We start from the raw sequence: 144,179 nt of genomic DNA, 5'->3' as shown, positions 1-144,179 counted from the left end.
GCAACACCATGTGCTATTTACCTTATCCTGTAATTTGTCATATTCATTTTTGCATTCAAGAAGTTGATCCAGGTACCTCTTTACTCTTGTATTCTCTGTATCTACAACCAATTTTGTGTACTCATCAATTCTCCTCTCCACGTCTTCCTTAGAACTGGGATCAACATTTTCGATCACCCTGATTAAAATAGCTTGCACTTTATCTCTTATTTTTTCATACTCAGCCTTAGAGAGCTTCGCATCTGCTCGATGACCAATTAGCTTATTCCTTACATCTCTCAAACGAATGAGATCAGCACCAAGAGATTCATCTTTAGGATGAAGTTTTGTTGTCCAGCCAAGTTGTGGTTTAGCTATTTCATTTTTGCACAATCCAAATATCAGTCTAATTAATAGTGCAATATCAAACTTCTCTAGATTGGGACGGTAGTAAACTAGATTATATTCAGTCCTGTTCAGAATTTTCTTCTTAAATAAGTCCTGTAGTTTGCTAATTGTATCCACCGATGCTAAAAAGTTTACAATATCATCACTTTTTATCAAATATCTGAACACCTTAAGAATTGTCTCTTTAGTGAGGTCCATACACATCAAAATAATTCGAAGGTAATATGTCCTTTCTTCAGGTATGTCAGACATGACGCACTCATGAGTATGTGAATTTGCAGTACGGTATGTTTTTCTTCAATGCTTTACCTGTAAGACGCAAAAGGGTGGTAACAATCTATTTTCTTATAAAGTATGTTTTTAAAATTTGTTGTGTGAATTTTACATTCCAATCATGCAACATCGGCAAAAATATTACATCATGCAATCGATGCGTGTTTTATATAGTGATATCAAAATAAAACTGTTCAAACTGTGGATTTCTTCAACTGAACACTGAAATTAGAAAGAAAAGGCTTCATCGTGTTTTTCTTTAACGTTATAACAACATTTGTTAATATTAGAATGAAACCCGCTCTCTCGGGAGAGTTAAAGTTAAAAACCCCCACAATACTGTTTTGTCACAGAACATTTCACACGTTCATGTGTGAAGATTCTGATGTAAATGAGTGGGAATATGAAGGTATGGCTGTCCTTGTCTTAATTAATCCATTCCAGAGCAAATTATGTTACGCACATATCGCTCTGGTGTTGTTTCGTAATACACAAAATTCTAAAAAAACACAAAAAGCAAGTATATTGGCGCCGGATAGTGAAGTATCTAAAACAAGAGGGTCATGATGACCCTGAATCGCTCACCTGAGTAATATGAGCCACATGTTTAAATGGCAAACTGATGCTAAAATATTAGAAAGTAGGTCAGTAGGTCATATTCATTGTCACTTAAAGTCACAGTGAAAACATGTTTGACCTAGTGAATTCATGAAAACGAATATTCTGACCAATTTTCATTAAGATTAGACCAAAAAAATGTAGTCTCAAACAAGTATTTTCATTGATTTGACCTAGTTGTTTGGCTACACGTGACCTAAATTCCATCAAGGCAGCCATTCTGACTAAATTTTATGAATATCCAGTATAAAATGCAGCCCATATTGCATAAAATGGTTTTTCTTTGATTTGACCGGGTGACATAGTTTTTGGCCCCAGATCACCCATATTCTAACTTGACCTAGATTTAATCTTGACAAACATTCTGATCAAATTTCATGATGATCAGGTGTATAATGCAGTCCCTGTTGCAAACACAATGTTTTAAATTGATTTGACCTAGTGACCTAGTTTTTGACCCAATATTGCCCATATTCAAACATAACCTCGATTTCATCAAAGCAACAGTTCTGAATTAATTTCATAAAGATCCGGTTCAAAATGCAGACCCTATTGCATACAAAAAAGTTTTTCTTTAATTTGACCTAGTGACCCAGTTTTTGACCCCAGATGGCCAATATTCGAAACTGACCTAGATTTCACACAGGTAATCATTCTGACTAAATTTCATGAACCTCATTTGAAAAAAAAACAGTCTCTATCGCATACAAAACGTTTTTCTTTGATTTGTCCTAGCGACCTAGTTTTTGACCCCAGATGACCCATAATCAAACTTGACCTTGATTTCATCAACTTAAAGGCTATCATTCTGACCCAATTTCATGAAGATCAATTGAAAAATACAGTCTCTATCGCATACACAATGTTTTTCTTTGATTTGATCTAGTGACCTAGTTTTTTAACCACAGATGACCCATATTTGAACTTGACCTCGATTTCATCAAAGTTCTGACTAAATTTTATGAATATCCAGTGTAAAAAGCAGCCCTCACTGCAAGGTTTTTCTTTAATTTGACAGGGTGACCTAATTTTGGACCCTAGATATCTATATTTAAACTCGACATAGGTTTCATCCAGACAAACATTCTGATCAAATTTCATGAAGATCTGGTTCAGAATGCAGCCCCCATTCCATACACAAGGCTTTCATTTGATTTGACCTAGTGACCTAGCTTTAGACCACAGATGACCCACATTCGAACTTGACCTAATTTTTATCAAGGCAATTATTCTAACTAAATTCTATATATATCCAGTGTAAAATGCAGCCCCTATTGCGTTCACAATGTTTTCCTTTAATTTGACCGGATGACCTAGTTTTTGAGTCAAGATGACCCATATTCAAAAATTACCTAGATATCATCCAGACAAACATTCTGATCAAATTTCATGAAGATCCTATGTAAAATGCAGCCAATATTGCATACACAAGGTTTATATTTGATTTGACCTAGTGACCTAGTTTTTAATCTCAGATAACCCATTTTTAAAACAGACCTAGATTTCATCAAGGCAATCATTCTGATCAAAGTTCATGAAGATCAATAGAAAAATACAGCCTCTATCGCATACATTTTCCAATAAGCCCTAGATTTCATCAAGGTTATTATTCTGACCAAACTGTATGAAGATCAGTTGAAAAATACAGCCTCTATCGCATACACAATGTTTTCCTTGATTTAACCTAGTGGCCTATTTTTTGACCCCAGTTGACCCATTTTCAAACTTTGCCTAGATTTCATTAAGGTAATAATTATGACAAAATTTCACGAAGCCTCTATCGCATACACAAGCTAAATGTTGACAGACGACAGTCGGCAGACGACAGACGCCGGACATCGAGCGATCACAATAACTCACCTGAGCATTGCTAGAACTATCAACAGAGTGATAAAACCCTCATTACGTCTTTGCTAGAGGTGTTATGTCAGAGGGTAACAATTTCTTGTTACAGTAAATAAAAGTAACTAAAAGACAAACCAGCAAGTATTAACAATAACAAAATTTTATTCATGAATTCAAGTAACAATTCAGATAACTTTTAAAATGCCAAAAAGCCGTTAAATCCAAAATTATATGCAAAAATAGTCCAAATCCTGTCCAGGTCAAATTTAAATCCAATCAGAACAAATTCCACAATGTTTAACACAGTTCAAAAGTAATTTTAGAATATCCAAAAGTTATAATTCCTTTCTTCAAAGATAGTTTTTTAAATCCACAAATTTTAGTAAATCCTTCAAATAATCCTTCAAAATATTAAATATCCAAACTGGTAATATATTTTTTATTTAGAAATATAGGAAAGTTTCATCAAATACGGTAATCTTAGTTCTATACTGTAGGTTCTAGTTCAAATATCAGACATCAACCTATTCATTTTATCATGGAAGGTTCCAGAAGTTTCATGTAAAACTAAGAATAAAAAAGAACATTCTGGCAAAATCAAGGACAATCTTTTCTAAAAATAACTGTCATACACTATGTATCAGTATTGTAGTAGAATATTCTAGAATAAAGTAGATTTTTATATTAAATACAGGATGATGTCTTAGAACTAGGTCAGTAAACAAAAAATTGCCAAAGGGGCAAATAAAATATACATAACAGAGGAAACAAAACATTGCATGTGTGACGTTTCTGATTCAAATAAGTGAAAATATTGGGTATGGGTGTCATCCCAGAGCAAAATATTTGATTTGTACCTACAGTTCATGGACTTGATATCATGTGATGTAAGTGAATATATTTGACAACCATTTGGAGTTTGGGGGTTAAATCCATGAAGTATCAATAGTACATCGTAACTTCAAGTTTTAAGTAAATGGAGGTAAAATTCATCAAAAAGTTAATCTAGAATTGCAGACATTCTGTTAGAAGATGTGAATGATGACATGGGACAGCTGTTTTAAGTTTTAATCAAATTCATTAAGTAATAAAAGAGATAAGGTAAAAATGCATTAAAATTGAAATAAACTGAATACTGAATGAAGAGGGGGTTAATTTATGAAATGGAGCCAGTGTTACTAAACTTATGTTCTGTTGTTTGTGATGATGTAGAAAAACTATTTTTAATATTTCGGTGATGATGTCGAACAACTATTGTAAATTTTAATCAAATTGGTCGAGTAAAACTAGACTTTGAGAAACTGCATTAAAACTACGTCCTAAAATTTGAAGTAAGAAAAGTATAATTCATGGAAAGTTGGTGTCACAGTAATACACATAGGACGTATGATATGGGTGATGAAGTAGAACAACTTTTAGTGATAAAAAATATAGATTGTACGTGCGTCAAACCTCTTAGTGTAATTCATGAAATATTTGGCTTCTATGTCATATGATATCCTTGGTGAAGAGTTATATATGTTGAACCTTGTTTAAAATATCTTTGTCCGTATATTCTAAATAAAGATTTTCGGGTTACATCGACACGTACTGCGGACCACGGATTGTGGACTTACCTTTTCAAACTGTATATGAGGAAGTTATGCATAACTGAACAGTGGCATGTTTAGCATCCGGTACTGTTTCCGTTAAAAATATCTGAGATATATGATTTATCAATATCAGAGACAGACATTCTTCCCCTGCGTCGCAAAAGGTTCACCTATTTAAACTCAGGCGAACCCTATGCGTAGGGGATCACAGCAACATATGTTACAAGTTATATTATATGTTCTTAACAATTTCAAACCCTACAGATTCAGTTTTATACGGTATTGAATTCTTCAGTTTTCCCGTTGATCCTTTCGTGATATACATGATGGCTACATTATGAATTTTTAAATTAATATAGACCTTGAGTTTTCACGAGTTTAAATCTTTGTTCAAGTTCATTCTACACATACCACATACGCACATGTTCGAAAAGGTACTCGACTAAAAAGGCTTTGTCAATAATGATAAAAGGCTAGTCTCGACTACTTATCTGGTTGTATCAAATGACCACAAAAATTGCTCAAATGGTGTCATTGGAGTTGACTAAGTCAAAATATAATTTCATTGACAATTTTATGCATGTACTGGCCATAAAACATCTTTGGAATATAACCGAAACTTTGCAATTGGAGGCGTCCTAGGCCCTTTGTTCACAAAACAATTTCCAATCCCAGCTGGGTTTTAGATTTTAATTTATACAGCTAGTTTTAACGGTACTTAAAGATTAAATTCCAGGTGAGACAAGACAAACCTTACTGAATAGTTACTTGAAAATAGTCATGAATTTAAAACTTAAATTTTAACATGCAGTTTTGATATCAATGAAAATGTTTCATGATCAAACACAGCTGAGACTCAAAATGATTTGAAGAATATCTTTGCGTGACCTCAGTCATCAAGATCGAGTCTGTCTTGATCATTTTTCAAAATCTTATATCAGAATATGTCAATACGAAGTGGCTATTCTGTTTATTATTATTTTCAAACATGCTGATACATAACTCATTAGGATGTTGTCGCTAATTTATGGAAATGTATCATATCTCCTTTCGACGGGGATGACAGATACATGTATGAGGACTTTCTGTATGTATTGACAAAATGTTGAACGAAATCATTCAAGATATTTCATTAAAACTTATAACTATGGAACATTCTACTATTATCAAAATTAATGAAAGACAATGGCTTTTTCCGTACAGAAGTCTATGAGAACACTGTATTTATACTATGCAATACAAATTAAACGGACGTTCATTTTATTAAGAATGTTTTTTTTCACAATAATATTTTGTACTCCTTTCTTCTCATCTTGTTGCTAGGAATCGTATAAACGAACACAAATTAAAACCAAACTGTTTTATAGGAATCGCCGTTATCTTCATGTACTTTTTAATGCATGAACGTTTAACATGTTTAAGGTGAAGTAATATCGTAGTATCGTTGGTTCAAAACTTCACGTGTCGTGTAGTTCGAGACGCGCGGAAGATAGGTAACGCCAGAAATGTCTCAATATAAAAACCAAATGTTAAAGCAAACGAATATGCTAAAGGCAGGTAAAATGCGACAGAGTAATTAGATGACATCTGCAAATTGCGACTACCTGTGTTAAATGTAGCCTGTTCACTATCCATATATTTTAAACGTATCTATTGTATAATAGCTGATAATTATATCACAATACACTATTTGTTACAATAAACATATAGGTAAAAGAAACATATATACCGTAAGTATGTTGTCTTTCTCGCCAACCTTTAAATATTTTGAGAAAACCCATACTCAGTCTGTAAGTACGCAGTCCGCTGTCCGCAGTCCGCGTCGATGTAAGTGATGAAAATCTCTATTAATAGCAGGTGAAAAAGTATAAACAAGACCTTTAATGCAAGTATACAAATACCTCATTCAAAGAATTACAACGAGACCGTTGTATAAGTCCTTTTAGCATACCTCATTCACAACAGTTATTGGCAAGTGACAAAATCAATACATTTCAGCTATCACATTATGCATTATGCGAACCAGTTTATTCTTTATTATATTGGTGTATAGACCAAGGTATTATATCCAATAGGAAGTTTTAAATTCACAAACAAAACTATGAATAGAATTTTGAAAACATTTTGTAAGTTTTGTTGTTAGTTCGTCTGTAAAATTATTCATTGTAAATTCTTAACATTTTTACCGATTACGTTCAACACATCACTGTCCTAGCCTCTTCAGCCAATTTTATAAGCTTTTTTCATAAAAATGGCTGTTTTATCCTGCACAACTACAACAAGTTCAGTTTCTGAGGTAACTTTTAGCTGTTATGGCTGCGGTAGGCAGATAAGAATAGTTGAGCATTACTTTTCCATTGCATTTTAAGTTACACAAACACAGTACATGTCAAATGACGACTTTCAAGCTTTCTGTAGATGGAGAATTTTGTTAGGTTTAACGTCAAACCTACACAGTTATAGGTCTTACGGCGAACTGTGATGGAAGAATATCCACGATCACCTTCTGCATTATTTCAGGCACTGACAGGCAGCTCGGTAAAACCATTTATATCTTCAGCTTGAAAGTTAAGTTTCAGATGAAATATAGCTTATTTATTTTAACCCCATATCTATGTACATATCACCGTTGTATGCATATATCTATTTCATCTTTAAGTTACAGAATGAAATATTTACTTTTAAAAACAACGTTTCAAGACATATATTCACATAACTTGACAAAAAACATTTATCAATTTTTGTTTTTTGGGTTTAAGGTCGCACCTGCATATGTATAGGTCATTTCCAGCTTTGCTGGTGAAGGAAGACCAACGTGCCCTTCCGTGCATTATTTCATCACGAACAGGCACCTAGGTAGAACCAGCCAGCTGGACTTCTTCCAAACATGAGGAAGTTAACGCCCCAAGTGAGGCTCGAACCCACATCGGTGAGGGGTAAGTGATTTGAAGTCAGAGACCTTAACCACTTGACTAAGAAGGCCCCTTAAACTAAAAACAGGCTACTAATCTATTAAAACTAAGTCAGAAGGAAAAACTGAAAGGCAAAGAATTTATTTTTTAGCAGAAGCACGTGTGGAAAAAAATGTTTAAAGAACTGAGATATCCCTCTTGTTAAGATAAAAAATTCGCTTATAAAAGAAATAAAATTTCGGCACACATTTTAATCTTTACAAGTTACAGTTTTAACTTATCGATATCGTTAAGGCTATTAAAGGTACTGTCAACTATTTTGACTTTAAGAAATAACATATTTCTACTGTCATCGTTTATACTACAATCCCCATTTCAAAACGAACAAAAAAGCTTTGATTTATTTCACTTGGAGGCTCCTGCAAACGCTGCGTTACGTTGTATATTTACCTATACTTAAATCAGAACATTCCTCGGGCTTGAAACACAGTTCATACCGAACTACAGAAACGTTCAATTTTGTAACGAACTCCACCAATTACCTTACATTTTATTTTGCTATAAACAGAGCTAATGCTCTACTTGCACATTTAAATATAGCTCTATTTAGATACCTGCCAATGGTCTGAAATGAACGATATTACTCATATTACATACAGTTTCCATGACTTTATAGCAGCGGCAGTCATACAAAGTGGTCAAAGGTCTCATGTGATTTAAGATAAATATTTAATTAATTGAAACAATTCAAATACAGAATTTAATGGAAATATGGATGATTAATGAATAAGTAAAAATAACGAAAACAAACAGAAGGGAAAACGGAATGGAAAAGTCTAAGATAATTTTATATGAACTTAAATTTCTTAGAACTAGACATCAACAACGAAATAGCAGATAATTTAATTAATCAGTTGCTGACTCAGATAGAATGCCACATTATCTAGGTAAGTTGAAAGTTATAAATTCTGTATCTACTAACCCAAATTCACATAGTATCAATTAATCTTGAACAGACACGTCCATGTGTTTGCTCTGATATCACGTTACCTACTTGATAAAGAACAAGCGTAACAAAATTAAATCATTCAAATATTTGTAACGTGAAATTATAACTATAATCATAACATTTTAACGCAGTTTAAATCCGTCTCTTGACTGTAGTACAATAAATTTAACTTGAACGTGATCGTCCAAATTGTTAGCGCAAATAATTGAATTCAAACACGAAAAGAAAAAAAAACTACATAATGAAATAAAAGTCTATCTTCATCGAGCATGGAGTAGTACGGAAGCATGGAGGGGACATCGGATTTTTTATTTTAATTTATGTCGTGGCCACGAGTTATAACTAAGAAAAAACAAAAGACAATTTTTTAATTCGTGGCCATGAAATAAAAGTAAGAAAAAAAAACAACAAAAAACGATTTTTTGGCCAATTCGTGGCCACAAAATATAACTAAAAAAACAAAAAACGATTTTTGGTAATACGTGTCCACGAAATATAACTAACCCCCCCCCCCCCCCCCAAAAAAAAAAAAAAAAAAATTATTTGTTAATACGTGGCCACGTTATATAAGTAAGGAAAAAAAAAACAAAAAAAAAAAAACGATCATTTTTGCTGAAATATTAAAAAAAAACGAAAAACAAAACATATTATCTCTTGCTTATTCTTGGCCACGAAATAGAACTAAGAAAAACCACAAATTAAGAAATTGTTTTTTGCTTTTCTCTTAGTTATTTCTCGTGGCCACGATATAAATTAAAATAAAAAAATCCGATGTCCCCTCTATGATTCCATAGTGTAGAATTCAGTTAAAAGGTACTTTATGTATTCCCCTAAATTACAACACATTTCAGGATCAGGAATTAGATCAATAAGAATTTGGATAATTGTGTCATTATAGATACATGACTCCAATCAAATCCCAACTGAACCCTTGTCAAAAGTTTTTGACATATACATGTAATTAACAAATTTTGAAGAGAATAATGATAGTTTGATATATTTAGAAGAGAGTTTCATACAAGCATCTGTCAGTTCCTTCTGCAACACATTTATTACAAAGAAAAACACGTAGTAGCCTCTTCTTAAAGATTTGCAATGCATGCCTGTCAATAATTTTTCTTATATTTAGATACCAGCTTCAGTTGTAGAAAAATCCTGATCAGATATATCAATCTTATTCAATATATAAATTGTATATGAAGAGCTTCTTCATACAGTAACAGTCAATTATTTAAGGGAAATACGAAGCGCGCCACGACGGCAAATATGAAATTGCAAACTTTTAGCAATTGAGTGCTTCGCTATCATGATCTCACGCTTTGCGTATCGCGTATCAACTGCGCATGTTAATGAAGCGTGAAGAGCGAAGTAAAGGTGGCACAGCATGAGATCACGATGGCGAAGTGCGAAGTTAATTTCGCGGGTTTTCGCTTGTGATCTCTTGCTTTACCATTATGATTTCGTGTTTCGCCATCTTGATCCAATGCTTCGCTTATCATATGCATATGATGGAGAAGCACGAACTGCAAAATTATGATTAAGGAGAGCGAGATTACAGTGGCGAGGCGCGAAATTACGAAACATTCACAATTTCGCGCTTCATCATTGTGATTTTACGCTTGCAAAACTAATGTACAGTTAACTTCAAATGTAATGACCACAGTTATAATGAATTTTGGTAAATTTTCGGTTAAAAAGAATAATTTAAAATGTCCCTATTTTAGCTCTTCTTTGATCTTTGTAAAACAAAATGGTTATAACAAACCTGGTGAGCATTATAGAAATAATCGGATTATAAGGAACATATTTCCATGTTCCAGTGTTAAACAAGAGGTCGTAGAACACAAAATACTGCCTTAATGCATTCAGTAATTGCAAAAGAAACAGAAATTATTTGGTCAATGTACACAAAAGGTCTATTCTGGGTCAATGTGACCTTGACCATTGACTTACTGACCTCAAAATTAATAGGAGTCATATACTAAAAATGATCACCTCCCGATTAAATTTTGTGATCCTATGCATTCTCAAGTTATCGTCCTAAAACGGTTTAACTGCTCTGGGTCACTTTGACCTTGAGCTCTGCCTTACTGACCTTAAAATCAATAGGGGTCATCTACTGGTTCTTCCTATCAAGTTTCGTGATCGATCCTAGGCTCAAATTATTGTCCGAAAACGGATCAAATGTTCCGACCCGCTTTGACCTTGACCTTTAACCTACTGACCTCAATAGGTATCATCTGCTGGTCATGACCAACCTGCCCATCAACTTCAATGATCCTAGGCACAAGCGTTCATTAGTTATCATCCAGACACCGTTTAAATTTTAAAGGTCACTGTGCCCTTGCAATTGACCTTTGACCTACTGGCCTCAACATCAAAAGGGGTCATCTGCTAAACATGACCAACCTCACTATCAACTTTCATGATCTTCGGGTTCTTGAGTTATCATCCGGAAACCATTTACCTGTTCTTGGCTACCGTGACCTTGACCTTTTATTTACTGGCCTCAAAATCTATAGGGGTCATTTGCTTGTCATGACCAACTACCGTATCAACTGTCATAGTCCTAGGCCCAAGCGTTCTTTAGTTATCAACCGGAAACCTTTTAACTGTTCCAGGTATTGACCCTTTGACAAATTATCCTCAAAATCAATAGGTGTCATTTACAAGTCATGACCAACCACCCTATCAACTTTCATGATCCTAGGCTCAAACGTTCTTGGGTTATCATCAGGAAACCAAAGGGTAAACATACAGATCAGCTCACGCGGAAAACCCATTCTACTCGATACTCGGAGATGGCCGAAACGAGTACTTAGGCTCCAACTCGAAGTTTCTTCGAGTCAGCCATTTTCCGTCAAGGAATTACTCTATCTTACTCTGAGGATTTATTCGAAGTCACTCGAAGGAAATCCTTGGAGTGACTCGAGATGAAATCCAGTTAGCGGAATACACACCTGTATTTGTTTCTTTAGTTTCCGAGTCGCTTGACGGAATTGTTTCGAGTGACTCCGAGACCAATTAATAATTACCTGTATAAATTTACTTGGATCTTCGAGTAACTTCGATGACAGATTTCATATTGTATCTTTTATTTTACTTTAAAAATAAACAGATTTCTCTGTTCACTAATATTTTATGAATCCTTTAACAGATACGGCAGTAATTTCTTTCTCCCTTTTATAATTTCGTCCAAATGTATAAAAGAAACAGCAACTTCATATTGAAAAATAAGCATTTCTTCTATCACTATTCTTTAACGGCTTACATACCAAAGAATATTCCTGCGGCCAATAATCGATAGCGGTCAGATTTTACTAAATAGAAATAAGAAGGGCATGTACACAATTTGTTTCATAACAAAATTACAAAAAATAAGAAACCTTATGTGCAAAAATATTACCCATGTTCAAAATTTGATTCATCACATGCTGTTTTCGAGATCAATTGTATCTTTCTTTTTGATTCATAAACATAATAAAATTTATAATGACATCATTTCGTCGTCTTTTTCTTCCATTTCCTATATAAAATATGTAAAAAATCTCAAATACTAGTATGCGTTTATTCAAAGCATTTTTTTTTGTATAAATCTATTGACATGGATGCTTAGGTGCAAGTAATTTCCTTCTCTCAATGAATATATCTTTTGAATATTATATATTTCATTTTTGTGAAATAAAAGCCACAGACTGTTTATTTTGACTTATTTTGAAGAATAATTCACTTTAGTGCGAAGTTGTTGTTATAGCGTCATATGAAAACGATAATGCAACGTAAACATGCGGTATTGTGATCAAAAGGTTAAAGAAAATGATATAATCAGTTAAGTTTATTTGTGTTTGAATGTTTTATTAGACACAATGGTTGTTTTAATGTCGTTTTACTTCACGAACAACTCTTTATTATGTTAATATCATAAATTTTACAAAACAAGAAATTCAATTTTACCTTGTTTCATGATCATTTCAGTTATCATGAAAATCAAGGTAATTTTAATTACTTCATTATGAAGCTTTCAAAATTGGTTGTACATGTTCAATTCAAAACGATTTTAGACGAAACCCATTTCTATAATGAATGAAAACCTGATAGAAATGATAAAATATTTTATGCATCACGCGTATATCCTTTTTATTGGACCCGTAATAAAACTTGCCAATTACCACTAAATAAGGGTCCGTTAAAACAACACAGCATGTACTACACTGATAAGGCTATAAATGCGTTGAATTTACGGGAAGTTGTTGGTAATTTTAAGATATAATTATAATGCCGTTTTAATTTTCTGCATCATTTTTTATTTTGCAAAAAGTTTGAATATATTGGTGAAATATGTTTAGTTATATTCATTGTATAAAGTCTGCTTAAATATGACAAAATGCCTGTACCGCTGATTGCCAATATTGTTTTCTTACAAGAAAGAGAAAATGACCAAGGGCGACACAATTCTCCCTTTAATTTATCTTACAAACATACCAGAATTTTCCTTTCATTAATTGTCTTAAAAACGGGTAATGGCCGTACAATTTATAAAATCATATGACGACAGTTACATTGTTCGCCTTTTTGTATTAATTTGGATACTTAAGTTTTTTATACATATCTTTCTTAAAGACAGCGTTATCTAAAACAAATGTAAAGATCATATTTCTTAAATATATATGGCAGAATTGATGAATTACGCAGACTAGTCATTTCTATGTGTGATGCTAATGAATTGATAGGAAATGATATCAAGCTTTGTCTTTTCTGCCATATTGGTTATGAGGTCAATTCTTCCTCATGTCTAGTGTTACAAAGTTTTTTATTAGTCAATTTTGCATAAATCTAATTAAATTTAATTCACAATTTCAGGATGTATTTCAAAATAATATAACGGCAGGCAGGTATTAGAACGTTTGGTTAGTTTTATATATTCCTAAAATTAAGTTCACTTTACATAAATTCATTTCTAATTTAAAGAGATAGACAGAGAGCATTTCAATCTCATATTTAACAATTTACGTTTAAGCGGATGTATTTCAATATCAAAATTCACAAATTTTAAACAGTAAAAAATAACAAAAACGAAAAAAAAAAAACAAAAAAAAAACAAGATAACTATTTAAAAAAAATCAATCCAGGTAAAGAAATACTGCCTCGGAGTTTTGTGAAATCATCTCGCGGCACTCGAAATGACAGGCTGATTGTTTGTTTTAGACTCGGAGTCGCGCGGAGAGGCCATAAAATACCGGTACATAATATAGTGTTACCAGCATAGCTTTGACTCGGAGTTCCGTCAAGTAATTTCTCGGAGTGACTCGACGAAATTCCGCTAAAGTAATAAAACTATACAAGTTGGTACTCCGAGTCAGAATAAGGCAGTACTCGGAGAAATTCCTCGCTAAGCAAGATTTTTCCTTCGAGGAAAAACGGAATGTGGGTTTTCCGCGTGAGCTGATCTGTACCGACAGATCGACTGACCGACCGCCCGACATCTACAAATCAATATACCCCCCCTTCCTTCTTCGAACAATTATTAAAAACTATCGTGATAGTTGATTTATCTCAACGAAATCTAAAACCAAGTATTATACTGAATTCTTGATCTGATAATTTAGAAAAGAATGTTGCTTAAGGTCTTCTGAAATATAATACATATATTTAAGTCACCTATTATGCCACTGAAAATATGTAATCACCAATTATAAAGAAAGAAGATATTTATCTCACTGCGAAGCGGATGTCACAAACTGTAGGATTTAAATGGGTGTAATTATGAGATTTCGATTCTATTTTATTTCAACAATGAGACCATGGAATAAGTAAGTACAATTATCAGATATATCAGGTATTCAATGACGTCTGAATATAACTTTATAATTATTAAGCGGACTACAGTATTGTAAAACATATCATACTCCATTTTTAGGCTTGAAAGGTAGATATTTTTTTTTAATTTTTCAACATTATGTTATAGTTTTATTATAGAAGACTTAGTTTGCCTTTTGTAACCGTAAGCATAGACAAAATAACCAAAGGAATCAAATAGTAAGAAAGCGAAGTAAAATGTTAAATTGTTTTAATTTTTTTTATAAAACTACAAAGAAAATGATGTATTTCAACGCATGTTAAATCAACTAATTATATAAATCAGTTTGTTGTGCAATAATGCCTATAAGGGTTATGTTAACATTTTGTTCCGATGAGTTCGCTATAAAAGGAGCTTACACTACTTTTTATAAAATATGAAGTAACAAATGATTGCATATGAAGTAATCTCCTTTGCATTATGTAGACTACTTACTACAACCAAAAACTTTTAATAGCCAATTTAATTGTGTTTGTGCGCCATGAAGTCGATTGTGAGGGAAGTTCTACAACTTATATCAGTCACTATCGACATCTCATTTCTGATGGGATCCAACGCAACGAGGGTATCAGAAAAGAGAAGCCAGTTTCCCTTCTAAGGCTGAGCGTCAAGCAAGGGAACTACTGGTGACATTTTTCAAGTCTTTGGTATGACGCGTCTAGGGATCGAATATAGATGACAAAACAGCGACTCATGCATGTAAAATTAGTATGTAAAAAATCGTAAGAAGAAACGAGGCAAATATGCATCTATGACTTAGTAGAAGACTTCAAATCACTTTTCCCCTCGGGGAGTTGATTTCTTTGTGTTAGGAAGCCTTTCAGCTGGCTAACGGAATGTTCGTGGCCGCCCGTAATGAAATAATAGACTGTTGGATACTAGGGTCATCCTTCACTATTTAAACTTGAATGTTACCATATAACCTATATGTCAGCGCAACGTTAAATCCCACAAAAAAGAAACATAACAAAAATTATGCTAAAAGCTGAAACATAACAAAACATCATTTGTACATTGAAAACTAATCTGTTTTCCTATACAATGTAACAAATATCTTAACATACCCGTAATCTAACATCGGCAGCCATTTTTGAAAACGAAACTTGGTAATCTACCTTCGGCAGCCATTTTTAAAAACGAAACTTGTCTGACTTGATTCTGTTTGCTGTTTATTCTATCTGTCGTTTGATCCCCGACTTAAATACTATTTGCTGTTTATTCTAGATGTCTGTTGGTTCCCCCTAGTTTATTTTCAATAAATTCCTGTTTATGTAAATATTATTTTTATTGTTATAGCATTTAAATATATATCTATATCCAATACCATTTCAGATTGAAATATGTGATTTCATGTTTGTATAAACTTTTCAATATTGGTTGCGTTTATGTCACTGTACATAAATTGTTCCTCAACGCTCAATGTTTGTACAGCTATGTGATTAATCCTGAATTATAAATCTGCATTAGACAAGCCGGACAAAACCACCTAACTGTTCCACAATTATACTTTATTCATTGCACCTAAGTTTTGAAAGGGTCTCCACACCTGTACACAGGTCCGTTAAAGACATTATATACTAGCGGTCTCGAAATATTAGAATACAAGAATGCTGCTGGAAATGGTTAGCGTACATGTACCATTAATTGTCTAAATTTGTCAAAATTGCAAACCAGTAAGGTTTCAGCTTTTTCTTCTGTTTCTTTCAGGTATTATCTTTTTCATAACATTTCGTTATTTATGGAATTCTAAATGGCCTGCAACACAATCTGAAAAGTAAAAAAGAATTTTTACATAGATATATTAAAAATAAAATATGTTGTAAATGTAAGTTTGCTTTGCCATTATCTCCCATATCTTTTCTTCCCTTTTAAAATTGACTTAAATTCAAGCGCAGAATTAAATTAGGCGAGCGATGTACCAATTGCCCATATTGTTCTAATTACACGTACAATGAAATGGCTAAAACACGTTTGGTGTCTGGATTCCACCTGGAATTCAAATCTGTACTGTCGAATGGTGTTGGACCTCCAAATGTTGACGGATATTTTTTTGTTTGGATTTAACGTCGCACCGACACATGATAGGTCATATGGCGACTTTCCAGCTTAAATGGTGGAGGAAGACTCCAGGTACCCCTCCGTGCATTATTTTATTACGAGAGGGCACCTGGGTGGGTGGAACCACCGACCTTCCGTAAGCCAGATGGATGGCTTCTTCACATGTTGAATTCAACGCCCCGAGTGAGGCTCGAACCCACATCGATGAGGGGCAAGTGATTTGAAGTCAGCGACCTTAACCATTCGGCCACGGAGGCACCGTTGTTTGAATATGGTTCCACGCCGGGATGGTTGTCAGAATAAAGGAAAATGTATTCTACCTGGTAATAGATTTACTGGCTGGCTGTTATTGATTAGGGAACCCTTATCCTACCGGAGGTGTTGCACTGAAGTTTTAACATTTTATGCTAAACAGCGCTCTGTTTTGGCTACTCCTTTGCTGACGAGGTACCCACGTCAATATAAGGAACATATCTGTGGCAATACCATGGTTTCTGGAGCCTTCCCACGATGCTGGACTTGTTGTTTATGATAAGGATCTCAAACTGATTGCTCGTATTCAAAGAGTGTTTATACAAATGATGTGTGCATGCACCTAAACTTCTTGTGAACAGATCTATAATGTAACATCTTACAAATCTAACTGATCTGGCGCCCTATGCAGAGGTCTTGTTGATGTGTTCTTACCATATGACAGACGTTGCTAAGGTCCTCATCAAGATATATACCATCAGGGACAATCTCTAAATAGGCAGTAGTTAGATCAATATAGTATTTCGTTTGCGAATCTACAATTGCATGTATAAGGATAAAGGATATTTGTCAGCCTTTCTCTTCTGTAAATGAGAGAGGCATTGGTAAAGAGTCTCAATGGTGAGGTAAATAGGACTTTCACGTAAGATATCGTGATAATTGTTTTAGCTGCTCTGCCGAAATTGAATCTGAACAGTTAGCTTTGATTGATTGTAGGTTCCATATCAGGCGATAGTGTTATGATATGTTTTATCGGGACATGCGGACAGGGTTCTTGATATTTTTTTTTTATTTTTTTTTTTAATTGTGTGGAGGACACTTACATACTACTCTCGCACGGTATTTGTAACAATAACGTGTTGAATGTTTATATTGAGAATAGGAGAATCGGGTAGTGAAACCATTATCCGTTTCAAAATAGTTGTGCTATTTTTGAATCGTATTGACTATAAAAGAAAACCCTGTTTAGCATGAAGTAAACCCTGACTTATCAATAAGGACATGATCGATAATGTTTTCGTTACCGTTCTCTATTTATAATAATGAACCTAGATATTTAAGACATGGTATTGAAAAAAAGTAAATGATTATCTTCTTTACATTTTAAAAAGTAGATAACGAAGTATTGATCTGGTTCAAACTTCCTTTTGTCAATACGTAAGATTAATGTAGCAGATTGTAATTTTGACATAAGAACTGGTAAGTGAAACTTTAGTTGTTCTTTTAAAAAAAAACTGTTTTCGTCGATATCGGTATATGTTTAAATCATTAGAGATATTAAGCATATCATACAGATTGAAAAGAGCCAAAACTTTAGCTAAAGGTAAATATTTATCACAAGCAAATATTGTTCGGTAATAATTGAGAAATTATAAATAATGGTCACAATCTTTACAAAAATAATTTAATCATTTGATCTCTGTACCACTGAGGCAGAACCTTTTTACTTTTAGAACTTAGAAAAAACAGGTCAATATCAATATGTATTTCAAGATAACATAGAAACTTTCTTTGTATTTGGTACTTCATTCGGAAATAATGCTGTTTATTTTATTTACAGGTGAGTTTGAATTTCAGTATTAACAAGTTTCTTTAACCCTTACCAGGATGGACACGATTGATTCTGCCCTTGCGACCAGTGCAGACCATGGTCTGCACTGTTCGCTAAACAGTCATTAAATTTTCAATAAACACCCATTCAAATGATAATGGTACTGCCAAAATTGGAAGATGGACCAGTCCATTACAATAGAAATTTAGCATGGTAAGGGATCAAATAAACAGTTTTTAACTAAAAATAAGTTTGAATCTTAAAATATAAGTTTTGGTGGAAGAAATTTTTATTTATTATGTACAAAGTAATTTCTCGCTATTATTTCTGTATGGTAACATTAAAACGTCAATGATTAAAGTTTCTGCTAAATTACGACCCTCGCCTTACGCTTAGCTCAGTGCGGAGAGGCAATAGTTATGAACCGTTGTGCTGTGAGTTCGGTCCCCGGGAGAGGTGTATGTACGTACATTGTGTCTGAAATCATTTGTCCCACAAATGTGGCATCTCTGACATGAGGAGAAGATGGCAGGTACTTGCGGAGTACAGATTAGTCCAAGTTAAGTCAAAGTTTATATTGCAAAAACATTGTTAGTTCCTGATATTAAACCTACGAACACTGGTTCTGGTTAATTCCCATGGCACCGCTATACAACAGAAACATTGTGAAAAAATAGCGATAAATCCAAAACAAACTGACAAGCATTTATCTGCACATGCAATCATAAATTCATCGAAATAATCCAATATGGACACATAAGTACATGTCTCGATATAAGCATTCGTTTTAAACATGATCCACCGATCAAGTAATATGATTGCCTGCGTAGACACGTTCCATTCTATTTCTTTTGTCATCGCAGTAATATGGTTATCACTTCCGTTAGCTAGTCAAACTTATCAGCTCTGGCTATACAGTCCTCTGGAATGGACGAACCACTGTTTTAACGTTGTCAGTGTATGACTTTTTTAGATATGGGTAATAAAGCTATAAGAGATTTGAGGAAGCGTGCTGGTGTCAGCAGAAATTTTGTAAGAAGTCTAACGTAGGTCACAATAACTCCTACGTACATCATACTTACTCCGATGTACAATTTAAAAAAACTTTTACTTACGTAAAACTAGCCGCTCTGTACGACTTACTAACTCCTACATATATTTACTAACTCCTGCCTACGTCTTACCAACTCCTGAGTACGACTTACTGATTCATACGTACAAATTACTTACTTCTACTTACGTACCAGTATTCCTAGGTCCTGAGTACAACTTACTAACTTCAACGTACAAATACTAATCTCCACGAACGTCTTATTGACTCTCATTTATTACTAAGTCTTATAACATATTTTTTCTCCTAGTATTACGAAACATTAAATACTTGTGAGTTTGAGCATTTAAGTAAAACTACAGGAAAATACTTTTAATTCTGAGCGTACATCCTTAAATTCGAGTTCAAAATAGTTTTTACATACCTGAGATTAACGAAAATGTTCAGCTTATAGGACAGTAGCTTTAATATGCTCAGAAATAAGCCAAAAGTCATTAGTCATATTAAGTAAAAGCCGGAAGTCAGAGGTCATTGGTCAAAACAATCGTATGTCAATACTGAAAAGTGGCCCTCAACGACTTATATTAAAATCGAACAAGCAATTAAGGTATTTCTACGCATTTGATAACCGGAAGTGATGGCGTAACGTCATTTTTCCGGAAAACGTAGAATAAAGACTGGATTCGGCGTACGGAAATGAAAATCATTTTATGAATTAATCGCAACCTGTCAGTAAATTCATTACAATGGCTCTGTTGCTACAATTCTAAAGTCGAAATATGATATTAAAACATCTCACACGTTAAATAATTCAAAATAATGTTTTAAAATTAGCGTGAAATGTACGGTTTCCTTTAATCATGGTCAAATATCTCAAAAATGGGCACACGGACCTATACATTTTATTTCATCAAATCATAGGCCATGTCTTTATTTACAACTCTGAGAAGTTTCATCAAAATCGACATTGTAGAAAAAATTCTATACGTGAAAATGTTATGAATGTTATGATTTTCCCATATACTCTCATTATGAAGTATTGCGTGCGGTCCCTATTTTACAAATCAGTCTTGCAAAAAAATCGACAACACGACCCTATCTTTTTTATTTGCTGAATTTTCTAGGTATATTCTGAAGTTTTGAAAAATCAGAATTTATTCAAATTCTACATTGTAGAAATAATTTCGATCAAAACGTGCAGAACTTCCTTAACAGCAAGATTATTTTGATGCCGGTTATGTTATCTCGAAATAAGTATAATTGTACATATAGGGGAAAGCGGCCCAATCCCTGCCGGTTACCTGTTTCGGTGAATCAGAAACCTTTGATGTTGACTTGCAATAAGAACTTGAAAGGGTGTACCTCAAACATAAACAGAAAAATGACCATGTCCACTGGCGGCTATCTTTGTTGCTTAGTCGGAATAATTTAAAACAAAAATGAAAAGAGTAACTTAAAAATGATTTCTGTGAAATTATTTTAAAATCAATTCTGCGGTAAAGGAAGAGATGAAAGTATCTATTATAACCAACGCTTTCACTACTGGATGCACATACCATTAAACATGGTTTAAAACCCTGTATTTTAAAATCAATTCTGCGGTAAAGGAGGAGATGAAGGTATCTATTATATAACCAACGCTTTAAAATTTGTCGAATTGAGGCAATTTGAACAATATTTGTAAAGGGTCACCTAAGGAATAACTGTGTAAAACAATTTTAAAATCGTGTCAGCATTTCTTGGAAAGAACAGTTAATGCTTCTACTATATGCAAATAGGGAGACGTGGTCATGTTCTCTGGTAGCTACTTTTTTTTAACACAATTTGACATTTGGATGGAAAACTCACACACATATCACTAAAATTTGATATTGAAGAAATACTTCTGGTGAACTGTCTGTTGTAAAAGTAAATACAGCCTGAGGGTATCATTGGAATTGATACCAATGACCGCTAACCGGGTTGACACATACAAACTTATTGCAATGCTACTTGGTAAAATATAACCCCTCCTATCTATCTGAAGTAAGTATGGATGAAATCGTGAGGTATAATATCAGTAGTGAAAGTTTTTTTATCAACGAGTTATTTTTACCATATATTTACATTTCTGATGTAATCTCTTAAATAAACACGCAAAACAGATAACACAAAAAGAGAAATATTACTTACAGAAGATAACTTATTTATCATTCTATTTATTCAGTAGCAATCTACTGAACAAAAATAAAAACTGTATGATTTGGTTTCGACCTGTTTTGTTCCTTTTCGCCCGTTTGAAATTAAAAGAATGTTTTCATGCAAGACAGGTGGTTGCCGGATGTACTGCTGTTTTGCTCGGATCTTAATCAAATTTGTATTAAACGCGTATAACTGAACTATCTGAATCAAGGGCATTAATCAGCCATTTAGGGCACGTAAAACATGGACATGTGGCGGAGTAACTTTAGGTTTTTCAGCTGAACGTTTAAAAGTGTGCGGTTATTCAAAGTCCACATCTACCTAAAACAGCTGTTATTATTTCAAGCGTTAAGATCCTTTACTCAATCTATACTTAAAATGACTGTTAGTTCACTTAATTAGAAACATTTTAAAAGTACTGATATTTGATATAATGAGGATCAGAATCACAGTGAATGCATAAACTACTTTATTCTTTTCAAATGTAGTATTTAGTTCGTTCTCTTTCGACTACCTGTTTATACGGATATATATTATCAAAAACACTTGCTATATTTTGATACGTGGCGTAATTATGGAAGATGTTGTACCTTCCTGTTCAGGGTATACTAAGATAACTACATGTTGATATCACATTTATTTCTCAGCTGTGTAATGAAGAAATACATTTTCTCATTGTTCAATTTTTTCAACAACTTGGAAATGAAAATATATTAAAAAAAACTATTACAGTTAATATTACAAATTATGTGAAAGAACAAAGCAGTAGATGGCCTAATAGTTTTAGATATAATTTTGTACAGTAAGATATTTTCAAGTGTGAACTTTATACACATTTGAGAAATTGACCTTGGTCACCGGCCTAATACTAAAAATATCGTAAAGTTATTTGAACTCAGTTGCAATAATTTTGCTCATAAAGTCCGAGTTAAATTATATCGTAGGACGCTTAACAGCCTGAGTTTATACTAGTAAATAATGTTCAAACACGGATTTGATACAAATTATGTCTTTTATTGTAGAATTAAGAAATAATATGATAGAAATGTTTATTGACGTATGCATGGTGCCGAATGGTAGGTCGTCACGTTCCTTTGTTTACACATACCAGCCCGGAATGGTAATATGTCTGGCGGAATTGTTCCTTTAAAACGAACAGCTAATAACCAAAACCATGTGTGTAAATTAATTAAGACAGTTATGTTATGTGACATTTCGTTTTAAACAAGTTTTGAAGTCAAAGATTAGATCCTATTTAAAGGCGCTATTTTTTATGCGTTCATGGCGCTAAATCTGTGATAAATAGCGGTTGACTCGTGGACCGGTAAGAGAGCATTGCGACTTCAGTTGTGACGTCAATGTTGCCGCATGCGACCCGATATATTTCTACTTAAATAGATGAAGCCAAGCAAAATTTTCATCAGCATAGTTCAATGACTCTGAAAACAAGCAATAACTTCTTGTGATTTGCCGTCTTATATATTACGGATCATCGTTCAGTTGCTTAGGCATTAAACCACTGGGGCGAACACCCTCTGGGTTAATTCTTGCGCACCCGTGATGAACTGTGATGAATTAGACGACAAACCATTCAAAGGCCTTGAGTATTTGTTAATTAAAACACACACTTTTCAGCCTTCTTGTTTAATAGGAAATTAGTTTGGTTGTATTAGAATATAACGTAATAAGATTTACAGTTTTGTCTGAAATTACGTTTTCAAATCCAAGAATAGTTAAGCCAATGTACATAATCAACCGATTAAATAATGTAGGAGCATCCAGTTAAAACAAAATTCACTGAAAAAAAATCGACCAGGAACCTAACTGTTATATGTTAACTTTTGTTTACAATTTAGTCAACGTAGATACCGAAATATTCATCTGATTGATTTTGAAATATTGATCAAACCTCCTTTTGTCGATACTTAAGATTTTAGTGGCAAATTGAAATTTTGACATTATATCTGGTAAGAGAAACTTTTATCTAAATGATATATTAGATTAAAATTGATTTCGTAGATATCATTTTATGTTTAGATAGTCATTTAGTGAAAAAATATGTTAAAACAGCATTTTAAACAGCTTGAAAATGAATTTATAAGTGTCTCAAATAGCTTTCAAACTTTTATTTAAATTGTGAATATTCAAGTGTGGACGTTACTTTAAAGTGTGAAATTGGTTCTTTTTATTTAAAGATTGATGTATAGAAAAGAGCGAACAAATTTGCCTCCTGTTGTAGAGATATATAGATATTGTTAGGTAATAATTGAGTTACCATAAAAAAGGCATAACAACCTTTAAAATAAAAATGATCATTTGATCTCTGCACCACTAAGGCAGAAGCTTATGTGAGTTTATTTTCTTTTAGAACTTCTACAATTAAGGTAAATATAAGTCAGTATTTAACGATACAGTTCCACATGCGGATGATAATTGTTTGTGTAATTATTGTGATATCCAGAGGATTAAAGATCGAGTAATTTTTGCATCTCTTTTATTTCGAGACAACATAGCCGCTTTCTTTGTGGTTAGTACTTCATTCATAAATAATGCTTTTATTTACAGATAACTTGAAGCGAAAAATCCAAAACAAACTGCACACGCAATCTTAAAATGTCGAAATAATCAATAATAGACACATAAGTACGTGTCTCGATATTAGCATTTATTGTTAACATGATGGACCTATCAAGTAATATGTTAAACAACACAGACACGTTCCATTTCAGTTCATTGGTCATCGTATAATATGGATTTCACTTCCTTAAGCTGATCGGACTTGTCAGCTCTCAAAAGTTGGTAGCGGCGAAACATCCCTCTGAAAGGGACGTACCACTAATATAACACTGTCAGTGTAAGCATATTTCTGAGATACCAGAGCTATAAGACAATTATGGAAGCCTATTGGCGTCAGGAGAGATTTTTTGTCAAACGTAGGACAAAATAACTCCTACGTACAACTTAATAACTCCGACGTACAATTTACTAACTTCTATTTACATCTTACAATCCCTACGTACGACTTACTAATTCCAATGTACAACTTAATAACTCTGTTGTACGACTTACTGACTCTTACATACAGATTACTAGCTCCTACGTACGTATTACTAACTCCTGTGTACGCCTTACTAACTTCTACATATAATTCATCAGCTCATATGTAAAACTTAAAAATTCTTACCTACGTCCTAGTAACTTATATGTACGACTTACTGATTCGAAGTAAAACATACTAACTCATACATACATCTTATTAACTCCTGTGTACGACTTACTTACTCCTACCTACGTCTTACCAACAACTATATACGATTAACTAACTCCTACGTTCAACTTACTTACTCCTACTATGTCTTCCTAATTCTTTCATACAACTTACTAACTCCTACGTACTACTAACTAACTTCAACGAACGTCTAACTGATTCTTACTACGTCTTATCAACTCCTACGTATGACTTATTAATCCCTACGTACGAGTTACTAACGCTTATGTAAAACTTACTAACTCCTACATACGTCTTACTAACTACTATGTACGACTAACTGACCCTACAAACAACTCACTTACTTCAACGTAAGCCTTACTAACTCTTGCATACAACTTACTAATTCCTACGTACAACTTACTTTCTCCTACGTACGTCTTACTGACTCATTCGCACATCTTACTAACACTTACGTGCGACTCACTTACTCCTACGTACGACTAACTAACTCAAGCACAAGATTCACCAACAACTACGTACAACTTACTATCTCCTACGTATAATATACGTACTCCTACGCTTGACCTCCTAACTCTGACTAACAATGTCCTACATAAAACTTACTTACTCCAATATACGGCTAACTAACTCCACCTCAGGATATAAACACTCATTGTATGTACGAGTTTTTAACCAAGGAGAATTATTCAGCAGTGTTTTCTTTTAAACAGCCCAACAGTTTTTAACTTTCGGTGTTCTGAAGTCCTTTTTTTGCACAGGTGTGTGTGTTACTGGTTGTCAGCAGACTTAAAATCATGTAATAAGTGAATAAATAAGCTAAAAATAAAATCATTTACTTGACGAAGTCTTTACTTCAAAAGTTATTGTACTGCTGCTTCCGCTTCCTATGGCTATCTTATATACCTAATCCAACAAATGCCAATGCAACATTAAATTCCCGTAAAACTTCCGTAAAAATATATATATATATATAGCTGCCGTAAAACACCCGTAAAAATATATTTAGCTGCAGCTATATTAATCCGATTCAAGCATGCCATTTTGTTTATTAATTAAAATATATCCAGCGTCACATTACGTCCCTTGACAAATAAAATTCAAGAAACTTGCAGAAGACAATAAAAGCTCAAGTTACAAGGCTAATTTGTTTTTTCCAAGATATGGCAGAATAGGAAAGCCAGTTTTACTTTTTTCAAAATTACTTGCGCATGCATGATAATGCAGTTCCACAGAGCATAACTGGAAATGATTTCACATTTATTTTGCTCCAATTCGTTTTCACAGATTTAGGACCATAAAGCGTACATGAAATGGAGAAGGACACTACCTACGAAGAAGACGAAGCAGCAGCAGCCGAAATTTCCATCAGAAGACCATTGCATGCTATATCTTCTATATCGAACCGAGGTAATATGTTTTGTATTGCAGCAACAGAATCATTTTTTTAATACTACAAATCCGCAAAAGTCGGTGATTGGGGCATGATGGATATTGCCCATTTTATCACCCTTATAAGTAGATACAGTCAAAATATTTATCAATACAAAAGCTATTAGGCAATAAACATTTATCAATTCAAAGCGAGAAATTTAGTTTTTCATGAATTAAATAACGCATCAGAATTATACGTTCAATCGCTGTTTGTATTAGTAAGTATTCGAGGTTCTGTAGGTGAAATCAATAATGTTACGAAACAAAGAAGAGAGAGTTTAATGTTAGTTATGTTAATGTTATAAATGAATAAACACAAAGAGGTTCAGCCGTTTATATTGCAAGACTGCATAATGTTTATATGTACCAGTAACCTTTTTTTTATTTTTGAAGTGTGATTAAGTTATGTTATTGGCTCAATTATCTTAACTTGCTTTTATTGTTTTTCTTTTCTCATTTAAAGTAACTGAACTGTTTAAAATTTATCAGATTCAGGATGTTTAATCCCAGATTACGTGGAAAATACCACTTCCCTCGGAGAAGATATAAACAAAGAAAAACAAGGTAATATATGGCGAACTTTGCATTCAGAGTGATATTTGTGATATTTGAATATCTGATTTTTGAAAATGCATGCAGTCAACATATTATAAAACACATTTTTGAAGCTTATTTCTATATGAATTAAAATTTGAGTGTGTTCAAAGTGTGTTGAATCATTCGATTGTCGTATTTTCAATTAAGAAATAAATTATGGTTATATAATTACGATCTGGTCCAGGATATGAAATACACTGGGCTTGAAGTGTGCGGAGATCAAATCTTTTACTCTAACTTTAAACATTTTAGAGTTTTATTTTTTCATTTTGCTTTGGTTTATTCTGTTTAATAGGGAATCGATCCTCCAATTTTCGTCGCAAAGCTCAGGATCGTGCGAGGTATTCCAAACAACACATACTTTGCAAATAAAAATTACGGAGTTCCAGTTTAAACTATGGGCGTGTGACGACCCCGATGAAATTCGGGATATCACGCGTCCATCGGAATGGAAGGCCGAGCGCAATATCCGCGCAATAAGATGTCTTCGACACAAAATATATATTCAAAGTAAGCTGTAGTGTGTTCGGCGTAGTGTTTTGCGTCGCAAGCAATCAGTCGCTAACAGGACAAATGAGCTACAATGCTATTGTGATAAAACATTTTATTCATTACTGTTTTTAAACGACACCCATGTGGTGAGCATTTTGACTTTTGTATTGATGTCTACAGGGATTTACATTGGCCCTTACATTTTGAAATTTTGAGGAGATATAAAATCTTTCTGCAACGGGTTCTTCTATGCGAGCTATTAATGAATAGAATCACATTTTTTTCGCTTTTTACTTTGTATAAATTTTTATCTTAATTCCTTTTTGGAACTTTAATGTTTTGGTCTTTTTCTATTACCTACAAATGAATATTGCTACGACCCGTTTTTTAAAGGTTTAAAAAGTATGTTATATTATTTGTAGGCATGACTAATGAAACAAGTATAAGACCACCTCCTCTATAAAATCAGGACTGCAATGCATTCAAACCTCACCCTCCACCCCCCCCCCCCCCACCCCCACGTGAAAACAAGAATTACGAAAAACAAAAGAATGAGTGTGCCTCGTTGGTGTGATTATCTAAAAGCAGCAAAACAAACCCGCAGCCAAGCTTACTTGTCACTGTCACTGTATTGACTGACAAAAAATCAACAGTTTTAGCATTTCGTTCATCGTCGGAGCCATTGCTTGACGTCACATATTTTGCTGCGGAGATAATAATCAAAGCCGTGAAATGACTGATAGCCATTGATTCATGAGTGATATTTCAACCAATTCACCTGAAGAAACAACATTTCAACATTATAGATATCTAAGTTTTGTGCATTGTGGTTCAAGACAAGAAGATGTTTAAAAGGTTTTCTATACAATTATATGTAAAACCAAGTTTGCCCTAGGATGTGACCGATTTCAATCCTAACCCTAACGCTTACGCTAAACCCTAAACCCAAAAGAGGAGTGATTTCGAAATTTTTGAATGTGAATATAAAGTTCATAATTATTCTAGAATCCGTTGCTGTTTGTTTTTGTAGTTTAAACAGTAGTCCTCAGTTGCTCACACACTCACACAATACCAATATTAAAAAAAATATTATGGAACTATTTTACACGTCAAGAATATTTGTGTTATACGGTCGCATAGTAATAGAAGGAAATCTGAAATGACGCGAGGCTGAAACTTGGTAGTTGATTTAGATCTATAGCCAGATACTAAAACACTGGCTAAAAAGTTTCAAGACTTATATAAAATATCCCTCTGTGTTATTTTTCGTATTTAATATTACTTTCAATAAATGTTACATTTTTGAATTCATTGAGCAATTTAGTAATACAGTAATTAGTTCAAGTTTCAAGTTTAAGCTTTAATTTTACAACTTGGCAAATATGGTCATCAGTATTATACAATATATGTTAAATAACATTTACATAGAAAAGTATCATAGCAATTCACATGAACTTAACACATGAGGATGACTGCATAACATCCGTAATTAGACACACTTATCCAAATATCGCATGCATCACAATTCAATGACATCTAGAGCAGAAGTCTATGCCTGTACACATGACAGCATCAAAAAACCTAAAAAGCACATACTCAAGTATAGGGAAAAAAGATGTCAACAAATATAAAGCCACAAATCTCTAACACATAGTAGCCTTAAGTAGTCTTATGCCAACTACCTTCAACAAATAACAGGCAACATATTATTTTGACTAAAGTATTTATGTAATACCAGCATACATATAAAAAGAGCCCGCCCGCTTAGCTCAGTAGGTAGAGCGTTTGTCTACGGATTGCGGGTCGTGAGTTCGATCCTCGGGCTGGGCGTATGTTCTCCTTCACTATTTGATAAACGACATTGTGTCTGAAATCATTCGACCTTCACCTCTGATTCATGTGGGGAAATTGGAAGTTACTTGCGGAGAACAATTTGTACTGGTACAGAATTCAGGAACACTGGTAAGGTTAACTGCCCACCGTTACATGACTGAAATACTGTTGAAAAGCTGCGTTAAACCCAAAACAAACATATAAAAAGGATGACATCATGTCTTTAAAACCGTAATATTACAGTTATTTTTAGTTTATATTTAAATGATATTATATACCCCGTTAAAACTTCGTCACAGTGGGAGGTACAGCCCCACGGGGCGCCATAACTTAACCCGCGCCACGACGACAGCCAGGGTGCAGATGCCGAGTCTCAACACCCCACAGAGTCGCCGCCGAGACGCAGCAGCCGCACAACCAACAAAACCCAACGGGGCGATTGAATATATTAAATAAAATAATAATGTTGACCAGGAAGGTGGTAAATATTACTTGACAAAAGACCAAATCTTCTGTGCAAAACAGCCAGCGTTATTAATATCGTTTTATCAATACTTGCAAATAGTTGTTCAGAGCTGAATATGTTGGCTCTTCTTAAGAAAATGAGTACATTGTATATATTTTCTGCGATCAACAATATAATGAGAGCATTCAAAAATGTAATGAAATTCATCATCTAACTAGTTCTTTGGACATAAATGCCAGGTTCTCAAATTACAAACTGACTAAATAAAAAGCCCATTTTCAATTGGGAGTTTGTGGTTACTGCACCTAAACGGTAAAGGGAGACAGATTTTTGGTAACAGCTTGACGTAAGTTTCAAGTTCAAAAGAATATTTAAAAGGTCAGTTAGTACAACATTTACTGGAGTAATGAACCTGTTCATTCCTTGTTTTTTTCTTTGTTGTTGTTCTTTTTTTACTTGGTCCTTAATTCTGCTTTTTATAGCATGTTTAAAATGCATGGGAGACAAAACAGTTTAGTTAATTCAAGGCCAAATCTGGCGGGAAAGACCTTTAGATGGGAACTAACTCAAACATTAAAGCAGGAATGTAATTCGACCATTGACTCAAGCAGGAAGTAACTGGTATGTTTATCATGGCCAATCAGCTATGTCTATTTTTATGGCATTAAATGTTAATTGTGTTGTAAATGAAAATCCTGCAGATAATTGCCAAATTACACTCGCAATTCTGTTTTTCGATTTTTTCTTGTTGTCATGTGGTAGTAGGGGTGTGAATGCGTTGTATTAATGAATTTTTTATAAAGAGTGGGATATTTCTTTTTATAGACTTGTTTTGGCTTATGGGTATAATTTCAGGCTACTGTGAGCACAGCGTGCGGTTGGAACAGTTGACATTTAGAGAAACTTGAGTAACTGTAATTTTCCGATGTAAACAAATATTCTATCGATTTAGAAGACACAAAGATTTATTTATTTAAAATCAGCTTTAAGATCTTTAGATTTAGATTTCTAGATTTCTATTTCTAATGGTTAATTTCATAGCCAGTAATTAAGTGGAGCTAATGGTTATACCCATGTGATGTGCTTTGTAAACAAATCTGGACGAAATAATACTTTCTGCGCAAACTGTTGCATGTTTCTTTTTTGTTTTGTTTTTTTAGAAAAAAAAATGATAATCTTTTCAAATTACCAAAATTACAATATCTTTTTTGAAGGACAAAATGGTTTCAGGAATGGTCGCTGTACTGTAGACTAGATACATACATTAACACATATAATTGAAATTAGGATAAAACTTAAATTGTCTACCTTTTTCGCCTTCATTTATTATATTAAGAAAGCTTGTTGTCTAAACTTGAATTTCACACTTTAGCTAGTCAAAGCTGTTAAATCACTATAACAAAATGTTTTATGCTTTATGCCTCTTGCATGCTGACTCACAACATTATATTGATGATGTATATAGTATGTGCATCATGTGCTTTTTGTCTTTTCTGTTGACGAACAATTAGAAACTATGATCATGCGTATTTTACACATATTATTTTTGATTTTATATTTCTTAGACTCGGCAAGTTCTATATGCAATGCAGATTGTACATGCAAGTTTGTTCTTTTTTCATATTTTGACAAAGCAACAATTAAGCTTCCAGAGTAATTTGGGTATTGACCCATCATTTTCGATGAATAACATATTAGATAACTTTAAAGCTGAATTGTTTATTTTGAAATATCTTACTCCATGATTTTTATTTCAATCAATTTATTTCAGATTTTGATCTAAACAATGATTTTTATATACAATTTCCAATAAATTGTAACTTTCGTGGCCATTTTTCATTTAAAACGATCGTAGACGAGCATTCGAAAATACAATGTGGTCTGTTCAAAATATCTTAAATGTATTTTGATGTCGTCAGAAAACAGTTTTTAACCTTTAGTCTGCTAGCGGCAAGTGATTCTACCGTTGTGACCAGTGCAGGTTTGTCTTAGTCTGCATAGTTCGCTATTCAGTCGGTATATTTTTAGTGAACACACCTTCAAATAATAAATGATGAGAGAGATATTTTTTTTGTCGAAGCAGTCTCTCTGTCCATCTGCATTCAACTTGTACGAACTTGTTCTCAAAAGACCCTTTTCGAACTTAAATAAAAATGCATAATTGGTGTGAAGCCAAGTTTCATATTTACAACATATCTGCTCTGATAAAAAATTTTTATGGGCTACTTCTTTACTATTGGTTGAATTTGATTTACACTTCACTGGAATGATAAGTACCAAGCCTTATTAGGCACATACGAAAGATTTTATGGTTGAATGTTTTCAATTGAGTTATGGCCCTTTGATCGAATACATACATGTAAAATCAATGTAGAGATTCTTTTCTGTGCTTGAGTTAAAAGACACCTGGCCGTTTTTCATTATAACTTCAAAGAAGTGAAGTCTAGTTGTGTTTTGTCAGCTGGTCTGCTTTGTTGATTTTTAGCAGAGTTATGGCTCTGTATATGTCATTTGTGAATAAAATTTGTCTGGACTGCTATTTAGTGTTATTGTTACTGAAATGTCTTGGGGATAATTAGTACTGAGCCTTTATTTAAGTACATTACAGGTTTAAAGTTGGTGAATGTTTCTTTAATTCTTAATTATAAAGTCTATATAGAAATTTTTATCCATGCTTTGTCTTGAAACATCTGGCGGATTTCAATACCATTTCTCAGGAGTCATTGGTATAAAGCCTATGTGTGCAATTTGTTGGCACGTCCTGCTTTTATTTGCAAAATTACTGTGACAGGAAAGGCCGTACCGGCGACAGTAACCATCAGAACAAATCAACACCCTTTACAATATTTACAAATTTATTTACATAAGATGATTATTAACAATGAATAGATGATATGAAAAAAAAATCTGTTTATAAGAAAGAAAAAAAATCAAAGTTCCATTCCTATGTGACGTGGCACAGTTCTTTAATTTAATTGCGAACTTTAAGTAGCACAAACAATAAATAACGTATCTTCAAATCAAGTCCCTTTAAACCGTGAATACGTTGATTCCGTTTTGGCTCCCTATGGTGGTAGGTGATTGCATCCCTGAGCTGACTTCAGAGGATAACAAAAATCAGCGTCTTTGCGGTTTACGGCACAACCATGGGACGAAAGCTCTGCGCTGGGAATATCACATCCAGGCGAGTGAAGACAAGTGAACCTCGGGCATTGTACTTCCGGGTTATGACATCACCAGGAAAAATCGTCTGGCGGAAGAAGCTAAAATATATAACATATGGTAAGCACCATAGCAAAACAAATAAGTCAGGGCATAAAACTGCTCCTTTGGGTACACCATACCTCCGTAGGCTCCCATAAATAATACGTGCTACCTATACAAAACATATGTGCTACTAAGTTCAGACGTCACGTGATTAAAATACGTCACTAATTACTTCCATTATTACAAAAATTACTTACTTAAACGACTAAAGTTAAAGTATGAAAAAGATATGAAAAGTTTATGATGAAAAAAGATAGTAATGGAAATGATAAACTGAAGCTATTATTTATAACTACAAATTAACAAAATTCAATGTAAATCAAATGTTATATCATAGTTGGTATCGATATAGCATCAAATGCCATACAACAAAACGGACATTGTATGAATATGCTATAGACTGGCACACAATTACAAATTACAATAATATATTACATACATGGTACTAGACTTGTCATATAGATTTATACATAGCAATACAATGCAGTAATGGCGTTCCATAACAACGAAATGTTTGACATATGTTTTTGAAACAGAGTACTTTGTAAATATCATGTTACAAATTTCAGTACAAATTTTACATCTTATATAAACGAAACATTTTAGATTCCTCTTTCGAAATAATTTACAAAAGTCTGAAAAATTTAATAAATTATCCTGACATACCGAAATTAGCTAAAATCATATGCCGAAAAGTAAATGTTGCAGAATTCTGTAGAATGCACAAAAATTTACCAAATAAAGATCGTAATGCAAAAATCATACAAAAATCTAACAAAAAAATTTCTTACCTCAATCGAGCATAAATTTCTAGCAAGAAAAATTAGTCAGACATAGATTCGTCTATAATGTCGGAAGGTGGTGTGCGCAAGGCATATCTAGACCAGTCTATTTAAAGGGTAAGGTCCCGCCAAAATACTAAATTTCATGGGACTCACGGCTAAGTCGTGAGCTCTGACTATTTCTATTTTCACGGGATTCACGATATAGCCGGGAAATCTGACTACTTTGGCGCGGATTGAAATTGACAATTTAAGGCCCGTTATAGTGGTTTTGGGGATAAAAACATAAATTACTGAAGTTTATAAAATATCAACTTTCTTATTACTGAACCAAATTTAATGAAATTTACATGGAAATTTAAGTTATGAAATACAAAAAAACATGAGAGGTATTTTATGCGTGAAATCTGACATTTACCTCAATAACTCAAAAATTTACAAAAAGATGATGCAATACCTGCATTTACACTACAGATAAAATAAGGCCCGTATATCAATTTGTGACAATTACAGCTCCCTTAAGGTCATATTTTATGAATTTGTAATGACTATTTTGCAACACTGTTGGTAGAATTCAAATTAAGGTCCTTAGGAATGATAAGTTGGGAGCTTTGTTATGCATTCAAAACAGGTTTATTGTTTCGCTGTGTTGATAATCGGTTTATTAAAATCTCTTTAAACGTCTATGAGCTGGAAATAAATCAAACATTTTACACAGTATAGAGCTAACAGAACTGGTATATATGTTTACTTCACATTATAACTATGGTCAAAATTATCATCCGAGATATACACCTTACTTGGGCCAATAGCAGAGTGTCAAGTTTAAAACTGAATTAATTGAGGTATAAAATTAGGCCAGTAGGTTGAGTCTTTGAAAAGCCTTGTCTGAAGCTGTTGAACAAATTTTTGACAAATACTTGAAGTCAGAATATGATGTGATTTCACTGTTCTGACAGAGTTGTGACCCTTTACAAAGTTGCTTGGTTGGTCACACAAACATGGCCGCCCTTTAGCAAGCTACTTGGTTGGTCATAAATACATGGCTTTATGTGAATGGGACTTGCTATCTATATATCAATGTAGAGAACATTTGGCAAATCTCTATCTCGGAAGCAATCGGTCTGATTTTCATATAAAGTCTATTCAATTTGTCATAAGATAGCTGCCATGGATATTTCCTTTGTTCGAAATAATGTACAATTTGTAAGATAAATACTTAGATTTTAGTTTGCCTCCTTTCGGATATGAAAACATATCATTTTGTTCAACTTTTTGTTAGGGTCTCTTTTATGAATTGACACTGTTTGATTTTTGTTTTACAGGCTTACTTCTTAAGAGCAGATAGCTACGGAATGGATGAGTGACAAAGTCAGTGTTTTTGAAAAGCAAAGACCAGACAACAGAAAATATGAAAAAGAATGAAGATCAAACCTTTGGAAACTTTATTAGAAATATGCATTCAAAGATATAAATTCCGAATATAGGCTAAAACTAAATTTTTGATAAGAACATATATAGTGTCTTATAAAACTCTTTCACTTTAATAGATGAACTAGTTTTGTTATGCAAATAAAGTATACTTATGTCTCATTAACATGATTAAGTCTTATTTTCGATAATTATTTTTTCACATATTTCTAAAAGGTTGTCCATTCAGTAACATAGTAGAAAGTATAACCATTGTTTTCGATTCAGTCCCTTCATACCTATTAAGTGTGAAAGTTCATATGCAATACTGGAAGTAGCATAATAATGTAATTATGCATATTCTGTATTATTTATTTGTGGCATGAAAAGTATTATGGAACATAAAGCTATTTTATAAGGAATAAAATGTTGTTTTGATTGTTGCCTAATTGGCATTTCACATTGGTCTCGCACTTTTTGAAAATGAGCCTTTAGATGATATTATGAGTTAACTGTCTGAACATACAAAAATGTTTTTTTCTCTTTTTTTTTTCAGAATAATTTTATTTATGGTATATATTTACATGTAGTAATATTTTCGATGAAACTGTAGAGAATATATGTTTTTGTCTGTTTTTTTTTTTTTTTTTTTGTAAAATGTAGATTAACTCCCTGAGGCCGATATCGTAACATACCTGCTGCGGCGGGATAAGAATTACCACCTGGCGTCGAAGACATTATCTAACCTTATCATAATCACACTCGCATACAGTCCGTTGAAATCATGCAGGGAAACATTATTAACCTGGGTGTAAATTAAAATATACTTACAAAATACTCGAAGTTTAAACAAATATTTTTATATCCAATTTCGTCCGTAGCTTATATCCAAATAGAACACAATTTTCACTTCGAAATATTCACAATTTTAACACACCTACTGCGTTTAATAGATATTTGAACATTAAAATCCAATAAATAGAAATGCATCACTGAATATTTACATCAGCATTACATAAATCTACACCCGTTTTTGTGTGAATATCAGTGGTTTATTTTGATGTATAATCTATTTCTAAACATGTACACAGATGTTGTGTGTCACGCGCTGAGACAGTTAAGTTGTAATATTTACATCAATCTTTGAATAATTATTAAATTTACAAACATGCGTTTATTTACATATACTTTTTTGTATTTTATGAAACATGCTTTGTTGTGTTATTTTTTATCCATTTGTATCGTATGCGATGTAAGTGTACCAATATTTCAGCCTGCTAAAACTTAACATTTTCCGACCATTCATTTGTCTGATAATGGAATCGCATCGTCGGAATCATTATCCGACGGAACTGATATTTCAGAATCAGCATGATAATAAATAAATATTTTCTTCATTTTAAGAAAGATCTCTGGCCGACGACATTATTTTTAAATTACTCTTTTGAAATACAGTATGAACGAAACACAGCGGAGATCGTCTTTTTATTTCATTTACATTACCGCATAGTTACAGACATTTATTTTAACAAGGGGACTAATTATTAGCACAACTAGTAATTATTATATCAAAGAAATAATAGCCAGTATGCAAAGTGATTTTGCTTTTGTCAAAATTATCAAAAATTAACAAGTACTTATCGCAATCATCATGATCTCGGTGCCGCGACTATACTCGTCAATCGCCGTCCTGGGGAGTCCTGATAACGCGCATATCGACGCTACAGGAGTAGAAAATATAACGCCTATAGTCGCATTTCGGCCCCAGGGAGTTAAAGCAGCCATCTTTCCTCTATCTTAATTTTACATACCTACTTTAAGGCGAACAATTCCTGCCCAAAACGACCAGTACTACTGGCACCAGTCCAGAAAGAAAATGCCACTGTACATCTTATACCTTTCTCCTAGGATGGTTTATTATAAGAACCGTGGTCATGAACGGGAAAATTTTCTTGCCCATTTCATCATCAAACACCTGATAAATAGCACTGTGTTTTCTAAAGAGATGAGTTAATTTTTGCAAGATAAAGTCTATGGTAAGTTCTAGTGAGTGTATTTTATATATACTCAAACGCAAAAGAAAGTGTGCGCTTTTTTAATTTGAATATTCTCAGTTCTAAAAGAGGTATCCAGCAACAATTTGCAACATACTTTCCTCGTAGCATGTACTACTGATCTTCCTTCACTTTTATTATAAAAAACTGGGCGAAGTCAAAATAACTAGCGATAGTGGACTTGTACTAGATGCCCATAGAAACTGTACGAATCTACAAAAACGTGTTTTGTCAGTTTTCTTTTACCTTTGGTGAAAGGAAAAACACATAAAATTTCAAATTTGTGTTGTAATAAAATGCAACGATTTAAGGTGAAACTCGGCTAATTGAAGCACTAACAATGCTTCAACGGGACGATAACGTTATTTACGTCAACAGAACGTTTGGGTGCCAAAGGAATGTCAATTTCAGCAAACTGGTCGAATTGCTGTACGCCACAGATTCAGCAGACCTCGGGTGACAGCCGCTATCCAAGAATGGAAAAAAAATCCTAGTGACGTCATTTTACTGCTACGTTTGGCCTAAGTGTTGCCATTTCAGTGCTTTATAAACAGCAGAGGTGATCATACACGATATTTAAACAAAATCATGTTTGAGGAAACAGACAGCTTTTTATTATCTGACAAGAAAGCGATTTACAACTTCTGTTTTTGACCCCTGTTAGCTTTGAATGGCCAAGAATCCTCATAAATTTCAAAATTTTGAAAATAATCGAAACACATCAAATTAGCCATAAACGGCACTAAATTTTGGTACCATACATGACATACTTCTAGACAAAATGGTCTACTTCGGACAACATAATCTACTTCACTTGACGAAAACCTGAGTGCACCCTTTCTTTTGCGTTTGAGTATATTTAAAGTGTCAATGCGTTATGTTTTTATTTCCATTATCATAAAAAGTTTACTGTTCATTGTTAGGATTTTACGGCGTAAATGGAAATGTATGCGTATGTTGATCATTTTCGAGAGGTTTTCTCCGGACACAAATATAGTATTTTTTTTAAGGAATAAGTAAGCCAGTTTACGAATAAAGTCAAAACAGGAATGTGCGTAATTCAAAGTCTAACTTAATAATCAATGGGTTGTCTAATGGCTAGGATATTTTGAATTAATATTATCTAAGAATCTTATTAGTGTCTATTATTGAAAAAAAGAAGCTTTCTAACCTGATTTTGATGATTTATATTATTTTTTTCTGATTCAACAACTAAAGGAAAACCATGAGAAAAATTAAACGAACTTGGGTTGGCAGATTTTGCTCCTTTTTATACATAGAAAATTTGAGACAATCACCCTTAAAAAGTTATCCAGTCATGATTTATCAAGTATTACTGCGTAGACGGTAAAGCACAAATACAAATTTTCTACATGCCATTTTAAATACACGTGTTTACTTTAAAAGGTCAACGTAATTACGGTACGAGAAGTAATACGTATACGATTATACCCTTGCTTGAAAGCCTGTTACAACAATACTGTCCTCTATACTGAATGTGTAGGATATGGGACATTATGGTTAATACGAAGTGTACGTTTTTGTTGTTGAATATTCTAGGCAGTCGTTTAACTTAAGCCAGATTATAGCAAAGTTTTGCAAACTGACCTTTGCTGGGAGACAGTAGGATATGTGTCTACTATAATATCAATTGAGAGCGGATCGAGCAAAATGTCTAACAAGGTTTCAGAATATAGTTCATGAAATTTATTTTATTTATATTATGGGTAGTGGTCGGGGATTGAGGTGGATATCACACACTTGATTCCGTAGAGTGGACTATTGGGTTATCTTTATGCAGTTCAGGGCACTATTTTGACATATTATCTCGATAACCAGATAATATTTTCATGAAAACTTTCTCCTACTTTCACGAACGTTTATTCAAGTTTTCGCGAAAGTCCATACAATTTTTATAGAAACTTTCTCCTATTTTCACGAACGTGTATTCAAGTTTTCGCGAAAGTCCATGAAATTTATATGGGAACTTTATAATTATCGTATGCAGAAATATGCCACCATAGTTGTTGTCTTAAAGACAAATAACAACTTTTACCCAAAATACATAATATATTGTCGTATACATATACATTTACGCCAAAAATACATGTAATCCGTCAAGTCAGTTATTACATCAATGTTCTTAACTGTGTCATTTCTTCGTTTTATCCTTGATTGGTTAGAAGTTGAAGTCATATACATGTGAATATACCTTAATTGTCTTTGTTAAAAACCATTTATACCAAATTTCATTTATAAATTTAAGGTTGCGCAGACTCAGGACGTTCAAGTCCAGAAGAAGCGGATAAAGAAGAAATATCTAAAGAAACACCTTTGTGTCCTCAGACTACCCAGAAGAAACTAGATAAAGTGTTTCGTATTAAAGCGACTGGATCAGACATATTAAATATCAACCTAAGTGTTTTAATGTGGCATGCATATAGTTACAAAGTTTTTTATCTAAGGAGCTTATAATGAAGTTTTGTGGATTTCATTTGTTAATGAATTTCAAATCGAGTATGCTAAAGTTAGTCGAGATCGTTAGTTATCTCCAACGGTCTGAGCACATTAACTAGCAGCGACTGTTAGAATACGTCGTATTGGAGGTACTTCAAGTCCTGCAGACATGTTAACTCTGTGAAAATTTAATGGCGAAATCAAAAACGCATTTCCGTTTAATAGCAAATTTTCTCTTGTTCATGGTATAGTCAAAGGTACATTTCAAGTGTATTGACCCTTGTGTTTTATGAGGTTCTGCTATTTACTAACAATATTTGAAAACACAATACATGTTGTTGAGGTGTCTAGCTCTATAATTAAAAACTCATTTGCACCCTCTTTTATTCATTAACGTCTTGGTGGAATTTATTGAACATATAGACAAAGACTTTCACTTGAGGCGGTATGTTCATGCCTTTTTTCACCTATCTATTCAAAACATAGATTATGATCTATGGCAAAATAAATTAACTTATTAATTTCTTTTATTCAAGAAGTTAACATTTGCTGTTCAGATGTGAATCGATAATGATTTCGCCTGATTTCAGACGTGACTGAGTTGGATGTAATATCAGCAAAAAATGAGATGAAAGTCACGAACTGGACTAGTTTAAATTAAAGTGACTGTAACTTCCATTGCTATATAAACAAAATATTGAAAACATTCTTGTGCTATTTTGTCAAAGATGCACACAGCACCGCATTAAAGAATTTAAACGGGAGTAATATAGCATTGAATTCAAGCTAAGTTAACGTGAACTTAAGTTCTTAAGCAATAGTCAACATAAAATAATTCTTGTTTCCTGTCAATGCAGGTTAAAAGAAACGCAGACAGTAAATGAAAATATTGCCTCCTGTTTATAGTGGACGCAACTTGACGCCGATGGTTGACCTTTGTATTATAATACATAATGAGGCACAACCTATTATTGAAAAGGAGTGTACGTTAAACACTTCATATCTTTGCATTCATAAATTTAAACACACGGCTAACCTAAGCACACCATATTTCTACAATGAAATAATCGATATGAATAATCAGTCTATGGTTACATTCTACCAATTCAATCCCTTATTTATTTCATATTAATAACAAAACATTCAGACCTCATTTTCAGCACTTTACAGCATTTCAATGATATGAAAACCATATATGGTCATTTAGTATAACATGTCTTCTTATCAAAAATAGAAAAATATTGACATGTTATGTTGTATATAAGAACAATAATCTGTTCTGACAAACATCACCCTCTAAAAATGCCCCCATGAAAACAGCCGTTTAGCAATTACGCGTAGGTAGACATTTTTCGCAAAGAATAAAACTTATTCCAAGAAATTTACAATGAAAATGGTCTAGATCTATTCTCAATACTATAAGCAATAAACATAAGCCAAAAATTTAACTGTCACCTCCTCATGTTACTCATTATACCAGATTTCATCCATAGCATAGAACTACATTTTGGACTACTTCACATGTAACAGTGAGTAGTCACTTCCGGTTTGGTATAATCCGTCCTCTATGGTCAACCATCGCGACCAAGTTGCGACTATTATACCCTAAGCTGAATCAAAAGAAGAAGATAAAAACTCCTATACATACGAAAATTATGATTAAACTATTGTCCTTATTGTGCGAGTACATTCAATTTTCAGTTAAGTTTCAAAAGATATGATATAGAATTAAACATTTGAAGCCATAACTAGATTAAAAAACGTTCAGTAAATTAGCGGTTAGCTATTAATATATGCATAAATAAAAGTGAGATAAGGGCTTTCTCAACTTGAGGTAAATAGTTATTGTATTATATTTTGTCTAATTGCAAACAGGAAACCAAAGGAAAATAGTCTTGATTAACAATGTCCGTCAAGGAGGACAAATGAATCATGAGTATTGGGTTTTGAGAAACTTTCTTTCAATTAAGGGTTTTATGTTTTAAAAGATGTACGTCTCGTAACAAATCAATTCAATTTTCGAGTGATTTTCTGTCTACAATGTGCAAAGTGTTGACAAAATAAGGAATTATCTAACAATGTATTGTTTTAATGAAATAAACGAGAAACAGATGCGATTAAGCAGGAAATGTTATAAAAACCTATTTTATGGCTCAAGTGTATTAAATAACAGATCTGAGTAGTTTAGAGATAAAACATAAGTTTTAAAACGTTTAAATTATTTTTGCTCTGTTATTGAATTGTCATAAATTGTTATGGAGCTTCGCAGGAATGTGCACTGTGTAAGTACAGACAGTTCCATCAAATTCGGTCATATGATACATTGGAAATTTATTATTCGCTGTAACGTGCCTAAATCCTTACATAAATCACAATGTCATATGGTGCTATGGAAATGTTTATAATTCAACACTAATTGTGCATGCCTGAAGTTAAAAACTGAAGAAGGAAAATATGAAAATTTATTTTTTATTTCGGACCACGGGCAAAAGTTCTGACTATTGACGATAAGTCATTCAAAAACTTTATATACAGTTTACTATAAAATCAAATATTTTCGGAGGCTGGAAGTTTGCTATAATTTTTGGGGGCAATGCCCCCAGATTTAACAAACCGTCTTTCAATTTTTTTGTCGAGCTTATGACCAACCTGACAACACACAGAAAACAAGTTCCAAAGTTTTTACCAAACATAACTTTCATATTGCATTTTGCAATTATATTTTTGATCCAGATATGATTAAATAGATCTACACATTTTATATTAACAACAGTATGTGAAGAAAACTAAACTGCATTATAAATATAAATTATAATAGATCTTCCTAAGCGTAAGAATAATAAAGACGCTTGATTTGATCACGTGATCGATTCTGAAACCGACACTTGTTTTGATCATGTGACCTGAAATCCAATAACTAGTTTCAATACGCTCAAAAAAATGTGTTCATGATTCTGCGTGAAAATAGCAACTACAAAGGAATTGCAACGCCACTGATAAGCCGATAGATTATTGATTTTTTCATCGCCGTGCCTCGACACTGTTGTGGATGTGTATATGGAGAAACTTTATCAGTTTGCGGCGATCAGTACCGTTTATCAGTAGGCGAATCTATAAATATGTGGCAACATCCTATAGATCCCGATTCGCAATCTGTTAAAATATATTTTCTGTGCAGGTGTTATTTCTAAAATATTATTTCAGAAAATACAGTGCTGAAATGAAATACTTTTCGCATGTCTAAGAAAATATTTTCAAGAGAAATGTTATTTATAAAAATTAATACTGTATAAAAAATAATAATAATAAATAAAATAAAAAACAGTGTTTTACTTGAAATAGAATAGGCAGAAAAAATTCATTACTTATTCGTCAGTTTGAATTTATGACTTATTTGGTTCGGGGGGTGGGGAGGGGGGTGGGGATTAATTTGACAGTTTGATTTTTTGTAATTATTATCTAATCTAATAATCGTCAGTAGATTTTTTCTCTCATTGTTCGAATTCGTAAAATCAACTATGAACAGATTACTTCTGTTTTACACCAACTATTAAGAACATTTTAAAGCTTAAAGGCATATTTATGTACTTGATCGGACCGTCCTTATTCGTGATTGTATATTATGTATAATTATATATTTTGATCACGAAATCAGCTGTAACTGATCCACCTAAGGTTCGAACGTTTTCAAAGGAAGTAAATGGAATGTATTTTTTATTTGGAGAAAAATCGTTTTTTATGAATGGATGCTGTCAAAATAAGGACGTGTGTAGTTTAGATATTTCACACATTTATCGTAACATAATACTGATAAAACCAGGAGAGGGAGGACTATAGGTACGCCGCCGTTCATCTGTGTTATTCCAGCTGTCCTATGCCCGTCGGAATAAACGTGATACTGAGATAGCTTAAAAGAATATAAGGTATTTTAAATGACACTTTGTGTGATGAGAAATACCATATAGAAAATTAGACATGTAGCTGTATTCAATTACTACAGAACATCAGGTTGCTATCATGGTAACTTAGTCCTTTGAAAAGTTTTTTTTTTTCAGAAAATATTGTACAAAGATAGAAGGCCTTATAGAGACTTACATTTGTTTCCCTTTTCTGCTCTAGTCCGTCTGTTTCAAAGATGTTGGATGATATCGTATATGAAACTTGAGAAGAATAATCCTTGCTCATAACTTATGGGAAATGTTGAGCGTTTTTACATCATTCCGTTATCTATTTCTTCGGCAGTCTGTCTTTCTGTCACTGGATCATTAGAGAAGACTTTTAAAGTGCAAAAGATTTTTGTCATCTTGTACATGTCTTGGAGGCAATACAGAAAATATGTACGTCATTGTCTGTATCTGTCCTACTGTCCAAAACAGTATTCAGCTTTTAACATTTAGAAGTATAGGAGAGCTTTATTTATACATCGTGGACAATTCAGAATGTATGCATGTCCTTATATTTTGTTGCAATATCTAAAAAGGGACACTGTCGAGAATATGCAAGCCGTTGTATTTTTGCCGTGCTTCCTGTAAACTTGAGTTTTCTACAGCAACACATTTTTGTCTGTGGTAGAAGACTTTAAATACTCGGTAAAGTATTATCTTTTACCCAAACATACACATTTATAGATTAAAAATGAAAATAAAACTGACGGCAGCTCAATTAATTTATTAAAGTCGCCTATGATAAGCTTCTATCTTTAATTTCATAATAAAGTTACATGTACAAAATCTGTCTTGTGTTCAGGTAAGTTTAGTTTTTTAGCATAGAAAATGAATGGTTTAATCTTTATTTTAGCTCAATTGTAATATTGTGACTGTAAATAATAGAGTTGATTTCACTAGAAAGAATTTGTCATTATTCAAATAGAGAAAAGAAATAGTAACAATTAACGTTCTAAACAAATTTTCCAGAACTACGCTTAAGCGGGTGTCATACACTGATATACTTATCAAACCTCTCCAATGCTTTTTAATGAAACTGTCTTTATACAAGAATGATGCAATATATGAAGTCTTTTACTGTGTACATTTCTATATAATGTCGCCGCTATGATAACAATGAGATTTTTTGCCTCTATTTTAGAATGGTATAATGGAGACAGCTCAAATCTTGCAAGAACTGCAAAACCGAGTCGACAAAATCAAATATGTAAGTAAATATTATTTCCAAAACAATGCTACTTACTTTTTGTGTTTCAAGTGTTTGACTTGTTCTGTTATTGATAAATGGTAAACCATATAAAACTGAAAAACATACAAGGTGTATATTATGCAAACGTTAGTACATGTATATATTATAAAACAAGTTTATCACACGTTTGACGTCTCGGGAGTTAAAGAAAGCATTACATAATGTTTGTACTACACTAGTATATCAGAGTATATCATACGTTCAAATCAACTGGTCTATAAAAGATATAAAAAGAATAAATTTTAATATCTCAGCAGGAAAAGCTAATATTTGATAAACATATTATTAAATTTGTGTAGTCCCACACTGAATTTATTAAACTCGTTGAATAAAATTGTAGAATTGCTCGACATAGCCTCTGATTTCATTTATCTCTTTTGATAAATACATTTTGAAAAGGCTCTCATGTAATACCCGTAATAACATAAATCTGCAAAAATATAGATATATGATATATATAGTAAGCAGCTAGCTGATATAAATATTTAGTTGTGATATATTCGAGTCCGCTTTATGTTCTCAATCACTTTATTCTGATAGATCAATTTTAATTCAGGAAATTATAACCACAGCGAACGAAGTGTCCTCATTATATGTCGATAAAACATCTGTACCCGTAAGTTCTGGTAAGTTACGGTACGTTATTATTGTGTTATTGAAAACCCTACATTATCAATATTTTAAGACAAAAATATGAAGCATAACAACATATATATAAATATGATGGTCTGTAGTTTGATAGTAAAATATTGCATGAAGTGTTCTAATGTAATTCTAATGAGAGGAAAGTAATTCGAAGTGGGCTATTAACATTTAAATAACTCAGTGGTTGAGAGTCCGCTTTGAGTGCGGAAGGATTGAGGTTTGCTCCCTTGACGCGTCATACCAGAGACGTCAAAAATGGTACTAGTAGCTGCCTTTCTCGGCACTAAAAGCCTACCTTAACCTACCAGCTGAAACTGAAGTATAGTTTTAAAACTAAAATTCATATTTGCATATTACAGTCGAGTCGCAACATCAAAAAGGTATAACAGAATCTACACTAATTGAAGATAAACGAATTCGGCCATATTCAGAAAACCATGAAAAACATGATACATCAAAAGACATGTCTTCAAGTCTTTTATCTGAAATCAATGAGGTATGATCGAGACTTTATCAAAATTGGGAAACGAGTTTATACTCATGTGGTTAGGGAATCGCTTTAAAGCGTTTTTTCTGCTTTTTGCCTTTCTGTCTACCTGTCTGTCTGGCAGTGAAAAACTCATCATCGGTTATTAACCAACCCATATTCCGATCTTAGTTAAACTGATGTTCAGTGCATACATCTTCAAGGTTAAATTAGCACATATCCAAAAGCATACAAAATACTGCAAGCCTGAGTCCTAGTACATAGTTACCCTTATTCCAATATCATCTTGATATGTTCTAGGCTGTATGCTTTTTCTAAGATTTTAGACATTGGTATGATTTAATTATCGGCGGATAAGCAAAAGGCACAAATTACAAATAGTCAGGGCTATTATAAAGAAAATGTTTTCATTTTAGCACAGTCAGGAATATGAATGGTCTTTTAGTAAAATTGTTCTGTTACTCGTGCTCATAAGATAACACTCAAACAATGAACTATTGCAATATCCTCTGGAAAAGAGATAAATATAAACTTTAAAATAAATAATGAAGTATAATTTTACTTTTATGTACTTGATATATCCGTAGATATATTTGTAAAACTAACTTAATTGCTTTTAGAATGTATATGCGTCATTGACACAAACACTAAATGAAGTGAAAAGTATTGTCTCGATACTAACAGACCATGTATCAACGTGGAAAAACAACTTTAAATTGGTTTATGTTGGACTTGCAGATTATCAAGAAATAGACGAGATTGCTTCCAGGTACAGTGCTTGACAAAGACTGACTCCCATATATACTGGAACAAAATTTTATTTTTTGATAAAAGCCATCATATGCGTATTTTGCTCATTAATGCATTGCATGTAGTCAGACTTGTTAATAATTACTTGCAAAAGTAATGCATTAAATTAGCATTACTTAGAAAAAAAAGGCATTAAATTAGCATAAGCATTACATTTTTTGTCAAAATAATGCATTATATTAGCATTACATAGGGTGCATTAGCATTAGCATTACTTTTTTATGAATCATTGCATGTTATAATCACATAAACTATTTGTTTGTTTTTCATTTAATCATTTTAGTTGTTTATTTCATAGCAGCAACACATGAATTTATTACATTTATCATTTGTAATGTATCAAATCTACCAGCTAGGGATTAATTTGTATTTGAAATGATCCAACAGCACCATAAGAAACAGTATTTTGTATCTGTCTTTGTCTCCAGTGATTGATAACGTTTATGTATTATAGTTTATCACTGTTGCTTTAAAACACTCATTTTGTAGGTTTGAGCCCAGAATGAAAAAGTAGTTATTTTATGCGTAGAAGTTACATATGAATGAAGAAACAACAGTTAATCCTATAGTACCTGAATAATAATTCCAAACCACAATGACGAGATTACCTAACATTGGTCAAATATTTGGGTTACAATCATGATATTTCAATGATTTAATGCAGTGCACACTGAGTAATGTTTACTAAGAAAAATGTTTTCAGGAGTACACTGAACAAAAATGGCAATTATACGAATTAGCCAGTTTAATAAAACATACAACAATCTATTAGAGAACTGCTATATCCTGCGTAAATAACAGTATACGTATGTATAATATTTTTTCCCAGTGATACAGAAAATAATGCCTAAGTAATGCTAAGCATTAGTATTACTAACTTGGCATTAAATTAGCATTATTTTTAATGCTAAATTGTGGCATAATTCATTACTTGGCATTATTTGAAATTTGAAAAAAAATGCATTACTAATGCATTAGCATCAGCATAAGCATTACTACAAGCCTGCATGTAGTATGAAGTGTTAAGGAATAAGATTCGGTTTGAAAAGGAATTCTGTCGTAAGCTTACTACAAATTTTAACTATTAATTTGATGATAAGCATGTTGATAAACTGAGTTATACACTTGCTCCCACTCTTCTGTTTTAAATTCTTTTCACATTCAGATGCAGCCGAATTGGGAGGAATATTCATGACCTGCATCATGAAATTCTTCCATTATTGTTCAATATCCATGTAGACTGTGAATGGTCTACGAAAGTACTAGACATTTATGAGCACAAGTTGGACAGTCTGATTTATGACTTCACTAAAAGGTTAGTACAATCACAGTATTTACGTTAATCCAAATGATATTGTAGTCGGAGCAAATGCTACTGTTTGCTACTGTTTTGGTTTTGCTAGAGTGTTTAAGTGTTAAACAAAGTTACTTATTAATCAAATTTAAAGCCTGGTAAAAACCAATATCTAACCATCAATAAACCAATGCCATTTGTATATCGGACAGATGTCTTTACAGTTATATCACGAAAATAAATCAATATATGTGGTTATTATTTTCACACTTGGCAGACTACCTGCTAACTTAGAGACATCCATTTGACAAGACTATGCTGTACAAGTTATCAAAGGAAAGGAAAAGTAAAAGGAAAATAAACATTTGTTTTCATTTTTTAAAGTTTAGAGCAATTTACATGAGGAAATGTTCATTTGGACAATAACAGAACATAGCAAGAAATTATTACAGAAAAGGAATTTATGTTAAAGGAAAACATCCACTATCATTTCAATACCTTCCTTTCAATTTTTACATTAATGTTTAATATGTTCTATGCCCCTCGTTCACTAGAATATTTTACAAATATGTATTTTTATATACTTATTTCAAATGTTGAAAATACTTATTAAATGAATTTAAGTTGTCTATACATGTATATACAAATCAATTGTGGCCGTAGATGTACATTCATAACACTAAATGTCATGCTGTAATTGTCGATTGTCAAACAACTCCTAGTTTTTTTTTCAGTCGTAGCACACATTTATACTTTGTTTAGTTTTACTGGAATTAATTGCGTATTAAGTTAAATCTTATGCATATTACTGTAAATCCATAAAAAACATCTTAATTTTATGTTTACATATCGGGGGATGAATGGGAAAGGGGTCTAAGTGCATATAAATAAAGAAGCACATAGACGTATTTTGCATTCGCTCCTCGAATTACTATGAAGAAATGTTCATGCTTTGAAATATGAAAGTTAGGTGTAATAAACTTTTAAAATCTTGGCAGAATGATCCTAAGGGAAGATTTGGAAATCATGCATTTCTTACAGATGAAAATTTACACTAAAACATTTTGTCGATAGCCATTTGTTTACTTTATAAAATATTTCTGCTGAATATATATATAGGAATTGATTTTGCTACAGTAAAACTAATCTCATTTACGAAAAGACCAAATTCACCCTAAGTAAATATAGATGTTGTCCGTAAGTAAAGCGATCCAACACAGATTTTATAACTATGACAATTTATCAATATGTTACAATACTACTATATACAGATACAATTTCATTCAGTTTAGCAATGGTTATTGCGTGAATAGTCCAAATAAAGAAGCCCTGTTACAGTTTTCTTTTTTAAAACAAGGTGCGATGAGGTTTCATCGCCCAAACCTGAATGTTATCACAGCAACAAAATACTCGAGATATCTTCACAAAACTGTGTATGCAGAGAGAATAAGAAAGTCATTGTATTCATTTCATAAGACAATTTTATATCTTCTATGGTAAAAACAAAGCAGTAATGCACCAAATACCGGCTCTTGCAATAATGAGAAAAATAATTGAGATATCTTCATGAAACTGGCTTTCTTAGGCAGTGGGCAGAAATGATATTTTTGTTTAATCTAAGAAGCTCTGACACTGCTAAACATGAGCAATGCCCCCATAACCCTATCCCTCTCCAATCACACACGCACGCACGCACGCAGACACACACTGCTAAAAAGGGTGACAGAGCGTTAGCTTTGATTTGTAGCGCAACCTGTGTCAGTGAGAGTTGTGTGAAAGAGCACGGTTAGATTCATACATATTTCAGCGCAAGATGCTGTCGCCACAAGAGTTCTTATTTGAATACCAGCAGATACTCAAATCTATTTTTCTAGTTCCGATTGGTTCAAAACGTACTGTCGGTGCTAATATATGAGACCAAGGGACAGAACATAGCACATATGAGACTTTTTATTGTAATGAACTGTAGACAGTGGTGTCGCGATCAAATTCAAAGTACTATACTTGGGACGAAAATTGCACCGAAGAATATTCATCATTGTTTCTTGATACTTCTTTTGTGTTCTTTTATCAATATTGGTAGATATATTTGAATTTTATATGCAAACTTTTTTTCTATATCTGAAAATTATTTTATTTGGAGTTATTGGTTTTTCAACAGTATTTCAGAAATTAATGTACGTGCATCAGTTTGTATTGTTTTATTATGTTTTATTTCCTCAGTTTGATAAAGAAAATTAAAAACAATACTTAAAACTGGTCAGAGCCGTCCAATTTTAGTTTTTTTATAAAAACATTTTGACGTTTCAAGGCTTTATCATGTTTTTAGGTCGTTCTTTGTTTATAAGTACTGGTCAATTAAAGCATTCATTGTATACGAAGCAACACAAACCAGTATCTTATATGGGGAACGTGATACAAATTGTTTTATGTTAAATGAATTTCAGCACATTTCTTGTCACTGAACAGGACAGTTGTTTCATCAGAATGGACGGGGGAAAACATCTTCCTGTTTTTACCGTCAGGTAATCATAATACATTTTGCCTTGGTTAACTAAAATTTAGATGTGGTCAGACTGAATTTTAAATAAATAAAGTAGCTTTTGGAATTGCATCAGCAGTTTTCATAATCAGTCCAATTGCTTGAACATTTTCAAAATATTGTAGAATTTTCACGTAATGTCATTATACTACATTTAACAGGATACTAGCGGCAGAAAATTTGCCGCCACGTTCCGATAAGATAGAGGCAATGCTGCTGTCTGAACGAGACATAAATGATACTTTTCATAGCGACGACGATGTGAAACTTTTTTCAATGGAAGCGAAGGAGAGAGGTCTCTATCTTGCAACAAACCAAATCTATTTCACACCCACAAAACACGCATGCTTTAGAAAGTTGAAAATAAAGGATAAAAACCCTCCGGAAGAGTTCACCTCAGGCGAACAGCAGTACAAAAGGAAATATAGAACAGTTTTTACAACAACATTCGCTGACAGGCGATACTGGGTAAAATAATAGATTTCTTGCCTTTAATATAATGTATAACAGTTGGAGTAGAACATTGTACACTTTGACATTATCAAATGTTTTGTTAAATATTGCAAGATGGTCCCAAGTAGCTCATTTTACCATGATTGTTTGACCATGAATATAAGCAATGATGACCCATTTCAAAACTTGTCCTATATGGCATTAAGACACACATCCTGACCAGGCCTCATGTAGATTAGAACGTTCAGAAAAGTTTTCTGTTCTGACCTAGCCATCTACCTTTTGGTTCTAGATGACCAATTTTGTAACCTGTATCAGCCGTAATAAGTAAAATTAATCTGATCATGATTCATACTAGCTTAAAAATAAGGCCGCTAGATTTTTTTAAGGTTATAATATGATTTAACCAAATGGTCATTTAGACTATCCCCGATGACCCAGTTTCGAACTTATCATTGATAATATAGACAAACAGTATGACCAATATTGACCAATTAGAAAATATAAACTTTGCAAGGATTTTCTATGATATGAACTTGTACCCTAGTTCTAATCCAAGTTTCATGTTTAACCCAGATACCCCTGTTTTGCGTATTTCAAAAACAGTATATGAGAAAGCATTTTAAGGGAAGAACCTACACATTTTAGGCGAAAAAATTCTCCAAAAAATCTTGAAAAGTGGTACAAATGTATTGGCCACTGACCCCAGAACAGAAAGAAAATGCCTCTGTACATGTTATACCATACCCCTAGGTATTCTATAAGAAACATGGTCATGAAGGAGAAAGTATACTAACCCGTTTCAATCGCGCATTTCATACCTAAAGCACGCAGTTCGGTAAATGTGTACTATGGATATCAAACAAGTAGTTATTTATCTTCCATTGTGTACCGGTCACATTTCTTCAATACTTCTTATCTTACACAAACAACGTGTAGTTTATAGTTTTTCCAACGTTACACAAAAACTTGCTTGACCTTCCCTGGTGAAGTTCCGTTCTAGATTACAAAACCGTTCTGACTGGCTGTTGTGAAAATGTATGTCAATCGTCATTTTACTACACGTGTTCACTAATATGTGAAAATGCAGCATAAATGTACAAAATGAACAAAATAAACAGAACAGATGTAGACCAATGTATGATTTCAAATTAAAAATCATATACAAGATGAATTTCATTCATCATTTCGAGTTTTAGTGTAAAATTGTGTTGTTGTTTTTTTAATTCTGTTTTTGTTTGTTTACGTTTCGCCTAACATGTGCACACGGCCGTGACCTCTAGACCGGATGTTCATTAGGGAAGGTCACGAAAATTTTTTTCTGTAACGTTGACGAAAGCATAAAATATGTTGATAATCTCAGCAATATTGAATATTGAGACGATGTGACTGGTGCACGTTGGAAGATAAATTATCGCTTGTTCAATATACTAGGTATCCATTCATCGAACTGCGCGTTAAAGTTGAGAAATGTACGATTGAAACGGGTTAGTACATTTTCCTTTCATGACCATGGTTCTTATAGACTTATAGAATACCTAGGGGTAGGGTGTAACATGTACAGAGGCATTTTCTTTCTGGTCTGGCGCCAGTGGTATTGGCATAAGATTTTTGCAAGATATTCCTATAAGTAACCAAAGAATATTGTGAAGCAGGTAGTAAACTGTTGCAAAGCTTTTAAAATAATGCAGAAAATTTACATTCTTCTTGTATTTTTACCGAAACTATGCCAAAATTGGCGGAAATAAACATGTTGAACAATTTCACCCAAATTGTGGGCGAGTAGCTTTAAAGCAAGATGATCTGATAGAAAATCTGGCCGCAATTCTACAAAGAAAAGCCTTCTGACAAAGTTTCATCAAGACCAAGTAGACACGTGGCCTCTAGCTAGGATGTTGATTTGACCTGATGACCTAGTTTTTAACTTCAAATAACTCAGTCTAAACTTGGCAAAGAAATTCATACATATATACAATTTGAACAGGTTTAATGAAGAGTGTTAATGTTTTCAGTTTGATTTGACCTTGTGATCTACCTGTTGACCCAAGAAATCATTCGGACAACGTTGCATAAAGATTGTTTAAAATTGTGATCTCTGGGGTAATAACAAACCAGTTCTAGACGTCGGACGATGGATACCAGACCATCCAACTTAATACCCCTTATTGAACCTTTGCTTACAAATAGCTGCAGTCGAATCCGTTCAGTTCATTCATGTATGGATAAATATAGTCTAATGGCTTAGTATATATTTTGATAGCAACATTTATCCAAATTATAGTCCTATTTCAGTGTCATCGGTTTATTCAAAATTGGTCAATTTATACATAAAATAATTTTTAGTATGATTAAAAAATGATTCTTTGACAATACAAGAACAAAGATATTCATTTCTTTTAATGTTAAACACATTTAAACTGGGTGTCGTCTTTTATAAAAATAATTGTACTGAACAAAGTTGCTAAATAAATAGGATAGTGTGTAGGCCTGTTTGTAATTCTTACAAAAACACCGCACAATCATAATTATAAAACCAGATACAAAATATATAGGGGTATATAGGAGATATCGTCCGTTCATCCGCCCGTTCATTTTGTTTAACTACGTTTTACTGCTTTTAGAATAATAATAAACTGAACATGTACATGTTGCACATTTCATTACCTTCTATAAACAGACTCAAACAAACCGAGTCTGCTATTATTCTGATTGGTTTCATTCTGTGCTTTCAAAGGATCTTTTAACAGATTTTATCATTTATTCAAATTGCAGACGCTCTCTCTCCCATTGACTTTGCTCCATGATTCAGTAGAAGATCAAGAATTTCTTGCCAGTACGTCCATTATGTGGCAATGTTGTGGTACTGACGTGGTAAGAATGGATCTAAATTGTACATGTCTTTCATGACGTATATTATTTCAATAAAAATTGTTCACAATACTCTGTTTACATATCTTACACATAAGACAATGCATTTTCTCTGATTAAATGGAGACGACATGTATTGATATACGTTTGGTAACAATGCATCTTTGAAACCGTCTATGTATATATATATAAGATTTATTTGAAAATACTAATGCAGGAAAATACTGCTTTAGTATCCCTCCCGAGTTGTCTAATTTCAAAATATTGATTTTTCTTCTCTGGAATGTGTTTTTAAAAATTAGAGTTTGATGTTGCCTGCTTTTATTTTGTTTAAGAACAGAACTTAATATAAAGCAATAGATAAAACGTACTATTAAAGAGCTAAATTAGAAAGTAAAACAATAATCAGCATAACATGTTATGTTTAAATGAAATGTATTACAGAAATTATATGAATTCACTCTCTCAGCCTCGATATGTTTAAACCTATATAAAATGGATTATAGTTCAAGCTACCCTTGCAATCGGATACAGAATTGCCATGGACCAAGATAGAGGATATTTTACAGGCAAAGTTCCTCAAGTTATATCCATTGAAGCCACTTTCTGATGGAAACATACTTTATTTGAAGGACATGTTGTTTGGAAAATGTCTTCACGTAGCATGTAATTGTATTAATAAACTTTGTTCTGTATAGATATCGCCTGTAGGTGAGTATAACAAAGCGGAATATTTAGCTAATGATGCCAAACTTACGACTATATTGTTTACATAATGTGTAGATTTATAAATACAAAGGTTATTTCCCTTTTTTATTTTTGGTCAGTCATGTTTATGTCCAGAAAAAGACACGCGCTTATTTATGAACAGGTGCAAATATGTACACTTACTGAATGGCTTGCTGGTCATTTTCTCAAAACTGTTTGCTCGAGGTACGAACCATTCAATGCATGCTTAGAACCTAACATAAGATGTTTTAGCCTAGTAAATATGTGTTGTATCGAACATATACCGACCAAATAGTACAGATTTAAATAAGGAATTTTTCCTCATCGACCAGCTAAAGCTAGACGGTTTTTGCATGAGACTGTGCATTGAGTTACAACGCGTCACATTTACATATTATATCTATTGGCGTTGTAACTCTATTGGCGTTGTAACAAACTCGTGGTTAATACTTATTTTTTGCTATTTGAGGTACTTATTTTCACTTCTTCATGAGAATTGAATCTGCGTGTTGCACTGCTTGCAAGGAACAGCGAAAATAAAATCTTTTCAGATTTTACCTTCAGTAATATAAAACAGCTCCTGGTTTCTCCGAAATAATTTTAAAGAAACAATACAAATGTGCTGCTCTATCTTCTGCAGTGAATAAAATATAGGCCGGAACTTGGATACGTGATAATTTAAATGCAGCATCCAAAATACTGTTATACATATATAACGTGTCACCATGGAATCAAAAGAGAATAACAGGCTACTGTCTTTTGGTATCAATGTTCTCAGGTCGAGGTTGGTATGTGCTGAAAAGGGTGAGGTTCTCCGAACCGTAGTCTGCAATTCTATTTATCGTGAACCTCAGTTTACCTGCCTAGAACAACATATGCCCTTTATTACTTTGTACTTACTTAATTATTTCCTGAAAAAAAAGAAATCATTCTCTCAAATAAATCAGAACATGGTATATATCCACATTTTATTCAGGCAAGTATATATCTCAAGAGCTGAAAATTTCACTTTCACTTCCAGTCCAGACTCAGAGAAACTTTAAAGTTTAATCAATAGATTTACACTTTTCCAAGAATTTGTATTTACACAACCACTATTGCTGCTATTTATAAAATTAGATGCCTTAAATTAGGCATAAATAAGAATAAGTATTATATACTGTCAAGTGTATCATGAACCTTTCCAATAATTAATCCATGTAACATTGTGATGTCATGATTAACATTTCATAATGTCGGCATTAAGTACTAGTGACATTGCGATGATAAAATACATTCTAATATGGCTAACGATGCTTTAATCATAATAACGATGTTATGTTGGCGTCACGTCAACGTGATATTATCGCCATGTACGCATCAAGAAAGAGCGCTTTCAAATTTCATTTAATATTTTACTTAAGGATGTACGAGCGAATTTTTCTAACGTTAAGAATTTTTTCATACCCTGTGAGCTTGAAGAACATTAGTTTCTAAGACAAACAAGAGCAGAAAAAAACATAGGTCACCGAACTCGTTTAAATTTTATAGGGTATTTTCTTCACCCACTGTTTACGCATTTCTGAAATTTTGTAAAATTGAAAAAATGTTGGTACTTTATAAAACATAATAAATATCCTATTTAATCTTATAGGGATTTCAGGTCTTTCAGGTTAATATGAATATATGGTGATTTCAGTTATATATAAGAATAAATGTCACTAACAAATCTCTTTCATTTTTACATGTTGACATAATAACCCCACCCACTTTATTTTCAATGGAAAAAACGTATTTAGATCTAAAAAAACATTCTGACGTTAAGATTTTCAAAATATTTTGCAGCATTAATGACACGCAAAAATGCTTCAAAATGGAAAAAAAAAAGTTGGGGTCACCGTGCATCTAAGAGATTTATTAAGAAAAAACTGTTAAAAAGTGGTGAATTTTGATATTTTTTGTTCTTTTTGTTTTAAATTATATTTTCTAGATAATATAAAGTGCTATCTTAAAAACTTTCATTTTATTTATAGCTTAACATTATATGTATCAGTCAGAAAAATATCAAAACCAAACCTGATCTACTTTAATAGATATTTGAAATTACCTACACCTACCCTATTGTAAATCTTACGTCAATTTTAGGCAAATGCCAGCCAAAAATAAGGGTGAAAAATTTTTTTTCGCAAAAAGCATAATATATTTGGTTAAATGGTACATTATTAGCCATATTTCAATTATTTAGCATTAATTTTTGGCAAAACTTTTGTTAGAAAGCAATATTCGAAGAAATATTTTTCAAAATGGCGGATTTTCTGGAAATAACGCTCGTACATCCTTAATAACATGTTTTAAACGAAATGTCACATTGCACAAATATTCTGATTAATTTATACACATACTGAATTAGTTATTCGCTTTGCTGAATAATACGCAATAATTTTCTCGCGAATTGAATTCTGCCGCAAGACGTATTACCATTTCCGGTCCTGGCGTGTTTTAACAAATACCTACTATTGGCGCCATGCTTGCGCGAAGAAACAGTTCTATCATATTTTATATAAATTTTACAATAAAAAACATATTAGAATCGAAATAATTTATAGCAAAATAGTGCTTTATCACTCGGGCGGTTATACGTCGTCCGAAATAATTTCACTCGGGCTGCGCCCTCGTGAAATTATTACGCCCGACGTATAACCGCCCATCGTGTATCAATAGTGATAAAGCTCTGTTTTGCTATAAATTATTTCTTAAATAAAGCATATTTACTCTGCCCTAAACATTTCCAGCTTAACATGGTAAAAAGTAACGTTAAATAATACTAGATTGAGAAAGGGATAAATGTAACAGCGTTCTCATTCGACAATATGAAAAATATGTTTGCTTTCAATTCAGGTACAACTGATGTTCCGGATTCACGGATTGTTTCGTTTGAAGAATTCTGTATAGTAAGTTCAACTGACAATTTTATTGATATAGCCTTTGTTCATAGAATGTATTTATTATTAGTAGTAGTAGAAGGAGTAAAAGTAGTAGTAGTAGAAGTAGTAAACCAGATTTGTATCATTTTCCCTGTAAAACCGAAGTGATATTGTTGAGTTCAGTTTTGGATGCGGCTTCCGTCCGTTGTCTTTCAATACAAACATCAATGAAGTAAAGAAATGGGAAGTGGAATAAAATGTATTCAATGTGTCGCTTATTTTCACTTAATGGCCAACCCTTTTACTACAGAATATATAAGAGATACCTTTTTCTAAAATGAAAAGTGTATATAATCGGTATGTTGTTTTTCTTGATACCAGATGTCTTCCACAAAGGCATTGAGTATAAGCGTATATTGTGCTTTCGGCTTGTTTATTACTGAACAATTAAATGTTATTTGTATGTGTTTAGACGGGAACATACTACACTGGAATTTCTTGTATGAGCTGCAGGAAGTCACAATGTGGCTTATATAAGTGTAAATGCACAACATGCAATAATTAAAATTACATGTTTATACTAGCTTGCATCAGAATATCAGTTATGCGTTTTACAGTTATACAGTTGTGTAGGTTTACTTGAAACTAATTGTTAGCATTATTTTCTTTCAGAATGAAACGGAATCAACTTCTTCGACACAAACTTTCTGGAAATGGGTTACAGATGCATACAACGTCATTGAAAAATATCTAATAGACTTTTGGAAGAATGGGTACCTATTTTTATCATCATTTAGTCCTTCTAGATGTGCATTAATTAGAGATGGTACGTAAAAAATTCAAATTCATCTTTACATATTTTTTTCATAGTGAAATGATAGCTAAGTGCACCAATTTTCTAAATATATTTATGATTTTCCTCTTCTCCATGTAAAAATAGAATTATTTGATATTTAAAAAACGACTTTTTCAAAATATCTGAAGCAAAATGGACAACTCTTGTATTGACCGTTTTTCAATGCTTTTAGGATTTCCCCAGTTATAGTCTATATCAAAAGTTTCCACAGCTAAATAAATTCAATAGAGTATAGTGTAAGTTTAGTCTACTTTCAACACTTTGAAAGAGCCTATACTGAACTTCCTTTTATCTTTTAATAAAGTCAAATTCCAAGACTAACCAAGAGTCTAAAACGCTTGAAATAATTCTGAGTGAAAAAGATAACATGCTCTCTATCATAAGCTTACTAGAACCATACCAAAAATTTACCTGAAAGAAGTTATTAAAGATTTTATAATGTAAACAAACCCCTACACCATTTTATCATCAATATTTTCCACTCATAAATGCACACAATTCAGGTGATAATTGCTGATATAATTGTAAATGAGAGGCCCCAACAAAAACCTTTTTTTTTTAAAGTTGTGTAAACAGTTTAAACTGTAAATTATTGTTTATATCTGAAGTTACCCGCTTACTTTGTTAAAACAATAAATAGAACACTTTATAACTTGTTTAAGGTAGTTGGCCTGTATCGAAAATCATCAAATAAAGTAAACTCCATTTTATGCTTTTTCAGCATTTATTCGTTTTTCAAGGAAATCAATGATCGTGATACTTCCATCCAGAGAATGTTGAATTGCTTAAAAATCATTACATAGAGTCGTTACCTATCAGCTACCTTCAAATGTTGTACAACCACTACCTTAAATCATTGTAATTATATTCGATGACAATGAATTTTTGTGTTACATTATTTGAAGCAAAGTACTCCTGAACAGTAAGAGAAACTCTTCAGAATGACTAAAGCATATGAAACACTTTCAAAATAATTCATTGAAGTGATAAATATGCGCAATCTAGCTACTTTGTTACATAAAAGTGATACCAGTTTAACTTTTTTTTTGTTATTTATCATTGTTGGATATATAAATTTTACATTTTAATATATAAATTTTGTGCAAACCAGTGTATCACCATTGAGAACAATAAATAACTTTAACTAAAATATCAGAACTTAATAACGTTTCTTAATTTCGTAAATTTTCTTTAAAGGAATTTATGCATTATTTTACATTATCTTCATGTATTACTAAACTTTCTATCAGGGCCTCACTACAACTTATAAAATTACAGGAAAGTGTGCATATTGTATATTGAATACAATGAGATTTAAACAAAGTAGGTCATATTTTGTCTGCCTGATCAGTTGTTGGAAAAAGGACCTATCTGGTTTTTCTTTCACTTTTGTCCAATGTTTTAGGTTAGCTTCAGTTTATTGGTCAATTCAGAGTTGTTCCCCTTAGATTTACTTGGGTAGGTACCATCTCTACATTAATTAACTCGTAATTTTCACTGAAGTGTTTTATTCCTTTTAATTCCCTTCGGTTTCTAAAAGGACACTATTAAAGATAATCTTATATATTTCAATACATATTCACATAATTGCACACGGAATTTGCATTATGTGTGAAATATTTAGAACCGTTTGGCAAAACACAAGACATGTATTCCGTAAAATTAGATTAAATCGTTTTGAATAAGTGTTCGTTTAGTCACATATTTATTTGTTGATTTATTCAAATAGTAACTATACGTTGGCCTATTACAATTAACAATTCCTCATAGAAATACATATAAAATTTCAGTTTGATACCTGGGTTTATCAGCAAGGAAGAGGCTGAACTGTGGCTAAAAGACTACAACACCCTAAAGCATGGGACCTTCATTTTGCGATTTTCTGACCATCACTTGCCAAACAATGGGAATGTTCAAAATGCATATGGGCAGCTCAATGCATATGTATTAACAATCACAGAAAAAAAAGGTAGGTCTATATCATCCACACATCATGCATGTGTATAATAAAGATCTAATGCTGTCTATATCGTATTACTTATCATATTATTGAATTCTGTTCATTATGAATATTTCTAGAATGTGAAAGACACGATTCTCTTCTCATTGACACTTTTGACAAATACCCATTAATCTCTTTATTTTATAAAGTGGTCATATCATACTTGGCGTCAAGCGTATATAGGAAACTTGGCGGATACTTGAATGGAAATGACAGTAAAACAGCTGAACCACGCTGGGTATTTCTAATCAAGCACAGTGATTTACCTATAAGCGAAAGTGACCAAAGACATATAGGTAATTTTAATAGTAACAGCAATTTTAATCTTTTTTATCAATGTAAAACAGTTTAATTAGGGTTAGCAGCACTGATAACAATTGCCTCATTAATAACTGCAGACGCGAAAACTGTCAAATGAAGATTGGTATTGTGTAATATACCTATAAGATTCTTTAAATAACCATAGACATAATAATTTGAGAAAAGAGTCGAAAAGAAAATGTCCGTTTTGAAGATAAATTAATATCATCAGATAATACACTCGGTGGTGCATAATAACTCAATCTATTCTCAAATGTAATGATAAAGATTTTGTATCAATTATAGAGAATGCAACCAAACCAGGTGTTATATTTCTGGAGAAACTGGAAAGACTTTTATACAAGATACCAGACCTTGAAAATATGCTCCGGGAGCATGGAATGCATGACGGTCTTGATATATTGCACCCAAGTGAAGAAAACGGTATCTATAATGGTATTGATCACATATTTGATACTCGTGAGCTTTCACAATTAGAAAATATTTAAAATAGGGTTGCAGGTACATCTAAGTATGAACAGTCAGCATAAATCCATAGACATTATATATAGAGTTATATATAAGTTATGTATATATACTAAACAAATCCTCCAAATATATTCTTTTTATTTTAAAAGGTAAGCTAATGAATTTTAAACATCGTTTTATTGACCTGAATGCCTACTCAATTATCGATGAAATAAGCGTGCAAATCATGATTTTGTCATTTGTATTCTTTAAATTTGATTGAATTTATTTTTTGTTGTCTGTCTCAAGAAGCCTGGTGTTTTATGTAAGCAAAAAGCAGAAAACAACTGATATAAACTGAATATGCATCAGATTTATGCTCACCATGACTAGCAGATGATTTTGTATGGACCTAATTGTCTAAAACATGTCACTGTATTTGTCAGCCCCGCTTTTTGGTATTAACATTTTAAGGCACATAAACAAATATATACAATGAAAAATTGCTTTGGCAGATTACTTGGATAGTATAGTCTAGTTGTCCTTTTGATTTACAATCTCTAAATAAGAACTTTAATACCCTTCAATAAGCTGGTTTTAGTTATTCTTCCAGAACTCACCACTCTGTGAACTTCATCTGTTGATAACTCGTATCCCCTAAAAGTGCGATTAAACTTTATATTTTTCACATGTCATAAAAATATTTTCTGCCACTGTCTGATCTTTTTTATTTTTCTTTTCGGATGTCAAAACAAATTTGGACGTTTATATTCTTATTCATTCAAATCGTCAGTTATTTTTCCTATTTTCTAGCAACAAGAACTAACTAAAATTGTGAAGATGTGTCCTATTTGTAACACAGTTGTATTGTAATAATCATAACATATGTATTAATAGAAAATTGATAGCAGTGAAGCTGTGAATAATTTTATGAAAAGCACATGAAAGTTTCTTAATGTTTTGACATATTCTGTTATATTTATCTGTAGCAGCACGTTAAGGTTACGGATTTACTAATATTTCAGAAGAAAGCGTTCTAGCTATAAGCGAGTATGTATTCAGAAAGATCGGAAGAGCCCTCGAAGAGTTACATGTCGTGCAAGTTCCAGATGGTCAGTCTGAACCCTGCTGGAACTATATCATTAATAATGATAACACACTCAACATAACGCGGAAAGACCAAAGGAATATAGGTCAGTAAAACATTTACCATAGTTGTTTCCTTATATAGTATAATCAGGTATCAGTGAAGTGCATTTTTCTGATACTGTTTTGCGCACAGTAAAGTGTAAACGGATGTGATGTTATGTATAAAGAAGTATTTCCTACCACTAGTCTTATTCCTAAATATATTTCATAAATATTTTTGACGTATAGATGTGAACTATTCTGCCATGCACAAATCAGGAAATATGCTTTTTTACCGCCAGCTTATTTGGCGATCGGAAATTGTGATGCATGAATAGGGCATCTTGAGACAACATTAATAAGGAAGCTAAATTATTTTCTTTTGTTTAGTGGTGATTGTAAAGTTGATAACAATTTTACGTCGTAAGCTTTCTTTAACTTTTCTGTACTACTGATTGATACATTTAGATAATTGTGGAGATTCTATAACTTGTTCAACAAAAATACTTTTGCAACATATCATTCTCACGGCGTGTGTATACATTAATCAATACTCATCACATATACAACTGACTATCTAAATTGCAGGTAACAGTTTAAAGCCGGGCGAAAAATTCCTCGAAATCTTCAACAATTGCAAACACACTTTGACAGACCTTAAGAACTTATGCAAGACTTACAAAATGCAAGGAATCCTTGATATACTTGCATCAACTCGAGAAGAAGGTATATTTAACACAAACCATTTATACTCTTTTCGATACATGGCCGTAAATTCGGTAGGAGGTAAGTTTTTGAAAACTTAAATAACTAACTACATACTTTGTTACCAGTTAGTTGTTCAAAATATTTTCAGAAAAGTTATTTTGTTCTCATTTGTAATTTACACTTATGAAAATAAAATTTTGAACAGTTTTGATCCTTAACGTTTAGCATTGTTGGACATGTTTCATTGTAGAAGAGGGCATACAGTAAATAAAAACAAATGTATTCTGAACAAATTGGATACTCTGTTACCTTTAAGTAGGCAGTTGTTCATTCGTGCGAAATGAAAACTGGCAAAAATTCTCACAGATTAGTAATGTCTGCTGAACTGTACTTTATTTGATCTTATATCAAGCTGGCGAAAGAGTTTTAAGTAGTCAACTTGCAACGAATATGTAGTCGATTATTCTTAGTCATAGTCATAGTCATATAAGTAACATTAAATTTCACTGGCAGATAGTGAATATTTATTTCATAGTCTGTAAGGCAACCTTATTTCATATACGTTAATGTATTACAAATAGACAGCGTGGTCACTTATTTACACCACTTTATATTTACCAAGATTGATTAAAACGTTCAAAAACTAGCTTCCTCATTCCATAACGCCATTTCAGATATACAAAAAGTAGATATATGGGATAAAATGACCCTCAAAATAGATCTCTTAATTGAATCACCTCTTAATAGATTCTGGTCAATTCAGAATGACAAGTAATACGCTGAACTGTTAAATATACATGTGCAAAAATTTCAAAGTATATAGATTGCTTACTTTTCTGATATGTTGAATACTTCTTGTCTGCCCTTTAAAATTGTTTCTTTGTTCGACTGCTTTAAAATGTATACATATACAAACCTATCCAGTTACAAGGCAGGAGCAAAAGTTTTGTACAAAGTCGTTCAATTCGGGATGGATTTTGAGCGGTCGTGTAATTGTAAACCTTTGTAATGCAGGTGGTCGCATGTACTATGTCAACTGTATCTCGTACATTACTGTTTTCCAACAGTAAATGTTGAACTTTATGTTTAAATGTTGAACTTTATGTTTATCAGGGGATCTGTTAAAGACATTAGTTGATGTGCATATTGGCGGCGAAAGGGAATTTCGAGAGCAGAAATTGCTTGATATTTTGAACGAAAGGCGTTCACCGGATGGCTGTCAAATGCTAAGATACCTCTATCCGGGAGAATACACATTGGATGACCTCTGCGAAAAATATACTTAGGTATATTTCATCATTTTCAAGCAATATTCTAACAGGTTCTGGTAAAATTGAATTTACCTTTTTATCATGCAATGCATGCATCATGCCATTTTATCCAGTGAACAAAAGAAAAAAAAAGACAGGATATCTGATATCACGAAAATATGTGATAAAGTGTTGAGTCAGAATCCTACCTCATAAGTCTTTGTCAGTTACAAGGTTCGTGCATCTTATTTAAGAAAGTTTTTCAATTAGTATACCTTTAAAAAGATGCAAATGACACCATCTAATCTATGCGCAAATGGCTTAATTTAAACTATAAGAAAATCTTTTGTAAATCTTTGTTCTATACAGCGATATGTTTAATCATCTGCCCATTCTAATACCTTGTACAATTACAGTGATTGATGATATGAAACAGGAAGAAATGAGTAACACTAACATTTTAAAGAAAAGCGTTTTGAAGAAGACTAAAGATGTTCATAAGTACCCACCTACATAGGAAAAGAGGGTTTGGAAATGCAAAATACCAGTTGCCAACTGCTATATGCTGATTGCGAGTTAAGACATGCAAAATGCTTAATGCTAACTACCATATGTTAATAACTATTTGCTTATTGCTCTTTTGTTCATTTTATTTGTCTATTTGCATTTACGGAATGCCATTTGCCAAATTCTGTTTGTCAATTGCTCTTTAAATTTGCTATTTGCAACTTACGATTTGCCAATTGCTTATGTATCAATTGTTATTTCTTGCCAAATCGCTGTCATTTCTAGAGATATGTTATGACGATTTGCATTATTTAGATTAAATGTGTTGTTTTCATTTGTAAAGGAGTCTTGTTTACATATATGAACAGACATGACGAAATTTTAAGTAGCAAAAATGAACTAGAATTTTCAAGTGTTGTCAGTGGACATTGTACTCCTAGGAATAAATGTGTTCTTGTGTATGACAAGTTTTTTGTGAGAGATTCGCCTGTGGTTTTATTGGTATATTCTGTTTTTAAAGTTAAAGCACTAAAGGGTCAGCCGTTCGAATCGTAAGAGACAAATTCAGTTGAGAATATTTTTACTTCCTAAACTTAATCCTAAAATACAACGTCATTTCCGGCTTTGTATTTCATTTAAAGATGTAGAATATTACTTGAATTATATTATTTTGATAAAGGCCGTAAGGCCGAATTGTTAATGAAGTAAAATATAAACTAGAGTCTTTAGAAACTGATTGCAAATTTTTAATAGGATTATTATAACGAATCTCAGTTAGAGGTAGCATTCGACATGCAAATAGCAACTGCAAATCGCAAGAAAAAAATGGGCGATTTAAAAGAATAAAGCAAATTACACAAATGTGTTCTATTAGTTTGTCAGTATTTTCACAGTTTTTTAGTCTGTGTCACAAAATGTAGTTAAAACTAAAGTAAACATATCTTAACCCAGCACACACAGGAAATGGGCCTAAAGTAAAATAACAGTATGACTCCAGATTCCTTTTGCTTTTTATTCTTAAGTTAAATTACTTAGGTATTATCTAGAGTATAAGCAAATCGGTTCCAATGGTTTGCTGCCTTAAAGTTGGCCACCCGGACTTCGGTCATGTAATATGTTTGTTCGGAACAAAACTGACCATTTACACTTTTTAATACTACTTAAATAGTTTAATATTAAATATAAAAAATCCAAACACTATCAATGGAAATCTTAGAAAGGAGAAACCAAAAGAAAAGCATGCTTTTTGAATACTTCCGCATCGAGATAAAAAAATCTGGTTCCTTATAATGGATCATTCTGTTCCTTGAAAAGAACTCGACCAGAATATTAGAAAATGGAGAAATAACGTAAAATTGTTGCTTGAAGCGATTTACCGCCTGCGATTTTTCGCCTTCGATGATTCATTGAAATTAAGGGGGAGTAATTATGAAGTAAACAGACTTAACGTTCTGTTATTAACTCCCCTTAAACACTCCTATAGATTTTTGGCATGGAGCTACGGCAATCCTATTGTTTTCGGTGTAATTTTGCATCCCCGAATGTATTTTAGTATATTCATTATAATAGGTGAAGCTGGGGAACAAGGATGAAATTATTAAGACTCTGTCGATTGTTCAACGCTATCTCTTTATCGTTCTTACATTTACTGTTTAGGTGTTCGGGTGAAGCATTTTTTTCAATCTCAGATATTTCAAGAACATCTTTAAAATTAATATTTCCTTTTCAAATTTCAAATATTTCCTTTTCAAATTTCTCTTTGTTGGAAATAAATGGATCCGTTAACTTATTTGTCTAATTCATGACAGGGTGTTTTGTGGACAATATGAATGCAATAAGGTGTCACACTTCCCCATTCCACCAACATTTTCAAGTATTTCCTCACATTAATTGATTGTCATCATTAGAATTTCCTCATTCCTTTAAGTGTTTCTTGATTTGATTTTGAAGCACTTGTCAAAATTGTTCTCTGTTGGATGAGTGATTTCACTTGATATGACCTATCTTTTGATCGGTAAATAAATTTAGATCTTCTGCATTTTGGAGTTTGTTTTGTTATTGCAGTGCAGGCCTTCAATGGTGAACTTGCGTGTACTAGAAATATACCTTTTTGAGAAAAGAGTTTGGCAAGATATTGTCCTTCCTTTGGTTGTTTTCCTTTTCAGCTTGAACAAATCCCTGTCTGCAATAGATAAACAGCGTATGCAGAATGTATCAAAGTGATACAAAAAAAAATATTCTTTCACTTTTTGTTTGTACACATGTTTCACTTAATTCTAAAATAACCTTTAAAACACGAGAATAAAAAGGTGAGTGGCCACACCAGGAAACATACCATATTTCTCATGAATAAAAATACTTATTCCTGGTTAGATATTTAACACTGAACACCTAAGCGCCGCCTTTATTGTATAGCTGCACCAATTATGTGATAGCGCCAACACTTTCATACTTCTTTAAAGGGATTTAGAAGTACTATGCACACTTAGATCCTTTGACTGCACTGTGAAGTTTTAATAATATGTTGTTTATACATCAAAATGTAGTTGGAAACGAATAGCAAAATGTGAAAGCGTCAGATTCAGAAGAAAACGTTTTGACATCCCAACTTTCAAGATATTTACAATTACAGTCAGCTGTCAGTAAAAGTAATTTTACATTCTCCAATTTTCGAAATAAGCTCTAACAATAAAAAAAATGCTGACCTGTTTACAATATGAAACTTGGCATAGTTGCCACGCGGGAATGCCGACAGCGCTTTTCCTTATCATCCCATTTTAGCGGTGGCGTAGGGATTAGTAGCCTTCGCTTTCAACGTCTAAAATTAGCACAGTGGGTTTCTTGCAAGGTTCCCATTATAGCCGTGCGCCATACTAGTTAATCAAAGAGCAGTAACTTCCTGTTTACCATCCGCTTGTTTTACTGTCCGCAAACTTATTTCCAGTTAACGTTCAATGCTCGCTGTAAACATGAGTGTTTCCTAATAGTGATCTCTGAGTTGTATTATCAAACGAAATACCAAAAAGTGAGACTTGCTTCCAAATCAAAGGTAGCGAAGAGTAAAGGAATATTGCCGATACGAAAAAAGCAATTATGGATCTACTTATGACTGTTTCCTGACACTTATACAATATGTTATTTTTCTAAATTAAAAACTGTGTTTTCGTCTATCAAATACAATTTCCTACAATTTAGCTTAAATGGGAATTTTGATAAAATAAAACAATTGTTGAATCTTTAGCCACGGAATATAATGTGATATTCACCAGTACTTTCGGAGAGGCGATGTCGAAAATTTCTATTCTTATGTTACGGCAGATGCTATAAGTGTGTAAAGGGTAGTGTTAATTAATAAATTAAAATCTTTGTAGAGCTAAAGAAAATGTAGAACATCTGATCTTTGGATTTCATATCTTATTCAATAGCTTCAACTACAATGTAACAATTACAAGGCCAAAAGAAATAAAATGCGTTTAGCGTCCAATGAAATTTGAATATTTTCCTTTAAAAACTATCAGTTTCTCTTCATTTTTTGCACACTACTGACACTCATAAGGTAAGCAAGCAAATAAAAGTTACAAGGAAACTGAGTTCTAGTGGTACATGAAGATACAGCAGTACCTGTATGCGTACCACTTGAACAGGTGTATCAAACAAATAACCTGTTTGTAAAAAACAAACTTAAGGAAAGGAAACTTAACAAAATAGAAATAACTTAACAAGAAAACTTAACAAAACAGAAATATGTCCGGATGAGCAGATGAGTATTTGGTTACGCACACCTGTTCAAGTGGTACGCATACAACCCGATGGTGCTGTACTTATAGAGGTTATAGATGACGAACGCGTTGTCATTTCACTCAGTGTCACACATGACTCAGAATGAAGCATTTTTAGCCTTTCGTCCAATCAGCGCCACTCTTACAAAATCTCTCATTATGACTGAAAATACCGAGAATAACTTACCATGCAAATCTGATTGGTACATTATTCAGGCGGCATAAGGTCATGCGAGGTCATAAAATCGTGCTTAATATGGCACGCCGAAAAAAAATATCCGAAGAAAAAATCCTCTTTTGGATTCGAATACGTACAAAACGATTTGCTGATTACCTGTTATCTGCATTTTGCCCGACTGAGTTGTTTTGCCATATACTTATTGGACTGTTAAAAAGGTACTGATATTTAATTGTTATCTTATCAGTAATAAGATGGACGCGTTTGCTCGCGAATCACTTAACCATTGGGTATTAGTACGATAGTTGCCGAGTATCGATTCACACAGTATACAAAATGGCGTTTAAGGTGATTTAACCTGGATAAATGGGTGTAAATATCTGTAACAATATGAAGAAAAATTGTAAATACGCTAAAATGCTAAACAGTAAGTTATTCAACAGGAATATTTTGAATGATTTATAATGTGTAAACAAAATATATTTTTAAATTAGCGGATATGAACGAACAAAAAGAAAACAAGTTTCGTTTTCGGAATACAAATGGCTGCCAGAGTGAATCACAGTTATGTTTATTTTATAAATATTTATATTTTGAAGCCATAAATCACTAATTCCGCTAAAGCTCTATTGGTTACGACGACGGGAAAATGTCTTTTTTGCCGCGGCGGTCCGGGGTTCGATTCCCTCGCCGTCATCTTTTTTTCTTGATTTGGAGTTTTAAAAATATTTTAGAAACAAAAACTTATATTCTTATGTTCATAATATGACCAAACTTCAATTTGAAAGAAAGATTATTTTTTAGCCAAATCTGGAGGTCAGTGCCTTTAAGTTAATGAATTATAAAGAAAACTAACTTGCAAATACATATTATCAAAGATAATCAATTTTGTTTATAAACGTTCATTATAGAATGGTAACAATCTGGTACATTGCACTTGTTTAAATAATCGATTATTGAGAGCATAGGTGCGCGGTTAGCATGGATTAGCTAAAGGGAATACAATACTTGTAACGAGATTATTGTGAGGGTAATATATAGGCCAAACAGGAAGTAATGAAACTACTGTATAATGCGGTATACATAAAAGTATAAAGGAATGTTAAATGAAACATAACAACCACTTTATTCATTTTATTCATTTATCGTATTACTCTACCACATGCCACATAGAAACTACTTTTTCTCCACAGGAGCCGAGTATGTAATAATGGAAAAAACTCGTGTATTAACAAACCAATTTACATGCTGTAAATATGGTCTAATTAACCTGCTTATAGCGGTCACTGAATGGACTTACTGGAAGTGTCCACTATAGACAGGTGACCACTACATCCAGGTTTTAGTAAATATGTAGGACATCAACTTTGTTTCAAATCTTTCTTATGCTTATTATGTACGGTGTATTGTGTATCAAAAATCGTAAGTTCATGTGTTATAGTACACATCGAAGCTTTGTTAGAAATTCATACATTATAGTGACTTACCCTAAGCCTTCTTTACACAAGGGAAACAATCCGTTTATATAGTGAAATTGTTGAGTGAACACCGTTTCTTAATCCTAATCCTGTCCATGTTATATCAGTGCAAAGGAAAAGTAACCTATCTATGATAAATGCCATGAATGATTACACAGTTATGCATCTAACAGTCTTGAAATTGATTTCTTCGATTTTCTCATATTTCTAGATATTTTTCCCATGCTTTGATGCATATGTATGGGTAGTTAAGATTGTTCTGTTTCCAGCAGTAGCCTTTTCAACATATTTCACCTTGTGAAATTCTGTGGGTTTTGACTTTTTAAAAACAATCTTCTGTTTGTTGACAAATTTCACCACAAAAAGTGTCCTACTTTCCCCAGGGCAATCAATTATTTGATCTTTACATAGTTTTGTATTCAGGTTGCTAATCCATGTGGCAAGTATGCATGCTTTTCTCATGATTAGAGGTAAAAAGTTCATAGTTTGCATGAGTTTCTAGGTCAATAGTCACCTAAGCCTATCGTAAAGTCTTTGCGGAGTTGTCTCCATTTTTTTCAAATGATTCATCCGGGATCATTTTTTCCAGCTCAAATAACTCTTTTTCAGGAAATGATATTTTAATAATTTTTCAGTCCTTGTATTCTGATGCAGTTAACTATACATACATTTAATATAGATAGCTCCTACTTGAAGTTTATATTTTCAGTTACAATGCCTATAACAGTATTGTCTTTTATTACAATAATTCACACTCAGCTAATAGAAATAGTTTGTTCTTTCCAAAATATATGGTTTCTTCCTCTACCCTTTCTTCTGAAATTGATACTGTTTCATACGGTGTTCCGTTAGGGCCAGCACTTGTTCCCTGTGAACGCGGAGCTCGAAGGTACGACGGTACGACGGCGAAGCGCGACAGTACGATGGTGACAACGCGACAGTGCGATGGTGAAGCGCGACAGTACGATGGCGAAGCGCGACAGTACGATGGTGACAGTCCGTCGTACTGTCGCGCTTCGCCATCGTACTGTCGCGCTTCACCATCGCACTGTCGCGCTTCACCATCGTAGTGTCACCATCGTACTGTCGCGCTTCGCCATCGTACTGTCGCGCTTCGCCATCGCACTGTCACGCATCACCATCGTAGTGTCACCATCGTACTGTCGCGCTTCGCCATCGTACTGTCTTGCTTCACCATCGTACTGTCGCGCTTCACCGTCGTAGTGTCACCATCGTACTGTCGCGCTTCGCCATCGTACTGTCGCGTTTCACTATCTTTTTTCTGTTTACTTAAGGGGCCGACTTTAATTTAACTCTGTATTGAAAAGTATTGTCAATTCTGTCCAATGATCAAATAATTGGAACGCTTTTCGGCACGGGTATTATTGAAATGAATATCACCAGACCTGATGTTATTCAAATGAAAATCATCTTATATGATGATATTGAAAAATATCATACCTTAATATTGTTTGAAATGCACTATTCAAAAATAGCCTCCGTTTGTCTCTAGCTATTTTACATTGTTTATTTGAGGGATAATAAAAACGAATATCACCCAACCGAGTGTTATTTATGAACAAAATAACATTGTATTAAAAATTAACCTGTCTGTGGAAAAATAAATGATAATGCATTTACATGTAATTAATTGTTTGTTTTGTGAGAAAATGTTGTTTAATCAGCTCTTATATTTCAAGCCATGGAACGTTAAAAGTATATATTGTCAGCTAAAACTAATAAAAATATACAGTTGTATAAATTTTCCTTATTTTGGTAAATTTTATGCAGAAGTGTTAATTAGGTCTAGAATACAGTTGTTTGTTCCGCTTACCAGACCGACCCTGTCTTTTTACCACTGACCCTAAAGTTTTTATTAAAGAAACGTATTGGATAAAATGTAAATTTATGTTAAACAAGATTATTAGTAAGTAAATCCAAAGCACGTCCCTCCGTCTGACCGTACACTTCTATACATTAAAGTCGGCACTTAAGTAAACAGAGAAAAGTTGGTGAAGCGCGACAGTACAATGGCGAAGCGCGACAGTACGATGGTGACACTACGATAGTGAAGCACGACAGTGCGATGGCGAAGCGCGACAGTACGATGGTGAAGCGCGACAGTACGATGGCGAAGCGCGACGGTACGATGGTGACACTACGATGGTGAAGTGCGACAGTGCGATGGCGAAGCGCGACAGTACGATGGTGACACTACGATGGTGAAGCGCGACAGTGCGATGGCGAAGCGTGACACTACGATGGTTAGGCGCGACAGTACGATGGCGAAGCGCGACACTACGAGGACTGTCACCATCGTACTGTCGCGCTTCACCAGCCATCGCACTGTGGTGTTGGAAATTCGCTGGTATTTTACGATGTAAATCACTGCAGAGTAGGTGTAGCACTTGCGGTCGATCAATCAACGACACAAATAAAAGTGCTGATTATCTATACACCTGTATGACACCCTTTAAAAGAACAATGAAGTTACTGTATAATTTAAGACTTGGTGATATCTAATTTCACTTAAACATCGATTTTAAAGGTAGATATTGAAGAGTACTTTTTAGTTTTATACATGTATATGATATTTGATACACATACCATTAGATATCAGTTTGAATACTGGATCTGAATTTATTTTGTTAACTTTAAAACATTTTCTGATGTCTTTACACATGCATGCTTTTGTCAACCATTTTACAGTCTGAAAAGTCCTCCCGCAATAATCTAGTTATAATTTGGTATTATATTAATCAATGACGTTATAGGTAGCATTATTTGCAAGGAAAACTACACGAACATTTAATAAGAAGTTTCAAAAACTTAAACAACATGCTTAAAATGATCAAATTTAGTTTTTTTGTATCATACTTTAAGATTGTACATAAACAGTCATCGTTAGATAACAGATACTGTTGTTGTTGTTTTTTTTTTTTCATAAGATAAATGTTTTGGTACTGTCTTTATGCGGGGTATATCGATTACTGATCTTTCCATTGCGCCAGTGGATAGTATTATTGAAAAGCCATTCGCTTGTCACAAATAATCAAATTAGTCCGTCGCGCACTCTTGGTTGAAAACAAGATTCTAGATTTGTGTAAATTCACCACTGCAACATAAAATACAGAAATTTTGTCTAATGTGTTTCATGTCATATCTTGGTATGTACATTTGTATGATGACGTGGTTTGTTACATTTCAGTTCATTTGCATAAATCTATAAACATCCTGTTTAATTGAATATATGTGACATGTCTGACAACACTGAAGAGAGAACATACTATGTCAGGACTATCTGTATGTACATGGACCTCACAAAAGATACACTTCTAAAGTTGTTCAAATATCTAATAAAAAGTGACGATATTACTCGATTTTTGACTTCTAATGATACGGCTAGCACACTTTTGGACTTATTTAAGGGTGACATTCTTAACAAGACTGAAATTAATCTACTTCGTTCAAGTTGGCCGAATCCAGAGAAATTTGACATTGCACTGCTGATAAGGCTTATAATAGGGTTATGCAAAACTGCAGTCGTTGAGCCACAACTTGGGTGGAAAAACAGACCACACCCTAAAGATGAGTCTCTGGGAGCTGACCTTATCCGTTTGAGGGATGTAAGGAACAAGCTAATCGGGCATCGAGCAGATGCAAAACTCTCTAAAGCTGAGTATGAAAAGATATGGGATAAGGTGGAAGCAATATTATTGAGGGTGATCGGAAAGGTTGAACCAGAATCTAAGAATGATTTTGTTACGACACTTAACGGGTACAAACAATATGAACTAGATACAGAGCACAAGAAAGTGAAGCGGTATTTGGATCAACTTATTGAGTATCAACATGAAATCGAGAAGCTGCAAAATAAGGTACATTCTGAAACAGCTTATGTATAGAAATGAAAATATAAGAGAACAATTAAGGCAATGATAAATGAATAACTGAATATTGTTAGAGTCCCTTCAGTATTCATGTTAGATAGTATGTTTGATGACGACCACGTAATATATGTAATACTAGCTAGTTTTATAGCACTAACGAAAAGTATGTAATCACTAACGAGAGTTCGTATTATAGTTTTAAATAGGCATGCAGAATAATTTGTAAATATTGTTTTCTTCGTTGTTTTATTTAGATGTTTTAGAGATAATGAAAAGTATTTTACTATACAGTTTATACTGCTATTTCATTTCATTAAAATATGTATTTCAGATTTACATATGATAGCTGTTATAACATGTATAAAATGTATACTTTCAGGTTGAAGAATTAAGCAAGAAATCACAAGGTTTGTGTCTATATTTGAACTTTCCTACTGACAACATAATTATGATATTTACATTTTAAAAGTTTTAACATAAGGGCATTTTGTATGTTCTCTTGCAGTATAATTTGGTCAAGTTACCTATATACAATGTGTGTTCTTAACATCATCTGGCTTGTTTTTATGCTTGAGATTTTTTCTTATAAGGCCTGTACGCTTATTTGTTGTCATGCGTTTAATTATAATGCCTGTGAATTTCAGAATTCCATGTATACTTTGAAACAACACAAGGGCATTATGTGCAATATATCAAGCTACTTTTCGATGGCGGGCACCTTGTTTTGTGTGGTGTGTTTGAGAGGGAGTTGAAGAAATGTAGCCAGGGGCTGGAATCTCTATTTTGTGAAAATCGGGAAATACTTCAATCAAGGGTTGATGAAGAATATCAAAGTTACCTCTTTCCATTAGTGCCGAACCAAATAAATCATACTAGCTGGGATGTCGATCTTCTGGCATCGGTGATTTTGCTCGTATTCACAGATATCAGCGAAGATGACATTAGCAATATAGAGAAAATAAAACATGCAAGACTCAATTATGCGGAAGACGCATTACGTTGTCTAGACCAAGACAAGTTTCGCGATATTTGGACAGACTTGATCATCAGCTTAAAAGATCTTTCAATGAACATCGACAAAGAGAAGAAACTTCAAGTTGAGAGTTTCATTGCCCTCTACAAGAAGAAATCTGGAGGTGGTGATGCGGATGAGTATTTAGATCAACTGAGGAAACGTGGTGTGCCCGTAAAGACACTTAAAAACATTCACAGTGGTAAAAGTCTATTCATTTATCGGAATAACAACTTATTACAGTAAATAGATTTAAGGTTTAGGAGTATATCACCAAAACACAGAAATTTTTGATAAAAGAACAACATCGTTACCAATACTTTACCTGACCCTTACATGTTCTGCCGTACTGTCCCGTACTAAAAATATTCTGAAAAACTTGTCTCCCTTTGAAAATGAATGCCATTTGTAAAGAAATAAACATAAACAATTGCTGAAAACTGTCTTCCACCTAGTTATGTGAAATTTCAACACTCGCACGCTATTGCAAATGCATCAAAATAAACATGTGTAACAGTTCTTTGAAAATGGTGAGTTTTTAAAGGCGTTTGACTGTCCGGAAGTGGGGCCCCTTTAGGTAGTCCATTTCCGGAATTGAATGTTTATATCAGTATACTGACACTTGTTTTGTAGTTTTTGTAATGATAGCGTGTATATTACTCTACAAAACAAGTGTCAGTATACTGATATAAACATTAAATTCCAAAAAAGGACCGTCTAAAGGGGCCCCACTTCCGGACAGTCAAACGCCTTTAAAAATTAACCATTTTCAAGGAACTGTTACACATGTTTGTTTTGATGCATTTGCAATAGCGTGTGAGTGTTGAAATTTCACATAACTAGGTGGAAGACAGTTTTCAGCAATTGTTTGTTTTTATTTCTTTACAAATGGCATTCATTTTCAAAGGGGGACAACTTTTTCAGAATATTTTGAGTACGGGACAGACCGGCAGAACATGTAATGGTCAGGTAAAATATTGGTAACAATGTTGCTCGTTTATAAAATATTTCTGTATTTTGGTGATATACTCCTAAACCTTAATGCTATAATAAGTTTATTTCTTTTGTCTTCCACAGCCGTACCATTTCATTTACACATATGTCAATAAATAACTAAGGTTTGACTGAGGTAACAAAATGTTTGAAGGACATTACAATTTGTAACTTTAAACAGCTGACAGCAAAGCATCGTTTGTCTAGATATTTATTTGAATAACTGTAATATATAAATACATATTTTCAGAAACCGTTTATCAACTGAGACAGTTGTTGAGGCAATTAAACGAGAGAGGAATAAAATTCAAGACAGAACATGGTGAGTAAATGTGCATAAGAACTACCAAAAAGTGATTTAACCAGGTGATATTGTATGAAGATAAAATAAGTCGACATAATATTTTGAATATGTGGTAGCAGGGACATAAGAATCCGTTCACCTGTATTTACATATTTCGATATGTAAACATCACAAAAGCCATAAGTACCTAAACGGTGAGGCTAAACCACATTGAACATTTGGGAGTTTTTAGTGTTTCATTTGTCATATTTTAAGTTGAAACAATTGACTTTAACACTTTGATGCTGTTTAGCATTATACATGTTATTATAAGTTGAAGTTTCTTCTAGTTAACGACGATTACTACATCTTTATATAACGGCAGTGCCGGACCTTAATTATTTATTAGCACGACCAAACACATATAAGCACGTGGGCGGTGCCGGATGGCCAATATAGGTTTAGGAGTGCTAGTACCCACGCGAGGAACGTCAATGCTGATTATTACCTTAACACAATAAGTATATCACGATTGCTTGAAGGGGTTAATCATATAAGATATCTATGTATTTTTTTCGTGACGACATAGGGTCGAATCACGTCAATAATGACATCTCTCATTCTTGGCCGGCGAATTACCGGTTTTTGTGCCGCTTCCGGTTATATTGCTTGCTTCCGGTGATTTGATCTAAGTTACGGGATTCAGTTCTATGCAGTTTTGTTACATTGAATAGTAAGGTATATAATAATTGAAATTATTGGTTGAGTATGTCTTATAGAGGCCCAGTGGTCTTGTGGTAACTCACTTGACTGTCAAACATGAGGTGTGAGGTTCGAATCCCGGTCGAATACCGGTCCAAACACTGGAAATTTCTGAGATGCTCTCGAGTGTCTCTCACCTTACTAAAAGACTAGTACTGTTTATTTCCAGAAAAGACGGTTTTGCGTGTATCAGTGCTTTACACTGGGTACGTTAATAACCTGGTCCCAATTTCACGAAAAAAAGTAATTACTTAGTTAAGTCAGTTATCGCAAAATCGTGCTGTTATTACTATTTGATATTGATTTTTCTATAAGAATATATTTATAGCTAAATTATACAATGGTTAGTAGTATTTGTCTGCAGTATTTATTTCAGCCACCCAAATATGATATTTTTATTTAAGCACAAACTTAAGTATTTGTATAAGCATACTTTTTATCTCTATTTGAAATAGTCATATATGGTTCTGATATAAAATAAAAAGTCAACATTGAAGACGCACAAGGAGCGAAAACAAGCATTTGAAATAACAGACTTAGCTAGGCAATTTTTTTAAGTTTGTTTCGTGGAACTGGGGCCAGACTGTCTATTCGAAAAGGCAAAGTTAGCCGGACAGGCCTCTCTCTCTCCCTCCCCCCCTCCCCCCCCCCCTCTCTCTCTCTCTCTCTCTCTCTCCCTCTCTCTCTCTCTCTCTATCTCTCCCTCTCTCTCTCTCTCTCTCTCTCTCTCTCTCTCTCTCTCTCTGTTCTGGGAGCTGTCTCTCGCTCCGTCCCTCTGGTCAGATCGCTCTGTGTCTGTACTAGTAGAGTATGAATTTAGCGCTCTGAGTAGCTGCTTTTGCGCTATTAGATATGTTAAGCGCCTTGGAACATGTTAATCATGGAAAGGGAGCTAAATAAATCTGGTATAATAATACATATGGAACATTGATTTTTTTTTAGTTGGGTTTAACGTCGCACCGACACAATTTTAGGTCATATGGCGACTTTCGAGCTTTGATGGTGGAGGAGGACCCCAGGTGCCCCTTAACCACTCGGCCACGGATATAAACAAATTAGAATATAATTATTGTTCTTGCTTTACATATAGCGTAACATTTAAGCTCACTTCATGTCATTAACAATTCAGTTTTAGAACTAAAAATTTTGACGACTTGTCAAAACGAAGAAAAGAAAAAACACGCAGAAGATTTCCTCGAAGAACATTTAGAAGCCTCCCTCCATGGGTCAGATCAACCAAACAAGTTCATAGGGATTGAAACAAACAAGTTTTTTGCAAGCATTACTACACATCCAGATGTAACACCGACTGGAATAAAAAGAGGTTGCATTATCTTGTCATTCGCAAGTTCAACACCTGGTGGACTATTGCATCTTTTAGACTACTTTGATAGTCAACACTTTAATGAAAGACTTCATAACATCTCTAACGAATTACATTATTTGTATGAAGACGCTTTTCTGTTGCAAGGATACGTCACGCTTGAAAACCTTTCAAGTACTCATGCTGTCGGTACGTATCTATGCTTTAATGCCTTACCTGTATGTTTGAATTTTGAAAATGTAATGTAAGTAAGACCATATCACTTAATCTATCTTCTTTGTGTCGTTACATTAGCTATTATATAGAATCATTCTATTAAGTTGTTTTGATCAAACCCTTATCTGGGGAGGCAGCATTTTTCTGTACATTGACCTTCAGTTTCCCTGCTGTTATTGAAATTAAAGCCATCACTTCTGAAACATCCTCTTAGTTTTAAGATTATATAATTTTATCAGTACTTGTCCTAAGAAAAATAGTAAAAGTTCAGTTTGCACACATCAAATTATAAGTCTTTAAGCGAATACCACCAGAGGAACGTATATGTAACATTATTTTATTACACAAAAGTAATTGTTTTTGTATCACTCATCATTTCCATGAAAAGTTTACTAGGTATTTCCAAATTGGTACCTAAAATTGTCTATCAAAGATAAAAAAGAATTACACAAGAAAAGAGTTCGTAACGACTGCAATTCATTTATTTCATGTGTCAATAAGTCAAACCAGTCTATAAAGACCCCCATTGGGAGAGCCCAGATGTGGTCTTTATTTGGGAGTGGTCTTTATTCACAGGTTAAATTACACTGTAAATGTTAAAATGGGAAACAAAACATGTGGTCTCTGTTCAGGGGTAGTCTTTAATACAGGTTTGACTGTATCTGCATTTGGTGTATAGATAGTCTAGTTAAGAATCCATGCTCTTTGGTTCAGCATCGATGGATCTTATATGTTTTCGACAGCTCACACTTACTCCAGAAAAATATAGTTAGTGTTGCAGGGTCTGAGGAAAACAACTCTAAAAACGGATTAAGTCTTCCACTGAAGTGTTCGTCTGTAGAGGGATTGAGACATGTATTAACAACTTTGAAAAGTGACCAGACAACCAACAGACTTAATAGTATTGCCGACAAGATATCAGCTGAGCTAAAGGAAACTGTAACAATAACTGTTTTACCTGATTTGTTATCGTTCAAAGACGTATTTGAAAAAACAGGTATGCTATACAAATTTAGTAGTATAGCATTTGATTTTGCAAAAGCATAAAAATGATTTTGTCATACGATTAAAATCCAAGTTCCATGGCAAACTGAAAATTTATAATAGCTAACCACTGTTTAAAAATAGCTTGCTACACAATGAAGACTGGACATAAAAAGCATAAAACTATGTTCTGTCTTCAGAAATCCGTAATACTTTTCCCCAGTACTAGCTCATGCCCATTGGTGTGAATGGAATACTTAAAGGCCTATACCTTGGCAGTTGGTCCAGGGATTTCTATTTTTATTAGCACAGATTGGGGTTAAGGACTTTCACATTTGGTTCCAGTAAACAAGGGTCATTGATTCTTGTGAAGTCAATTTAATTGTACCAATAAGGGAGAAGAGTAAAACAGTGTACATTTTTTATCAAACTTTAATGAAAAACACATCTAGAAATATCTTATAAATTTTATGATGTTTTAGGAAGAAAACCATTGTTTTAGTTTTCCAAGTTCTATCTGGTTGATGTCTGGTTAATAGAAACAAACATATTTTTCTCGATCTTGTCCACAATATGCAGACTGAATGTTAATCGTGATTTGAGATAAACATAAATTCAGATTGGACACAATCTGTTATTACTTATCAAATTGTATTAAAAACGTGCAAGGGTTTTAAGAAACTGAGATGCCATTATACCCGTTGATCATATCATTGAAGGCAGATAGAACAAATCAAATGTCCGTTTTCCTTGTTATTTGAATTATATTAAGTATCAAGGATGAGAAGTATAAATATACATTTTTGTATTGTTTTTATTCAATGACGGAAAGATGTTTATATTTTCATACATGAAGATTCAGAAGCTAAGGTTTCCCGTGGCAATTATGAAGACGAAGCTGATGATAGATATTCAGAACAAGAAAATCGAAATGTAGATACAGTCAAAGAGTCACTCGAACAGCTATCGGTAAACCAGATATTATTATTATTCCTTAATATTGAGTGAACGTCAGATCCAATAGTGTGTTTCTTTGTTTGTTTGTTTTAGGTTTAACGCCGTTTTTCAAGAGTATTTTTAGTTATGTAACGGCGGGCAGTCAACCTAACCAGTGTTCCTTGATTCTGTACCAGTACAAACCTGTTGCAATAGTATCATAAGTGACTAAGTAATAAGTGACTAAATTAAATGTAAAATGTGGCAATAACATAAAACCTGTTACGTTGAACATTAATTAAAAACTGAATTCTTACTAGTGCAAACAACATTATTGAATAATAGATTACATAAGTAAAGCAATATCATCAATTAAAGCTGTTGTCGCTGAAATAACACTACTATGCTTTTTAGTCAGAGTAGCAGAAACTAGTTTTAAAATTCGCACTCATTACAATGATTTGTGTTTTTAGTTATAGAAATTTAAGAATGAGAAAATAACATTATTTTACGTCAAGATTTCGATTGAAGGTAGTTTGAGTAATTCGAGAATATTATACCGGGCATTCGAAAGTTGAAATTGGCTAGAATTTGAGTAATCAGCCAATACCTGTGTATATACTCGGCTATTTCTTTAAAATATATGACTTGTATTCCAAAAAGATTAAACTTTGAAGCAAGTATGTGTTCCCTTTTCTGCTAAACTTATTAGCTCAAGAATATTTAAATTGTTTCATATGCTATATCAGTTTTGTCCTTAAGGTATCCGATCCACAAATAGGTGACATTTCTATGCTTGGTGACCCCATAATTTTTGGTTTCATTTGAAAGAGTTGTGTCTGCTGAACAAGAATTAAGTAATATGCACGAATCTCTACAGACATGTTTTCTGACCGCGAAATGATCAAATGTAATAACTGGATTTCTGTTGAAAACTACAAAGTAAAAATAAATTAACATATTTTTGTCATGTAATTTATATTTTCTTTTTCAGTAGACAATACATTTACAAGTGATACCAAAATTACATGAGCTTACCGGGCACCAATATTTGATATATTTTAATAGCACTAAGATATAGAACTTGCTTATTTGTGGATCGGATACCTTGATATATATTTTTTCTAGTATATCCGTAGATAATTGCAAATGTTCATTAATAGTGGTACATTGGCATTGTAAAACATTAGGTTATTATTATAGAAATTTTGTTTTCGTTTTTTAAAACAGATATCAAGTGTATCACCAGACAGTACATTTGTGGGTGAAGATGCTTCAGTGCTCCTTCGAGGTACTTCTATTTCTTTGTATTTTTTTTTTTTTGCAAATCTTTGTGATTTTTTGCAAGCATCTCTGTTATACTGGATGTTCTTCGACATGAATGTGTCGGATTGACAACGTTTAGTTTTAAACATAGTTTAAATAAAATTGTATATCATTGGAGCAAATCATTAATATATTTCAAATAAGGTCTATCTGGTTGATCAATATAAAAAGATTTTTCCCTCTTTCCCCAGTTGTGGCCACAATATGCAGACTGAATGTTAATCGTGATTTGAGATAACACAAATTCAGATTTGATACAATCTGTACTTTTATCAAATTAAATCAAAAGCGTTCTAGTGTTTTTAGAATGAGGTATTTCATTAAACTGAGATTCAATTATATCCGCCGATCGTATCGTTGAAGACAGAAAAAAACAAATCAAATATCCGTTTTCATTGTTATTTAAGTTTTACATATACCGGTATTAAGAATTTAGGATAAAAAGTATAAATGTATTGCTTTTATTCAATGACGGAAAGATGTTCTTCTTTTCATACATGAAGATTCAGAAGCTACAGTTTCCCGTGGCAATTATGAAGACGAAGCTGTTGATAGATATTCCGAACAGGAAATTCAAAGTGCCGACACAATCACAGGGTCATTCGAACAGCTATCGGTAAACAAGATATTACTATTAATCTTTATCGAGTGAACGCAAGATGCATTAGTATCATAAGTGACTTAGTAATAACTAACTATGTTAAATGTAAAGTGTGACAATAACGTATTATATGTGACGTTGAACATGAATCAAAAACTGAATTCCAAACAATGCAAAACAACTTTACCGGGAAATAGATTACATAAATAACGCCATACATCAGTTAGAGATGTCGGTTCTTAGCAAATGTCACTGAATTATCACTACTATAATGGTTTTTAGCAAGAGTAGCACAAACTAGTTCTAAAAGTCAAAATCATTTCGATGCTTTGTGCTTTGTACATGTTATAGGGATAAAAAATAAAAATGAGGCAATAGAATTACGTTACGTCGAGATTTCGCTTAAAGGTAGTTTTAAAAGTTTGAGAATATTATTCGGGGAATTCGAAAGTTGTAATTGGCTCGAATTAGAGCAATCAACCAGTACCCCATCCTGCGTATATACTCGGCTTTGTTCGGCTGGTATGTGTTCCCTTTTCTGCTAAAGTTATAAGCTCAAGAAATATTTTATCATCAAATGCTATATCATTTTTGTCCTTACTTTTTACATTTTTTTCTTGTATATCCGTCGATGATTCCAAATGTTCTAATGTAGTGATTTCATTTCAATTATAGTGGTACATTAGTATAGTTAAATATTAGGTTATCATTACAGTAATTTTGCTTTGGATTTTTTAAAACAGATATCAAGTGTATCACCAGAAAGTACGTCTGTGGATGAAGATGCTTCAGTGCTCCTTCGAGGTACCTCTATTTCTTTATAATTTTTGCAAGCGTCTTTGACATACTTTGGTCTTTAAAATGGAATTTCTTTAACATGTTTGGGTGTATCTGGTTAACAACTATTAGCTTTTTGACAACATTTATACAAAATTGTATATTACTGGCGTAAATTAATAGAGTATGTGCCGCCATACACTTATCTTTCATATCAAAAAGCTTCTCAAGAACGGTTGAATAAATGCAGCCAAACCCAACCAGTCTTTGGAATCATGAAAACAATTTCTTCCATATTGACTAAGAGTTAACCAGCTTTAAAATCATATTCATTCCTACGACGACTTTCAATAATCATTTTAAGGTTTTATTTATAAATGTGAATACAACAAATTCTCATTTTGTTTGTTTGGGTTTCACCTATATATGCATGATGTATCGGATTTAGTGTAGTTTTCTTTTAAGCCCCACATTATTTACTAGGAATTAAATTGTAAGTTTGTGCACGATACAAAATAAACGCTGAATATTTCAGTATGCATAATACGCATTTGTAGAACTCCGCGTTGAAACTGAGAAATTGACGGTTGTCATGAGATTTTATTTTCCTGTTCATGACCGTGGTTTATACTATATATACGGGTAGTGTAAACACGTTTAAATGCTTTTTTGTTTTAGTCTTGTGTAAGTGAATAAATAAAATGGTTCAAGACAACTTTTTTTTATAGAAAATAAAAAAAGTGAAATGAAAGTGATTCGGTGCACACAATATTAATCTATAAAAATACCATATGTACAGTCTTTAAAATATGCCGAACACTAATCGACATTCAAACAGTTGTTAGTTAATAGTATAAATCTATAGTTTCTTAAGCAATAAATGTTTTATAGCATTTGTCTTTAAAGGCGAACAATCTGATTTAGATCAAGTAATGTTGTTTTTTTCTAATCACGTTCCCTGTGCGTAACGATTTTGCAGAAAGTTTGGAACAAATATTGTTCTGCAATTTTGACTTTATATAAGAAATAATTAATAGCAAACTATTTATACACTACGCCGGTTATACGTCGTACGAAATAATTCACTCGGGCTACGCCCTCGAGAAATTGTTTCGCTCAATATATAACCACCCATCGTGTATAAAAATAGTGTTAAAACACGGTTTTGTTATACATAATGTCTATTTTTGTAAAATTTAGATCAAATGTGATAGAACTGTTTCTTCGCGGATGTATCACGCAAAATGGTCGTCACCTCCTTTGTTTGTACACGGCTGGACCGAAAATGGTAATACGTCTTGCGGAATAGTTTAATTAGAGCGCAAATGATGGCGAATTATTCTGCACAGCGAATTACCAACTCGGTGTGTGTGTAAATTAATCAAGAAAGTTGTGCTGTGTGACATTTCATTTAAAACGTGTTTTTAAGCAAAATATTTGATTAAATTTGAAAGCACTATTTTTTCGATGCGTACATAGCGCTAAATATCACGTCGACGTGACGTCAACATAATATCGTTGTGATGATTTAAGCATTGCCTAGTCATATTAAAATTAACAATATTCCTTTCAAAGAATTATTTATTCTGAAAAGATTAAGCCATAAAGAAGATCATGTGCTTGATTTTTGATTAACTGTTTAAAAAAAAAAAAATAAAAAATAAAATTACCAATTAGCATCAAAGGAAATACCGGTATAACAATTTTGATGATATTTTAGAGTATAGAAGAGCTTTCACAATGTAGATGTTAATGAACCATTTCATATAAGATTTTTATCACGAACACGGACATGGAAATATCAAACGTATTCTATACTAAGGTCAAATTGTGGGGATGGGGGAACTCAAACTTGTTTTGGGTAACCGGGATAACTTGTTGTAATAAGTGTGTATTGAGAATTCATATAATTATAAATTATGGCGTATTTTTAAAAACAAGAAGAGATCAATGTTTAACCATGCAACATTGCATGTTGTACTAGCAAATGCCTACAGAAAACAGTGACTGGGTTAGAAAAAAATACAGTTTTTTGACCTATTTGTAATTGTGTGGGAAAGGGTGGGGTGTACTTAAACAATAAAAAGAATCACGAGGAATTGTAAAGGAAAGGAATATGAACATAAATAACAAAAGGAACTGAAGGTCGATGTAGGAGTGTATCTAGGGGAGATTCCAGGGTATTGGTGTTTAGTAGAATACTAAAATATAAAGAGGACATAAAGTTCTGTTTATTTGTTGTCTCGTGTTGTTGTGGATAGGATGTAAGAGTCCATGGGTTTATAGAATGTGGATACTTAGAAACAATATGAGGTACAACACGGCCTGTTAATACTGGTTTCTCATGTTTTTGGTGGCAAAAAAGGTGAGCGGACGAATGAGCTAATGATACTTCCGAGGTGGCGCTAAGTAAGGAAGAAGACTACTTTCTATAACAATTTGGTTTGTTTCCTTTTTTTGTTGTGTTGAGCTTTATGTTTTGTTGGGTAGGACCACCGGCCTTCCGTAAGCCAGCTTGAATGAGGCTTGAACACACATTGGTGAGCGGCAAGTGAATCTAAGCCAACCACCTTAACCACTCGGCCACGGTCACAATTTCGAACTGTATTTCAATTAAACGGGCAATAAAGTTGATAAATGACTGTTACTAACATGTATGGAGGTCGATTTGCAGATATTTACTGTTACGTTAGCACTTTTGAGAGTAGTGAAATAGAGCCTGTTCAAAATGAAAGTTGAATTTTGGCAATATAATCCGCCTTGATTTGTTCAACTTTGGGACTTCACAGAAATAGTACCGATTTATTTGAAAAGCATACTTTATTTCAAACAAAAAAAATGATGTGGTTTACTGTTTTGACTTGTCTATATACATTTTTGAGATTTACATGTTTGGTGATTGACCCCTCTACAGTTAATCGCTACGCTTTCATATTTGATGGTGCGATGACTAATAAAGTGTAAGACTCCTTGATGCTTTTCTCCTAAATCCTACATAAAACGGAGGGAGGGAGTGGAATTTGTCTTGCAGCTTTCTTAGTCGTGCCCTTAAAAGTTAGGCTCTTGGTGCTCTGACTTCAGACAAGTTGTTGAGTACATTGGTTTAATTATACCTTAGATTTACCATAATTTTATGTTTTTCCTAATATGATCTGGTATTTCTTCACTAATGTTAGAGCCTTTCTTAGAGGAAAATGTTTTTTATTTACATTATGTTGTCTAACTTGTTGAAAATAGGGTAAGTGCGAGGTTGGCATGCCCTAAACGCGTTTAAACCCCCAGTTTACTTTATATAGGTTACTGACCGTTCTAAAGCGGTGCCCCTATTTTCAACTTGTTTTCTGTCTGTCTTGTATTTTGTGTTGCGTATGTTGTCTTATTTGTTGTTAGCGTTTCTTTCCTCTTTCTCCTCACCCCCCCCCCCCTATCGCCCCCCACTCCTTTCCCCTTGCATCTGTGCTCCCTTGCTTTGGCATCCCTCCCCTTTTACTATGAGTATGTTATCGTACCCAAGGCTGCCGGATTCCTAAGGCGGTGCCCGATTGTTGTTTTTCTTCTTATGTGTGTGCGTTTGTGTGCTTGTGCGTCTGTGTGTCTTGGGCGGTGCCCTACAGTGCTGTTATATCTTAATTGTCTGTTTATCTATGTAAGTTAGTTATGTGTGTTTGTATGTGTGGGTGTGTGTGTATGTGTGCGTGCGTGTGTGCCTGCGTGTGTGTGTGTGTGTTTGTCTTTTGTACACGAGTGTCTGGCTGCTGTGGTTTACGTTGTAGGGTAACTGTGATTAAGGAATGTAGCGTTCCTTTTTGAATATTCATCCTTGTTCCACTTTCCGCTTCACGCCCCCCCCCCCTCCCCATTTGCTTACCCACACCCTTTCCTCCCCTTTTTCTATATTTTGCATAAAATTAAAATGTAGTTGTTGAAGCAACCCGTCTATAATATTTTACCGTTACAGCTTCTTTTTGCGTGGCTCTGAGGTTGAGTTTGTGGTGCTCTGTGCTTCCGAGAATTTAACCCTTACCTATTATCTTTTGAGAAATCTCCCAGTACATAGTACGTGTCCGTTGTAAAAGTCTAGTTGTTAAGTTACGTACAGTCGAACAATCAGTCATATTGTCCAATAAAACATATAGGTCCGTATGCATATTTTTTTCACAGTTCGCTAATTATTAGTTGGAGCGTTTGCAGTTCTGCTTGTTTTATGTTACCATGTTAAATTATTTTTCATTTAAACCTATTGTCAATACTAACCTGATGAAAGGCAGTTACGTTGACCGTTTCATACTTGTTTCTTGGGATATAATAGATTCCTGAAAACATTTACCACAGATTGTTCTACGAAACGCAGTCAGTTTTGATACATCAACTGGGCAGAAATACGTTAAGATGTTACATGATTCATTTTTAAAAGTTTAAATGTTTACCCTTTTTCGTAGCCCAGTAGACTGAAGACTTTTATTTCTAAGTCAAGAGTTCGAACTCCGCACAGATCAATTGTTTTTCTAACGACATTCATTAATGAGTATTTTGAGTGACGTCACACATCTGATATGAAATTTACACGCTTATATTTGAAATATTGAAAGTTTTTGAGATAAGAACTGAATGAATAATAATATGAATTTCATCAGTTATACTGCAGTTATCGGGAATTTACTGCAGTCCTTTAATACAGGGCTCGTCCTGGCAGGTACAAAACTGGAGTGATGTCAACAAACATTGCTGCTGCAAAACGTTTGGTTGATGTAGAAACCAGGTACACTGTGTCTAAGACACAGAGAGATTTCATGAAATACTCATCAAGCACTTGGGCTTAAGAAAGGTTGGTGTTCGATGGGTGCCTCACATGTTAACTAAGGACCAAAATACCAGTAGAGGAATATGTGCCAAAGAAACGCCAAAAAATTTTAAATATAGATGATCGCACAATTTCACAGCTCCTTACATGAGATGAGATCTGGATATACTTTTATGAGACATAGCGTCGCCTTGACAAAAGACAATGGTGAATGTAGAACAGAAACTGCAAAAGGAACTAAAATTACCAGAAAGGTTTTGCAATTCATCATCTTTAACGCATTGGGTACTATTGTACAAATCCCTTATCCGTATAAAAACTCGACAGTTTTATAGTGACAAAGTATTGAAAGTTATTCAACAAAATTACAAAAAAACTACGTCATAGGACTGGTATTTACGATCTTCAGATGATGCATGAAAACGCTGCGGCTCATGGAGTGTCACCGTTCTATACATAGGCTGATTACCATATTCCGGCACTATTGCCATTATTTCTAGAATGGTCCTCGTATATAACTTTAAATATTAAGGGTTGTTTCAGCGAAATTAACATCCGATTGTTGCCGATATTGTTAATTAAATACGTAACATTTTACCTAAATGTCATTGACAGTTGTGTATCTTTTAAAGAGACTGTCCACAGTTTTGAAGTTGCATTCTTCTATTTCATAGCAAACCTCAAACCAACTCTCCAGAAAGACAAAGAACAATCAACGGAATCAACACCTAAGGACATTGAAAGGCATCGGCTCTTTCGGTTTCATGTACTTCGGGAGGTAATTGTAAATTTGGAATTAATATTCTGTAGTCATATTGTTTGTAATAAGATTTTTAGTTTACGTTTAACTCGCTCTCACAATATCATGAGTCAATGTATGTAGTTGTCTAGAAAATGATTGAGTAATTGAAAACATATTTTGTACAGCTCGAGACTGGTCAATCTGATTTGGAGGATAAAATGAAACCAGATGACAATGGCCGTCTTCGAGGCGTATTGACACGAACAAATGATGAAGATGACGGCCCTGATAAGTTATTATCCCAAGGGCGTTCTACGAGATATCGACTATTTGACATAAAGAGAGTTCAGAGACATTCTGAACCTGTCCTAGGAGTACCTGAATACGTGGAAAATCGGGAGACGAAGTCCAAATATGCACAAGGGTTGTTCAAAACCAGTCAATCTGGAAAAGACTTTGACAGATCACTTGAGATAGATGAAAAGTATTTATTTTCACGAGATGGTCACAAACGCCTCAAATGTTACCGAAGAAGAACTGACCCCTATAGAATAATGACTCCCCGGTCATAATATTATGACCGGGGAGTCATAATATTATGACTCCCCCACATGTAGAAAAATGACCCTCACATAGAATTGTGACCCCCATAGAATAACGACCCCTAACCTAAACCCTAACCCTAACCCATCTAAGGTACACTTACAACATAGTTATCCCCAGCCGATAGGCATCGGAGGAGAATATGGTAATGGCACCCGTCCGTGTGTGCGTCCGTGCATGCGTCCATGCAAGATTTTTGTGACCGCAGCTACTCATTCAATATTTGACGGAATAGATTCTAACTTTCAGGGATTACTACTACTGATGCTTAGTTGTGCAGGAAGAAAATATTTTGGATTTGCTCCACCTGTTCGGGAGTTATGGTCTTTTGTTTCTTTTTTCTTTTATATATATATAATATAGTGTATTTTTTGGTGATCGCAACTGCTCATTCATTATTCATTCATTATAGGATTGAATCGATTCAAACTTTTAGGGATTACTACTATTAATGCTTAGTTGTGGAGGAAGAAACAAATCTCGGATTTGCTCAACTCGTTCTGGAGTTATGGCCCTTTTTCAAATGGCATCGGCGGGAGATATGGCTGTCATTCGACTGCAGCCCTTGTTTTATTTCTAAGAAGTGGTCCTGGCTTCCCTGGTTTCTTTAAAAACACATTACAACTTTCAAGGTTCGATCGTTTTCAAAGGAAGTAAATGGAATGTACTTTTTATTTGGAGAAAAATCGTTTTTTTTTTTAATGGATGCTGTCAAAATAACGACGTGTGTAGTTTAGATATTACACACATTTATCGTAGCATAATACTGATAAAACCAGGAGAGGGAGGACTATAGGTACGCGCCGTTCATCTGTGTTATTCCAGCCGTCCTATGCCCGTCGGAATAAACGTGATACTGAGATAGCTTAAAAGAATATAAGGTATTTTAAATAACATGGTGTGATGAGAAATACCATATAGAAAATTAGACATGTAGCTATATTCAATAACTACAGAACATCAGGTTGCTATCATGGTAACTTAGTCCTTTGAAAAGATTTTTTTTTTTCAGAAAAAATTCTACAAAGATAGAAGGTTTGATAGAAACTTACATTTGTTTCCCTTTTTTACCCCAGTCCTCTGTCTCAAAGATGTTGGATGATATCGTATATGAAACTTGAAAAAGATTAATCCTTGCTTATAACTTATGGGAAATGTTGAGCGTTTCTACATCATTTCGTTATCTATTTCTTCGGCAGTCTGTCTTTCTGTCGCTACATCATTAGAGAAGACTTTTAAAGTACAAAAGATTTTTGTCATCTTGTATATGTCTTGGAGGCAATACAGAAAATATGTACGTCATTGTCTGTATCTGTCCTACTGTCCAAAACAGTATTCAGATTTTAACATTTAAAACTATAGGAGAGCTTTATTTATACATCATGGGCAATTTGGAAAGTATGCATATCCTTATATTTTGTTGCAGTATTTAAGAAAGGACATTGTCAATAATCTGCAAACCGTTGTATTTGCCTTGCTTCGTGTAAACTAAGTAAGAGACTGTAATTACTCAGTAAAGTATTATCTTGTACCCAAACATAAACATTTATTGATCAAAACTGAAAAAAAAACGGAAGGCAGCTGAATGAATATGTTCAAGTCGCCTAATGAAAATAAGCTTTGATTTTATCTATTCTTTCTTTAATTTCATAATAAAGTTTCATGTATCAAATCTGTCTTGTGTTCAGGTAGCATAGAAAATGAATGGTTTAATTTTTAGTTTAGCTCAGTTGTAATATTGTGACTGTAAATATTAGAGTTGATTTCACTAGAAGTAATATGTAATTATTCAAAAAGAGAAAACAAATAACATTTAACGTTCTAAACAAATTTTCCAGAACTACGTTTAAGCGGGTGCCATCTATTGATATACTTATCAAATCTCTCCATTGCTCCTTTAATGAAACTGTCGATGCAATCTATGAAGTCTATCACTGTGTACATTTTCTATGTAATGTCGCCGCTATGATAGCAATCAGTTTTGTTTGCCTCTATTTTAGAATAACATAAAGGAGACGGCTCAAATTTTGTATGAACTGCAAAACCGAGTCGGCAAAATCAAAAATGTAAGTAACTAATATTTACAAAACCATCTATGCTATATTTTATTGATAACAGGTTAACCATATAAACACTAAAAAATATAAAGAGTTTGACATTAAGGTGTATATGATGCAAAAATATAGGTATATAATATAATTATTATACCTCACATAAATGTCCAATGCAAATTTCCAATTAGTTTAACTTGAATAATATATCATATTCCCCAGTGATTTTATATCACATGCGCTAAATCGTTATTTTCAATTCTTGCGCAGGTGATATGATCCATATTTTCATATCATATGAGCCACCGCGTTATTTTGTTTTTCTGCGCATGTGACTAGGCGCTTATATAATTATACTTTAGGATTAAATTACCCTTTTCTGGCATGTGTGAACACGGCTGAGTTTTCTTTTTTTATTTCGAAAACAAATTTACATCAAATATCGAATCGAAGCTACCACAGTAAGTTTGGAAATGATCTAACTAAGAAATGAGTGCTCGCACTTATATGTTTCGTTTAGAAAAAAGAAAGTTATCGCCGTTTTTCGAATGCTACTGATTGACACAATGTTGAAATATTAGAATAAATATAGAGGTCAGCGATATGTAAACGTCTCGACTTAATCTGTCAAAAAAGTCTTATTACACAGCAAAGTCGCCACAAATTATGAGTGCTGACAAGTAAAGAGTCCTTTTTTCTGTCTTCATTATTTGGTTAGTAATAACTTTTTAATGTTAAATTAATTATTATGTTGATTTTCCAGTAAATATATCTTTCGGTATAATAAAATAAATACTGCATTCCTGAGCTGGCGCCTCGGTCAATATTCATATATAAAGCGGTGAACATTTTTCATATCACCCTCTTAGGAATGCAATATTTATATAATAGTAAGCATTTAGCTGATGTAAATATTCAGTTGTGATATATTAGAGTACATATAACTTGAGACTTGAGTCTGTTTTATGTACTCAGTCAGTTTATTCTGATAGATCAATTTTAATTCAGGAAATTGTAACCACAGCGAACGAAGTGTCCTCATTATATGTCGATAAAACATCTGTACCCGTAGGTTCTGGTAAGTTATATTGCTCTGTTACTGAAAACTCTACATTATCTATATTTTAAGAGAAAATATGAACTATAACTAAATATGTATATATAATATGATGGTCTGTAGCTTGTTAGTAAAATCTCATATTGCACGAAGTGTTTTAATGTAACACTAATGAGAGGAATGTAATATGAAGTGGGCTATTAACTTTTAAATAGCTCAGTGGTAGAGTGTCCGCTTTGAGTGCGGAAAGATTGAGGTTCGATCCATTGACGCGTCATACCAGATACGTCAAAAATGGTACGCTTGGCACTAAAAGCCTACCTTAACCTTCCAGCTGAACCTGAAGTATAGTTTTTGAACTTAAATTCATATTTTCATATTACAGTCAAGTCGCAACATCAAAAATGTATAACAGAGTCTATACTGATTGAAGATAAACGAAATCAGCCATATTCAGAAGACCATGAAAAACATGATACATCAAAGGAAATGTCTCCAAGTCTTTTATACGAAATCAATGAGGTATGATCAAGGCTTACTTTATAAAAATTGGGAAATGAGTTTATTCTTGTGTTGCTAGGGCACCGCTTTAAAGCGCATGTTTTTTGTCCATTTGTCTGTCGCCTGTCATTCTGCCCGTCTGTCAGTAAAAACTTAATCGCCGGTTCTTAACAAACCCATATTCCGATTTTAGTTAAACTGTTTGCGATGTTCAGTTCATGGTTAATATAAGCACAGGTCAAAAAGCATTAAAATACTGCAAGTTTTAGTCCTATTACTTAGTAACTCTTACTTAGAAACCCTTATTCCAATATCATTTTGATATGTTCTATGCTATTTGTTTTTCATTTTTTGTTGGGTTTAACGTCGCACCGACACTGTCTTAGGTCATATGGCGACTTTCCAGCTTTTATTGTGGATGAAGACCCCAGGTGTCCATCCGTCCATTATTTCATCATGGGGGGACCTGGGTAGAATCACCGACCTTCCGTATGCCAGCTGGATGGTTTCCACACATCAAGAATTAAACGCCCTGCGTGAGGCTCTAGCCAACATCGGTGAGGGGCAAGTGATTCGAAGTTAGTGACGTTAACCACTCGACCAAGAGGTCCATGCTCTCTACGTGCTCTCTTTTAAAATAAAGACTTAAAAGATGTGCAGACTAAATATCGATATAATATATGTACTTTTACAACAAAATTTAACTAAAATATATATTTTCCCATCTGTATAAACTTAAGAAGTTGCATTAGGTACTCACAGTATTATGAACGAATCTGAGTAAAGGTTCTTACCTACATGCGCATTGTTTTAAATTGCATCTTTTACATTTTTATACCTTGTTACTAATTAGTTGTCAGCTGTTTATTGCAATGTGTGATACGACATGTTAAGGATACTCTACGTAGATACCTGACATTTCTTGGGTTTTATTTTTACCTAATTTTGACATTATAGCTTCCTCTGACAGATTCAAAAAATGCATTTAAGATTCAAATATAAAACCGTTATTTGATTACTTTTCATGACAAACTATTATCATTTGACTTTTGTTAACCGCTCTTGAAGGAAAGAGTCTGGCTATAAATTTTGACATGGTATTTTTCGAATCAGCAGTTAAGCATTAGTTTTAACGAATATGTTAACTTAATGATAACGCGAAAATGAAAAGCAAGAAAGGGGGCTCTTGGCTCTTGGTATTTCATTGCTTTGATGTAACCTAAATAATATGGGCGGTTTTCATCAGATAAATATAACGGACATATGTTTGGTCTTATCAATAATAGACAAGTGAATATTGAATGAACTCTGAAACCAATTAATACATAATTTATAAAATTGTTAATAGCTATATTAAGACAGTCCCGTCATTAATAAAGGAGGAGCCAACTTTTGTTCATAGAATACATTTTTATTTTTTCTCTAAAGATTTGCATTTTTGTGAAGTGTTTTCATCTGCATATACAAAAATTTGCTGATTTCCTGTGCCTGGGATACATTCTGGGTGCATTAATCAATTCACAAAACATTTTGTGTATACGACTTTATTAAGATTTTAGACATTGGTATGATTTTAATATCAATGGGTAAGCAGAGTTCACAAATTACAAATAGTCAGGGCTTTTCTACACAAAATATTAGAAATGTGTTCATTTTAACACAGTCAGGAGTATGAATGCACTTTTAGTTAAATTGTTCTATAATTTTATGCTTATAACATAACGCTCAAATAATGAACTGTTCATTTTAATACTGCAGTATCCTTGAAATCTCCGTAGATATATTTGTAAAGCTAACTTAATTGCTTTTAGAGTACATGTGCATCATTGAAACAAACACTAAAAGAAATGAAGAGTATTGTCTTGAGACTAACAGATTGTGTATCAACGTGGAAAGACAACTTTAAGTTAGTTTATGTTGGACTTGCAGATTACAAAGAAATAGACGAGCTTGCTTCCAGGTATAGTGATTGACAAAGATTGACTTCCATGTACATGTATACTGGAACATTATTTTTGTTTTGAATAAACGGCATCATATGCGTATTTTGCTCATTAGTGCATTGCATGTAGTATGAATTGTTAAAGAGTACGATTCGGTTTGAAAGGGAATTCAGTTGTAAGCTTAATGCAGCTAACTATTAATTTGATAATAAATATGTTGATAAACTGAGATATACACATGCTCCCGCTTTTTCTGTTTTAAATTCTTTTCAACTTCAGATGCAGCCGAATTGGGAGGTACATTCATGACCTGCATCATGAAATTCTTCCATTATTGTTCGATATCCATGTAGAATGTGGATGGGCTACGAAAGAACTAGACATTTATGAGCACAAGTTGGACAGTTTGTTTAATGACTTCACAAAAAGGTTAGTACAATCATAGTACAATGTATTTACGTTAGTCCAAAAGATTAGAGGGAATGCTATTATTGTCCTTACTTTTTGTTTTGCTTCACTGTTAAACACAGTTACTTATTAATCAGATTCCAAGCCAGGAAACTAATATCTTACCATCATTAGACCAATATCATTTGTATATCGGACAGATATCATTACCATTACATCACGAAAATGAATTAATATGGTTAATATGTTCACATTTAGCAGACTTTGGGTCTTTGTTTGACCTATCTGCTAACTAAGCGACATCTATCAGATATGAGCATGCAGTACAAGTTATCAACAAGGAAACCAATTGTTGCATGAGGAATGTTTTTTTCATCTGGACAATAACAGAACATCGCAAGAAATTATTTCAGCAAGAAAACTTATGTTATTAAATGAAAACATCCACTATATTTTCCGTACCTTCATTAGTGTTTTAAAACACTTATTTCACTTTATTTCGGAATTAATTTGTTACAGTAAAATTAATATTATTTTCTACGGTTTAAAGACAAAGAATGAAAACTTTAGATCAACCCTTAGTAACTATATATGTTGTACACAAGTAAAGCGATCCACAGTTTTTATTACTATGGCAATTTATCAATAAAAATATGTTACAATACTATTATATAGAGATACAATTTCATTAATATAGCAATAGTTATTGCATAAATGGTCCAGAACTTTATGTTACATTAAAAAATCATGTTACAGTCTCTTCTTTTTAAAACATTTAACGGTGCGATTGAGCTTAAGGTATTGAGGTTTGCATAGCCCAGATCTGAATCTTATAACAACAATAGAAATACTCGAGAAAGAAAGAAGCCAATAAGAAAATAAGAAAGTCATTTATTCCTTTCATAAGACAATATTATATTTTCTACAACAAGAACAAAGCAAAAGTGCACTAAATATGGCTCCCGCCATAATGAGAAAAATAACTGAGGTATCTGTGTAAGGAAGTGGGCAGAAAGAATATTTTTGTTTAATTAAAGTAGCTCTGGCACTGCTAACCATGCGCAATGTCCCAAACCCCCCAATGCAAATTGATCATGCTATCATTATCACCAGTTGACAGAGTAATAGCTTTGTTGTAACCGTTCGTTCTATGCGCAGCCTGTGTTAGTTGGGGTTGTGCGATAGAGCATGGTTAGCTTCATACATATTTCAGCGCAAGAGGCTGTCGACACAAGGGTCCTTATTTGAATACCAGCAGATATACAAATCTTTTTCTATATATCCGATCGGATCATAACGCACAGTCAGAGATAATGTATGATACCAAGGGACAGAATATGGAATAGATGAAAGCTTTTCTTGTAATGACCTGTAGACAATCGTGTGGCGATCAAATTCAAAGTACTATATTTGGGACTGAAGTGTTGGACTGAAAAAATATTCACCATTTTATATAACATTTTTTTCTCTATATCAGAAAGTTAATTTGTTTGTGTTTATTAGTATTTCAGAAAATTAATATACGTGTTTCATTACTATGTTCGATATAAAAAATAACAGCATACTTAAAACTGGTCAGAAGATTTTATATATACATTTTAACATTTCAAAGCTTTATTAAATTTGTAGCATTTGAGATAAACTCATTTATTCCCATTGTTTCAGATGCTTCTATTTTAGGTAATTTACAAATTACGCCGTGGCTTCAATTAATGCAGAGGATTAAAATGTTTATGTAAAAAAGTTAATGATGACAGTTTGCATTTTTTAAAATCTTTAACAGTTTCAAGAAAGTAGGTCGATCTTTGTCATGAAATACTGGTCAATAAGAGCATACACTGCATGTGAAGCAACACAAACCAGAACGTGAAACAAATTATCTGATACCTTATGAATTTCAGTACGTTTCTCGTCACTGAACAGGACAGTTGTTTCATCAGAATGGACGGGAGGAAACATCTTCCTGTTTTGACCGTCAGGTAATTATATTACGTTTGGCGTTAGTAAACTAACATTGAGATGCGGTAATCTATATACGTATGTACTAAATCGAACTTTAGATAAATAAAGAGATGTTTGGAATTGCATCAGCAGTTTTCATAATTAGTCCAATTGCCTCAGCATTTTCAAAACAGTATAGAATTCTCACGCAATATAAATATATACTTCATTTTACAGGATTCTAGCGGCCGAAAATTTGCCGCCACATTTCGATAAAATAGAGGCAATGCTGCTCTCCGAAAGCGACATAAATGATAGTTTTGATGGCAACGACGATATGAAACAGTTTTCAATGAAAGCGAAAGAGAGAAGACTCCCTCTGACATCAAACCAAATCTGTTTCACACCCACAAGACAGGCAAGCTTTAGAAAGTTGAAAATAAAGAATAAATACCCTCCGGAAGAGTTCACCTCAGGCGAACAGGAGTACAAAGTGAAATATAGAACAGTTTTTACAACAACACTCGCTGACAGGCCATACTGGGTAAAATAACAGATTGTTTTGCAGTTATTATAATGTACAACAGTTGAAAAAGAATATTGCATTTTGACATCATCAAATATTTTGTTAGATATTGTAAGAAGGGAATCAAAATGGTCCCGAGTCGCTCTTTTGACCTTGACTTTTTTACCATATAAGCTATGATGACCCATCTCCGAACGTGTCCTATATGTCATTAAGTCGCATATTTTGGCCATGTTTCATGTAGAACAGGTAGAATATGTGGGCTCAAGAATGTTAAAAGGGTTTTTCTAGTAGTTGACCTTCTAGTGACATTCTTTCTGTCTCCATGTAGATTACAATGTTCACAAGATTTTTCTATTTTGACCTAATGATCTACTTTTTGGCTCTAGATGATCCATTTTGTTACCTGTATCAGCCGTAATAAATAAGATTATTCTGATCATGATTCATACATACAAGGTTGAAAATATGGTCTCTAGTTTTTAAGGTTATATTATGATTTTACCTAGTGGCCATTTAGTCTTTTCCGGATGACCCAGTTTCAAACTTATTCTAGATAATATAGATAATATAAAGACAAACATTTTGACTAATACTGACCAATTAGAAAATATGACCTCTAGAGTGTTAGCAAGGACTTTCTATGAGTTGACCTTGTTACCTAGAAATGTCAGATATTTTAAGTATAAAATATGAGATAGCATTTAAACCAAGATGATCCAATTTTAAACCTGACCTCGATTTCTTTTCATCAAGACCAAGTAAACAAATGTGGCCACTAGCGTATTAACAATTTTTTTCCCATGATTTGACCTAGTGACCTAGTTTTCAGCTTCAGATTATAAATCTGACCTAAAACATTCATACGTATATACATTTTGAACAGGTTTAATGAAGATCAGGAAGAAAACATATCCTCTGGAGAGTTTATGTTTTCTTTTTGATTTGACCTTGTGATCTACTTGTTAACCCTAGATGACCCAGTTTCAAACTCTTCCGAGATTTAATTGAGAACCAAGATGCATAAAAATTGGTTTAAAATTTTGACCTCTAGGGTTATAACGAACCAAATTGTAGATAAACTATAGACGCCGAACGATAGATACCATACCATCGATCTGTACTTATAATAGATACTTACCCTATGCCCTCTTAATACAAGGGAAACAATCTGTTTATAGAATGAAATCGTTGAGTGAACACCGTTTGTAAACCCATAACCTGTCTATGTTATATCAATGCAATTGAAAAGTATCTTCGTTAAATGCTATGCAGGATAACACAATCGTGCATCTAACAGTCCTGATGTTGTTTTCTTCAATTTTCTCATATATCTAGATATTTTTCTCATACTTTGACGCATATATAAAGGTAGTGAAGATTGTTATCTTTCCAGTAGAAACTTTTTTCAACATATTTTACCTCTTGAAATTCTGTGGGTTTTCAGTTATTTCAAAGCATCGTCAGTTTGTTGACAAATTTCACCACCCACGAAAAATGTCACAGTTTCCCCAGGGTAGTAATTGATTGATCTTTACATATTTTTCTTTTCAGATTGTAGTAATTATGCATGCTTTTTTTCATGCCTAGTGGTAAAAATGCATGGTTTGCATAAGGTACTAGGTCAATAGTCATCTAAGTCTACAACAGAGTCTCCATTTTTTTCTAAATAATTTACCCAGGATATTTTTTCAGATCAAATAAAACTTTTTCAAAAATTGACTTCTTTTTTTCAGAGAGTATACTTTGATGCAGTACCTACTTGAAATTTGTATTTTTAGTTCCACTGCCTACTTATAGCCCACAATGAACCTTTGCTTACAAAGATATACCCAGATACAAAAATATTGTGTCACACGCATTTCGTTTGGTTCGTCCATTCGTCTATTTTATCTTATTGTTTTATATCATTTTCAGAGTAATATTAAACTGGACACATGTATATGTTTACAAATTGCAGACGCTGTCTCTCCCAATGACTATGCTCCATGATTCAGTACCGGGTCAAGAGTTTCTTGCCAGTACGTCCATTATGTGGCAGTGTTGGGGTGTTGATGTGGTAAGAATTATTATTATTATTATACCACATTTATATAGCACTCTTTTCATGCACTTGTACACGTTCAAAAGTGCTTTACAGAATAAATTGCAAAAATACAAACAAATACGTATAAAAAGATAATGCATTCCACATTAACAAAAATCATGAATGAAAACAAGTATAATTTAAAAAAAAAACAAGATAAAAAAAAATAAATGTATCGGTCAGTTAACAAAATATTGTACAAAGAAGTGGGTTTTGAGCAGGCTTTTGAAAGCAGCTAGCGTGTCAGCTTCCCTGATCTTGACAGGAAGAGAGTTCCAAAGCTTTGGAGCAGTGCACGAAAAGCTGCGATTGCCATACATCATGGTATTAGATTTTGGCATAACCAGTGACAGCGTGTCTTGCGATCTTAGGGTCCTGACCGGTTTATACACTTCTAGCATATCCCTAATATAGACAGGGGACTGATTGTGTAACGCCTTGAAGGTGTGGGTCAGAACCTTGTACTGCACCCTGTATTTCACTGGCAACCAGTGAAGCTCCTTCAGAACCGGTGTTATATGATTGCGACGGGGCGTCTTAGTGATTACGCGAGCTGCAGTGTTCTGGACATGTTGCAACTTGTTAAGTGTGCTGTTTGGTATACCACTTAACAAGGCATTACAGTAGTCTAACCGTGAAGTAACCAGGCTGTTTATAAGGGTTTTTGTGGCATCACTGGTAAGATACCGTCTGATGTGACCTATTCTGCGAAGTTGTGCATATCCAGCCCGGCACACCGAGTTGACTTGTTGTTCCATATCCATACCGCTGTCAAATACTGTTCCAAGATTCCTAACACATTTCGTTGATTTTATCACAGAATCACCGACCTTCACAGAAACGTCATCAATGTACTTGGAGTTACGCTTTGATGTCAATAGCATTACCTCAGTTTTGTCAGCATTGAGCTTCAGCATGTTGGAATTCATCCACGAGACAATTTCAGTCAGACAGCTCTCAATGCGGCGCAAAGCTTCACTTCTGGCCACAGCCTCTATCGGCTTAAAAGATAGGTATAATTGAGAGTCATCAGCGTAGAAATGATGAAGAAGTCCATGACGTCTGCATATGGCACCCACGGGTTTAGTGTACATGATATAGTTCTTTGGACCAAGCACTGATCCCTGGGGCACACTGTATTTCATCAACGTAGGCGTCGACAACTCACCATCAACGCATACAGTTTGATAGCGGTCACTAAGATATGATGACATCCATGCAAGTGCTTTGTCTGTGACTCCAAAATGATGTTCGAGCCGGTGTAACAGTGTTTGGTGATCAATCGTGTCGAAAGCCGCAGAAAGATCGAGTAGCACGAGGACTGTTACAGAGTTTTGATCGAGAGATGTGAGGATGTCATTCTGTACCTTTATCAAAGCCGACTCAGTTGAATGAAACTTTCTGTAAGCAGACTGCAGTCCCTCATGTAGCTCATTTTCACTCAAGTGCCGCTCAAGACGCGCATCTACTACCTTTTCTAAGATTTTTGAAATGAAAGGGAGGTTAGATACAGGCCTGTAGTTTTTGAGAATGTTTGGTTCAAGACCTGGTTTCTTAAGCAGGGGTCTTATCCTAGCACTTTTAAACTCTTTTGGTACATAACCTAATTCCATTGATGTATTTATGATGTTTGTTATCAGCGGCAAGAGCTCATCGAGACATTTCTTCAGAAGCCATGTTGGTAAAGGGTCAAGTTCGCAGGACTTGTTTGGAGATTTTTGTATAATTTGTTCTACTCTTCTATCGTTGTAGGAGCCAAATCAATAAGACAGTTTGCTACTTCTTGGTGTTCTGGACAATGCAAGTCTACTGAATCACGATCAGTTTGGCTATGCGAAATAATATCATTCCTAATGTTCTCAATTTTCTCGATGAAAAAGTCACTAAACTTCTGCGCAAGTTCCTTTGGTGATGTGTTAGAGGGACGGGAAGCATCTTGGCTGTCTCCTAGTAGATTTTTGGTTATCTTGGCCAAACTTTTGTGGTCAGTGCCACACGACTTCACCTTATCAGAGAAGTAGTCGGTTCGGGCCTGAATTAGGAGTTTATTCATGGTAGCACATTGGTCCCTATAAAGTTGATGGTCGATTGTTAGTTTGGATTTACGCCACTTCCGCTCAAGCTTGCGTTTTAAGTGTTTAGCCTCATGAAGTTCATCTGTAAACCACGGACAGCTAGGTCGGAGAACGATAGTTTTTGTGCGTAAAGGAGCGTGTTTATCTATCAGTAAGGATAATTTCCTTTTGAATATGCATTTACTAGCTGATCCACGTCTGCGCCTTCTGGAAGCGTATTTAGTGCAAGGGACGCTGAGATGTCTTGTTTGAAAGAACTTACGTCAATAGAGCGTAGTTTCCGAAAAGAAACCTGCTTCCGTATCGGAGCTGGTTTTGCGGCACTGGCGTTGAAGTGAATTGCATGGTGATCCTGTGACATATTACCAGTATTGTCACAAAGACCTGGATCGATGACCTCGACACATGATATTATTTTGCTGTCGTTCCTGGTTATTACAACATCTAATGTATGACCGCGGGCATGGGTTGGTCCGTTCACGTGTTGATGCATACCACATGACTGAAGTACACTTTTAAATCTGACAGCATCTCGGTCTGATGGAATATCAAGATGGAAATTCATGTCTCCCACAATGATGATGTCTTTATCAACTGTAGCATACCTGCCTAGGAAAGTAGGCCATTCTTCCTCTAGAAACACACTAGTCTTTAAACCGTTTTGTTTTGTTGGTGGTGGTCTATATATCACTGCCACTCGTGCAGAAAATCCATTGATGCTCAAATTACAATCCATGTATTCAAATTGTTTAAAATCTTTGTCACGACTAGATGCAACAACACGAAGAGTAATTGCAGACTTATGTATGAGAGCCACACCCCCTCCACGGCTGCCGCTGCACCGTGCCACACTTTTAATTGAATATCCATTCGGTACAAGTTCGCCAATACACGTTTTATCCATGGTAGTTCCGAGCCAAGTCTCAGTGAGTGCTACCAAATCAAAATCATTTGAAACTATGTGATCACACAGAGAAACTGTCTTATTTTTGACAGATCTTGGATTGAAACTGCATACACGAATTTTCTTCTCACTTCTTCCTGTTGTAATGGATTCACATCTAATTTTGGTAACATTTTTGGTATTTTGCTGCTGAATTTCAAGGTTTTGGCTATCCATACAATTTGAACTGTTTATACAGATTTCATTTCGTGGTCGAACTATAATTGTGATTTCTTCAGGCAGTACTTGTAAATTATACAAATGGACCCCTTTATTGACATCCCATATTGATTTAACTTTATGTTTACCTCCTCTTGAACCTCTGTATTTTAAAATACCTAACTGTTTTATTGTTGTTAAAAGAGGAATATCTGGCCGAAATTTCCCCCGGGCATACTTTCCAATATCAAGTAGTTCACGTCTATTGTATTGGTGTTTGACATGAAAAGCTACAAGTGATAATTGGTCAATCATTGTGTGTGAAGAGAAATCAGTTGAAAATTTCAACGTTATTCTGAAAAAAATGCACAAATAAATTGAAAAAATACCAACAAAATGCAAGTATTTCACAATATTTCACAAAACTATTTACATCAATCTTCCCACAATCAACCAATACAAACTCAAGACAACTTCCACATATATATGTTTAGTAATTCTCGAGAAATAATCAAATAAATGTCAGCGAAATGAAATGCAGCCTACACTTGGCGCAATATAACATATACACTGAATGAAGAATGAATCTGTGTTGTACATGTCTTTCATGCCGTATTATTATTTGTCAAAATTGTTTACAATTATTACTTTAGTTATATATCTGGAACATAAAACAGTGTTTTCAAATATATAAATAATTATATATTTGAAAACACTAATATATAAATAATTATATATTTGAAAACACTCAGGCAGGAAAATACTGCCTAGTATCCCTTCCAACTAATCTAATTTCAGAATATGAAGTTTCCTTCTCTGGAATGTGTATTTAAATGATAGAGGTTGCTGTTAAGAGCTTCATATAAAGTAAAGTTAAAATGTTAAATTAGAAAGTATAACAATATTCAGTATAACATGTTATGGTTGAATTAAATGCATTATAGAAATTACATGTATTTACTTTCTCAACCTCGAACTTTTTAAATCTATGTATTAACGAAAATGTTTTAGTTCAAGCTACCCTTGCAATCGGATGCAGAATTGCCATGGACCAAGGTAGAGGAGCTTTTACAGGCAAAGTTCCTCAAGTTACATCCATTGACACCTCTATCTGATGGAAACATACTTTATTTGAAGGAAATGTTGTTTGGTATATGTCTTCATATATTATGTTTTAACTTGTATTAATAAACTTTGTTATGTATAGATATCAACTGTGTGTGAGTATAACAAAGCATAATGTTTAGAAGCTAAATTTACGATTATATTTTTACATAATATGCAGATTATGAAAGCAAAGGATTTCGCTTTTTATTTTTGGTGAGTCATGTTTATGTCCAGAAAAAGACGAGGTCTTATTTATGAACAGGTATTAGTTTTGCGATACAATAATGTACACTAACTAAATGGCTTGCTGGTCTAACATAAGAAGTTTTCGTGTTTTGACTTTAGCCCAGTATACCGACCAAATAGTACATATTTAAATAAGGAGTCGTCCTATTAAAGAAGCTTATCGACCAGCTAGACAGGATTTGCACGAGACTGTACATTGAGTGACATCGTGTCACGTTTACATCATATCTGTTGGCGGTGTAAATAACTCGTGCTGAATACTTACCTCTGTTATTTGAGGTAATCCTTTTTACTTCTTCATGAGAATCATACCTGCGTGTCACACTGCTTGCAAGCAACAGCAAAAGTAAAACTCTTTCAGATTTTACCTACAGCTCCTAGTTTCTCCGAAATATTTTAAAAGAAACAATACAAATGTGCTCTTCTATTTTAACAGTGAATAAAATATAGGCCGGAACTCGGATATGTGATAATTTATATTCACAACCCGAAATACTGCATATATAGAGGATATTTGTTTGTTTTGAGTGAATATGGAATATATTTCACTGAGAAGTGAGAAAATTTCAAATATTTTCACGAGCGCGTAGCGCGAGTGAAAATGTGAAAATTTTCTCACTTCGAGGTGAGATATATTCAATATTTACGAAAAACAAACAAATTTTCTTTTTATTTTATGCCCAATTACGTTGAGAAATGCATTTTGCAACTGTTTTAATCTCAGCGCGGGAAACAGACGCGCGTAAACAGACATGACGTCAGACGTGCTGTGACGTTATAAAGACGCATGCGACATAAAGTTCCATTTTGTTTTATATTTTGCTGCATAACGGTATGAAATTCCCTTTAAGTAAAATAATTTGAATCGAGAAATATACTATAAAGAACAAAGTGCGACTATAATTTTCATCCTGTTTTAAGCAAATAATTTAAAATTCATACACAATGTAATGAGGGGGCGGAGCTATATCTCTCACAGTGTGAAAATATAGATTTCATATTTTCACAGTGTGAGTGATGAGATATGAAAATATTTAACTGATAGAATACAGTATTTCATCAGTTAGCATAAAATAAAGATATTTATTCACAGACAGAATACAGGAACACTTTTTTCATTTCGGCTCTAACCGCATAAAAATTCGATATTAACTATTAACGGAACTATATTTAGCATTTGGTCCATTGTATGTTACACTTCTTATCCCGATTGGAATGCATATAGTATAACGAAAGTTTTAGGTGCTACTATTTGCGAAATTTTGACCCCACGCTTTTACGGTTAGAACTCTCAAATCATTTGTGAATATTATTATCACATGCCCCAAAATGCAAAGATTTTCCTTTTCTGTCCCGGAATTCCGTTTCTTGTGGATGAGTCCACATTGTTTTGACATCTTACCTTTATGTGATCGTTAGGAAATGCACTGATCAAAATCTGTTTATGGCATTTTTTTTTTGTATGTATATAACTATGGTTTCTGAATTGTGTTTTAGCACCATTTTGCACATATTTACAAAAGTGTTTGTCATTCACATGAGTTAATAAGAAGTGTTTATTTCTCAGACTTTTGTCCCGCAATAAAAGAAAATAGACGAACACAACTTCTTAAGGTATAGATAAAAATATGCGATTTACAAATTATTTCTGTTATTCGATGTCTAAAATGAATACATTTTGCTATTTTTATAAATGTTAAAATTGCAAATATTCATCAGAATTACTAATATTATGCCTATCCTATTGAATTTTACCTTATATTGTCTTGCAAGGAAATGAAGTTAATATTTAAGGGTTTTCAATTTTTTATTGTAAGAACTAGAGGAATCATATGTAGGTGAATCAAGCAATGGTGTAGGAACTTACAAATGAGAAAAATTCTGTGTATTTTTTGTAGCGAAAAACAAATTTTAAAAGAGTATATGTTATACACATATTTTATTTTATTTATTAGGTTACTGTCTTTCTTAACTTAATAAATCCCTCTCGTCTCCAAAATGTTTATCCCCTTCGGCAAGCCCAGGGTTGGATAAACATTCTACAACTTGGCGGATAAACTTAAGGAATACAGTAACCTAATATTCTCTATATCCAGAATAATGGCACTAGATATGTCATAGCGAATAAAGATGCGTCCACCATGTTTCAAAGTTCTTTTCCATTTCAAATAAGGACTGAAATACATAGAAATACAATTATTTAAATGCACCTACATAAGTCACTTCTGTTATACATATATAGCATGTCACCATGGAATCGAAAGAAAATAACAGGCTACTGTCTTTTGGTATCAAAGTTCTCAGGCCGAAACTGGTATGTGCTGAAAGGGGTGAGGTTCTCCGAACCGTATTCTGTTATTTTATTTTTCGTGTATCTCAGTTTACCTGCCTAGAACAACATATGCCCACTTTTACTTTTTACTTACTTAATTATTTCCTGAATAAAAGAAATCATCCTCTTGAATAAATCAGACCATGGTTTTATTTCCACATTTTTAAACATTTCACTCAGACAAGTATATATCCCAAGCGCATAAAATTTCACTTCCACTTCCAGTCCAGACTCAGTCAGAGAGACTGTAAAGTTTAATTTATAGTTTTACACTGTTCCAAGAATTTTTATTTACACAACAACTATTGCTGCTACTTAATAAAATAGATGCTTTAAATTAGGCATAACTTAAGAATAAGTATTATATACTGTCAAGTGTATAATTAACCTTTCCAAGAATTAATCCATGTAACATTGTGATGTCATGGTGAACATTACATAATGGCGCCATTAAGTACTAGTGACTGTGCGATGAAAGTTGAGACAGGCATAGCTAAGAAAATTACTAGTTGAGATTGCAGAATCAGTTTACAAAAATAGTCGTGCAACATTTAAACTGGACCCTGTAACAAAATTCAAATTAGAAAGAAACTAATGTTTAACTAGTCCGTCAGAATGGAAGGAGCTTATTTTTGATATCAAGCCAATGACCTGCAAAAAGTATCAGGCAAGGGATATCAAGCACTGTGCACAGTAGTTGCATGATAAAATACAATAAAGCATATTTACTCTGCCCTAAACATTTCCAGCTTAACATGATAAAAAGTAACGTTAAACAATACTAGATTGAGAAAGGGATAAATGTAACAGCGTTCTCATTCGTCAATATGAAAAATATGTTTGCTTTCAATTCAGGTACAACTGATGTTCCGGATTCACGGATTGTTTCGTTTGAAGAATTCTGTATAGTAAGTTTAACTGATAATTTTATAGATTTAGCTTTTGTTAATATGTATCATTTTCCCTGTAAAACCGAAGTGATATTGTTAAGTTCAGCTGGTCTAAATGATCCGAATTGAATAGCATTGGATGCGGCTGTCAATACACACAGCAATAAAGTATAGAAATGGAAGGTGGAATACATTGCATTCAATGTGTCGCTTATTGCCACTTGATGGCCAACCCTTAGACTACATAATATATAAGATAAACGTTTAAAAAAAACATTGAACCGGGTTAGTATTTGGTTACCAACCTGCGTTTGTGCAGTTCTAGACTGGTGTGATGAATACAGACCAAGTAAGAAAGTAAGAAAGCCATACGGTAACTTACAACTATATGTTTTCATTAAAACAGTCGTATTTGTTCATTAATTGAAGAAATGGTGGCGATAGTTATGCGTTTTACAGATATATAGTTATATAGGTTTACATGAAACTAATTGCAGGGATTATTTTCTTTCAGAATGAAACGGAATCAACTTCTTCGACACAAACTTTCTGGAAATGGGTTATAGATGCATACAACGTCATTGAAAAATATCTGTTAGATTTTTGGCAGAATGGGTACCTATTTTTATCATCATTTAATCCTTCCAGATGTGCATTAATTAACTCGTAATTTTCACTAAAGTGTTTTGTTCCTTTTAATTTCCTTCAGATTTTCTAAAAGGACAATATTGAAGATAATCTTATATATTTCAATACTTATTCACACATATGCGCAAGGATTTTGCATTATGTTTAAAACATATAGAACCGTTTAGCAAAATACACGTATTTCATAAAATTAGATTAAATCGTTTTGAATAAGTGTTGGTTTAGTCACATATTTATGTGTTGATTTATTCAAATCGTTACATTACGTTAGCCTATTACATGTACACTTAACAATTCCTCATAGAAACACCTATAAAAATTTCAGTTTGATACTTGGGTTTATCAGCAAGGAAGAGGCTGAACTGAGACTAAAATACTATTTTACCCTAAAGCATGGGACCTTCATTTTGCGATTTTCGGACCATCACTTGCCAAACAATGGGAATGTACAAAATGCATATGGGCAGCTCAATGCATATGTATTAACAACCACAGAAGAAAATGGTAGGTCTTTATTACGCATACATCATGTGTATAATAAGTATCTAATGTTATCTATATCATATTACTTACTAATTTTTTTATTTATTATCATTTATTCATTATAAATGTCACTAGTATTCAAAGAATTTTTGTTCTCCTTGACAACTATAAAAAATGTTTTTATCCATTCATCTTTTTATTTTATAAAGTGGCCATATCATACTTGGCGTCAAGCGTATATAGGAAACTTGGCGAATACTTGAACAGAACTGACAGTAAAGCAGCTGAACCACGCTGGGTTTTTCTGATCATGCATAGTGATTTAAGCAAGATTGACCAAAGACAATTAGGTAATTTTGATAGTAACAACAATTTTAATATTTTTATCGATGCAAAACAATTAAATTAGGGCTAGCAGTACTGATGACAATTGCTTCATTAACCAAACTGTAGACGTGAACACTGTCAAATGATGCTTGGTATTGTATAATACACCTATAAGATTCTTTAAATAACCATAGATATATTAATTTGAGAAAAGAGCCGAAAAAACAAGCCCGTTTTGAAGACAAATTAATATTATCAGATTTAACACTCGGCGTTGCATAATAACTCAATCTATACTCAAATACATGTAGTAATAAAAAACTTGTATCAATTATAGAAAATGCAACCAAACCAGGTGTTATATTTCTGGATGAACTAGAAAAACTTTTATACAAGATACCAGACCTGGCAGATATGCTCCGGGAGCATGGAATGCATGACGGTCTTGATATATTGCGCTCAAGTGAAGTAAACGGTAATTTTATTGGTATTGATATTGGTATTGATCACACATTTGATACTCGTGAGCTTTCACAATAAGAAAATATTTCAAATAGGGTTGTAGACAAGTATGAACAGTCAGCATATATGCATAGACATTATATAAAGTTTTGTATATATACTGAGCAAGACTTCAAACTTGACTAGAAGAATGCAGGTATATTTTTTATTTTTAAAGGTAGGCTAATGAATTTTAAACATCGTTTTTTTGACCTGAATGCCTACTCAAATATCGGTAAAATAAGTTATACTTTTGCATGGCTGTGCGCGTGCTAATCGTGATTTTGTTATTTGTATTCTTAAAATTTGGTTGAGTTTAATTTTTGTTGTCTGTCTCAAGAAGCCTGGCGTTTTATGTAAGCAAAAAGCAGAAAACGTCTGAAACAAACTGAATATGCCTCGGAGTTTTGTTCAGCAAAACTAGCCATGGGCGTTGTATGGACCCAGTTGTCAAAAACGTTTTATTGCCTTTGTTAGCCCCGTTTTTTTTTTGGTAATAACATTTCCATTTCATTGCACCAGGCACATAGACAAAAAATATACAATGTAAATAAGTTGCTTTGGCTGAGTACTTGCATATTATAGTCTAGTTGCCCTTTCGATGTACAATCTCTAAATAAGAACATAAATACCCTTCAATAAACTGGTCGTTTCTTCCACAGAACTCTTCACTCTACATCTAACTTCACTGTTGGTAACTCGTATCCACTAAAAGTACGATTAAACTTTATATGTTTTACATGTCATAGATTTCTTGTCTGCCACTGTCTGATCTTTTTTATTCTTTTATCCTTATAAACTCAGACCGTTAGTTATATTTCTTTATTTCTAGCAACAAAACCTAACTAGAATTTTGAAGTTCTGTGCTCTTTTTAACACAGTTGTATTGTAATAATCATAACAGATATATAAATAGACAATTAATAGCAATGAAACTGTGAATAATTTAATAAAAAGCACGTGAAAGTTTCCTAATGTTTTGACATGTTCTGTTATATTTATCTGTAGCGGCATGTTAATGTTATGGATTTACTAATATTTCAGACGAAAGCGTTCTAGCTTTAAGCGAGTATGTATTCAGAAAGATCGGAAGAGCCCTTGAAGAGTTACATGACGTGCAAGTTCCAGGTGGTCAGCCTGAACCTTGCTGGGACTATATCATTAATAATGATAACAGACTCGACATAACCCGAAAAGACCAAAGGAATATACGTCAGTAAAACGTTTACCATAGATATTTCCTTATATAGTATAATAAGGTATCAGTGATGTGCAGTTTTCTGATACTGTTTTGCGCTCAGTAAAGTGTAAATGGATGTGATGTAATTCATAAGGAAGTATTTCATACCACTAGTCTTATTCCTAATTATATTTCATAAATATTATTGACGTATAGAAATGAACTATTCTGCCATGCACAATTCAGGAAGATATGTTTTTTTACCGACAGCTTATTTGACGATCGGAAATTGTGATATATGAATAGGGCATCTTGAGACATCATTAATAAGGAAGCTAAATTGTTTTCTTTTGTTTAGTGGTGATTGTAAAGTTGATAACAATTTTACGTCGTAGGCTTTCTTTAACCTTTCTACACTATTGATTGATACATTTAGATAAATGTGGAGATTCTATAACTTTTTCAAGAAAAATACTTTTGCACAATATCATTCTCATGGCGTGCATATACATTAAACAATACTCATCACATATACAACTAACTATCTAAATTGCAGGTAAAAGTTTAAACCCAGGCGAAAAATTCCTCGAGATCTTCGACATTTGCAAACACACTCTGACAGACCTTAAGATCTTATGCAAGACTTACAAAATGCAAGGAATCCTTGATATACTTGCATCAAATCGACAAGAAGGTATATTTAACATAAACCATTTATACTCTCTTCGGTAAACGGCCGAAAATTTGGTAGGAAGTTAGTGTCTGTGTTTGAAAGCTTAAATATATTATTCCATATACGTTAACGTGTTACAATGGACAGCGTGGTCAATTATTTACACCCGTTTATATTTACCAAGATTGATCAAAGAGTTCAAGAAATAGCTTCCATATTCCAGAACGCCATTTAAGATATACAGATGGTAGATATATGGGATAAAATTACCCTCAACTGCTGATATACGTGTGCACAAAAGTATATATATTGCTTACTTTTCCGATATGTTGGATACTTCTTGTCTGCCCTTGGAAATTGTTTGTTTGTTCGATTGCTTTAAAGTATATATATATAATTATACAAACCTGTCAAGTTACAAGGCAGGAACAAAAGTTTTGTACAAAATCGTTGAATTTGGGATTGATTTTAAGCGGTCGTATAATAGAAAACCTTAGTAATGCAGATGTTCGCATGTACGATGTCGACTGTATATCGTATATATTTTTCCCAACGGTAAATGTTCAACTTTATGTTTATTAGGGTATCTGCAAAAGACATTAGTTGATGTACATATTGGCGGCGAGAGAGAACTTCGAGAACAAAAACTGCTTGACATTTTGAAAGAAAATCGTTCACCGGATGGCTGTCAAATGTTTAGATATCTCTATCCGGGATTATACACATTGGATGAACTCTGCGGAAAATATACTTAGGTATATCTCATCATTTTCATCATCAGTTTTCAAGCAGTGCCTTAACATGTTCTAGTAAAACTGAATTCACCGTTGTATCATGCAACGCCCATATCATTTATTTTATTCAGTGAACTAAAGAAAAAGACAGGATATCTGATTTATTATTATTTTTTTTTTAGATTTAACTTCGCACCGACACATGATAAGTCATATGGCGACTTTCCAGCTTTAATGGTGGAGGAAGACCCCAGGTGCCCCTCCGTGCATTATTTCATCATGAGCGGGCGCCTGGGTAGAACCACCGACCTTCCGTAGCTCGGGGCGTTGAATTTGTCATGTGAGGAAGCCATCCAGCTGGCTTACTGAAGGTCGGTGGTTCTACCCAGGTGCCCGCTCGTGATGAAATAATGCACGGAGGTCGCAAAATATGTGACAAAGTGTTCAGTCAGAATCCTATGTAATAAATCTTAGTCAGTTACAAGGTTCGCGCATCTTATTTAAAAGCAGTTTTATTAATTATTGTACCTTTAAAAGATGCAAATGACACCATCTATACTATGCGCAAACGGCACAATTTAAACTATAAGAGAATCTTTTGTAAATCTTTGTTCTATACAGCGATATGTTTAATGTTATCAGAATCATCTGCCCATTCTGATACCTTGTAAAATTACAGTGAGAGATGGTATGAAACAGGAAGAAAGAGTAACACTAACCTTTGACAGAAACGCGTTTTTGAAGAAGACTAAAGATGTTCATAAGTACACTCAAACATACGAAAAGAGGGTTTGGACATGCAAATTACCAGTTGCCAGCTATATGCTGGATGTTATTTGCCCTTATGCAAATAACTATTAGCTGATTGCGAGTTTAGACATGCCAAATGCTTACTGCAAACTGCCATTTGTTAATAACTATTTGTTAACTGATCTTTTGCTTACTTTTATTTGTCTACTTTCATTTGCGAAATGCCATTTGCCAATTTCTGTTCGTCAATTGCTCTTTTGCTATTTGCCACTTACGATTTGCCAATTGCTTATTTCTCAGTTGTTTTTCTTGCCAAATCGCTATCATTTGTAGAGATTTGTTATGACGATTTGCATCATTTAGATTAAATGTTTTGTTTTCATTTGTAAAGTGAAATTTATTTAAAAAAAATATGAACAGACATGACAAAATTTTCAGTATCAAAAATGAACTAGAATTTTCAAGTGTTGTCAGTGGACATTGTATTTCTAGCAAAAAATGTTCTTGTGTATGACACGGTTTTGTGAGAGATTCGCCTGTGGTTTCATTGGGTATTCTGTTGTTGCTGTTTAAGCTCCAAAGGGTCGGCCGTTCGAATTGTAAGAGACAAATTCAGAGAATATTTTTACTTCCTAAACTTAATTCTAAATGCCAGGCACAAAGCTAGGCAAGTAGTGGGAAATCATTCGTTAAGTAGCCATCGTTACACGGTCAAACATTTAAACCTTAGCAATTAAAACACAAGCTCTATAAGCTGAGATAGATGTTAAATACAACGTCAGTTCCGGCTTTGCATTCCATTTGCTGTTATATTCAAAGAACGGAACGCCATTCAAAGCTGTAGAATATTACTTTAATTTTATCAGTTCGATAGAGGCCATGAGGCCGAATCGTTAACGAAGTAAAACATAAAACTAGAGCTTTAGAAAATAATTGCAAAATTATTATAGCGAATCTGCAGAAGAGGCAAGATTTGACATGCAAATAACAACTGAGAAAACGGCAAATTACAAGTAGAAAATAAGCAATTTAAAGGGAAAGCAAGTTGCACAGAAGTGATCTATTAGTTTGTTAGTATTGTCACAGCTTTTTGTAGTCTCTGTTCTTTAATATGTTTATACAATATAGTAATATACTCAAGTAAGCATGTTTAAACCTAGCACACACGAAATGGAATTAAAGTAAAAATGAATGATAAATGTAGCAGCTTGACCCCAGATTCTTTTTCCTTTTAAATCCTAAGTTAAATTACTTTAGTATGATTGTGAGTATAAGCAAATCAGTTCCAAAGCCTTAAAGTTAGCCTTCCGGAATTTGGTCATGTAGTAGGTTTGTTCAAATGATCATTTACACTGTTTAAATGCTACTTAAATAGTTTAATATTCAATACAAAACAAATTCAAAAACTATCAAATGGAAATCTGGGAAAAGAGATTATATTGAGACCAAAAGAAAAACATTTTTTAATACTTTCGCATCAAGAGAAAAATAAAAAATTTAGTTTTCGACAGGAATCTGGTTCCTTATGATGGATCATTCTGTTCCGTGAAAAAAAAACGACCAAAATATTTGAAAATGGAGAATAACGTATAATTGTTACCGCCTTCAATGATTCATTGAAATTAAGGGGAAGTAATTATGAAGTAAACAAACTTAAAACGTTTCGTTAATAACTCCCCTTAAACAGCTTGGAGCTACAGCAATTATAATGTTTTCGGTACGTTTGCATTCCCGAATGTAGTTTAGTGTATGAGCTGGGAAACAAAGTCCTATCAAGGACGAAACTATTAAGACTCTGTCGATTTGTCAACGCTATATCACGGCTACTAAATCCTAGTGTCACCACCAAAAAGTGTAAAGTAGCTGTCAATATTTCCGTGGTACAGCTACCACCTTCCTAGAATTGTGAGGAGTTGCATTCTGTCTTATTTTTATTGATATAAATGTTTTGGGAAATCGGAGAATATATCGTTAACTTGGCGTTTTTAGCCCCACTAAAGAAAATTACTGGAGTTAAAGAATCAACCAAGTCAGTCATGGGTTACTCGACATCTTGTATTGTATCTTCTATACTGTACATAAAAGTAGCAAAATACACCTGACTGAACAATAAGACAATCTGAAAAGATACGATATTAATAATTATAAATATGAGAGTATATACCTATTTGGACAGTTTAACATACAGTTAATACAATCGCGATTAGCGTAGACGTATCATATATGGATTAAAAAGTGTGTCTAGTGATCTTTAACACTAAAACCTTCATCCTTACTATACAATACAATAGCTGAATTCATCTTTAAGCAAGATAAACATGTAAGCAATCAATTATTACATTTGATGACATTGAACTTACCAATATAAGGTACTGACTGTCTCACAGTCACACACCACTGTTTTCTCATACACACGGCTACTGACTCTGCTACTGACTCTGTGAAAGTGACTGTAAGTAGCTCTGTAAATCAAGAGTGCCAAAAGATATAGAAATGTGAAATGTTATATTTGGAATTCAAACATATTCACCAAGTCATTAATAAAACCTCAATGCCGCCATTTCAATTCGTTCATTTACGTGAAAACTGAATACAATGAAAAATACCGATTCAGCATAATTTCCGAAAGAAATGAATTACACACAATTCTCTTATTACAACGAAAGAATACAACGAAACCAAGAAACAAGTGAATACATACCAATATTGCAGACCTTAGGTAAAAAACTGTTAAAAGCACAAAAAGGAACTGAACATCTGTTCACTTCAGACTTCCCTCTAAAAGTGAGGCAAATTCCTACTCACCAATGAAAACCCACGAAAGAATGAGCTAATCAACATCAACCAATCAGAAACGTCCACTACACAAAACTGTCCGAACGATAAATCCAGAACACCATCCGAATTTCTCATGTCCGAGATACGTCGGGTCGGACTAAATTCCGTCCAAAACTCAGTCCTGTCACAATAGTTCTGTGTAAAGATACATTAACTTCATGAATTGTACATAACAAATCATTTTTAAAAGAATAGTGTCTACCAAATTACATTTCTTATAGCCATGTTTTTCTTCAAATGACGTGCCATTGTACATATCTAGTCTGTCGAATGTCATTTGCATAGAACCATTTTATTGCATCAACAAACAGTATACATGCAACATTATCAAAAGTAATTGTTTCGACAGCGACTTAACGCTGTTTGTGTGTTCAGGTTAAACATCAAATATTTCAAGAACATCCTCCGATATTTCCTTTCCTAACTTCTCTTCGTTGAAAATAAACGGATCAGTCAACTTATCTGTCTAATTCATGACAGGAGTATTTTGTGCACCATATGAAGCAATAAGGTGTCATACTTCCCCATTTCGCCAACATATTCAAGTATTTCTTCATATTAGTTGATTGTCATCATTAGAATTTTCTCATTCCTTTAAGTGTTACTTGATTTGATTTTGAAATTGTTAACTGTTTGGAAAGTGATTTCACTTGTTATGACGCATCTTTCGATCGGTAAATAAATTTAGATCTTCTGCATTTTGGTGTCTGTTTTGTTATTGCAGAACGTGCCTTCAATGGTGAACTTGTGTGTACTAGAGCTATTTCTTTTTGAGAGGAAGGTTTGGCAAGATATTGTTCTTATGGTTGTTTTCCTTTTAAGCTTGAACAAATCCTTGTGATAATCAGCGTATGCAGAATGTGGTATAGTGATACTTGGGAACATATATCAGATGTTTTGCGAGATTCAAAACATAATTGTTCACTATTTGCCTTTACACCTGCTTCTCTTAATTCTAATATAACCTTTAAAATATGAGAATAAAAAGATGAATGGCCACTCCAGGAAGCAAACCATATTTCTCATTAATAAAAATACTTATTCTTTATTAGATATTTAACACTGAACGCCAGAGCGCCGCCATTATTGTACAGCTACACCAATTATGTGATAGCGCCAACACTTTCATACTTCTTTAAAGGAATTTAGAAGTATCATGCACACTTAGATCCTTTGACTGCACTGTGATGTTCTTATAATATTTTAACATTCTCCAATTTTCGAAATAAGCTCTAACAATAAAAAATACTTATACGGGAATGCCGACAGCGCCTTTCCTTATCACCCCACTTTAGTGGTGGCGTAGGGTTTAGTAGCCTTCGCTTTCAACGTCTAAAATTAGCAGAGTGGGTTTCCTGAATATAGAACGCTGCAAGGTTCCCAGTATATCCGTGCGTCGTATTAGTTAAACAAAGAGCAGTAACTTCCTGTTTACCATCCGCTTGTTTTACTGTTCGCAAGCTTATTTCCAGTTGACGTTCAATGCTCGCTGTAATAAACATGAGTGTTTCCTGATAGTGATCTCCGAGTTGTATTATCAAAAGAAATACCACAAAAGTGAGACTGCCTCCAAATCAAAGGTAGAGAAGAGTTAAGGAATATTTCCGATACGAAAAAAGCAACTAGATCTACTTATGACTGTTTCCCGATACTAATTCAATATGTTATTGTTCTAAATTAAAAATTATGTTTTCGTCTATCAAAATTTAATATAAGTTCCTATAATTTAGCCTAAATGGGAACTTTGATAAAAAAAAACAATTGTTGAATCTTTAGCCATGGAATATAATGTGATATTCGCCAGTACTTTCGGAGAGGCGATGTCGAAAATTTCTATTCTTATGTTATGGCAGATGCTATAAGTGTGTAAAGGGGTAGTGTTAATTAATAAATTAAAATCTTTATAGAGCTACAGAAAATGTAGAACATCTGTTATTTGGATTTCATATCTTTTTCAATAGCTTCAACTACAATGTAACGATTACAAGGCCAAAAGAAATAAAATGCATTTGAATATTTTCCTTTAAAAACAGTTTCTCTTCATTTTTGCACAATACTGACACTCATAACGCAAGCAAGCAAATAAAAGTTACAAGGAAACTGAGTTCTAATGGTACATGAAGATACAGCTGTACACCTGTTCAAGGAAAATAACTTTTCCGTCAAGCACCAAGATGTGTATAAGCAGAAGATTATGTAGTTTTAATACCACAACATTTTAGGACAGACCAAGGCGCAAAGGTAATGATGTTTATCCAAATATTAGTAGAAACTTTTAGTCTCTAGTCACACATTATCAAACAATATTAGATACACGAGAAACTGTATAACCAAATAAAAAACATATCACAACTCTTCCACAAAATACAATGCTAGTTTTTATAATGACCGAAAATGGTAAATTTCAATTCCACGGAATGGGGCAATGGAAGTCGGTAATGACGCATTACAAACATGACATAAACCACTCCGTAACATCTGAACTCTTCATGCAGAGTTTGATAACACTATGTTCGACCGTGGCGAAAGTCCTTTACGCAATATTTAGACATAGTTATAATAAAACGAACTGCCTCTATGAGAAAATGACATAAATGACTAATGTTCATTGACGAAACATTAAAGTATGAAGTCCATCAATGACAATAACAAGAATATTAAAAAGCTATATATTTATAGAACACATATTTATAGACACATTAATTCGCAAAATATGAGTTATTGTAATCCTCTCAGCTAACTGTCAGATATAGCCCATCCATCACCAGAGCCCCTTAGTTTCGAAAACCAGCAAACTGACAGAATACACAAAAGTTTGATAATAGATACTTTATAAACAAAAACATTAAATTGTTCTTTCAAATGTAATGACAACACAAACGCTTCATCATTATCTTATTATTATACCAGATTTATATATCACCATTTTCTTGCTTAAAACGTTCAAATGTTTACGTAGAAAGGCAGCAACTCAGGGTGCCAAATTCATTCTCCACCAGTACGGATAAAATGCAATCTGACCAGATTGACAGACCGAGAAAATTCTCAAGATCAGAAAGAGAGAGAAATCGTTTAGATACGGGCATGTCCCGATTACTAGTCTAGCTCTTTTATAAACGTGATAAACAAACAACTATAATAATGTTTTTAAAGGTAAAAAGAGTGACAAAAATAACTTGAAATAATGGTCCCGTAGGGGATTGAGCTCTTTGTAAAATGAAAAATATCTTCAGTCTATAGTTCTTAACACGGAACTATCTAAATAGTATCTGAAAGGAGTTTTCTAGTTAAAAAAAGGCTCCGGAGCTAGAGGGCGTGGACGGTAGCATGCATTTCCACTACCGTCCGCGAACAGGCTCAATCAAACCGAGCCTGCAACATTTTCGTTTTAGTCGTGTTGGGCGACCTGTGAAGCTTTAATTTTTCTCTATTTCATTATTAATGAGTTTTAAATATTGGTAGATAATGTGAATGTGTTGAAGGCATAAATATTTTGAACAATATGTACAACATGCTCAAGGTGGACATAGCATGCATGAAAACAAATCTTGTTTATAAAGTCAACTACAAAACAACCTTACTTGCATCATTTATATCAGACAGTAAATACACAAAGCTCATTGTAAATTAAGAGCAAGAAACAAAAGAATAACAAATGTTCAAGAAAAGGAAGAGAAAAAATAATACTAACCACATAAGATGTTTACGAAGCAGGGCACCGTAGAAAACATAAAGTACATTGATGACATGGGTTGGCGTAACAATAGACTACTAACCAACAGAACTATGTCAACAAAGCTGATGTCAACTGTCTATTTATAGTTAAAAATTAACAATATCTGTACAGAACCATTCAGGTATACTTTTCATGAAGCGTAAAATCTAGCGCATTACATGAGGCAATATAAAGTGGGACATAAATAATGCAACAAATGGCTGTATTGAACTGCTCATAGGGTGGTAGGTGGACAACAGTAAGAGAGAGCTAATTCCAATGATATACTGTTCTAGGGAAGAAAGAATACTTGAAATAAGCTGTTGTAACTATGGCAATAGATGTGACTAGTTGGGGGAGTGGGGCGGGGGGAACCCATCCCTCTTCAGGGTTGGCAACTAATTCATGGTGGACTTTATACTTAAGGGAATGTCTATTAACGTCAGAGATCATTGCGACGAAGATTGAGGGATGGTAGCATGTTTGTGATACTTGAGGTTTGGCGGTTGTCAGCCTTAATCCAACGAGCTACCCGTCTCTGGACACCCTCTATACTTCAGAGACAAATTCCAGCTGGGGTCTAACAAGATTCTGGTAAGCCATGGACTTAAGGGATTCAGATTTGACCTTGATGTTTCTGCGCAGAAACCCTAACGTTTGATTTGTTTTCTTTGATGGCCTGTTGATGTGGGCGTCCCATGACAGATTATCTGGTTTATCCATGCCAAAGTATTTGGCCGAGGTGACTGATTCGAGTATGACTCCATGGAAGTAGAACTGGATGGGAATAGGATGTTTTCTTCCTGTGACGTGGATAAATTGACATTTGGAGGGGTTGAATTCCATATCCCACTCCAACTCTTCTAATATTACGAGGTCATTTTGAAGCGTAACTGATTCATTTCAGATGACAGTGTGACATAGATTGCTGTATTATCTGCAAAGGGACGGACTTTGGAGTTGATATTTTGTGGGAGGTCATCTATGTAAGCTAAAAAGTGCAGGGGCCCAAGGAACACCAGATGGGACTTGAATTGCATCCGAACTGGTGCCATTCAGGACAACTGATTGGACTTAGTTACCAAAGAAACTTTTAATTCACTTTAAAGTTTGACCTCTGACTCCATAATTGCGCATTTTCAGTAGGCTGGCCTTATCGAAAGCCTTCCTGAAGTCGAGTATGAGATCTACTTGTTTATTATCATAGACTGCGTTAACAAGGTCATTTACTAACATTACTAGTTGAGTGACACTAGATTTCACGAAACCCATGTTGTAGGTGATTGGGGATGTTATAGCTGGTGAATTTACAATCGAGAAGGAAACAAGGTGTTCCAGTACTTTGCACAGAATACATGGTAGAGAAATAGACATATAATTGACGGGGTTTGACCTTTTACCTTTTTCTGTAAACAGGGGCAACATTAGATGACATCCACTGGGATTGCATCAATCCTTCATCAATGGAGTTCTGATATAAAACATGAAGTATTGGAAAAGTACCTTATGGGGGTTAAGATTATCGAGAAGTTGTCTTATCCCATTTCAGCTAACATTGATATTTGGCATGTTAGGGATGTAACTACCATTTTGATTAACAGGCGTGTCTTGCAATTTCATTTTACAGAGTGGATCAAGTCTCAGGGGAGGTTTTGGGCTGAAGACCGACTGAAATTGATTGTTCAGTACTGTGGCATTGGCGTTTTCCTCATGATGGAGTTTCTTATCATAACTTGGGGTTAGTATGGAAGAAGAGTTTTGTTTGCAATGTTTGATTAATGGGTACTCTTCCATCGTGCACCATTCACATTGTCTCAATGTTACATATTTCAGAGGTACTCGACATGTTTTATGCTTTCGTCAGCTTCACAAAAAAACTTGCGTGAACTACCCTATTGAACACCCGGTCTAATGGTCATAGCAGTGTGCAATTGTTAGTCTAAACTTAAACGAAAAAGAAAAAAAACAGAAAAAAACACAGAATATAAAACATTCACAGTTATACAATAAAACTCGAACTGATGAATGAAATTCATCTAAGAAATGATTTTGAATTTGGAGTGATACATAAGTACACATTTGTATTGTTTATTTAACTCACATTGCAAATTTATGCTGCATAGAATATCATACACATTTTAGCGTTGTGTGGGTTTTTTACATAGGCAAAGAAGGAAAAAATTTAACTAGCGGGGAGAATTTTCTTAAACTTTGCATGATCATAGAGCACCCTATTAGAAACAAATTTATGCAAAAAAATCTGGGGGTCCCGGTGCTACTTTTTGAGTTATCTGCACCTGAATGCGAGATTTTTGCTCTTTTAGGTCATTTTCAATGGCAAATTTTTTCCTTATTTGCCTATATAAAAAACCAACGCAACTGTCCCATTTCCCCTTAACGACATCAGCAAATCAGTATGATTTTATAATCTAGACGAAAGTAAGTTCATCCAAAATTGTTCTGTAACGTTGATTAAACTACAAACTACACGTTGTTTCTCCGAGATAAGAAATATTGAAGGAATGTGACCGCTACACAATGGAAGATAAATTACCACTTGTTTAAAATCTATAGTACACAATATCCGAACTGTGCGTTTTAGGTGAGACATGCGCGATTAAAAATGGATTAGTACATTCTCCTGTTCATTGCAATGGTTCTTATAGTATACCTAGGGGTAGGGTATAACATGACTGTAAATAGATTTAAATGCATCACAGGGAATTCAACATTTTTGTAACCTGTCAAAATCTAAATTTTCTCATCAGTTACATATTAGCTCAGAGGTAAAGCATACTGTTTATGTTTAATAGATCTTTTGCCGTGTGGGTTCGAAACTCTGCTACGACATTTAATTTTCTTTTCATTTTTGCATAAATATTTAATTCCTTCGTCTTCTCTAAACACAGCGACGGAGAAATATCTGCAGCGGATATCACGGTGGCAAACCCACGTGACTTTATAGCTAAGCTTGCGAGTAAAATCAGACAAAATCTGGCTCGATTCAGGTAACATTTTTGTCGTTCATTTTCTTAATACTCGATGGATTTTTTACAAACAAAGACGAACTCCTATTCCATACAAAGATACGCCCTCGACAGTCGGAAATATCCAGGGAAATGCTACTGTTTATTCAAACATTAAAAAAGCTAATTTTCTGAGTTAAAGATGTCGTGGTATGGTTGGGAGTATTTTCAGGAAAAATGTGTAAATATGCCATCTGTTCCCACTGTTCAAGTGGAAAAGCACATAATTTCAGTATTATATGTCAGTTATGGCGCGAAGGATAATATGAAAGCAAAGACTTGACTCGTTCCTGGAAAAACACAACTTTGCTATGGTTCAGAGCAATTTCAGATTGCTATGGCCGAGAGCAATCCGAACTTCTGTCGTGAAATCAGACGTTTTTGTCATTGAAACTGCCATTAGAATAGCGTTTGTCACTTATCAACTCACGTCAGCATATTTCATGACTGTACGGAGTCTCAGTGCAAAGTCAAAGTTGGTCTGATTAAGGTTAAACCTACATTAGTAATTGTGTTTTCGTACAATTGATCCAAAGTATATTTGCGCTTTTCAAATAATAAGTTCTCCTTTCCCATTTCAGTCCACCGTATATTCAGTGCAACATTACCATCCTCAAAGTAGCTGCTAACAGTGAAACTCAAATTCAAGGTAAACATTTATTACTAGTTAAACTAAATATTTCAAACTTAAAGAGGCATCTGCTGACTCTCATTCATATTTCAATGTTTTTATATGTTCACTTCTGAAAGAGAATACACTGAATGAATTCTTTAGCGGAACCTTAACAGATAATAGGTAAGGGTATATTAACAGCCTCAATACAACCACTTTACACATGCTGTATATATATGCAGAGAAATGATTCAGAACTTAAATGTAAGTCATGAATTTCACTATAGATTGGTAACATGATATTTATTAATAAGCTATAATTCAGATGAAATTATGTATGTTTCCAGTGACTTTATTGAGTGTAACAGTTACTGCTTGGAGCTTTGGTGTGTAGAGACTAAATTCACATAGGTATGGCGAGCATGCCAGAAATAGATATAATATATATTTCAGAGAACACTGGACGTTTTTTCAGCTCTACCACTTATGCGATGGTGACGTATTAAATATAGAAGAATACTATAAATAATCCTCGTTTTGTTTCAGTTGCAACAATATCTTCCAGCATTGTGGGAAAGAATTCTCAAGGAAATATAATCTAGAGGGACAAGTACTATGACATAATAATCAAGAGAAGTTCTATTGCTGTGGGAAGTGTTTCCAGGACAGGTTCCACCTAAATAAGCACAGAGTGAACAAAGACGGTGGCACAAAAAGCTATATTTTGCAGACTTACTAATGGAAAGACAGATCATGGATGTCATTTGACCTGACATGCTGGTCGCAGATGCACTATGTTGATTTTCTCATGGCGCGGCTCATAATATGAATTTCTAGAACTGAAATAATTGAAGAGTGACATGTTTTGTTGCATATGAAACATTATCTATCATAAACTGAGAAAAAATGTATAAATGGTAAAACACATTATTTAAATAGCTCTCAAAGTTCAGGTCGGCGTAATGATATGCCCCGTAAGACTGACAGAAGCTTAATGTATGTAGCCTACATGCAAATTTAATATTAGTGATAAAATATCTACACAATGACATCTTTTATGGAATATAAATCATTAGCTTTCGTTTTAGGACAATTATTATTTTATAAATTGTAAAACACATTATTTAGATAGCATAATCATTTCAGCAGCATATGTGTGATTGTTATGCACATGCTTACCGGAAGGCGAATACACGAAAGGACGAAATTGCACATTTGTCGTGTGTTTGAGTCGGCTGATCGAAGTAACGAAAGGTCGAAAACTGCTTATTTGTCGTGTGTTCGCCTTTCGAGGCGAATTCACGAAGACACGACAAAAGAAGGGCGACAACACGAAGTTTTGATACCCGCCGACACGAAAAGTAATTAATACAAAAGTTCGTGTGTTCGCCTCTAAGATTTCATTATTTCGCCTTCAATGTTTCATTACTTCGTGTATTTGACGAAAGTCGAAAGGCGAACACACGACAAGTAAGCTGTTTTCGACCATTCGTGTTTTCGTGTCTTCGACATTTCGACCCGCCGACACGAACAAATATGCATTATTTCGACCTTTCGTGTTTCGAAATGGCAGAATCAGCCACCATACTTAATTGTGTTTTTTTCTCATGTCTTGACAAACTGCTCCTGTGTTTGTAAATATTGTTGTTATATTATATGTGGACATTTAAAAGATGATTCATTTTTATGGGAGACGATGTGTTCACGCATGGCTTGCTTATCACGCACTTTACTAGAGCAAACGTCACACTCAAGTAGTTATTCTTTTTTTCCGACCGTTCGTGTCTTGACAAAAGTGTGGCACTGGAAAATTCCTTGTTGCAATTTGTGCAAATATAATTGTTTGTGCTTCCCTTATTATGTCATAGTACTTGTCTCTCCAGATTATTATTATTATTATTATTATTATTATTATATAATACCAGATTTATATAGCGCCCTTTTCATGATCAATTTCACGTTCAAAGCGCTTTACATAGTTCAAATGCAGCCATACAGGGCGCATAATTCATCCTCTACTAGTACAGACACAGAGCGGTCTGACCCGAGGGACAGAGTGAGACAAAGCCCCCACGACAGAGAGATCAGAAATCAGATACAGGCTTGTCCGGCTAACTTAGCCTAGCTCGTTGCGAATAGACAGCCTGGTTCTTTAACGTGCCAAGTGTATAGCACTGATACACGCGAGGATTGCCTGTGTTCCTGACCAGTACACCTTTAGTTGGGTGGGAAACACTGAAAAGCGTTTCTGAAAATTCCCGAGTAGCTGCCGGGTATCGAACCCCCTACTTCAGGATTGGAAGGCCAGTGTGCAAACCACTGAGCTATCCGTCCACTATATTTCCTTGAGAATTCTTTCCCACAATGCTGGCAGATACGGCTCATTATTGCAACTGAAACTAAACGGGGATTATTTATAGTATTCTTCTATAATAAATACGTCTCCATCGCATAAGTGGTAGAGCTGAAGAGACGTCCAGTGTTCTCTAAAATATATATGTATTTCTGGCATCCTCGTCATGCTTTTGTGAGTTTAGTTTCTACGCACCAGAAATCGAAGCAGTAACTGTTACACTCAATAAAGTCACTGGAAACATACATACTTTCTTCTGAATTATAGCTTAGATATCATGTTACTAATCTATAGTGAAATTCATGATTTACATTTAAGTTCTGAATCATTTCTCTGCATATATATACAGCATGTGTAAAGTGGTTGTATTGAGCCTGTTAATACATATACCCTTACCTATTATCTGTTAAGGTTCCGCTAAAGAATTCATCCGGTGTATTCTCTTTCAGAAGTGAACATATAAAAACATTGAAATATGAATGAGAGTCAGCTGACGCCTCTTTAAGTTTGAAATATTTAGTTTAACTAGTAATAAATGTTTACCTTGAATTTGAGTTTCACTGTTAGCAGCTCCTTTGATGATGGTAATGTTGCACTGAATATACGGTGGACTGAAATGAGAAAGGAGAACTTATTATTTGAATAGAACAAATATACTTTGGATCAATTGTACGAGAAAACAATTGCGAATGTAGGTTTAACCTTAATCTGACCAACTATGACTTTGCACTGAGACTCCGTACAGTCATGAAATATGCTGACGTGAGTTGAATTAGTGACAAACGCTATTCTAACGGCAGTTTCAATGACAAAAACGTCTGATTCCACGACAGAAGTTCGGATTGCTCTCGGCCATAGCAATCTGAAATTGCCCTGAACCATAGCAAAGTTGTGATTTTCCAGGAACGAGTCTAGCCTTTACTTTCATATTTTCCTACGCGCCATAACTGACATATAATACTGAAATTATGTGCTTTTCCACTTGCATAGTGGCAACAGATGGCATATTTACACATTTTTCCTGAAAATACTCCCAACCATACCACGGCATCTTTAACTCAGAAAATCAGTTTTTTTTAATGTTTGAATAAACAGCAACATTTCCCTGGATATTTCCGACTGTCGAGGGCGTATCTTTGTATAGAATAGGCGTTCGTCTTTGTTTTGTAAAAATCCATCGAGTATTAAGAAAATAAACGACAAAAATGTTACCTGAATCGAGCCAGTTTTTGTCTGATTTTACTCGCAAGCTTAGCTATAAAGTCACGTGGGTTTGCCACCGTGGATATGGTAGATGAGAAAGGTTTAATAACATCTCAAACATGATATTAGTTAATTGCATTCACTAAAGCAAATTATAAATACAATATCATGGTATATAAAGACATATATGCAGATATAAACAATGAAAGAAAGAAACGAAGAATACGGGAACAGAAATGAAACTAAATATGAAAAAAAATATCTGAAGATAAAGTCCTCTTGCGGATTCGAATACGTACAAAACTATTTGCTAATTACCTGTTATCTGCATTTTGCCCGACTGAGTTGTTTTGCCATATACTTATTGGACAGTTAAAAAGCTACTGATATTTACTTAAGAAATATGAATTGTTATTTTATCAATAATAAAATGTACGCGTTTGCTCGCGAATCACGTAACCATTGGGTATTAGAGATTTTCAACTTACTTCGACGTGGATTCCGGACAGCGGACTGCGTACTTACAGTAGGGGTTTTCTCAAAAAGGTTAGCAGGAAAGAAAACATACCTATGGTATATATGTTTCTTTTATCTATATGTGTAGTAACTTTTGTCTTCACTGTAGAAATTAATGTATTGTGATATAATTATCTGTTAATACAATACATACGTTTGAAAATATATGGATGGTGATCAGGCTACATTTAACACATGGAATCACAATTTTCAGATGTCATATTCTATTCGTTTTTACTTTTTAATTCATGACATATTTTAACGAATCGGCTCCATAAATATCTACATGTAGAATGTCTCTAGATTTAGCTAAATACTCATTTTACTTGCGTTTAGCAGGTTCTTCATAAGCTTTAACATTTTGTTTTGATATTGAGACATTTCTGGGACACGACATGTGAAGTTTCGAATCCACTTGAAACATAGATTTGAAGATAATGGCGAGTCCTATAAAAACAGTTTGATTTTAGTTTGTATCCGTCCATACGACTCCTAGACTTGTTTTTTCCAGCAACATGATAACAGATGAAAGCAGTACAGAATATTATTGTGAATATATTAAACATTCTGAATAATATGAACGTCCGTTAACTTTTTTGTTGCATAGTATAAATACTGTGTTCTCGTGGACTTCTGTACGAAAAAAGTCACTGTTTTTTTTAATTAATTTTGATAATTGTATCTAAACTTCCATAAACTAGAAGTTTTAATGAAATGTCTTGAATGATATAGTTCAACACCTTGTCTAATATACTGGAAGTTCTCATACATGTATCTTTTACCCTCTCGAAACGAGATCCGATACATTACCATAATTTAGCGGAAACATCCTGAATTAGTTATGTATTGTCATGTTTGAAAATAATAAAATAAAAGAAAATAGCCACTTCGTATTTTCAAAATCTGATATCAAAATTACATGTTAAAATTTAAGTTACGAAGGCTTGTAAGACAAAATATATCGGTAATTCATAAACAATTATATAAAACGGATACTAATACATGTAAATCTTATAACTGTCTTTCCTCGGATATTTTAAATGGAAACAATATTACGGCATTAAAACCGGATGCTAAATATTCCACTGTTCGTTATGCATAAATAAGAAAATGAGAAAACCCCTATAGTAAGTCTGCAGTCCGTGGTCCGCAGTACGCGTCGAAGTAAGCTGAAAATCTCTATTAGTATCGTTCGAGGTCCTAATTCCGTGAGAGTCCTAATTCCGATGACATTTTGTTTTGATCTCGTGTCTCGTGGTATTTCATGAGGTCACGCAGCCGACCGTGGGAAAATTTTATTACGAACGTAAAATGTTGCCAATGTAAACAACACTCGAAAATGCGTCAAAAACAGGTAAATATGGCATCTATTACATAATATTTGAGAAAACACTCACTTTTTACTATTTCCAAATGGTCATCCTTAAAAAATGCCTTTTTTCTCCAAAAAATCCAAAACGAAAATTTGAATCTGTTCGTCTGCAATGTTTACCATTCACTGATAGTAATGGCGGACAGGAAGTAAGGTTAAAACAAAAAGGGCAAGCATATTTTAATTAAGTGGTTTTCTGTCCTTCACCTTATATGTTTTTTTCATGGAGGTACGTTTTATTTTTTTATCTTTTAGGCGCACACTCAGCCTGTTAGGAGGAAAAACAGGCTTTACTTACCAACAGCCCTCACAAATGCATACAAGTGTGTTCTTGAAGGTGGCACTTCAGTCAGAAGAGCGTCTATTGTGTACAAAGTGCCTGAAACCACGCTCAGGGACAGGGTATTAGGAAATGTTCATCCTGATACAGTTGCTGCAGGGAAATCACCATTGTTTACTATCTTTGAAGAAGCTAAACTGGTAGAACATTTTAAGACTATGGCTAATTTTGGGTATGGGTACTCAAGACAGGAATGTGTAGACATTGCTAGTGACTATGCTGTTGTGCTTGGTAAGAGATCTAAAGATAATCCATTAACTATGATGTGGATGAGAGTTTTTTTGTCTAAATGGCCTGAAATTAAGGTTATGAAGCCTAGATCACTTGAACATGTTAGAGCCGAAATGGCATCTGAAAGTGTCGTAAATGAGTACTTTGAAAACCTGAAACGCACTTTAGAAACACACGACCATATTGACAAGCCGTATTTGATTTTTAATGTGGATGAAAAGGGGCTAACTGTTGATCATAAACCTCCACATATAGTTGCTAGTTCATCATACTGCCCTTCAGCTTTACTTCAGGGAAAGGCCAGACTGTTACTTTGTTAGGCTGTGGAAGTGCAGCTGGTCAGGCAACACCACCATATCATGTATTTCCGGGCAAACGCATGAGACCAGAGCTCTTAGCGGGATCATCACCTGGTACAAATGGAACTGTCAGTGAATCTGGCTGGTCTAATGGTGTAATTTTCAGGGATTATCTTTAAAACCATTTTTTGAAATATGTCCCAGGTAGGAGTAACCAAAAAGTACTTCTGATAGTCGATAGCCATAAGTCACACGTTACTGTAGGACTTTCTGAGTGGGCACTGCAGATAGGTATTGTATTGTTCATACTTCCAGCTCACTGCAGTCACATATTACAACATTTAGATGTTGCATGCTATGGCCCTTTTCAGCAGATATACAATGTACAATGTCACAAGCTTATCAGGGAAACTTCTTCATCCATTTCTCGTTATAATGTATGTGGATTGGCTTGCCATGTATATACTAAAGCTCTGACACCGGATAATATTCAGTCAGGGTTTCGCCGTACTGGGATTTTCCCATTCAATGCTGATGCTGTTCCAAGAGAATATCTTATGCAGGCTGAAATATATGAAGACAATGATAATGATAGTCAGGTAACTGTTGAGGGTGGTATTCTTGTAGATGGTGATGTAAATGTTGAAGCCATGTCTGTCAGTTTGTTTGAAGAAAAAGAAAATCAGTTGAGAAAAGTAAAGTCAGAAAAAAAGGTAAACCCAGAAAGACTATGAGTAAAATTGTTGCTGGAAAAGAACTGAATGAAGGTGTTGTTGAAAAAATAAAAGAGCATGAAATTAGCCAGAGAAAGGTAACAAAGTCAAGAAAGCAGTCGCAGGTGACATCTGTCTCCATAAAAAGTAAAACAAAGTCAAAACAAAAAACAGTACTTGCATGTTCTCCGCAACCTGGTCCGTCTCATATAAATCTTGCGCTAGATTCTGACAGTGACAGTGTAGATTTTGAAATTAGTAATGATGATATTTTGTCTGTGTTTGCAACAGGTTTAGCCCAGAAGAAATAGCCAGAAGTACATCAATAATATTTGTAAAATGGGCAAAGTGTGATGGTGTGAAAAATGGCCAGGCTTGTAATCACTGAGTGCATTTGATCTTTTGTACACCAGTTCGTGTTGTGAGAAGGGAGGGGACACATTCCTGTGCCCCCACTGTGTCAGTGAAGAGTACCTTGACCATGCATAAAGCTTTCAAAGTAGTTAGAACAGTTAAACAGTTAAATTTATTATTTTCTACAAGTTCATTTGTTGTTGGAACATTTTATTGATTAATTTGTACAGGCCAGTTAACCTATAGATTAATTCTCGGTGCCTAAAATAACCGTGCACCTGTTTGATGACGTCATCGGAGTCAAGGACCATTTTGGCGAACATATTGTTTATTTACCAGTGTGTTTTATTAAAGCTGTAATGACTGTATTTGGAATGCATAAGATATGAAAGATGATGCAAAACTTAGCGGAGGGTTAATTCTTTCATCGTAAGTATTTTTTTTCTACATTTCCTAATTATTTTTTTGGCATTTATGCGGGTCAATTTCCTTATGTCATCGGAATATGGACTCTCGAGGATACGATAGTTGCCGAGTATCGATTCCCACAGTATACAAAATGACGTTTAAGGTGATTTAACCTGGATTAATGGGTGTAAATATCTGTAAGAATATGAAGAAAAATTAAAAATGCGCTAAAATGCTAAACAGTTAGTTATTCAACAGGAATATTTTGAATGATTTATAAAATGTAAACAAATTAAATATATTTTTAAATTAGCGGACAAGAACGAGGAAAAAGAAAACAAGTTTCGTTTTCGGAATACAAATGGCTGCCAAAGTAAATCACAAGTATGTTTATTTTCAACTTTTCTTTGATTTAAAGCGAATTGAAATGGATTGTAATTAGCCAGAATGTATTAAGACTTAGTGTACTTGAAATATTTTTACAATTCATGAAGTATATATTTAATAATATATTTTATACGTAATAGAACGAGATTCAAGGTTTTCTATTTTGGTAACAATTGTGCTTTATCATTGAACATATTGATCAGTTATAGGAGAAATGACATTTTCAAATGCAGCGGTATTCCGAACAAATAAGATATAGAATTAATTACAAATACACCAAAGGTCTCTGTTAACCTCATATTATTTCTCTTTGGACTAAATAGATAATATCTTTGTGGCAAATCATTATCTATTGTATACTTTTCAACTAATTATATTTCAACTATTTCACAACTAATGTAAACCTTTGCCAGGATTCCATTGTTAGATATACGTATCACGTAATATGACAATAGGCGGTACGAAAATAAGACAAAACTGTATTTTCTAATATAAGTCAGCATTATCTGTAGTATTATTATAGATAAATGATTTTCAGGCTATGGGCTTTTGATATTGATATGGGCTGACTATGGATTTCCAATAGTTTTGACTAAGTGTTTTCTAAATATATATGGTAGATGATGTTTACATAATATACGGCTCACGGTTAATTGTGTCTTCATTAAACAATTTGTAATTTTTTTTGGAAATCTAGGACGACCCAATTCAAGTCACGGCAGTAGAAAGAAATATTATCATAGATAATTTATTTTGTGTATAAATGTGTCACCATTTGACAAGAGCAATGATACATTCAATAACAAAACAATATAATGAATATATACAAAGGTATTATGAGTACTTAAGTTATAAATAATTAAGGATGTACCAGCGTGTTTGTTTGTTTGTTTTTTTCTCTTTTTTTTTTTGTTCTTTTTTTCAAGACATCCGCCATTTTGACAAATTGAATATTTCTTTCTAACAAAATTGATGCTAAATAATCAAGATATGGAAAATTATGTTACAATTAACCAAACAGATTCTTCTTGTTGCGAACTGTTTTCACCCTTATTTTTGGCTAGCATTTGCCTAAAACTGTTGTGATATGTACAATGTGGTGTGCGTGGGTAATTTCCAATATCTATTAAAGAAGATCAGGTTTGGTTCTGATATATATTTTTTCTGACTGATTTATTATAATGATAAGGTACAACTGAAATAAAACTTTTTAACATATAACTTTATATCATCCATTTTATCTAAGATTTGAATACGTTTTTACTTTGTAGAGTGGGTGGGATAATTATGATAACTTGTAAAAATAAAAGAGATTTGTTTGTGACATTTAAAAGCTTATATAATACTGATATCATCTTGTATTCATAGTCACCTCACCTGTAAGTACTGAAATCCCTATGACAAGTGGGATATTATAATATTATGTTTTATAAAGTGCTCCTGGGCCAGTTTTCACAATTTTTATTTATTTTAGAAATGCTAAAACAGTGGGTGAAAAATACCCTATAAGATAGAACAGAATGCGATGACCTGTGCTTATTTTGCCCCTCTTTGTCTTAGAAACTGATGTTCTTCAAGCTCACAGGGTATATAAAAAAATCTTAACTGTTGAAAAAAAGTTATCCTACATCCTTAAAAGTTTATTTACAATAACATCTAAATGAGGAGAACAACTAACTTGCAAATACAAGAAATCAAACTTTAATATTATCAATTTTGTAATGAAGCGTTTCCTTATAGAATGGTAACAATCTGGCAAGTGTAACGGTACATTGCACTTGTTTATGTAATCGGTTTATGATGGCATGAATACGATATTTGTGAGGGTAATATATATACCAAACAGGAAGTAATGAAAATACCGTAAAATGGAAATGTATAAACATGATAAAGGAATGTTTAATGAAACAAAAAAAAAAACACTTTATTCTTTTAATTCATTTATCGTATGATGTTAACCAATGATACATAAAAAGTACTGTTTTCACCGGAGCCGGGAGTAAACTGTAGTGTATTAACAAACCAATATACGTGCTGTAAATATGATCTAATTATAGCGATATTAAAGGGACTGACTGAAGGTGTCCTCTATAGACAGGTGACCACAATATAAAGATTTTAAATGAAGGATATCAACATTGTTTCAAAACTTCATTATGCATATTATGTATGGCGCATTGTTTATCAAAGTACGCATGCCAAGTTCATGTGTTATAGTACATATGTTGCACATCAAAAGGTATCAACGCATTTTGGTAGTCACTACTAAAATTCACTACCAAAATAGGTTACACTCAACACAAGTTGCTAGTTTAGAAAAAATGTAGTATCAAAACGCGTTGGATATGTACACATCCAACGCAAAACGGTTTTAATAATAATCCAATGATTTGCAAAAAGAATATTTTGCGACGAATGGACAATATTATTTCAAAGAGAGTCATGATGGAACTTAGTCGCTCATCCGACATTGACTTTTTTACCTTCAAACTATAACGGCTCTCTAGATTCAGTCAAACAGGACCAATCTTTAGAAAATTTCAATGTTGTTTAATATAGTGAAATACAATTAGATAATCAAACCCAGTAGTGAATTCAATTCCGAGGGTTACTTATAAATTTATTCACCGAGAGTTACCGAGGTTGGTCAATTAAATATCAGGCACGCGTATTTTTGTACATAACTTTCTCATATTTTTACCCGGTGCTGGAAAAAAGCAGTTAAAGGGGCGTAACTCCAGAACTACCGGAACGGTCCGGCTGATCATCAAACTTGCCCGAGATGTTAACATTCTGACCAAGTTTGGTGAACATTTGATGAGAACTAACACAAGTTAGATACAGAACAACTTTTGGAGCCGTCCACCCGCCGCCCGCCCTCCGCATGTATTCTCATTTTTTGATACGTCGTACACAAATGAAGAAAAAAGCCAAAATCTGCTATAAATATTTAGAGAAAATCATTCGTATTTGCATATATATGTAGATAGATAATAAGATACATGACATTGTGTACCTTTTTGCGGAGGAAGCTTACCCATCTTAACACACAGAACCCACCATTGCCATGCGTTGTCTGCGGAGGACCCCAAAATACCATTCGCATATATACACCAAAATAAAAATCTAAAAATATACTCGAGTAAGCCCACGCCCACATTTTACCATTCTTTTACGTTGTGTTTCAAAGATATCTGTGGTGATCTCTCGAAGCCCTCACCTTTAAGGAGAAAAAAAAACTTTTCTGCCAGAAATATTTATCTAAGCCCCCTGAAACACACACACAATTCACCATTTATGTTTATGTGGGATGTTTTTATAATATGTCTAGGTGGAGGATCCAAGTTTTCGTGCTTTAAAAAACGTATACTTCGTTCTACAAAATTCAACATTTTCGTGCTTTAAAATATCTCGATGGACTATCCCTCCAACAACACCAGCACATTAAAACAACAAAACAATACAATTATGTTATGTCATAGGAAGCTTCGTTTGAGGCCCCTTTCACACGCTCAGGAATCTACATTTTGCTTGATTTTATACCAAAACTATATCTCGGGAGGGGAACTCCGAACCGCCTCCCCCTACATTTTTATAGGAGACATTCCTCTCTCTCTCTCTCTCTCTCCCTCTCTCTCTCTCCCTCTCTCTCTCTTGTGCGTAATGTGAAAATGACTTCTGACCCTGATGTAGAAAAAACTACCAAAATACGTTCCATTTCATGATCCTTACACATCATATGTACCCTTGCAACGCATTTTGTCGCTACCAAAACTCGGCCGAAGTTTGGTATTGACTACCAAACGGCGTTGCTACCATTTTGAGGTGTAACAGTACGCATTAAAGCTTTCTTTGAAATTTATACATTGTTGTGTTTTATTACAATAGTTCACACGCAGCTAATCAAAATAGTATGTGCATACATGCTTTCCAAAACATATGCTATCTTCCGCGCTACCCTTTCTTTTGAAATTGATACTGTTTCATAACTGATAATAATAGTTTTCGTCTCAAATGTTTGCATGATTATATTATATTGAACAATGTGCTTTGGAAAACTTTGTAGACATAGTACTAGAGCCATTTTACGCAATCGAATACCGCCGGAAGTAGAACATTTATGTCAACGGCTGTGACTAAATACAGAGTTGGTGCACCTGTGATATATTACTGAATACGGTATATACCGGATTAACTAAATTTGAACGAAAATATCTTAACTGTATATATTTTGTAACCATGGTGATACTGACCCTAACCTTTAGCCAGTTTATTATGCATTTTTTACATTAAATGCGTGCGGACATGCAAAAAAATGAGTAATTTGCCGTGCGCTCCAATGAATAATAATTCCGCGCATGCGCATAACGGCTGCACCAACTCTGCAATGAGAAACATTCTATGTCAACATGGGTTTCGTATTTCACGTGAAAACGGCTGAAAACTGAGAGGTTGTCAACAAATTATAAAGTTACGGGTAGTATGATGATTTTTCATGCATTTAAACGGTAAGTATAATGTTTATCGATTATTCAATACAGTATGGAAGTAAACTCTTACGCTTTAAATGGAAATTATGAAAGAAAAGTCGATAAGAAAATATTGACTTTCTACTTTAATTTGAAATAATAATATCTTTTAAGATCAAGGTGTCAAGGTGATTTTATAGAGATGGTGTTCTGTTTTTTTTTTTTTTTGCCTGATGAGTCTTTTCACAGATTTTATTATTTATATATTTCAGGGTGTCCAGACAGAAGTGGAAGATGGTCTAGTGGTACAGTGATGTATGAATGATACTCTTTAATAAGTTTAACATGTCGAAGGTAATGTAATGCCAGTTATTAAAATTACATTCCCTTAAACATTTAATAGATACACAGTGTAAATGTAATTGAAATGATTTTATGTAAGTTTCATGTAGGATGAATTAAGAACTTTTGACTAAGGTAAAGATATCTATCTAGACTTCTTAAATCTTAGCCCTTCAAATGATACAGGGATAAAAGATCTACTATTGCCAGCCACTAACCATGTTTCAAAGTTTCAAAGATTTTTGAACACACTATAGCAATAACCATTTTGTTCAAATATCATGTTAATGCAATGTTTTCTTGATATCTGTCACTTGATGTTTTCAATGGATTAGAGTCTTAATTTAATGTAAAATCTGTATTTTTCAGTAATGGAAGTACAAAAGCTGTTTCTTTAATTTAAAACATGTATTTCAGTGTGAAATGTTCTGTGGATTCATATAATGCAAATACCGGTGTTAATCTGTATGATTTAATTAAGGATAACATGGTGTAATAGCCATTTTTCATATCTTGTAACTGGATGGTAATATTTAAATGAAATTTGGTCACTTCAAAGACATTCAAAAAACTTTTCACCGAGAGATTTTTCAAATTTTATCATTTTAGGGGGAGACAATCGGTATTCAAGTTAACATTGATGCCTATGGGAAATTTATAATTTCTTTGATTATGAGAATCTGAACTTGAGTTTCGAGAAAATTTTGCTGTAGAAAGCTGCATTATATGATTCTAATACAAATATCACAAAGAAATCTAAAATTTCCCGTAGGAAAAAGGAGAATTTTGTTTTTAAATTTAAAGACGAGATAACTCATGAAAAACCAAAATTATCACGGGAGGTAATCTAAAGGAAATTTTTGAGAACTTCTGTCTCTATATAACTTGTCAATATGCACCTTATTTCTATCGTTTGACATTTTTAAAGCTTAAATTATCAAGTTGTATGTACGCTTTTGGTGCAACTGATGCATATTACACCATGTTATCCTTAAACACAGATATTGAATCATTCAGGTAATTGTTTACAATATTCAAACAGTTACAATGTAATTCAGTTATTGATTTGGTACGTATCACTTCAAGAGGCTTGTGTAAAGTTTGTTTCACATGAGACCAATGGTCAAGTATGATATAAACTTTATACTTACAGTAAGAAATGATACAGTAACAAATAATTACAGACTTATGAATGTAACTTTCCAAATATCTTTCAATTTTCTCCTAAAATTAATTCAAAAGGTAAACACAATTCTATTGTTGTAAACTTAAAAAGGTGAATGTAAAATATAAAATATGAAATTTGTTTGTGTCAAACACTAATGTTATTATTCATCTTTCAGTGTGTCATACATATATTTTAGGTCAAATAGTAAAGGTACTTAGGGTCACTATTGGCCTCTTGATATATTCTACTAAAATGGGTCTTATGTATATGATATATTGAAGTTTTATTAATCCAGAGCTGCAGACATCTCGAATACAGAGTTACCTCATTATGCATTTGTTTCTTCAGATATGCCTGTGAAATCTTCAGTGTTACCATTCAGCTTTGGTTCAAGATCAGTGTCTGCAATTTGCACAGTTTAGTATAGAGGAGTCTACCGAATCAATTTTGTTACATATTTACTGTTATTGTAGGACACACATATAGAGAGCAGCAAGTCCTGTCGAGCCGTGCATGTAAATGTGATTCAGAAACTCTGAGAACATGTAAACATTACACTGTTATAATTTTCAAAATACTGTGTCTTGTAGTGTATCAATACTGTTTTGTCATAGTTTATAATACAGTATGTTCACAAATCAAACTTATTATATATCTTTAATTATTTGTATGGTGATAAAATTTAATTTCATGCAATACCACAGTAAAACGTTTGATAATTTTTGCTTTTAGAGTTTTAAGTTTAAGGTTGGCATAAATTGTTTTTCTCCTTCATAAATCTAAACAATGATTGGTCATTATGATTGCAATATCATTTTAGTATGACAAAGTTTATATTGAACTAAAACACCAGTGTAAATTTTTGAACTACTCAATGCATTTTCTTCGGTCTTAAAACATTTGTTTATCGTAAGTGTCATGGTCAATAACTCCTCCATATTACTTGTGTTTTTCTCCTAAGTTTCACTGAAGAATAGGTAGATGTATTGCACATCCATCTTTTAGCATCCCGATTTTGTAAAGTGTTGTATGTAAGCTTTTATCTCAGAATTATGTCTCATCTAAAGGCGGGGAGACGTATTGTTTTTGCCTTCTTGTCTGTCCGCATTAAGCATGTCCAGCTTTTACAGGACACGCTGCTGGCCACATTTCGATGAAACTTCACAGAACTGACCAGTACCAAGCATAGAGTTGTGCATATCGCTTGAAAGTTCCGTTTGGCTGCACTAAATTGCAGCCAGAGCTAAAAATAGAAAAATCTGGTATGCTTTCACAGGTCTAACTACTTAACAGATTTTGATGAAACTTCGTTGATCATTAACAAGCATATTTGTGCATATCGCTGACACTTCCCGTTCTGCTGCACAAAATAGCCGTCATAGCTAAAGGTATACATAGATAGAAGACATTTTTGTCAAAAAAAACACCTATTATGAATTGTTGTTATGTTCTTCATCTCATGAAAATGTCCATTTTTATAAAATATATATTTTTACTGTCAATAAAGAGCAATACCACATATTTATCACTTTCATTATATTCATAAAATATTTTATAAATCATTATATTTCATATAAACAGAATTAAATATTATAAGATGAAATAATCCTTAAATTTAAAGTTTAAAAGATGAAGACAGATTTGAAATAAAGGGATGTAAAATACAAAAACAATGTCTAACTTTTTTTTTCTTTCTTGTTATTGCAATAAGAAGATAACCCTTAAATTTGGCGCATAAACGTTTTGTTTTTTATAATGAAGTACTTGAAATAATGAACAAAATTATAAGAAAACGAAAACTTTCTTTATGAACCAGGTACTGCTTTCGTATTAAAATGTAAGCTATATGCAGGCGTTAAATTATCAAATTTTAGCCGAATATGTGATTGATAGATTGATCCAGCAATATAGTTATAATATTTAAGTAAGTGTAAAGTCTGCAAGTTTGTCAGTGTACTGTTACATTGTACATTATTATACCGGCGGCTACGTGTTTCACCCTTCGCAATGACAAGGTATTTCAATGTTGTTTTAACACGTGTCAATAGATAAGGGGTTCATTGACAACTTTTGCCGATATCTGATCACGTTTTATTTGTTACACGTGGTATGAAATGCACATTTTTTCCTTATATTATATTTGTTAAACATTTGAAGTGTGAATTTTTTTTTAATTATCATCAACAATAATGACTCATACGCTATATATTTTATAAACTTAATCTTATATATTACCAGTGTAACGATTAAATTGTGTTCAAATTAAGCTTGATATAGTATTTAATTAATACTAGTTATTTAATTTTGGTTAAATTAGCATACATAAGAATCTGTTAAATGTTAAGTCCAGATAAACTACTGAATAACTTTTATTAATTCGCAACGTGTGATTTGTTTAACTAACATCGTAGTCCGTTCTGTATACTTATGTAAAAATAAATTAAAAATTATATACCAAGTATTGTAGCAAACTAATTAAAAGGAAATAAACCAGATTTGAATTAACGGTGCCGCTTTATTTTAATTCCTATTATAGTCAATGTTTTCATGATTAATGTAAAAATATCATTTTAAATGTTATTGCATTTAAGTTATTAAAATGTATTTGATAAAAGTAAAATTGTATAAACTTTAAGATACATTCATTAGTTTTTTAGCCATTTGCAATAAACGCGGTTGCAAATAATTCGTAATATCATTCGTTAAGTGTATAAATAAGTGAATAAATGCCCCGTAGCCAGCCTTACCTGGATTTCGCGGTGACTGCCGGTGATTCGCCGCGATCCGCTGAGATTTTTCATCGCGAGTCGCCGTGGACCCTTTATCTATAATTGATCGCGGGGTCTTATAAAATCATCGCGATTTATCACAGTCTTCAGTATTGATTCAATGAGAAAAATCATCGCAATTTTCCACTCAGGGTAAATATTTGTGCCAGTGGTAACGCGGAAAAAGCAAAATCCGCGAGCCAGGGACTGTAGTACTATCTTAAGTAACCAATATTTAGTTACACAGTTACCTTCCCTTTACACAAGTAGGACTATTTGTTGTTGATCTTCTTTTGAACATTATCCCATTACTGATGACAGAACATTGAAAACAAAAGTTGTTGTATCATGCAATTAGATCATATATAACAATATATACATTTTTATTCCATTTTTTAAAATGTTCTTTAAATTAGGTACTATGCCTAAACTTTGGACAATCATTTTTATGTAGAGTCATCAATGCAAAAAGATCTGACAACTTTATTATTACTAGGCATATCGGTGACCGTTCTAAGCAGGGTCACGCTATATACTGATGATTGCTAACACAGGTTAGACAGTACATGCTTTATTATTTTTGAAATGCTGTGTCAGAGCCGAATATTTATAAATATGCGCCACTTGCTCCTCCTGTTTACATTTTTTTTCGAATTGTGTGTTCAGAAAAATTTCCCTGATTAACCGTGAATATATTCAATCGCTGGTAACTTATGCGATTATTTATTGTTTTAGTAATTATATCAACGATCTATGGAAGTATTAATCGGTATATTTTATAAAGTATATCTCATATAAAACTTGAAGTCCAATGACCACGCTGAAAACGGTTCGTAATCAAAATAATTCGTATGTAAAATTATATATTATTCTTGAAATTGTGTTTAAACCGAATTTGTCGTCGGCATACAAAAATATGGTCAATGTCATGTTTGCAATTACGAGATTGCAAAATCTTGAATACATGCATCTGATAGTTGCTGGTTAGTGCGCTTCGATAATAGATATTTAAAACAAATTGACAGTTTCCGGGAACAACAGATTGGTATTAAAGATTGTACCGACATCGCAAAGTCATTGCCTACAGTAATAATACATTCAATGTACGCGTCATATTTGTAATGCAAGAATAGCGACAATACAGTTTCAGTGAATTAATGTCTGCAAAAGCCCTTCAGATGTGTCGGTGACCGAGAAAGTCACATGTACCACAATATGGGTGAGAAAGCGATGAATTGAAAAATGACTATCATATTTATTTCTGAAAATTCCTGTTTTGTTACTTTATATTTGGATTCAGTTTTGATATAATTTTTAATACCTTAGGGCATTGAGTTCATTCAATATCTATCTAAAAGAGTTCCACTTAGGCTGACACTAGTGGGCGTGGAGGATGTTGTACTTTTCATTACCTGTCATGAACAGACTCAGTCAAACCGAGTCTGTTATTACTTTGTTTGGTTGCTTCCAAAGGCTCTTCAAACAGGATTAATTTTAAGCCAGAATGTTAGAGTATCAGCAAAAATTCATGAAAATACTTTCAGACAAGACCAGGATATTCAATCATAAGTGTAAAAGCATGCAAGAGTATTCATATAAACTGCGAATGAATATGCTCTGCTAACTGTATTTTTTTGTTTTTGTTTTGTTTTTTTATTGGTACAGTCCGTGTCTGATAACTTCGGAGTGACGTCACGTTTGTTTATGTTTTCTGGACTTATAAAACTAACAAAATAGGTAAAGCAGCTTACATAAACAATGATATTGGGTATATTTTATTGCAACACGTCTGTCAGTCCCGGTAGCTCAGTGGTAAGCATTGATCTTTGAAATCTCGAATTTTGCGGGCCGTAGGTTCGAATCTAGGTAAGAGGTGTTTTTTTCCAGTTTCTCTTTCATGGTAACCACCATAATAATTCATTTTTCCAGGAATATATTAATATTTTTAGATAGAAATATTATTAAATTAATTTCTATTTAAAGGTGACTAGCCATCAGCTCTGTGTAAACACATCGTATTATGAATACATAGTCACGAAAACACACGGAACGTTCATGCACGTTAAATTCCTCTCTGGTATATTGTCATTATTAGTGCAGTCAACATGTCCGAGGAGTCTACTTCTGTTGTTGCAAAGAGAAACATGTTTCAGTATAAGAATGATGCTAAATGCATACTACAAAATGTTCTGACAAAGGTTATTTCAAGCATCATCATTTTTCCATTTTTCAGATCGTTATGGTATACCGTAGTGCTGTATTACTGCATTCGGAACATCTTTGTAAAAATGTAATTAAAACATAAATAAAAACAAGTATAAATCACGGTGGGATTCGAACCAACGCGACAGTGGAAATAAAAAAGAATCAAACATGTAAGGCTAACGCTCTACGACCGGTGCTAATCTTCTACTTCAAAGTAACCGTTCCAGTTAGTAGTATAATATAATAGTGTGTCCTTAGATAATGATAATTATCGATTACCCTCCTGACTTTAACTCGTCCAAATAGTCACTCCGAAATTATCAGACATGGACTGTAAATCTGAACATTCATTGATATATGTCAACAAATATATATATATCTACTTTCATACCACATGAATAGATACACAAACATGAAAATACCCATCTTCTTCGCTGGTATTTTCCTATGTAAATCACTACAGAGTAGATGTTACAGTAGTTCTAGCGGTCGATCGCACAAATAATAATCCTGATTATTTGTACATCTGTATGTCACCCGATAAAAGAATAATGAATAAATTGTATAATTTAAAACTTGCTGATAACTAATTTTACTCAAACATCGATTTTGAAGGTAGATATTAAAGGGTACCTTTTACTTTTTATATATGATATATGATACACATAACATTAAATATCTGTATGAATACTGGATCATCTAAATTTGTTTTGTTAGCTTAAAAACATTTTCTAGTGTTATTACATATGCATTTTTTTGTCAATCTTTGTGCAGTCAGAGAAGTTCTATCGCAATCATCTAATTAAAATTGGTGATTACAGACATATATATTTATCAATGACTTTATAGGTAGAAGTATTAGATAAAAAATACACAAAAACTAAATAAGAAGTTTTTGGAAACCCTTAAAACAACATGCTTGAAATGCTCAAATATATTCTTTTGCATTAAAAATGTATACTTGTTTAAAAATATTGTAAATAAACCAGCATTGTTTGTGTTTTCTCTTTTCGACGGATTGTGGAAGACAATTCCGTCCAATGGAACCACAATAATGCATATACGAATTTCGGCTTTAGGTTAATAGATTTTTTGATAATCACCGTATATTTCACACGCCGCCGAAAGAAAATAGTTTTCAAAAGGCAACACATAGAACAACTAAAATTACCACGCTTCACTGCGCGCTTTAATTGAATGCAGAGGATTAGTGTAGTACAAACGCGAGCAGACGATGTGCCCGCTGACCAATAAACTAAGCACGCTTTATATACCAGATAGTGTTCTTATCGCTGGATGACCGACTTTTCATTGAAGATTTTACATCATTGGAATTCACAAATAAATTAGTTGTACTAAAAATTCATAATTTAGGGGAAGTAAATGCTCGGGTATTTCCTACCTTAAATCACTACAAAAAGTGAAATAGAATAATAGAACTTTGATAGATGCTTTTGATAATCAAAAGAAGTAAAATACTTTTCCTATGATACTTGGAAATTTATTGAGAAAGGAAATTATTATATTGCGCAATAGAATATTGCTATAATAATTATTAATTATTGTTTTTAAAGTTTTGCTGACTAATTCTGTAATGAAAAATTGTTTAAATAATGTGATACAATGTTTGATTGTGATATATGTGATCTCAAATGCAGTCGGAATTATATAATTTTTAGCAATACTCATACTGAATATTTAATTATAACACGACTTTCTGTATCATACCTCCAATATCAGGGACCACAATGGAAATAAGTGGAATCCTTTCCTCTTTTTTGTGTTATCCCTGGTATTGGAGCTTCTGTCTCATATAATTTATCTATGTCATGCCGTATTTCTAGTGAGATGAAGTTCACCAT

The 144,179-nt window shown here is 33.5% G+C and overlaps 3 protein-coding genes across 4 annotated transcripts in view; 2 read left to right on the top strand and 1 right to left on the bottom strand.

Annotated features, from left to right (window-relative positions):
• Window positions 1–15,720, bottom strand: part of LOC123552649 (uncharacterized) — a 21,134-nt gene extending 5,414 nt beyond the window's left edge. Inside the window, exons 1-2 of the mRNA XM_053524218.1 lie at window positions 15,558–15,720; window positions 22–696 (exon numbers count right to left, since the gene is read on the bottom strand). Coding sequence (XP_053380193.1) covers window positions 22–639 — 618 coding nt within the window. The 5' untranslated portion in view covers window positions 640–696; window positions 15,558–15,720. The remainder of the gene's footprint in view (window positions 1–21; window positions 697–15,557) is intronic.
• Window positions 15,721–44,619: 28,899 nt separating this feature from the next.
• Window positions 44,620–66,789, top strand: LOC128549059 (signal transducer and activator of transcription 1-like). 2 transcript variants are annotated; one of them, XM_053525143.1, is made up of 18 exons: window positions 44,620–44,759; window positions 45,358–45,427; window positions 45,806–45,942; window positions 46,554–46,702; window positions 47,909–48,058; window positions 50,485–50,562; window positions 50,741–51,047; window positions 53,805–53,903; window positions 54,407–54,566; window positions 57,507–57,559; window positions 58,205–58,305; window positions 60,179–60,357; window positions 60,540–60,686; window positions 60,997–61,134; window positions 62,184–62,351; window positions 62,875–63,012; window positions 64,108–64,280; window positions 64,661–66,789. In XM_053525143.1, exons 1-17 carry the CDS (start codon window positions 44,703–44,705, stop codon window positions 64,278–64,280), a joined length of 2,304 nt encoding a protein of 767 aa, XP_053381118.1. In that variant the 5' UTR covers window positions 44,620–44,702; the 3' UTR covers window positions 64,661–66,789. The 2 variants fall into 2 exon arrangements, with proteins under 2 accessions (XP_053381118.1, XP_053381117.1); XM_053525142.1 differs by having other exon boundaries at window positions 60,997–61,146.
• A 2,228-nt stretch (window positions 66,790–69,017) lies between these two features.
• LOC128548770 (uncharacterized) lies at window positions 69,018–112,282 on the top strand. Its single transcript, XM_053524217.1, has 29 exons — window positions 69,018–69,135; window positions 73,395–74,064; window positions 74,456–74,483; window positions 74,721–75,290; window positions 76,332–76,403; window positions 78,256–78,639; window positions 79,448–79,663; window positions 80,507–80,619; window positions 81,817–81,877; window positions 82,416–82,528; window positions 83,257–83,317; window positions 88,766–88,869; window positions 91,437–91,502; window positions 92,496–92,565; window positions 92,930–93,066; window positions 94,857–95,005; window positions 95,268–95,417; window positions 97,298–97,375; window positions 97,575–97,881; window positions 99,824–99,922; window positions 104,138–104,276; window positions 107,667–107,719; window positions 108,216–108,316; window positions 108,675–108,853; window positions 109,042–109,182; window positions 109,497–109,634; window positions 110,705–110,872; window positions 111,397–111,534; window positions 112,096–112,282. The coding sequence occupies exons 2-29, from the start codon at window positions 73,444–73,446 to the stop codon at window positions 112,266–112,268; spliced, it is 4,629 nt and encodes a 1,542-aa protein (XP_053380192.1). The 5' UTR covers window positions 69,018–69,135; window positions 73,395–73,443; the 3' UTR covers window positions 112,269–112,282.
• Window positions 112,283–144,179: the final 31,897 nt, after the last annotated feature.

The sequence above is a fragment of the Mercenaria mercenaria genome, chromosome 15 (assembly GCF_021730395.1).
Source record: "Mercenaria mercenaria strain notata chromosome 15, MADL_Memer_1, whole genome shotgun sequence".
NCBI classification, from domain to species: domain Eukaryota; kingdom Metazoa; phylum Mollusca; class Bivalvia; order Venerida; family Veneridae; genus Mercenaria; species Mercenaria mercenaria.
This window is presented reverse-complemented; position numbering and strand designations above follow the sequence as displayed.

Coding starts and splice junctions, on each gene's coding strand:
- LOC128548770 (XM_053524217.1), top strand. CDS start 73,444: ATGTCTGACAACACTGAAGAGAGAACATACTATGTCAGGACTATCTGT. Junction 88,870..91,436: donor GGTTTCATGTACTTCGGGAG/GTAATTGTAAAT, acceptor CCTCTATTTTAG/AATAACATAAAGGAGACGGC. Junction 108,854..109,041: donor AACAACCACAGAAGAAAATG/GTAGGTCTTTAT, acceptor TATTTTATAAAG/TGGCCATATCATACTTGGCG.
- LOC128549059 (XM_053525142.1), top strand. CDS start 44,703: ATGGAGACAGCTCAAATCTTGCAAGAACTGCAAAACCGAGTCGACAAA. Junction 45,943..46,553: donor TTTTATCTGAAATCAATGAG/GTATGATCGAGA, acceptor AATTGCTTTTAG/AATGTATATGCGTCATTGAC. Junction 53,904..54,406: donor AATGTTGTGGTACTGACGTG/GTAAGAATGGAT, acceptor AATGGATTATAG/TTCAAGCTACCCTTGCAATC.